Genomic DNA, 121,896 nt, shown 5'->3' on the forward strand with positions numbered 1-121,896 from the left:
TAGATAGGATGAGAGTATTAGGTTATATTAATTTAAAGATGTTTCCTACTCAATTTCTAAGATCTATTTCACTCTTAATAGTCTAGAGTGTTTCTAGGTGACATTTGAAAGTATCTTCCCTTTTTTTCTGATTACAGTATTAATATTCATTTTAAGATGTTCCAAGACTATATAAATACTAGAGGCCCATTGCATGACATTCGTGCAATAATAGGCCTTCCTTCCCCTGGCTTTACTCCTAGCTTCCTGGGAGCTTCCAAGTCCCCCCTCTTGGTCTGCCCAGGAGCCACCAAGTCCCTGCTCTAAGCTGGAGCACCACTCCTTAGCTCCCTCTGCTCCCTTCCCTCACCCTCATAGCAGACATCCCACCCCAGCTAGTTGCTCTGTGCCTACATATGCAAATTAACCTTCCATCTTTTTTGGTTAATTTACATATTCATCCTGATTGGTTGTGGTTGTAGCAGAGGTACAATTTACATGTTTATCTATTATTAGGTAAGTATTAAGTAAAAAGTTAAGAGTACTTCAAATTCCTTGGAGATAGTATTTACAGTTTATTATATAATCTTTCCAATTTCTCACTGATATACTTAGATGTATTATTCTTACCATTATTTTACAAAATCGAGGGCATGTCATACATACTTTTATGATATTTGTTTTTTCATTTAATAATATGTAATGAACATCTTTCAACTGAATACATATAGTTCTGTCTCATTCTTTTTCATGATTCTTTTCTACTGAATGGATCTATCCAATTTATTTATTTTTCTCCTATTGAACATATAAATTGTTTTTAAATTTCTAAAATGGGAATCCTGAATCACCTATGGGTACCTTTGGTCATCTATTTTTGTACAACTTTGGAAGTATATCTTGAAGACAAATTCCTAAAAATGGAATTTCTGGGTGAAATGGTATCATTTCATCTATAGAGCCACATTGCTCCCCAAAGAAATGTTAACAATTTGCATTTACACAAACAATGTACAATATGAGGACATTATGTGATACAAAGCATGCTAATTCAGGTGCACCCATGGCAAGAATTGGGGAGCCTTATTATCTAGTTTGGGCCTTATTTCAAAAAAAATCTAGACTAGTGGTGACCTAAAAAAGAAAGTACCCCAATGCAAGTCTGGTTGGTCTTTCATCAGGCATATCACAAGTACTCCCAGAAAACAGAATTTAAAATGTATAGAAATGACAGAAAAAGTCTCGTTCAATAAAAAATATGAAACTTTCTAGCATTAGCATTTTCCCACTAAAAAGTGCCTTGCTGGCCAGTGGTGCTTGGTGGTTAGAGCATCGGCCAACACACCAAAGGACAGGTTCAATTCTCAGCCCAGGGCACATATCTGGGTTGCAGGTTTCATTCCCAGCCCTGGTAGGGGCATGTGCGGGAGGCAACCAATCTAAGTGTCTCTCTCACACCAATGCTTCTGTCTCCCTTTCTCTCTCTCTGCTTCTCCCTCCCTACCTTATACTCTTTCTAAAAAAAAAAAAAAAAAAAAGGCATTTCTTTTTAACTACCAGTGACTAGCCAATCACTATATTATAAATGGTGATCAGTAAAAGGCTGGATAACCTTTTGTCAAAAGAGTAATTAGATCTGATGATCTCTAAAGTGTCTTTTGGATTTGAAGGCTCAAGGACACCCAGATTGGAAGGTTAAAAATTGAGGATTTAACTCTTACAGGCACTTGCCTCCCTAGACTCTGTTTCAGGTCAAAATAGCAATTTTTATGTCTTCTCTATCATACTTACTTGAATATTTCATGAGGTTAATTTTTATAAGTTTAAATAACTACTTCTTTAGAGCTCAAGCTTAATATTTCTACTTCTATTCAATTATCCAACAAATATTTATTGAACCCCAACTATGTGCCTAGCAGAGTACTAATTGAGGTGAACAAAACAGACAATTCCTGCTCTTTTGGAATTTATAGAGTGCATGTAAACAGGTTCTATTTGCAGGCAGCCATAAAATATTTATTTTAACTGACTATAAAATTAATCAGAGACTGTCCAATAAGTCTGAATATATTTATTAAGAAAATAAGAAACATGTGATTAATACTTTTAAACCATTTTTTTAGTAGATATGAAGCAAAACAGAAAGCAGAAACAATTACCTGAACATGTGAGTAAAGGTTAGAGCCAAAGTAATTATCTAATCTAAAACTAAAACAAAAACACATTTACTCTGATTGCCTAGGAAATTGCATCTGTGTTCCCTCTTCACCTACGGGTCTCCATGGGCTCAAATTTTAAGATTGGAAACCTCTGAATGCTCTAACAACATGACTTCTCTGGCCCTGAGCCCAAGGGCATATTTTCTCAGACAAAAAGGCTACAGAAACAAGAGAAGATAAAGATTTACAGGATGGCTTAGGTTGAACTGTGTGTGTTTATGAACAAAAATGCCAAATAGACCACATGTGTCATGAGAGAAAATACCATAAGGAGATTTTTCCCCAAGAAATCCTGGAGCCAAAACTCTTTCTTAGGTATAAATATTATCTCCGGGCACATTCCTCTCCTGTCATGCATGCATGCTTGGAATGCTTCCTGTTGAAAGCGCATTCTGAAAAACGAAACACAGCCCCTCCATGAGCCTCGCTTCCCAGGAAGGCAGGACAGAGTAAACAAAACAACACTCATTTTCAATTACATTTCTTTATTGTAGGTAGGATTTAGAATGTTCAGGGAATAGGATTTGAGAAATTTTGATGCTTTGAAATATAGCTATACCAGTTAAACTTGGCCAAACTTTGTTGTTTTTTTAATCTTACTTTTAAAAAACTCAGGAGCTTAAAAAAAAAATCAGTGAACTATTTCTTTACAAGGTTCCCAACCTGATATTCAGTGGCAACCATTACCTTTAACCCCACAATCCAAATGTTTCCCTGATTATATGTAACTAACTGGTAAAGCCACATGGGCAGACATGATCCTTTCCTATAACTTGTTTGAAGCTTAACCCATTCGATGTGTCTTTACCTTAGACATCAGTTCCTCTCTCCTTATCATTCTCAACGAGAGCTCTGTGTCATGACGTAGAATGTACACTTGGACACTTTTAGATCACAACAAATAAAATTGTCAATTTTGGACCATTTTGACCTATTAAAATAGCAATTTCACCCAGTTCAACCCAAGCAAGATCTCTCTTCATTTGTAACATGATGACGTCCAAGGTGAGCTCAAAGATCCTACGTATAATATTGTATGATTCCAAGAGTTATAGGATCAAGTTCATACAGATGCAAAGAGGCATGCTTAGGTGCCATCTGCTATTGTAATTTTGCTACAGAACAAAACATAATCCAGTTAACAAGTATTCATTGAACACCTACCTTGGACAAGGCCTTCTTAAGTAGGTATGTTTATGATACCAAATGCTAGTACTTATTGGGCTACTTATGAAGAAAAAAATGCTAAAATATTTTTGGACTTGAATTTCTTGAGCTTTAAACCAGATTTAACTTTGTATATGTCAAATGCTTGGTTATGCTTAGGAATTCAAAGAGTAGTGGTTAATAATTACAGTCATATGTCCTCTGGATCCCTGGGCTGAGTCTATGAATGAAAAGGAACAAGCTGCACCACAAACGTTTTACAACTTCTTTCAGGCACTCACTTAATTATAAAGGGTAATTTATTAAATTACAAATGTGCCAGATTCTCCCCAAGTAGCTGCTCATTCTTATGAATAAGCAATGAACCACCAGTGCATTAACTCTGTAGGCAATAAATCATTCATTCTGCAAACATTGCCTGGGTGTTTACTATGTCAAGCACTGACTGAGCTAGGATTTGAGATATGAAAATAAAAAGTCCCTCTCTTCCAGAAATTCACATCCTATTGAGCAAAACAGATAAGTAAACTAATATTCACACTGCCATGTAATAAGTATGTGCAAAGTACTATAATGACACAATATGGAAGGACAGAGGCATTGGACACGGATACACTTACTTCACAAGGAAGGTGACATTTGAATTGGAAAATGAAGATTTTTAAAGAATTCACCACATATCAGGGGTGAGGAATGGATACTACAGGCTTATTAAACAGGATGTGCAAAGCATGAACACCTAAAAGAATATTCTATACTCAGAGAAAGGTGGGAATACCTACATAAAGAATATGGAATATGAGGCAAAGATACTCAAGGAAATATGTCTAATAATGTAGACTGGGACTAGCTTTTGTAGTCATAAGGGCCAGCTAAAGCATATTAACTGGTTTGTATGTAACAGGAAGGCACTGAGGAGCCTTTCAGCTAAAGAGTAGCATGATCAAATTTAAAAAAATATCGGATGACATTGTGGATGACAGTTTGAAATGGAGTAAGTTAGCGTCATCAAGATCAGCTATCCCTAAACCGGTTTGGCTCAGTGGATAGAGCGTTGGTCTGTGGACTAAAGGGTCCCAGGTTCAATTCCAGTCAAGGGCATGTACATTGGTTGTGGGCACATCTCCAGTAGGGAGTGTGCAAGATGATCGATGATTCTCTCTCATCAATGTTTCTAACTCTCTATCCCTCTCTCTTCCTCTCTGTAAAAAATCAATAAAATACATTTAAAAAAAAAAATCAGCTAAAAGGCCATTCTAACATTATGGAAAATGGAAGAGGAAGGACTAGATGTAATAGAGTAGAGCACTCTAAACTGCCACTAACTAGCACCCAGAAACTTAAAATCATTCATGTGTTTCATTCAATCCTGAATTTCATCTATTCACAAATGGATCAATTTGAATCTGTGTCAAAACAACTGATTTAACTAATTTTTTTCAACATATTGGCCAGTTTTTGTGGCACAGCAAACAGATAATTATCTGTTCATTAATTGCCATAAAATCATTCAGGCTAGGAGACAAAAAGCAAATTTTTAGCTTATGAAGTGGTTTTTATGATAATGTGGAGACCTAGAGTGCATTTGTTCTAGATGAGAAAAAATCCAAAGATCATATTTAATTCTTCCTGCTTGAGCCTGGCCAGCATGGCTCAATGGTTGAGTGTTGACCTATGAACCAAGAGGTCACCATCACGGTTCAATTACTGGTCAGGGTGCCCAGGTTACGGGTTTAATCCCCAGTGTGGGGTGTGCAGGAGGCAGCCAACCAATGATGATTCTCTCTTTTCATTGATGTCTCTCTCTCTCTCTCTCTCTCTCTCTCTCTCTCTCTCTCTCTCTCTCTCTCTTTCTCTCTCTCTCTCTCTCCCCCTTCCTCTCTGAAACCAATAAAAACATATTTTTTAAAAAGTCTTCCTGCTTGGGTATTACATTCACTCATTAAATTACCTTTTAATATTTTATGTGCAGAGGAAATTGTTTGCAAGAATAATCTAGCAGTAGAGAAACAAAAATTCAGAATTTAATCTTTCAGGTAAATAATTCTTAGCAAAAACAGTGCCATTTCCCTATGTTTTTCCTTAGATTAATTTTTAAGATTTATTTTCCTTATTTGGGACATGCCTATAAGTGGCAGGCTGCAAGTAAGTGAGGGTACAGCAAACCTGAGAGTCAGCATTTGCTACAGATACTCCACAGAAGCATTATATACATGATGAAAATAAAATGTTATTCTTTTTTTCCATAGCTACAAGCTTGGTCAGTTCTTTATTTTCATTTTATTAATATATTTGTATTGATTTTTAGAGAGGAAAGAAGAGGGAGAGGGAGATAGAAACATCAATGATGAGAGAATCATCGATTGGCTGCCTCTGCATGCCCAACTGGGAATTGAGCCCACAACCCAGGCATGTGCCCTAAACAGGAATCAAACCATGATCTTCTGGTTTATGGGTTGACTCTCAACCACTGAGCCATGCTGGCATGCTAAAAATTTATTCTTGATTTCTAAATATTAGGTAACTGGTTGGTTGCAATCTCATTTAGTTATTAACTAACTATGTTGAATGGAATACTGAGGTAGTGAAATGAAACAAGTAAATTAGCTGCACTCTTAGGAACTGTGAATCAAAGGAACCTGCTTCTCATGGTCCACGGCCTGAGTGAAAGAGAGCCCTTGGGGTTCTACCTTTATACTGCTGAGGAGAAAATTAGAGATGGTTGCCCAAGAGATGAATAAAGACACAGCCTGAGGTCGCAGGATTAAATTCTAACACAGTGAATAAAAAGAAAGGAAAATGGGCACCTATATAGGTGAATCAGCACATTTTGAATACTATCAAGATCTTGTCTTTTCATTCTTTTAACAATGTCTTTTGCAAAGCAAAAGTTTTAAATTTTGATCAAGTCCAAGTTATCAGTTGTTTTTTTTATAGATTACACTTTCAGTGTTATATCTCAGAGCTCTATGCCTTACCTTGGGTCATGAATATTTTATCCTATATTTTCATCTAAAAGTTTTATGGTTTTACATTTTATATTTGGAGTTGATCCATTTTTTATTTAATTTTTGTGGAAGGTATGAGATTTAGGTGAAGGTTAATTATTTTTGCATGTCTATATCAATTGTCCTAACATTATTTGTTGAAAAGATGATCCTTTATTTATTGAATTGTCACAGCAGCTTTTCCATAATATACAATAGATCCCTTTACCCTTCCTATATGACATTGTATTTGTCTTGTGTATTACATCTACGTATATTAACCCTCAGTCCAATTTTCTGTCTACTTTTATTTCATTTCACGATGAGAATCTTATTTATTTAAATGAGTACTTTTCACACCTTTTAAATATCTCTTTAAAAATGCAAGCTCTTCTGCACTCCTCACTCTGGCAAGGGGTAAGGTAGAGGGGGATGGCAGTATATTAGTTAAGTGTCTTTGATTATATGTACAGAAACTGATTTTGATTAACTTAAGTAAAAGACATGACATTGGGAGGAGACAGGTGAGTTCACTGAATTGAACAGAAAAAAAGAGGTGAACAATTGTTCCTCAAAAAGAGCAAGAAGCTGAGAAGACTTAGGTTGTCAACAGTGGGAACTTATGGAATTTCTCCCTGGGTTCTACCATTGAGTAACTTGGTATAATTGATGATCTACCCTGAGGAATCTCTACTCCTTGAGGCCAAGCAGCAGGACAACAGAGAGAGAGAAAGAACAACAGGGACTCACCTCAGCCTTTGGGAGCACAGCTGCTTCAATCATAGAGAAATGTTCTCTTCCCTGGTCTAGGTGCTGGGGTCCCCAGCTGTTGCTGCTCTTCTTGCTGCCCCTGCCAGTACCACTGCATGATTGCCTGAGGATGGTGCACAAGAGAATGGAAAAGAGAGTCAAAAGAGGAAAAGAAGGAACAGGACTCCCCCTAAACCCCACCTTTATCTGAGCGTTAGCTGATCCCTCTTCTGTTCCTCAAACGAGAACTAGAGGTTTTTTCCTGGATCAGTCTACGTCATGTCTATGCCTGCTTCTTGATTTAGGGCTACCTTAAGTTCAAACTGGAAGTTGCCAGAGGACACACAAAAAAAAAATGGTAATCTCACCCTATTTGGTGGTGTTTTGAATTCTTTTCTTGTGCTATCTGTTTACTACTATTTACTTTTCAAAATCCTCAAGTATCTGTTCCATGTGTTCTCTCCAGGTTTTATAACTATTGTATATTCCGGCGGCACAGGGGGGGGAGGGGAGGGAGACAGGATGAAATGTTCTTGCTCTATTTTATTTGAAACCAGAAACTTAATAGGCATTTGTTAAAATTATGCCTGCACTTTCAAAGAATTAAAATTGTTGATTGCTTCCATTAAGCTGTTATTTGGTTTCTCCATTTGTCTAACTATATGGAACACAGTTCAACTAGATGTGAGGTTTGTTATTCATTGACCTACCAGAGGTAGTTTTGTTTTCAGAAATCAGAAGCATTCTCTTTTATAATTTCCAAAAACATTTGGTCAATGTTGTCTCTACTTTCTTCTGCTGTTTTCTATTTTACTAGATTGAAAGACTACAATACATTCAATTCTATAGAAATAAAATTTGTATTTAGGGTTAAAAAATAATAGAATATCACATTGCTTGACAACAATTTGAAATCTTACACAGGGGGACCATTTGTTTATGTCATTTAAAGCAATTAACAACACACAAAAAAAGTCCCAATACAACAAAAATTAGCCAATTGAATGGTCAGTGACACAAATAAAAAACTATTTTTTGCCAAAACCAGTTTGGCTCAGTGGTGGAGCATCGGTCTGCGGACTGAAGGGTCCAGGTTTGATTCCGGTCGGGGGCATGTGCGTTGGTTGCGGGCACATCCCTGGTAAGGGGTGTGCAGGAGGCAGCTGGTCAATGTTTCTCTCTCATCGACGTTTTTGGCTCTCTATCTCTTTCCCTTCCTCTCTGTAAAAAAACAATAAAATATATTTTTTTAAAAACAACTATTTTTTAAGTTTGTGCCACCATCTAATATTTTGAATTTAATATTCCACACAACAGATTATTTTCTAAAGAATTTTTCTCTTTGTGTGTCTAGCTTTTCAATGCTATTCACACTTATTAAATCTGAAGACCTCCATGGCTTTTTACAAAATAAAAATTTCATGGAAGAAGTACCTATAAACAGGCACTACTCCTCCCAAATATATATATATATATATATCTTGTGCACCAAATAGAGAGCAGAAATCACATCTCTGTTGATATATGCTCTCAGGCTAAGTAGGATATAATACCTGGCAAACGGAACTGCCAAAGACAGGAAGAAACATGGATTATAAACCTGGACATTATAGAAGACATGTAAAAACAGACCATGCAGAAAGAGCTGCTAGGAATAGATTTCCTATATCTCAAGGCACAATGCAGTTGGCTAGAAGTGAGGAGAGAAGGTTAAATAAAATTGACCTACTGCCATGAAGATTATGGTTGGAAAGAGGAGTGTTTACAAATTAATGTAACCAGTTTTTCACAAAATACAGAACAACATTTATGATTCTGTCTTAGCCTATTAACCTGATGGTAATAGTTTAGTAGAGTAAAGAGAGAAATACAGTACATTTTAATGATGTACAATATTCCTTACCTAACACAACTTTAATGGACAGCACAGATTTTTAAAAGAATGTGTATAAACTTTTCCCACGACTCCCTCTCACTCTGCATGTGAAAGGCAACTATAGTTTGAAATAGAGCCCCTGAATATACACAGTTTATTCCAATAGACACTTACAGAACTGAAATTTTAAAATGCTGAAAGGGGGAAGATGGGCTTTCACCAGCCACTCAAATTAAAGTAGGAAAGTGGTCACAGCAAAAATGTATATGGAAAACCCACAAATAACTATGAAAGTTGAGATCACAACTTACCGATGTGAGGTTTTAACATGAGCTATCTACCTGATACACTGGTAGAAAGACCCAGTAAAAGGACCATCTGTTTATAACCAGAGTGTTTCCCCCCACAAAAAAAAATACACAGATTTCTCCTTGTGAAGCTGTTGAAGTTGCTCTCACACCAACCTAGTTATTAGAGTCCAACCATCTTATCTTTAGGATTTTCGCAGTACCTAGAATTGTGTGCCTACTGCACCTTTGTAAATTCTCAATATGAAAGATTCAAGTTCATTACTCTGTAGTTACATTATATATTTTTGGTCTATTTAAAATATTCCAGTGGGTTTCTCCAAAATACACAAGGATTAGAAGATGAAGTTTATCGTTTACTATGGTCCTGATTACACGATTTTACTTGTTTGAATCACCAACACAGTACCTTTGAATACAGTGGGCATTCAATAAGTGTCTGAAGGATAAAAGGTATAAATAAGGTTAGCTGGACTACAACCCTTGATGAAGGAAAGGAATTGGCCCGCTCTTTCTTGTGGCTTCCCTGCACTGAACTTTCAGAGCCAGCACGCCCACAATGAAAGAACACCCTCTGAATGAAGCTTCACACTGCTCTCTCATTACCACGGGGCTTCGGGCATCCAACACACCTCAGAGCCCTAGTGTTAAGGAATGCTTTCTGAGCCTCTGCCGGCACAGGCATGTCACAATGAGACTTCTAAAACAAACTGGAGCTCAGGTTTGTTTCAAGTCTTCACTTGTCTGTGATGGAAAGTGCACTGGCAGCTGTTGTCATCATTAGCCTTGTGGCAATACTTTTTCCCTTAAGTGTCTTATATGAAAGCTTAAAGCTAGTTAAATAGGGAGGGACTTTGTAATCTGTGCCAATGTTAAACAGTAAAGTTTTTATTTTCCCTTGTGGTAACAGCTCTAAAGATCTGAATTCCCAAATCTTAGTCCCTAACACCACTCAGGATTTTAAGTTGGATAATGGGGTAAGAACAGGACACTAATTCCTTCTCTTCCTTTTATGATCTTTTCCAGACAACTAGTAAGTGAAAGATTTAGGGCCTGTTAGACCCTTTGGGTGTGGAATTCTCTAATAATCTTGATGTTTAGGAATGAGTGAGCTGTTCATCCATGGTTCTGTAACCTGGAGAGCTGAGACATCTAAATTTATATCAACCCTATACCGTCTTCAGTGACATTAACATTTCCCAACCGCTGACCCAAATGGCACATTTGAAAATTCACAATAACTAATGTTCACTAGACACTTTCTAAATGCCAGGCAATAGCTTCAGTACTTTACATCATTAAAATTTCACAAAGCACTTCCAGGTACATATTTATCTCCATCTTATAGATGAGAAACCCTTAAAGAAGTATGGAACTTGCTCAAAATTTTATTCACTAAAGAAAGACTCCTTTTTTTTTTTAATCCTCACCTGAGGATATATATATATTTTTTTTTTATTTTAGAGAGAGAAGAAGGGAGAGTGAGAAAGAGAAACATAGGTTGGTTGCCTCCAGTACACACCCTGACCAGGGATCGAAGCCACAATCTGGGTATAAGCCCTGACCGGGAATTGAACCTCCAACCTTTTGGTGTACTAGATGACACTCCAACCAACTGAGCCACACTAGCCAGAGCTAAAAAGGCTAAATAGCATTGCCTAATATGATGAAAACATCAACTCCACTGAACTATATAGTTCTTTAGGGCAATAACTATTATCCACTTCATCTTTGTATGCCCCACAATACCTAGAAAATGTCTATAAACTTCTTAATAAAAGTTTACTGAGCAAATGAAAGGTCCCATAGTTCTCGAATGGTTGTATGTCTCTCTCTCTGTTTCCATATTTTTCATTCTAGGGAATAAGTTTAAGTTCTGCAACCCTCAAAATCATTCATACTCGCATGCATGCATACTCATTTACTGAGTTCACCAGATCCCTCCTTCGAATCCCAAAAGCACAAGCTTCTGAGGCCAAAAGCAACAGCTGCTTCATCGGTGAACTTCAAAACCAAGTAACAGGTTGGGACAAGTAATTAAGGATATAAAATCCATTTGAAATTGCAGGGGAAATTTGGGGAAGTATAATGTATTTATCAGAATTGGAATTTGGCCAGGATTCTAAGGAAAACATCAATTACTCTTTGATAATATAAAGTAGCACATAAACACTGTTTAATAGAATTTCTGTGTAAGGTTAAGAATTTCATAGATCCACCGAAGAGGCACATCACCACTGGACAAATTCTTTGTACTTTCATAATAACCTCTTGTATCTAACAAAGAAAACCTCTTGTCAGGTTAGTAGCAGAAGTGAATCCTAGTTGAAAGAAGTAAGAGGTCATTTCAGCAGTTCAATCTATTGTGCACATTCAATTCTTTTAGATAGCTCCCTTCAGCAAAGTAACTCCACAGTCTCAGATATCTCTATGTGGAAGGCACTTCAAGAGAGCTGATTTCATCACAATCAGACAGCACTTCTCTGTCCAAGATGTGAAAGTGAAGGAATGGATTGGGTAACTTTTCAAGATCTCTAACCACCTTCAAGATAAGAATTCTACTAAAGGATCTAAACTAAAATATAACAAATATAAATAATTTAAGTGACATACCAGCTAAATACAAACATATGGACCTCATTTGAAATCTGACTCAAAGCAATTGTTTTTTAAAAATGAACTAATTGAAGAAATTGAACACCAATTGAATATTGTATGATATTAAGGAAATCCTATTAACTTTTCAGTGTAACAATGATAAGTGTATTTTGGAGATGCATACTGTAGCATTTGTAAATTAAATTATATAATGTCTAAGATTGGTTTTGACATGACAGAGAAGTTTGTGAGGGTATGGCTAAACAAGATTGTCACGTGTTGAAAATACCTGAAGTTCAATGATGGGTATACATGAGGATTTGTTATATTATTTATCTTCACTTTTGCATATCTGAAGTTCTTGATAATAAAATCTTTTTTTGAAATAAATTAATATCACAGTTCACTATAGGTTTGAACATAGATAGGATGAGCCATGACTCAAGTGCAATTTCTAGTAACACAACAATTTTTTTCTTTCAAAAAAAATAAAAGGCCGAGACCGGTTTGGCTCAATGGATAGAGCGTCGGCTTGGGGACTGAAGGGACCCGGGTTCAATTCCGGTCAAGGGCATGTACCTTGGTTGTGGGCATATCCCCAGTAGGGGGTGTGCAAGAGGCAGCTGATCAATGACTCTCTCTCATCGATGTTTCTAGCTTTCTTTATTGTTTAAAGCAGTGTTTTTCAACCTTTTTTGGGCAAAGGCACACTTGTTTCATGAAAAAAATCACGAGGCACACCACCATTAGAAAATGTTAAAAAATTTAACTCTGTGCCTATATTGACTATATATAAAGTAATTCTCTTGAATAGGAATCAAATAAACACAAAGAAAGTATTTTATAATTACTTTATTATGAAATATTAAGTAAACAAAATAGTGAAAAATTATAAAATTCTTGTCTTGTCTGCACCTACGGCACACCAGGCAACATTAGTGTGCCGCGGAACAGCGGTTGAAAAACGCTGGTTTAAAGTATCTCTCTCCCTTCCTCTCTGTACAAAATCAATAAAATATATTAAAAAATATAAATAAAATAAAAAAATGTACATAACCTGAAAATTGTATAGTTTTGTTAATCAGTGTCACCCTAATACATTAAAAAGAAGAGGGGAATAATGTAAATAAATGAGATTGACACTTTATAGCAGTAATTTTGAACTTTTGCTAATTCACAAAATAAGTAAATTTCCTAAAACTTAAAAATTTTTAAAATATAAATGCTTATACTATTCTGTTTGAATTTTTCCAGTAAAAGTTTTTTAATTTATCATAAATCAAGTAAATCACATTATTTTTCTATACTCCAATTGAGCTGAACCTAATCAATTCGTGTGTTTTTTTAACCAATAGATAAAGCCAAAGCACTTTGGTGGTTTTTTCCCCAGCACTTTTGTTTTTAAATGTGCAATAAAATAATTCATTGTTTTGTAAAAATTCAAATAAAATTTAATGAATTCCTACATGCTCTTTTTTTAATTTAAATTCTTTATTGTTTAAAGTATTACCTGAGTCTCCTTTTTACCCCATTGACCTCTCCCTGGCCGCTCTCACCCCCTCGCCCTCTCCCTGCCTCTCCCCCCTCCCTCATGCCCTCACTCCCTACTCTCTGTGTCCATTGGTTATGCTCATATGCATGTATACAAGTTCTTTGGTTGATCTCTTACCCTCTCACTCCCAGTCTTCCTTCATAGGTTGGACAGTTTGTTCGATGCTTCTGTGTCTCTGGTTCTATTTTTGTTTATCAGTTTATGTTGTTCATTATATTCCACAAATAAGTGAGATCATGTGACATTTATTTTTCTCTGACTGACTTATTTTGCTTAGCATAATGCTCTCCAGGTCCATCCATGCTGTTGCAAATGGTAAGAATTCCTTCTTTTTTATAGCAATGTAATATTCCATTGTGTAGATGTGCCATAGTTTTCTAATCCACTCATCTGCACTTAGGCTGTTTGCAAATGTTAGCTATTATAAATTGTGCTTCTATGAACATAGGGGTGCATATATCCTTTCAGATTGGTGTTCCCGTTTTCTTTGGATACAGTTCTATAAGTGGGATTACTTGGTCAAATGGAAGTTCCATTTTTAATTTTTTGAGGAAACTCTACATTGGTTTCCACAGTGGCTGCACCAGTCTGCATTCCCACCAGATATGCTCTTATTAATATACTAAAAGACTAAAAGATATTGTGAATACCAGAAAAGTAGAAAATGGTATCTGCCTTTGAGAACTAATAGCCAAATTCAAAAGATGAGATTTTATGTATGAAGTAGAGCATAATAAAAATCTGAATATTCAATAAATTAACTTACATTGCTAATCAAACGTATAGGTTAATCTCTAAACAAAACTGAACCCAACCAAGTAACTGTTCAGTCCAAATTACTACATCTCTCTATTTACTTTATTTACAATATAATTATTTTTATTTTATTACCGCTTCCATTTTTTTTTTTAAGAGTCTGTTGTTGCCTGAACTTCTTTAAGCCTATGTGCAGGCAGACTGTGAATTGACTCAACATGGTACTCTACCTAGTGCTCACATTTTGTTGTTGTTGTTGTTTTTTGGTTAATCCTCACCTAAGGATATTTTTCCATTGATTTTTAGAAAGAGTGGAAGTGAGAGGGAAAGACAGAGAGAGAAACATCGATGTGAGAGAGCACATTGAATGGTTGGCTCCTGCACATGACTAACAGGGGCCGGGGAAGGTATGTGCCCTTGACCAGGAATCAAACCCTTGACCTTTCAGTGTGCAGGCCAATGTGCAATAAAATAATTCATTGTTTTTGTAAAGATTCAAATAAAATTTACTGAATTCCTATATGCTCTTTTTTTATTTTATTGCACATTGAGTAACACTGATCAGGGCTCAGTTGCCTATTTATACACAAATGATGAACTCTCAGAATGGCAAACGAGAAAAACAATCCCATTTTTAAAAAAGAAGAAAGAAAGAAAGAAAAAAAAAAGAATGCAGCCCAGCCAACACCTTGATTACAGCTTGGTAAGACCCTAAGCAGAGAACTCACCCAGACTCTTGACCACAGAAACTGTGAGATAATATATGTGTGCTATTTTAAACCAATAATTTGGAGATAACTTTTACAAAACAACAGAAAACTATTACAGTAGAAAAATTTTTACATTGTAATATGTAAAAGTACAGTTGAATCCTGCTGTGTTGTTAAAAAATATATATATACAAAGCCAAAATATTTGTTTGACTAAAGTCAGAATGTCTTTAAAAATGACTTATATTCCACCCTGACAAATACAGTTTTTAGATTTACTCATATTTTTAGAAGGTCACAGCAATTCCAGGAGAAATAACTGGGAAAACTGGTGTGTGCTATATATGAGTTAGAAAGGAAAATAAAATCCACTAATCTTCACATTTTAAATCAACTTTGCACTCCTGGGATAATTAGTCATTACTTACTGTACTTTTAATTTGCTAAAATTTTAAGAATAAGTTTCCTATGTCCTTATTTGTTTCTACTTGTTTTCTCAAAATGGAGAGAGTGTTGAAATCTCTGGATAACACTGTGGACTTGACTATTTTACCTTTCAGTTCTATCAGTTTTTGCATCATGAGTTCTGAAGTTTGTTATTAGGCACATAAACATTTAGGATTGCTGTGTCCCCTTGATAATTGACCCTTTATCATTATGAAATGAGCCTCTTTGTTCCTGATAATAGTCTTTACTCTGAGATCTACTTTGTTTTATACTATTATAGCCACCATATCTTACTTTTGATTAGTGTTAGCATGTTATATCTTTTTCTATTTTCATTTTCAAGTTATTTGTGTCTTTATATCTAAAGTAGGCTTATTCCACTAGGTCAGACAGGTCTCAGCTTACAGGAGCCACTGGCAGGAGATGGTGGAAGAGGGGGCAGGGAGGGGGGCACTGGAAGGGAAGGACAGAGTATTTCTTTCTCTCCCTGTCTTCCGAGTTAAATGCCAATTAACATGGGTCTTGGAAAAAGCTTATTTAAGCTGGTTGCTGACTTTGGGACTCAGCATCTCAGTGATCAAGGGCATGTACTTTGGTTTCGGGCACATCCCCAGGAGGGGGTGTGCAGGAAGCAGCTGATCAATGTTTCAAACTCTCTATCCCTCTCCCTTCCTCTCTGTAAAAAAAATAAAAATAAAAATAAATCAATAAGATATTTTTTTAAATACCCTCTCCATGAAATTTATTATTTGTCATCAAACTACATGTATGTCTCACACAATACAATATCCCACATGGAATTAAATCACTATAGAAAAAGCCATGGTGCCCAGCCCGCGTGGTTCAGTGGTTGAGCTTTGACCTATGAACCAGAAAGTCGTGGTTCGATTTCCAGTCAGGACACATGCCCAGATTGCAGGCTTGATCCCCAGTGGAGCGTGCACAGGAGGCAGCTGATCAATGAGTCTTTCATCATTGATGTTTCTATCTCTCTCTTTCTCTTCCTTCCTCTCTGAAATCAATAAAAATGTATTAAAATAAAAAGGGGAAAAGCTATGGTTGTTTATTATGATAAGTAACTTAAGACAGTTACAGCCATACTTCTTTTGAAGAACTGAATGTAGAAATCATTGAGTTACATGTGTCACAATTGTTGAAATACACCCCAACAACATTGTTCTAGGATAGATATCTTTACCCTATAGAATTCAATATGTGTAACTTTTCAGGCCCTTTAAAAGAGGAAAGAATTGAGTGAAAATTGTGAAATGTATTTTATCTTTAAACTCTTCCATTTTGAAAATTTTTCATTAGTGGTTTTGCTCAGTTTTTAAATTCTATCAAGTAGATAGAAATTTCTGCTATGGTAGCTATCTACAGCAAGACTTTTTAAAGTCTAGTAAGTAACAGGAAATCCTCTGTTAGGGAGGGCCCTAATTTCATTTCCTCTCTATCTCTGTGCTCAAAAAGGGTCCACTTTAGTGATTTATGAAGAAGGAATGGTATATCATTCATTCACTTCTTATTTTCTCCAAAACATGTGTTTGGTGATTTTCCCAATGAGAGAATAGATACTTCGTTTGAATGTTATAAATGTCCTGTAGTGGAGTCCAGTCTAGGGAGACACAGAGGAAAGTTTGGTATAAGAAAGCACTGAATGGCAAATCTCTCAGCATTTAATTCTAGATGATGTAACTGAGCACCAATACAAGAGGCCTCACAACACTACCCACACACCTTAAGCCTCCAAAATATCTGTCTCTGCAAGCCCAGACATTCTTTTAGCCTACAGCCGCTTTGGGTAGTGAGATCGCTTGACTTGCCATGGCAAGGTCCGTGTATTATGAATAAAGTGGGGGGGAAATATTTGAATGGGCCCAATTGTACACTATGCCATGTCCCACTAATACTGGTCAGAGTAAAGAGAGTGATAGAGTCTGCAGTACAAACCATAGACTGTTTCTTCACTGTGTTGGGAAAAGATTATTAACTGGTACATGTAGCCTTTCCTAATATTTATACAATGGTGCCAAACATGGGAATAGTAACAATCTGAGTCACTCATATGTCAGGTGCTAGATATTTACTCCTTCGTGAAATAGATTTCTAACCAGAAATTAGTTCTAATTTCATAGTCTCAACCCTGTAGAAAGTTTCTCCTCAAACTTAAGATATTTCTATTTCCAGCAACAATGGTAGGTTAGTCAGGCAAGACAGTCTCTGACTTTTTGTTATTGTTTAGATGCTATTTACCTGTTGCTGAGCTACATAGGGCATTTCCTGTTTCTTGTCTTGTTCTCAAAGAAAAACTTCCCAAGGAAAAAAGATTCTTCATCTATGTCTGTAGTTTTGGGGAAATAGGCATTCTTAGACATTGCTGGTAGGAATGCAAAATAATACTGCATCTATGAAGAAGAATCTGGCAATATCTAGCAAAATTACATATACATGTTCCAGTGGTACCACTTTTAGAAATGTATTCCAAAATGTAGTTGCAAAAATACTACCGTGGATTATTGGGTGGGTTACCCAGATGCCTTCTTTATGACATAGGCTATGGAAAGATCCTATTCCTATGAGTTTGGTAGCAGATGGCTCTCAGCTGAGATCCTGTCTACAAATTGCCTTTTGCCTAGGAGAGCTACCTCCCAATCCACATCCAGCGACTGTTCTATTCACAGGGATACAGTTCAAAGAACAAATTTGAAATCCCATTTAGCCCCAGAGCTCTCCTTGGTATTAGCTGAGGCCATTGGTGCATCTCCCTAGCAGTTCAACTCTTTTCAACGCCCAATGTTCATCCTTCAAAGGTTTGATCCCAAAACCACTCACCAATAACTTCCTACACATAAATCTCTGCCCAGAATCTGTTTCCCAGGGAACCTTATTGGTGCCAGAGTAGTCTAAAATTGCAGACCCTAATGGTATTTTAAAATATATTTTATTGATTTTTACAGAGAGGAAGGAAGAGAGATAGAGAGCTAGAAATGTCGATGAGAGAGAAACATCGACCAGCTGCCTCTTGCACACCCCCTACCAGGGAATGTGCCCGCAACCAACATACATGCCCCTGACCGGAATCGAACCTGGGACCTTTCAGTCCGCAGTCCGATGCTCTACCACTGAGCCAAACCGGTTTTGGCCCTAATGGTATTTTAGAGCTGGCTCACTAGCTAGCCAACTGACAAGGAGGATCAGATCATGCTAGTAGGTGAAGCACTTGATAGTGCTCAGCATGCTGTCGCAGTGCAATTGTTCAAAGTTTTACAAGTGGTAAACCAAGATAGGACATCAGCGGACAGGAATGTATTGATAGTTGTGATACCTCACGTTTTTATGGAAGCATTAATTATAAGCACAAAAGAATTCAGTCACTGTTGCTGAATGCCACTGATGGGCTGGAAAAATAAGACAATCAAAGGCTAGGGATAATTATTACTTTAGAGAGAAATGCAAAGCTCAAAACTCAGCGATCCTCCTTGGTAGCAAATGAAGAGGCTATCTCCTATAGCCAGGTGACAGAAAAACCTGAGGCCCATTCTCAGGATTTAAGTACAAGTAGCAGAGTTCCAGAGAAAGGTGATTTGTCATTTCTGCAAAGTCTAAGTCAGGGCCCTGGGTGGGAAAGGATGTCATAGTCAGAGCCCTGTTTGAGTCTGGGGTTATCCGAATTGACTTACTCAAAAATTGTAAAACTTCTGATCATCCATCCCCCTGAACCCCTGGGCCTACAGAATGGTCTACCCCTCTCAGTTAAATGCTAGCCTTCTACGCACCACACTTGCTTGGAGATAAAGCATGCCCTCTCCACCCTGCCCGACCTCTCCCCAAGATTGAACCCCACTTCTCCCTCTGACTCACATCACCAATAACTAGGGTCAAGAACCCAGAAGAAGTGCTGGAGCAGGTAAAGGAGAAAAAGGACTATGTGCTGAAGGAATTGGAGGATCTAGCCAATATGTAGTGGCAGGAGCTGGAAACATGCATAGGATTGTATCCTGAGCATAAAGGATCAATAGAAATGGAACATCAGGTTGGACAAGGGACAGTTTTTCAGAATGGGAACATTCTCCCAGGATACAGGATTTAGCAGCTTGGCCAGAACCCCAGAACCATGTTGAAAGGTAGAAAATTCAATGGCCTATACTATGTGAAGTGGAATACCAAAACTGCCTTGGAAAATGTTGTAAGAAGTGATCAAAAAACTCAGAGAAATAGTCAGGGCAGAGTGGATATACTGTATAACACCAGACACTCAGACCTATTAAATATGCTCCCTGTGAGAACCTAAAGATAACTTGTTTCCCCAGAGTGATAAAGAATGAACTGGTGAGAAGAACACCAGAATCATTAGGAAGCTCAGTGTTGACTATTCTCTATAGGCCAAAGCTGAGAGTAGGAGAAATCGAATTATAGAACTAGTCTTAGTGATGGCAATGGGGATAATGTTTATCCTCAAGAACCTTAAGTAAATGCTATCTGTAAAGTCCCTGTTGCCATGTAATTCACTCACAGGTTCTAGGGATTAGAATGTGGGCCTTTCATGGGGTTGGGGGAATATGGAAATTATTATGTCTGCCACAGATTGTGATTCAAAATAAATAACTACAAAAAGATATTTTCACAGAATTGGGAAATTTTGAGCATAGATTGGTTATCGGATATAGGGACTGTTATGAATTTTCTAAGGTAAGATCGTGGCATTGTAATTTTGTTTTTAGTGTAGGCTATCTGTTGGAAATGCTTACTGAATTATTTTTAGGTAAAACTATATGATACCTGGAATTTGCATTAAAATGTGTTGAAAAGAATAAGGGAATAAATGAAACAAGATAGGAAAAATACTAAAAATTGTTAAGTTACAATATGGTCACGAGGGATCAGAATACTTCTCCTCTACTACTGTGTATAATTAAAATTTTCTAGACCTGACCAGGTAGCAGGTAGCTCAGTTGGATAAAGCATCATCCCAATATGCCAAGGTTGTGGATTGTTTCCTGGTAAGTGGAACAACAAATTTTCTCTCTCTCTCTCTCTCTCATCAATATAAATTTTTTTTTAAAAGAAAGGGTCTACAACAAAAAGGTTTTTTTTTAAATCAAAGATAATTTAATATGGTTAATAAGAAAAGAAACGGAAAGGAAAAGGGATGTGTCTAGAGATTCAATAAACAATTCTTATCCATATATCTTTGCATACCACTGTGAATATACATTGGGATAAATTCTTAGACACAGAATTGCATTTAAAATGTTGATAGTAATTGCTTTATATGTACACTAAGGTTGAACAATTAAGTGAACAGATGGCAGATAAGCCAGATTTCTCACTATAGGAGATGAAAGTTGCAGGATAGTCGAAACCAATTTGGCTCAATGGATAGAGCCTCGGCCTGAGGACTGAAAGGTCCCAGGTTCGATTCCGGTCAAGGGCATGTACCTTGGTTGCAGGCACATCCCCAGTAGGGAGTGTGCAAGAGGCAGCTGGTCGACATTTCTCTCTCATCGATGTTTCTAACTCTCTATCTCTCTCCCTTCCTCTCTGTAAAAAAAAAAATCAATAAAATATATATTTTTTTTTTAAAGTTGCAGGATAAAATGGACTACATGGTCCTGGATTAAAGTCAGCTTTTTAAACAACTGGAGAAATGTGTACTTGTTCTTTAAATGAAACTGCAACACTGTGCAGAAACTCTACAGACATCCAGAACAGAATAACCTATAATATTTCAAAATTCAGGTTAGTTACACTTGGTAAATTGGACAAAGTCTTTTTAATTTAATTTTCAATTCACAAAGCATTTAGCACACTGTGCTAAGAATATTCACAATTAGAAAAAGTAACAAAGCTTCTTTATTTACTGATTATTCACTATTTTCATATAAACTTTCTAACATTTAAAACAGAAAATGAAATTTTTAAAAAACTCTTAGCCGTGAAAGCAATAGGAATAATGAAATCCTTAAATATGCACTATATTTTGCTAAAGTACACTTCTGAAACAGTAAATGACAGGAAATGGGGATTATGCAAAAAAATCTAGATATATGAATGGAAATAATAAATTGCTTGAAATAACATAGCTAGAAAACAGAACCTTTGGTAAGTAATCTCAAGTATTTTGCGCTGAAGAGATGAAGTCTTGAAGCAATCCTGTCCCCCTTTTTCCCTTCTCAGCTACAGCTTGCCAGTGACCTGAGATTCATACCGTCCTCATTCTCTAGGGAATAACATGAAAGTGACTGTTTGAAAATAAAATGAGGGATGGAAACACTATACTTCAGAAGACAGAATCAGTTACCTGACATTCAATACCAGTCCTCACTGTGTGAAGAATGTCAGTGTTTCACATGCCCCGGAAAAGAGTTATTTCAATACACGCTTCTGTGGCTTCATTCAGTTTGCTTACACCTCAGGGAGTTTAATTTCATGCAAAGCTTTCAGATAATGCTTTCCAGTGACAGGAGCACGTCCACGCACCATAAGACAGCACTTAGAAGTTCAGGGGAAATGAAAGCAGCCTGGGGTTGGCTAAAGCTTCATCAGAACTTTGGCCTTGCCCCGAAGTTAGCCTTCGAGAACTGAGGAAGAAGTGTTGGGAGATCCTGATGTACACATAATGGAATGAAAGATGATCTGGTTGGATTGGGGCTTATAGTGTAGCCATAAAGGGAAATGCAATGGGAAGTGGATGTCAGAGATTTAACTAAACTGAACTGATTTCATGAAAGGCTTAAGAATCAGCCTGGCTGGGAAAAGAGAGGAAAAACACCTGCACTACTAGTCCACACATGAACAATGCATTTATTTTCAAACAAAGAGCAGATAATGCCCAAGCTTTGGAAAGGGAGATCTGTTTTTCAGAGAAAGTATGGACACCTGAAAGAAACACATGGGCCATTGTGTTTAGGAATGAAACATGTGATCTAGGGAAATGCCAGTTTATCCAAGTTTTGGCTGCATTACTGCTTTGTTAAGAGAAGGGACATATTTTCGAAACAACTGTGATTAACTGAGGTTTAATATACTTTCTTGTAATTGCCTATAATTTTAAAAGATTACATTGTAGCTTGTAAGCCTGGTTTTAAAAAAAAAATCAGGTGATGTTTTTAAAAAATATAACATCATATGTGTTTTATTGTCTCGAATTTATCCCCAAGTACAGAGATAATGTATGTTTTGCTATTTGCTAAAAGTCATTTTGTTAATTCAATGTGGCTTCTCTCTCTACCTTTGGTTTCTTAACATGGTTATACCACCACCAATTATTTAATATTTCTCAAAGTTTATGTAATCATGCTCATTGACTAAAAATTCATTCTGCACAAATAGGGTTTCAAGTACTATAAACTCACAATTTACCTTTACTTCTCCATATTCTCCTTGAAGGATAATATCTGAATGCGTTTTTCTTATATCGTTCTGGAACTCATAGACACAAGAACTCTCTCACAAGTTAGCTCAAAGAATGAATATAGATTGTTAGAATTTCTTTTTTATTCTCATACCAATTCTGAACAAGAGGAGCCTTCCTCTTTAACCCATTCTTCTTGAGCCGTGTGACCACACAAGTTTGATAACCTAGCTTCTGCACCCTTCTTTCCTCTATCTGCACTTCAGTTTCTTTCTGACTGAAGTACATCACTTAGTGCTCTTTCTGGAAAGATCTAGGGAGATTAGCTTTTCTCTTGAGTAATATTTTGGGTAGTTATTGACTTTTAAGTAACAATTCATTTACCTCAGCTCTTAGAAGATAATATTTCAGCCCAGCCGATGTGACTCATTGTTAATGTTATTAAAGTTAGACTGGTATAAAGTTAGACTGGTATATAAAAGAATACAATATTGAATGTCAACTGTAATTGAAAAAAATTTAAACAAGGAAATTCTACCATTTGCAACAGCATGAATGAACCTTGAAGGCATTTTGCTAAGTGAAATAAATCAGAGAAAGACCTATATGTGGAATCTAACAACAACAAAAAAAGTCATATAAAAAGAAATCAGACTGTGGTTACCAGAGACAAAGGGTGGGGAGAGAAAGAATTAGAGGAAGGCAATCAAAAGGGACAACTTTCCAGTAATAAGATCAGTAAGTACATATGTAGTCTACAGTTAACACTGATGCAGGATACATAGGAAAATTGTTAAGAGAGTAAATCCTAAGACTTCTCATCACAAGAAAAAATGTTTGTCCTTTTTTTTCTTACCTTCTTTCTTTTCTTTTTATTGTTCCTATATGAGACACTGGATGTTAGCTAAACCTAGTGTGGTAATTATTTTACAATATGTGTACATTAAGCCATCATGCTGGATACTTTAAACTTCTACCATAATGCACATCAATTATTTCTCAATAAAACTGGAAAATTTTTCAAAAGCTTAAAATCTTACACAATGGAATTAAATTAAAAATTAATTAAAACAAGGTATTTTTAATATTCACAAATATTTAGAAATTATGTCACATAAGTCAATGAAAAGTTCACAAGAGAAATTATAAGTATTTCTGCTGTGCCTGCAATGCCCCTCCGCTTCCTTCTGCAGTGTCAGAGAAGCAGTGCAGACAAAGGCTGATGATGATCTCATCTAAGGTCTCTTTCATTCTTTTAACTTTTTATTTTGGCCCCAATCGCCCCTGAGGGCTTCTTCACCTCCCCCTGATCCCGAGAGGCGATTGGGGCAGCAATCATGGTTCACATTCGCTGTTGGCACCAGCCCCAATTGCTCCACACCATCAGCAGGTGGGAGCTGGGCCAGCAGCAGAAGCAGGGCTGCCTGCAGACAGGGTACAGGTGGCCATGATGGGAGGTGCTGGGTGGGGGTGCAGAGGATGGGTTGAGTCCCACCCCTGTACCCACTGCAGCCTCGCAGCCCACAATTCCTTTCAAGGTGCACAAATTTGTGTACTGGGCCCCTAGTAATATAATAATTTGCTCTGATGATAAGATTCTTAATACAAAGTTCAGAATAAACTTTATTTATATGTATTTTTAAATAATTATAATTTCTTACTCAATGGAAATGCCAAGAACCTCTATAATATACCAAGTGCCTTCCCAAGGGAAAGATACATTTACAGTGATACTTCTTCAGTCCCATACTCTGTTGGTCTATGAATTTCTTCAAGGCAGGGATCACACCTATTTGTGTTTGTTTCCTCAGGTCTAGCATTGAAAATAATGATTAGCATTATTTTTAATACACATTGCTACTTACTATATGCCAGATTCTTGCTAAGCATGTTTCAAATATTATGCCATTTAATCCTTATAATAACCTTATTACCCCCCTTTATGGATGAAGAAACTAAGCCCAGAAACGCAGTAACTTCCCAAAGAATTCATTCCTACTTCATGGTTGAACTGTGATTTCAACCTAAGACTCATAATTTTGAAACCCTAACTCTTAATAACTATGTTATAATGCCAGGGAGGAAAGATTGGGAGGGGTAGGAAGAGACCTATAAAAGCTTGCCACTGCCTTGGCCTGGCCGGTGTAGCCCTGTTGGCTGCAGCATCCTCCCATGAACTGGAAAGTTGGGGGTTTGATTTCCCAATCAGGACACAAACCCACGATTCAATCCCTGTAATGGAGGAAACCAATTAATATTTCTCTCTCATCTTGATGTTTCTCTGTGTGTTTCTCTCTCTCCCTTCCTCTCTCTCTAAAATTAATTTAAAAAAAAAACAAAAACAAAAACATAGCCTCAGGTGAGGATTACAAAAAAAGCTTGCCACTGCCTTCCACGCCAGAAGTAAGGGCATGTTGCTACTTAGAAAATGTGACTTCCAGCCATGTTTCCAGCTAATTACAACTTCTTTGATACTAAAGACATTGGTCATGACATCCTCAGACATGGGAAATCTCTTTCTAACATATGTCACAGAAAAAAATACATTGTAGTGACACGGGTAAAAAGTGAAAAGAAGAAAGAAATAGGAAACTTGAACTTTTGTGACTTCCTTTGGGAATCTAGTTATTATTGCTGGCACATAAAATGATGCCCTTTGCAAATTCATATCTCTTAATTTGGCACAAGGTAATAATTTAAAGGAAAAAATTATGGATGGAAAGAAAAAATCACGGCTTACAACAGCACTCAGAACCAGAGTGACGCAATTTTCATTGCATGTCTACTCAAGTTGAAGAATTCATTAGCACCTATATAGTACTTAGGTAATTTGAGACAACGCAAGTTGCAATATTTAACCATAAGTTTGTTTTGCTTTGTAGTTCTATAACTTCATTTTAGTAGTTTAAGTATACCAATTATTTCAACATTAAATATAGATTATAAAATACTCATTTCAAGTTCTTTTTCTTTTAAGTCTTTATCAACCATAAAATTTTCTAAGTGAGAAATTTGCAAAGGTTTATTCTACTATTACAGTTAAGTTTCAGCCATAAAATTGGAAAATATGCCACATTGCGGTTTTCTATTAAATTCTAAATAAATTTTAATTTACATTGGTCTTTTTAATGGTAGATAATGCTTAAGGTAACTTTCCAGCTCCAGTTCTCACTCCACTGGCAACAACGATGGCCCCATCAGCCTGATATGTAACCAGGGATGGCTATATAATCTAATCGCCATCAATCTGATTCTCCTTCTTGGGGATTTGAAATTAAAACCCAATCCTAATCAGCTAAATCTGCTTACTTAAGTTGAGTTGCTGCTGGAAGGAAGACTTTTTTTCTCCCCCATACACACCAAGAAGCAAAAGTAACAAAGGTAAAAATTTATTATCTTACTGACACATACTGAAATGGTCTTTCATTTCGGCATCTATCTGCAAGTCCATTTCATTTCTCTTTCTTTGCATAGCCAAATACCATATTTCCCAAAAAATAAGGCATCCTCCGAAAATAAGACCTACTTACAGGTTTCCTTCTGAGTGAAATATAAAGCATCCCCCCGAAAATAAAGCCCCTCGAGGCTAAACATGAGAGATTTGGTCCACTGATTCTGAAAGAAATGGAGTCCCAAGAAATTCAGGAATTGGATTGTTATGATGATGTTCCAGAAGATGATGACATGATTGTCATTGGATAAATGAGTAAATTCTTGATACTGTAGGATTCACAGTTTGTCAGGTTTGTGTTGACAACTACCATACAACCGTACCGTATATAGGTAATAATAAATTTCCTTTATTTTCATTTAACAATAAATGTGTACCGTATTCTTCCTCATGGAAAAATAAGACATCCCCTGAAAATAAGACCTAGTGCATGTTTGGGAGCAAAAATATAAGACACTGTCTTATTTTCGGGGAAACAGGGTATCACCTAAAATACTCCAGGGCTTGAAATTTAGATAATGTTGTATATACCATATTTAATATTCATTGTGACCTTAAAGGCTTCTGTTAGACATCTACCGATTTCTAAGTGAGGGGCCATGAGATAAGAGGATAAGGAACTGATGTTCTTTCAGTCACCTCTGGCTCTAATTTAGTCACCTCTACTCCATAAGCAGTAGATTTTGTTGAAGGTTTGAGGGTTTATACACAGCAATATAATCAGCACTGACCGTGGGGGATACCTTCAGTGACTCCTGAGAAATTTCCATTGATCCTTCACCCACAAAAGTCCTTCCACTTTCCTGCTGAATTCTTTCTCTTTCTCTCCCTAAGAGGGAAACGGTTTTTTCTGGTGTCATACAGAACAGTTTTATCATCTTAGATTCTGTCGCTTCTAATACTTATGCCCTCAGGGTTTTATATTCTATCCTAAGCAACTCAAAGGAGGACATCTTTTTATGGTTGTATTTGTTTGCGAGGGCTGCTGGGACAAAGCACATAGATTAGGCAGCTTAAAAAACTGCCTAAAGATATTTATCTTCTCATGGTTTGCAGGCTAGAACTCTGAAATCAAGAGGTCAGCAGGATTGGTTTTTTCTGAGAGCCATGAGGGAAGAATCTCTTCCAGGCCTCTCTCCCTGGCTTGTAGATGGCTATCTTCACCCTGTGTTTTCCCTCTGTGTGTATCTGTGCCCAAATTTCTTGGTCTTATAAAGATACCAGTCATATTGAATTAGGGCCCATCATAATGACTTCATTCTAACGGTATCTCTTAATACAATTACATTCTGAGGCACTGGGAGTTAGTATTTCAGCATAAGAATTTCTGAGTTAGGGGACATAATTCAGCTCATAGCTCTGCATTATGGTATCAGGTCTAGTAATAATTAATGTCGTTTTTAAACATTCGTTTAAAATCTTGCTTGGCGTTGACTTGTATTGACATGACCTTCAAACACGTGGTATCTACAGAACGTGTGAAGTGCAATTAACAAGTTTTGCTTGAAAAAGTTTGTGTTTGGTTTGGTTTTTGTTGCAAAACTAAGGCTAAGAAGATGGCGGATGAAGAGCATATTCGGCACTGCATGCTTTACGAGTTCCAATTAGGAAGAAAAGCAAGTGAGGCTGCAAAAAACATCTGTAGTGCTCTTGGTCAAGATGCAGTTAGCGCCAGAAAATGCCAGCGTTGGTTTGAGAAATTTTGTGAGGGAAATTTTTCGTTAGATGACAAGAGTGGTCGAGGCCCTGTGTCCAATTTTGATCAAGAAGCTCTTCAAGCTCTTTTGGTGCAAAATCCTCAAATTACCCAACAAGAGCTTGCGACAACTTTACATTGTTCACAAAAAACAATTTCCAATCAATTGCGTGCACTTGGCAAAGTCCAAAAGTTTGGAAAATGGGTTCCTCATGAGTTGACCGACAACAACCATAATCAAAGAGTCACAATTTGCAGTTCGCTCCTCTCTTGTCAAAACTGTTTGCCGTTTTTAGAGCAAATTGTTACCGCAGATGAACCATGGGTGCTGTATGTTAATTTGAAAAGGCGGCCTCAATGGTTGGACAAAAATGAGGCTCCGCAGCCCATGCCAAAACCTGACTTGCATGTGAAAAAAGTGATGTTGTGTGGTTGGTGGAATTTTAAAGGAATTCTTCATTATGAACTTTTACCATCTACCCAAACCATTACAAGTGCTGTGTATAGTGCCCAACTGGAAAGGTTAGCCCAAGCTTTAAGAGAAAAAGAACCCGCGCTGATTATCGGAAGGGCGTAATTCTTCACCACGATAACGCACAACCGCATACTGCAAGAATCACTGCTGAAAAACTGCGCCAGTTGGAATGGGAAGTTCTCCCTCAACCTGCATATTCTCCTGATATTGCCCCTTCCAATTACCATTTGTTTCGTTCTTTGCAAAACTTTCTTCTTGGAAAAAATTTAATAATGAAGAATGCCTCAAAAATGCATTGACCTAATTTTTTGCATCAAAATCACAAGAATTTTACAACAGAGGGATTAAAATGCTTCCTGAGCGTTGGGCACAAGTAGTAGAAAACAACGGCAACATATTGTTGATTAAATTTTGTTGTATTGTTTAAATAAATTCGATTTAAAAAAGTATTAGAAAACGACATTAATTATTACTAGACCTAATATTTGTCAGTAAGATAATAAATTTTTACCTTTGTTACTTTTGCTTCTTATAGTAGAGAGAAAAAAAGTCTTCCCTGAAGCAGCAACTAGCTTAAATAAGCAGACTTAGCCGATTAAAATTGGGTTTTCATTTCAAATCCAAGAGGGAGGGAGGGGGGATAATGAGGCTTTCTATTTCCTGGTCTTAATTCTTCATTTGGCCAGACTGAATCCCAATTTCTTAAATACCTACATCCCTATATTCCTCTTAGGATAGCATTATAGCCCCCAAACATATGTCTGCCTTTCTTGGCTTATAGTAGCTCAAGTTAGTTTCTTTTTTTATATATAATATACTTTATTGATTTTTTACAGAGAGGAAGGGAGAGAGACAGAGAGCTAGAAACGTCGATGAGAGAAACATCGACCAGCTGCCTCCTGCACACCCTCTACCGGGAATGTGCCCGCAACCAAGGTATATGCCCTTGACCGAAATCGAACCCGGGACCTTTCAGTCCGCAGACCGACGCTCTACCACTGAGCCAAACCGGTTTCGGCTCAAGTTAGTTTCATTTTGACCAAAACTATTTTTTTAATGTTTCAAATATACTTGAAGAAAATGTGCATTCAGTTGTTTTTAGGCCAAATGATCTACTACTGTCAATTACATCAAGTAGGTTGCTTGTGTTAACTCTTCTACACTCTTGTTGATCTCCTGTGTACTTATTCTAATAACAATTATTAAGAAAGGAGTGTCAAAGTCTCCAGATACACCCACTCCCACCTTCCCTCTGAGATTTGACAGTCTGTTCCATGCTTTTATGTCTCTGGATCTATTTTGCTCATCAGTTTATTTTATTCATTAGATGCCACATATAAGTGAGATCATGTGATACTTGTCTTTCTCTGACTGGCTTATTTTGCTTAGCATAATCTCCAGATCCTCCAAGGTGTCTCAAGGGGTAAGAGATCCTTCTTCCTCCTATATTATCTCATAGGGATTTTATGGTTTTTCATTTTCCATTTAGGTCTATAATGTTTCAAGTTAATTTTTGTGAAGGGGTAAGGTCTGTGACTAGAGTCATATTTTTTTACATGTCCAGTTGTTCCAGCTCCATTTGTTGAATATCTTTGTTCCACTATATTGCCTTTTCTCCTTTGTTAAATATCACTTGACTATATTTATGGGAATCTATTTCTGGGTTCTCTATTCCATTCCATTAATATATTTGTTTATTCTTTTGCTAATACCTCACTATTCTGAGGTAGCTTTATAGTAAGTCTTAAGGTCAGGTAGTGTCAGTCCTCCAACTTTATTATTCTTCAGTATTGTGTTGGGACTTCTTTACAACAGGATATAGTTACAGAGATATTGACAACCTAGCTCTAAGAACTCATGTGTTTAATCATTATATTATTCTGACTTAGAGATGAACTAGATTTTGATTCTCAAATAGGTATTATTATAGATTCTATTATTTAGCTATTTCTATTTCTATCTATTATTGCTAAGAAGGTATTTTTAATGTTCTTTTTTTAATTAGGAATATGTATTTATTTGTTTGTTTATTTATTTAGTTCTCAGCTGAGAATATTTTTCTATTGATTTTTAGGGAGAGGAACAGAGAGGGAAAGACAGGGAGAAACACTAATGTGTAAGAGAAACACACCAATTGGTTGCCTCCTGGGAGGAGCCTGCACCAAGGTACGCGCTCTTGACCAGAATCAAACCCAGGATTCTTTGGTCCACAGGCCTACGCTCTATCTACTGACCCAAATCGACAAGGGCAAGGAGATATTTTTTAAGTTTCTTTCAATAGCCTACCTTATCTTTTCTATATTCACCCCTTCTTTAAAAAAAAAGTTTCTACTGCTCACAAGCAATTTATTTTGTGTTAGTATTTCCCAAACATATTTGATCTCAGAACACTTTTTTATAGCATATTTCTCAACCCCCTATGTAATACTGTGTGGAGTTGTTTGTTTGTTTGTTTGTTTGTTTTGGCAGACACAAGTTTGGAAAAATTAAAAAGGCCATTAAAAACTCCACTGTTGTAGTATCAAATGTCCTCCTTGGAATAGCAGCAGGTGTGATTGAAACTTCCAATAATTATCAACCTGGTTTTGCTATTTGTTTTTCATGCTGTTTTATATGTATGTTATACAAATCTTAGTTCAAATAGTTTTGGTGGCCCTACCTGGTTTGATTCAGTGGATAGAGCATGGGCCTGTGGACTGAAGGATCTTGGGTTCGATTTCGGTCAAGGGCACAGGCCCCTGTTGCAGACTCCATCCCCTATAGGGAGCTTGCAGGAAGCAGCCAACCAATAATTTTTCTCTCATCATTGTTTCTATCGCTCTCTCCCTCTCCCTTCCTCTCTGAAATCAATAAAAACATATTTTTTAAAATGGTATTGGTGCCCAGTCAGTGAGCATTGACTTAGGAACCAGGAGGTCAGGGTTTGATTCCTGGTCAGGGTGCATGCCCAGGTTTCAGCTCTATCCTGAATTGGAGGACGTTCAGGAGGTGGCCAGTCAAAGATTCTCTCTCATCATTGATGTTCATATTTCTCTCTCCCTCTCCCTTCCTCTCTGAAATCAATTTTAAAAGTATATTTTTAAAAATAAAAATAAATAAAAACAGATTGATGGCAGTTAGATAATATAGCCGTCCTGATTACATATCAGGCCGATGGGGCCCATTCTTATTGACAAGTGATCTACTATAGTGAATTACACCAAGTAGGTTGCTTATGTTAACTCTTCTACACTTTTATTGATCTCCTGTGTACTTATTCAAACAATTTTTGAAAAAGGAATGTCAAAATCTCCAGATACACTTATAAAATATAATTATGAATTTGTTCTGTTCTCCTTTGAGTTCTGTCAGCTTTTGCTTCACATTTTTATTTACCTAATTAGATGCCTAAATATGTAGAATTATGAGGTTTCCTTGGTAAATTAACCTTTTTATCATTTTGAAATTACCTTTTTTGTCCTTAGTAATATTTTCTTATCTAATATGTATTTTGTCTGATATTAATGTAGCCACTCCAGATGTATTTTGATTAGTGTTAGCATGGCATATCTTTTTGGCCCTTTTACTTTTAACCTATGTGGGTCTTTCTTTTTGAAGTATGCTTATTGGAAGCAGCATAGAGTTGGGTTTGGCATTTTTATCCAACCTGACAACCTCCATGAGGCCACTAAACTCTACCTAGGTTACCCCTCTCTTCACCATGGCCTGGAAACTCTCTAGGCAGTCTGCTGAGGTAACTGCAGGGTTCACCTTGTTTGTTTACTCCTAAAGTTCATTGTTCACTGATGTACAACATCTTAAAAAACACTGTTTTATACATTTTGACTTTGTTTTGTTTTTCAGGAGGTAAGATAAATCTGATTCCTACAGTTCTGTCTTGGCTGGGAGCAAAAGTCTTAATGCTTCACTCTTTATATTATAGTGCCTGCAACCTTCTTCAAAGGAATATTCTTGGGTTACTAGAGCCAGTTCTCTTGAAGAGCCAAGACTATCTGGAAGTTATAATCCCTGGAGTGGTCAGTTGCCAGTGACTGATTCAGGACTATGAAAACCTAGTTCCTTTGCCTCCAAGTGAGACAAACTCTTTGTAATTGGTGCTCTGGAGCTCCTTGAGATCAGGCTGATGTTGAACTCATACCCTTGCTTTTCATGATCTCCTTTATGGGCCTGCCTTCCTGACTCAATGACTGGTTTCACATTGGAGCAAATTTCTAATAAATCACTTGCACCTGAATCCATATCTCAGTGTCAGCTTTTGGAGAACATACCTCAAAATCAGCTTGCATTTAAAAATTGCTCTTCTGTAGAATGTCTCCTTGATTGGTCTATTTTGCTTTTGCTTTCATGTTTTTTTAATTGTTCACTTGCCCAAAAGAATAGAACTATTGAGCTAAATAGATATTTAGAATATATCCAATTGAACTCCTTCATTTAGTAAATGAAGCAACTGAGGCTTGGGATGTTAAATAAATAAATACTCAATGTTTACATACCCTAAGAGTAACTGAAGAAGCTCAAAATGAGGTTTCCTGATTTGGACTTATTCAAGTAAAACATGCTCTTAATTTCATGGTGATCAGGTTTTGCAGTCCCTGGTGGTCTAGTGGTTAGGATTCCGCGCTCTCTCTCATGGTGATCAGGTTTTACCAGCTGTTGGATGGTATGTTGCAAACCCTTACTTATGAATATTGGCAGATATAAATGTGCACACTTTCTGCAGGTGCAAGTTTGTACTTGTAACAGTTTGATCACCTTCCTCATTTATGATCATTGAACATTAACCCTTGATGAGTGAAGTTAACATTTGCATGTTAAAAAAATCTTTAAACTTAAATTTAATACCAAAAATCAATCATTTTTATTTTTCTTTCCTTTTTCTTTCCTCCCCTCCTCTTTCTCCTCCTCTTCTTCCCCCTCCTTCCTCTGCTCCTCATCCTCCTCTCTCTCTAAAAAATATAATTTTCCCAGACACTGCCAAATGGCGCCTGTGGGCAGAATCATTCTTGGTTAATAACCACTGCATTAGAGTGATGAGAGTTTTGATATTTTCTTAAAGAGAAATTCTCCAGTTTCCTGCTTTCTAAGCGAGGAGACTAAACCTGGTTACTAGCATTTAAAAGTCAAGCAGAGGAATGGATCCAGGCATCTCACCATTCAATATAGAGACTTTGACTTAATCTCTGTGGTAGACAGAATAACGGTCTTTCAAAGATGTCCACTCTCTAATTTCAGGAACCTGTGAATATGTTATGTTACATGGCAGAGAAGATGTAAGGTTGCAGAAGGAATTAAGGGTTGATGATCAGTTGACTTTAATATGAGATTAGCTTATTATACAGTTGGATTTACATATGGGAGAGGAAAGCAGCACAGTCAATGTCAGAATGATACAGTGTAAGAAAGACTTGACTGGCCATTGCTGGCTTTGAAGATGGAAGGGGCCACAAATCAAGAAGTGCAGGCAGCCTGTAGAAGCTGGAAAAGACAATAAAACAATCTCCCCCAGAGCCTCCAGAATGCAACTCAACCCTGCTGCTACCCCGACTATAGCCAATAAGACCCAGTTTTAACTTTCATCTTCCAGAACTGTAAGATGATAAATTTGTATTCTTTTAAACCACTGAGTCTGTAATAATTTGTTAGAGCAACCATTGGAAACTAACACTATCTCATTGTTTTCAGTGCGGTGCTTTACCATTCACCATCAGCTCTGCCTGATATTTTCAAGTCCAAAACCAACCTGTGACAATCTTTCCCAGAATGAGTCAAGTCCTACCTATCTTCTGTCACCAGTCCTCTCATTTAAAGCCTCGCTAATGCCCTGGCTGGTTTGCTCAGTGGTTAGAGCGTAGCTCTGCAGACTGAAGAGTCCTGGTTCCATTCACAGTTAAGGGCATTATCTCAGTTGCAGGCCTGATCCTGGCCCCCAGGGCATGTGCAGGAGACAACTGATTGATGTGTCTCTCTCATATCCATGTTTCTCTCTCTCTCTCTCTCTCTCTCTCTCTCTCTCTCTCTCTCTCTCTCTCCCCTCTCCCTTCCTTCCACTCTCTCTAAAACTCAATGGAAAATATATATATATATATATCTCCACAGGTGAGTATTAACCAAAAAAATTTTTTTAATAATTTTTTAAAGGTATCTTGTGCCTCCAATTCCTCAAGTTTTCTAAGGTTCTGTAGCAAAGACAGACTTGCTTTTATTATTGCAAGTAGATTTCCTCTTTCTCTATTCTGCTTTATTAGTCATCACTCTCCTCATTCCTTCTTCCAAAATGTATGAACATTTCTTGTCTGCTATCTCTCTCAATGTTTTTGATCCTTGTAGGGGTGTCGAACTCAATCAGAGAAGGGGCCAAAATCTAAAATCCAGCCTAAATCGCGGGCCGAATGGTTTACTGAACAGTCATAAACTGTCATTGTGATGGAAACGCAGCGGAGTGCAGTGATGACAGCGCGGTGCGGGCCACATTGCTAGGCCTGGCGGGACGGATTTGGCCCGCGGGCCTTGTGTTTGACACATGTGCTTTAGAGTTTATGCTGTCATGTTAGTTAGGCTTTAAGAACTAATGGAAATAAACACCCATGTTCAACTAGTTTTATTTTTAGCTGGCATTTTATTGGGCCCTTATTGTGTACTAGATTTTTTCATTAAAGCCTCATGTGAATTAAATTATTTGAATCTTATAATAACTCCAGGGATTAGCAACTATTACTTTCTTCCACATTTTAAAATAAAACTAATGCCTGACTCAGGTGGCAAAACTAATATGGAACGGAACTGGGATAGAGCCCAAATTTTCTTGACTCCTAAGACCATTTTTCCTAACTAATTATGCAGTCTTGTTAATTTAACGTTTCATTTTAGAGCCGGTGTCAGCAAACTATGGTCCATTGGTCATATACAGCCTGTCACCTCTTTCTGTTAAGTTTTATTGGAGTACAGCCACACTCATTCACTGACTATTATTAATATTTATGTCTGTTTCAGTGCTACCATGTTAGAGTTCAGTAATTGAAAGACAATTTGGCCCACATACCTTAAAATATTTACTCCCTGATACTTGTGGAAAAATTTGCTGGGCCCTGATCTAAATAACCTTTATTACTAAGTTTTCAGGTCATAGTGTCTGCGTACTTAAAACTTTTTTATTTCTGAATCATATCAAAGACATTCTTTTTATTGTTTTCACAACCTTTTGTTACCCTGCAGATAGCAATCTTTGGTCATGCTAAGGAAGGCAAGTCTCTAAAACTCATCTCTTTTGTGAAGTCATACTCAGTCATACTTGCTCCCTTTTCTGTGCTCCTACCTCAATTATTATAATTATAGTACTTAATGTAGTTTGATTCACATAATAGTTACTAGCTGTGAATCCCCTTGGATCTAGCAAGTCCTGGCACTGAGTAGATAATTAATAAGCACTTGTTAAATGCTTTCTAAGTGTCAGTGTTCTGGACACTGGAGATACAAAAGTAAATATATTAATACATTTTTATTAATATGTATCCTATTTAATTAAGTACAAAGAAAATAGAAAAGAAACTGAGCATGGAGTCTGGGCCTATGGTCTCTGTCACAGTTGCAGCATAATCACCATAAGTGCTTGGGTAACATCCAGACTCAAAATCCCTGGAGGTGAGGCCAGTAATTTGTGTTCTTAATCAGCACTTGATAGGTAAGCAGAAAAGTTTGAGAATAACTACAATAGTAGATAGAAAAGAATGTTTCTAAATGTTCAAGTGTTATGAGAGAGTAAGGACAAATCTCACATGATCTCCCTTACTATAAACCAATTCTGTCAAAATGTGATCCTGTGTTATTCACTTCTTCCTTCCAAAAGATTACTAGACATGCTTTACTGGGCACCTGAACATTCCTCCCACCTCTTACTAAACTAGTCTTTTTCACCCCTGTAACCTTATACTTAACACAGTTTCTGGCACCTCGAATCAGTACTTTATATTCAACTGTTGAATATTCAAAGTAAAACCTCTCCAAGTTGCCCTCGTATGTAGAAATAGTTTTTCAAACTGAAATGGTATGAGGATTGTTTAAGCACAAGGAAGATAACACACCCAGACAAATGTTTAGTCAACCTCCACCTCGTTCCCCTCCCTCTAAAAAACGTTCCTTTTACCTCTTGTGGGAATATCAACCTCCCGTCAAGGCTCAACTAGACTGAACAGAGCCAAGTAGACCAGTGGAAAAGGTCAGGCATCATGGCTTCTTCATTCTTGTAGATAATCTCTTTCTAGAGGCTTTCGTCTGCAGAGAGCCTGCAGTAGGTTTTTAAAAGGGATTACCTACCTCTGAGGCTGATAGATACTCAAGTATCTACAATGAGAGGTTTATAACAATGGACTCTTGCTATACCTGACACAGATCTACTCCTCCCACTAGAACTCGGAATTATTTTGCTGGAGGCTACAACATTCTGAGCAGTTTGTTGGAAGTTGACGGCAGGTGGGGATAACTCACCCGGTACAAGCTTAGCAGAGCTGAGCCGCTGCAGCTTGTTGGGCGAGCCTTTGATGCAGACTGGTTGGACGGGTTCTGGATCTACAGAAGAACCGGTTTGACGGGCCTGTTATGCCAACATATTCTGGTTTGATTCCATGTTCCACAGGCTGTAGAAACCTGCCCAGCCAGTTAAATGAAAGACATATTAGGTTATCCATTGCACATTGTATATAGCTTAGATGCAGCAGACCTCTTCCACACAGCAGGACTGTCTAGCAAACTCTAGCATGGTCCAGAGAGGTAGTTTCCACCGGTTTACTGTGTAAGTTCATAGCTTCAGGGAAAATCAACAGTGAAGCATCTGCTTTTGACCAAGAGCAAAGGTTTTTCCAAATAAACTGAAGGGTAAGTTAATAAATTGCTTTTCTATTTCTCAATTTTTTCTGCAATTTTGGAAGCTTAAATTAAATGATGTTTCAGAAAACATCTATTTTTTAACATAATACCTGCCTTATACCTTTTATGAAGTTAGATATGGTTTTATAACACTTGCATATATGTTCACTGACTTATTTGGGTAAAGGTTATTGGATATATTAATATAATGCACTTTTGCTATACTTTTTTTGTAAGTTGGGCATGGTTATAGCCATTTTAAAAACTGAGTTGAATAACTTTGCTAAATATATTTCATCTATTAGTAATTAATCTTAAGCCAACTACTTCTTTGAAAATTATGTTTTATGGGCTATTGCTATACACTAACAATTTTAAGTGGTAAATCTAATTATGGATGAAATAATAATTGCTTTTTTAAGGTGGAAGAAATGGTAGTGTCCTCTTGGTGATTGTAAGTACATTGAGAGGAACAATTCACAACAAGAATTGGGAATTGTAAAAAAACAAAGATGTGGAATCTGGTAACTGATTAACCATTGGAGCTCAAAGCACTCACTGAGGTGACTAGAAAGGAATGAAGACAAGTTTTTGTCATGCCTATTATATCTGAAAATATTCTGGGATTAAAAAAAATTGAATCTTTCTTTTCTCTATATTTTAAATTAATTTTTTTACATCTTTCATGGATCCAATTAATTTATTTTAGTAGTATGTCTCATTTAAAACACATAAAGCTTACCAACCCCTTTAGATTTATTTCTGCATACCAAACAACCTCATTAATATTAGATCAAATTCAATGTATAAATCTTCTGGCATTCAATTTAACATAACAGTTAACATATGAGTTTATCTGGAAATTAAAGTATCTTTTTAACAGATTTACAATGAATAGTCTCCTGTCAAGAGCTTTTGTAGACCATCTTAATATGACTTTGCCTTGAATTCAGCAAGACATGTATTCTTTTCATTGTCCCTAGAATCCTCACTTAGTTTCTATGTTCAAACTCATAGGCTATTAGAGTTTCTTTAGGATGTTAATACATAATTTTTGAGGATAAATATTCAGATGAGATTTCATTTGCAAGGAAATCCTTTGGATGCTTTTTAATCCTATTCTCCAAGTCAATTCTGCATAAAACTTCTGATAATTCAGTTAGACTCCTAAAAAGCCATGTAATGTTGAATCTCCAAAGGGAATGTGCTGATTCAGCAAACTAAAACAAACCAAAAAAAAGTCTTTCTAGCATAAACTGTATTCTGACAATTTGGGAAGAATAGAATAAAAAATTTTCGTTGGTTGAATTTTTCTCTTTTCAATTAGTTTTCAGGCAAGATATGGGTATATATCAATAGAATATACTTTTAGTATTTCTAGTGAATCTATTACATATAGTATATACATTTTTTGAAACCATATAGTGTTTAAATACAGGGCTTACTGTTTGAAAATAAACTTAATTTAGGATTACAATTTATTATTTTTTATGTTTATGGTTTTGAGGAAAGCTACTTAGGAACTAGATATATCTTTTCATATCAAATCTAGGGGTAATATTTAAAGCCCAACTCTACATTTTGGAGAGGGATTCTATAGTTTTCATTTAATAGTATTTTCAGTTTTAAATATATGAAAGTCCTATTAAATAACTTTTATATATTTTCCATAAATTGATTCCTTTAAAACATTGATACATTGTGATGTTTTGATTAAAATTAAGACTACATATAGTTATCAATCAAATTAAGAGTCTATGTTTTTGTACGTGTGTATTTGTGTTTTATACAGCCCTTCATTATGTCAGGTCCCAAGTCAAATAGTGTTCTACTCATTTAAAAATCTTTTCACTCTTAAGTCTACTTGGGAATGCATTCCTTTGTCTTTATCCTGGCCACACAGTTTCATACAATGACTCTTTTTGTCAACAATGCTAAGTTTCTTAACCTCTTTGCTTCCTCAGTACCTTCCTGTGTTTCCTATCAAAAACACTTAGAATCATAGCATTTTTGAGCTAGAAGGACTAGATAACTAATGAATCCAACACCTCATTATTTGAGTTGAATGAAAGCCTCAAAATATGCTAAATTACTACATACAAGCTAAAGGTAGATCTGGAACCAGAGCATCTGTTTCCTCAACACCAGCCCAGACTAATAATTTTTTCACTACTCTACATTGATTCTTCTGAATGCTACATGCAATCAATGTTTTCTAAAGAATTTATAAGAAAATTAAATTGTGTTATAGAGTTACATTAATGAGTCTTTGCTGAACTAAAAAAATTATTTGCTTTTCTATTTTAATCTATATTATTACACCAAACTTTTTTGGTATTGTGGCTGAATTTATTGGAGTTGCCATTGATAATGAAGGTGACTACCATTTCAAACCCTAATATCTTAATGCCATCATAAATTTTTATATCAAATTGATAAGAGTGCTTCATATTCCCTCATATTTGTGGGTCCTATTGTCCTTTTCTGACTTAATATTGCTTTAACTATCTCAACTTTTATTTTCTTAGAATAGATGTATGTATGTATTTTTGTATTGTTTTAGTCCCTCTTACATGGATATAGTTTTGGATTTAAAAAGGAAAAAAAAAGCCATCTAAAGTTTGGTTAGAAGTTCAATAAGATTATGAAGACCAGAATATCTGGAGTCAAAACCCCTGTTAGAAATTATAGAACTTGCTATTTAAGGAGTATGCTCTTACTATAGTGCTTTACACACAAGTGCTCAAAAATGCTTTAAATGTTTTTAACTTGAGGAATTCCAAGGAAATTGGATTACAGAAGGCTTGAGAACCAGAGGTTCAAAAATGTCAACTGACTCCTAGAACTAAATGTTAATTCTCCTAACTTCCTTATCTTTTCACAGGGAAAATCCTACCTGAGGAATGCTTCTAAATTTGTTAAATTTAGTTCAGTCCAAGTGATTCTAGAAAATAATCACTTCCATTTGTTTCTTACCCTTACAGGAAAGAAAAAGGATAGTATGTTGAAAAACTTACAGGGTTTTTAGCCAAACTGAAATGGGTTTGAATACTGACTCTGCTACAATCTAGTTTACCCAAAGCAATTATTGAACCCTTTTGAGTTCTCTTTTCTCCATCTATAAGTTATAGAAATGACTACCATTCTCTAAGAGTTGCTGGAAGAATTACATGATTTTCTATATAAAACACTCAGTGCAGTTCCTAGAGCATAGTAAGTGCAGCAAATGTCAATATCCTTTCCATCCTATTAATAGAATTTATAATAAATTTCAACAAATAGCTTGAGTAAGAGTAGTCAATGCTTAACTTAGAATATACATCTTATTTTTATTATATAAAAATTAAATCAGCAATCTTGGAAAGCATTAAGATTTAATATTAAAAAATATTTAACTTTATTAAATTAAAAAATTAGAAACCCATGTAAGTAAATCCAATTAAAGATTCAAGAAGTCATTGTTAAATATATTTTGAGAGCAATATATAAAGGTAATGAAAATGTTTAAATAATTTTTTAAATTCAAATCTCTGTTAAATTCAATCCTCTCTATACCAAAGAAAGGGACTTTCACATAGACTAAATTTCACCTTACATGTGCTTAGTATCTGAGTTTTTCAAAGGTATTTAATATCTATTATCTTATAAGACATCAAATTAGATGTCCCAGGATTTCTATTGGTCTAAGGATTGTGCTCTTTCTACTATCAATTGAATTATTTCTTCAGGGCTCTAGAATACGCTTTTTTCTTCCAAAGATTATCTTCCAAGTTTACTTTATTGTAGGTCAGTATTAAACCATATTGCAGTTTCTTGACAGTAAATGATAGGGAGAATGGGTTCAAAATGTTTTGGGTGTAATAAGTAAGACAGAGTACGATTTAACATTTTCTAAAAATAATATTAAATTAGCCTCAGTCTCATTGTTTAGGAAATGGAGTTAATGAGCAAAGTTCATATGCAAGATATTTATGAAATGAATGTCATTAATCAGAAAGAAGTTCAGGAGAGTGAGGCAAAACGTTCTAAAACGTAAGAGCAGGAACTGACTTGATATTAGAACTAACAAATAGATTCACTTATAACACAAACTGCTCTTACTGAGCTCTCGCAGTCAACTTTAATTTCCTAAAAGATGCTTAATTGCTATACAAATAAGCTTTGTACTAATAACATAATTTGAATTTATATCCATGGTAAATGAATTGTTTTTCCTCTTAAATTGAAAAGCTTGTATGTAGGTGGTATACCTAAAAACAAATTACTACTTACCAATTAAGCCTACTAATTATACATTCTTTTTTTTTTTTAAGAAAAGCAAGCAAGAATTTATTAACTATAGCAAAAACACACTTAGACAGGGAAACTATAAAGAGATAGAAGGAGCAACAGGAGAGCCTAGGCTGGGCTGTTTGGGCTCATTGGGAAGTCAGAGAAAAGGAGGCCTTGGTGACAGGTTCAGGGGGTTAGCCCCCTAAGACCAACTACTGCTGCCTATTGCTCCCCTGGTTGCAATGTCTTGGAGTTTAGTAAATACATGCCTGTAGGGGAAGACAAGGGAGAAGGGAATGGCACAGGCATGCTACTAATTATACATTCTTATTAAAACTATTGTATTATATAATAAGCAATTTAATCTTATGTGACTATTCATTAAATTAGTATTTAGCCTGCATTTATTTTCACAGATTTAGAATATTACTATAAACAACTGAAAAGAGGGCAAGGAATAACAAATTTCAAAGATAGTTTTTAAATGTTTCTATATAAATGTTTCTATATATAAAAGTAACTATGAAACTATTATCTTAGAAGTTATTGACAAAGTAAAGCTAAAACTTGCATGGCAAATTTTTAGTTTCAAAGTTCCATTTTAAGTCTATTTCCTTGAAAGTTCTTGGCCTATAATTTCTACAATGATTTGCATTAGGAGTGAGAAAACCTTCCAACAGAAAAACATTTTAAATCTAATGAATCTCTGAAAGAATCTTGAAACATTGAGAAATATAAGATCAATAACTTTACTCATTCACTTTTCTGAAAATACTAATATTGTAATCAAATTTCAATGATATAATAAGAACTGAATAGTAAATACCATCTATATACCCTGTTTCCCCAAAAATAGGACAGTGTCTTATATTAATTTTTCTACCAAAGTTGCGCTAGGTCTTATTTTCAGAGGATGTCTTATCTTTCCATGCGCTAGATCTTATTTTCGGAGGATGTCTTATTTTCATGGTAGCATTTTAGTGATCTGTTAAATTATGCAAATCTACTGAAGAGTGGAATGACCAATGGAACAACCAGTAGTTATGATGTGCACTGACCACCAGGGGAAAGATGGTCAATGCAGGAGCTGCCCCCCACCCACAGGCCCAAGGCCAACTAAGGTGAATGCCACCACCACCAGTCTCCCCACAGATCAGCCCTGATTGCCAGCCAGGCCTAAGGACCCTATCTGTGCATGAATTTCTTGCACTGGGCCTCTAGTATCAAATAAAATTTCTACAAAGAACACAATGACTCAAATTAAAATTGGGTTATCATTTTAATATGATTTTTCAGCTCGATTTATTAGAACATATGATTAACAGTACTAATTCAATCTCTGTGAAGTCAATTTTAATTTACTTCATAGTCATAGATTACACCCAGCAGTATTACTTCTATAATAGTGTAACAGTGTTTCTCAAAGTGTAGTTTCTGGACCATCTGACTCACCTGGGAGATGCCTATTAAAAAGACAGATTGCTAAATGCCATCTAAACATATCACATTAGAATCTCTGGTGGGTAGATCCTATGAGTCTGCATATTTACATTACATTCTAGATTATGCTGATATCCACTAAAGTTTGAGAAGTAACAAGAAAAGATTCTCTTGCCTATAAGAAACTGAGCAATAGTGTATAAGTTCTTTGAAATCCAACCATTATCACTTTCAGAAAAATAGCCTAAAAGGCACATGTTCAACCAATTTGGGGGTCAGCATTAACATTTTAACAAAGTAGTACATAGAATTAATCTAACTCCCATCCATGCATACAAACTTTCAAAAGTTAAATTTTCCCCCTAGCCAGTTTTCTCGGTGGTGATAACATTAGCCCACTGAAGGGTCAAGGGTTCAATTCTGGTCAAGGGCCATCACTCCTGTTGCAGGCTCCACCTCCAGCCCAGGTCAGGGTACATGTGGGAGGCAAACAAACGATGTGTCTCTCTCATATCAATGTTTCTCTCTTCCTATCTCTCCCCTTCCCTTCCATTGTCTCTATGGAAAGAAATCAATAGAAAAAATATCCTTGGGTGAGTATTAATAAAAAAGAAAACAATTAAAATTTCCATTAACAACTTAAAAATACAAAAATGGAAATCTCATATTTAACCATGATCTCTTAGTTTGGGTTCTCTCTAGAAAGTAGAGCCTAAATCCTCTAGATTATGTGCAAGTTCTTTATTGGGAAGTCATCCCAGGGAACAGTTAGTTGTGTGCTTTAATTAAGGAACAGAAGTGGGGGATTAACAGAAAGAAATGGGGAGGGAGGAAGGCCAATACAAGAGTGCATTGTGGAGTTCATCCCCTTCTATGGGCAAATTGGTACCTTCTTAGGAGCCATGAAGCTAAAGACATGCAAGAGGAGCATTTATCCACCAGTTTTACTTCTATCAGTTAAATGATGCCTCATGTGTTATTAATTTCCTCACACTTTCAAGTTCTGCTTCTATTTCCAAAGGTGTCATAGAAGCCCCCAGAACAGAAAGTCCAGGTGAGGGGCTGTCAGGTTTCATGTGCTTGAATCTGGTTATAACTGCAATGATTGGAGTGAGCAGGTCCAAAAGTGTCTAATACATCATTATTACAGCAAAGACATGGTCAAAACACTCTTTCCTTAGTTTACTAATATAATTTTAATATACTATATAACTAAAATGGACTTTCTGAGAAATGAATACTTCAATTTCTAATGGAAAGTGAGGAACTCTAGCCTATTTTTGTCTGATGTATTTGATCCATTCCCACAAAACCTGAGATGCACTGAAACGTGATCTTCTGTGAGAAAGGTATTTTCTAATAAATTACACTTCATTTCCTGAATTTGGTTGCCAATTTTAAAAGGGCCAAACAGCAGCAAATGAACAATTAGTAAGTATTCTGAAAATACTTTGTGTCCAGTATTGATCTAAAGACTTTATTGTTTAAGTTTACATTGGTAAAATTTTAGTAAAAATAGATTGACTACATTGGACCCTTAAGTAACACTTCCTATTACAGTAAAACACAGAATTTTGAATAGAACAAGTTTGTCTTGGACTGTGTCCAAGAGGGTCTGGTTACAAGAAATAATTCATTATAACTATAATGTGATCCTGGAACATGGCTCTGAAGAATACATTAGGCGAAGGCTCTGATCAAATAGATTAAAAATAGGAAATTAAACAGTTAGTTGTGTGCTTTAATTAAATAAATATCATATTAGTTTGCATGATGATAGAAATAGTTTAGCTAAGTAAGAAATAGGTATAAATAAAAAAGAAGTCTATCTCTTCATTTAACTTGAACTGTTAAAATAATTCATATTTGAGTTTTTTAAAATAACCCTCCTTTTTAAAACATAATATATTTTTATTGATTTTAGAAAGAAAGGGAGAAGGAGAGATAGAAATAACAATGATAAGAGATAATCATTGATTAGCTGCTTCCTATACACCCCACACTGGGGATTGAGCCAGCAACCTGGGTATGTTCCCCGACCAGTTGCACTGTGACCTTCTGGTTCATAGGTTGAAGTTCAACCACCAAGCCACATGACCTAACCCTCTTTCTTAGAAGATACGTGATCTTCTGTGAGAAAGCTAATGAATTGATAAGGATGAAATAGAGAAATTGGACTGAAGACAGCCTATAAATAAGAAAAAATGGGGATACACACTGCTTAACAAAGTTCAATAATAACAAATACTATTGTCAAAAGAAAGAATCAAATATAATCAGGTACTTACTAAATTAGCTCAGATGGTAATCAACTTGATTCCAACACTTCCTTTCTTAGACTGGAAGCTGAGTTTATTATAAATCTCTGTTACATAAATTATTTCTTACAAACACCAATTTCTGAAATAAATTGATTTTTCCTCCCTATGCAATTTTGCAGTTGGGCTAGATAATTTTTAAAGTCCCTTAGAATAAAATAAAATTGAAATAACAATAAAATAATACTACCTGATTTATTTAAACTTAATTATGTGAATCTAATAAGATATGCAAAAGCATTTAACAAATTGTAATTTAACCCCTATATTATAAATGTCTCACAATTTACATAGCAATTCAATATTCACTAACTATAATTTTGTAACTAGCAATTGGCAAGATCTCTATGATTGGCTGTAGCTCTTAAAACTATGTATGATAAACAAGAGTTTCTTATACTGTTTGGATATATACATATAATTATTTAGTCCTATCAACCAATAATCCAGTGAAATACCCAATATATATATATATATATATATATATATATATATATATATATATATATTAGTCTCTTCATATCACTTATAAACAACTGAGGCACAGATAAGTTAAATTACTTGCTCAATAAGATTACAATCAAACTTAGAATTCATCAAACCAATTAAGTGGAGCTTCTGCTGATTTTCCAATAGCAACCTATACAAATGCATTACTATTTATTTACAATTTTCAGAATTCACAGTGATGCTCCAGAGCAGAACCTTTGAGCATGACTTCTGCTCCCAATAGGTAAGGTTCTTCTTCCACCACTCTGCTTGCTCGATAGGCATGCTGCTTCAAACTTCTGTGAAGTCTTACAACTACTCTTTGGACACAGAAACCATGAATATTCTCATTTTTCAATTGGGAAAATAAGACTTGTCTAGGAAAATGCAGTAATCAGAGATAGGGACAGAGCTTAAACCCTGGTCCTATCTCCCAGCTCAGGATTTACCAAGTACCATACACTGGAAATGTGGTTATATGCCATCATTGATTGTAGAATACACAATTGTCACAATTTTTTGGAGCACTTCCTGCTCTGGTCCCTTCTGATATTACAACATAATTCAAGGCCCTTTAATCTACTTAGTTTTAAACTTACTTTATAGAAGAATCCACAGCTTGGGATTCTCTAGATTTGAGAAAGGCTAATATGAACATGTTTGCCAATTCCAGTAGAAGTCAATTTATATTCATCTCTCAAATGTCTACACCTATTATAAGGCAAATAAAAAGTGACTTGTGCCATAATTACTATGAAATACATTATTAATGCAAAAAACCTAAAAAGTGAACTGAAATTAATCCGTACAATAGGTGCTTCACTCCAACCCTGCCTGAGTCCTTTTAGTAACCTCATAAATTCAAAGCTTTCTGAAGTAAATAGAAAAAAGTACCAGAACTGCCTGTAGGTAATAGGAACTTTTAATCAAAATTCAGAAATTTTATTTGGTTATTTTCTCAAAAATATTTTCTAAATTAAAAAATTTTAAAGCACAGGATAAGTTTTAAATAAATTTAATACTCAAAACTAGTAGGGTATGCTGCAGAGAGCATAGATATAGGATTTATAGCCAGAAGATTGGGTCTGAAGTCTTGAATGATCTTATCTACTAGTTTGTACATATAATCAAACCACCTAATTTCTCAGCTTCTCTAGAAAGATGAAAACTGGTCCTGCTCTAATTTTATGACAGTTATATTTAGCTTCAAAAGAGGAGATATATAGGAAAAGCACTTTGTTTTTTACCATCACTAATTGTTCCTGCATCCATTTCCTGTCAGTACTAAACAAACCACTTCTAAACTCAGGAATTCCAGAGTACTATCAACAAATCAAATAATATTATTGCTTATATTATCTGTACCATAATGTTATTTTTTAAAAGTTTAGATAGGTCTGTACATAGTTGAGAAGGAAATTCTCCTGACTACAAAAGGTCATTTTAAAAATGACCTTCTTCTATTAGTTTATACTTCAAATTCCTTAAAGCTTCTGATCATATGATTTATAACCCAAATCAGAACATTTTTTAGAGTAAACAGGAGCCTTATTAATAATTAGCCAGAACAACAGATATTAACCAGAACTGTTGATGGTAAGCCAAAGCATATGGTCACTTTACATAAGAAGCAGGCTAGATTTGAAAAGATGAAATCTGTTTATTTCTGTTTTAACATCCACAAAAACATAGTTTGTAGAAACAACAGTTTAAAAAGTAACCTACAAATACAAATTGTCACCAAGGGTGTGAAGTAAATTAAAGCATAATTTAATTTCACTATATATTTCTAATACTTCTGATTATAACTTAAGTAAAATTGAAAAGTATTGACTGAAATATAAATATTTGAAATATTTGCAAATAAATTTCCTGACAGAAGCAAGGGGAAAAAAAGTATTGGCTGAAACCGAAGGTCTCCTCTAATAATTTTGGATGTAAAACATTTTTGGAAATATAATTATCAATGCTGCCTTAACCTTAGACTAATATTGGATTAAGAAAAGCACAAATCCAATATTTAAACAAAGTCTATTTTTCTCAAGTGTAGTTAGAATAGGGAAAAACTGGAGTGGGGGGCAGGAAGGGGAGGCATAAGTACATTAAAAATCACAACTATTTTTCAGCAGTGAAGAAATTTATCAATTCACAGAGGGAAAATTGCCATTTAAGATGTGAATCATTATTTTCTTATAAATGGACAATGTAATGAATTTTAAGCATGTTTGCTCTTATGAATCTAGCAGGGAATGCTTTAATTAATAGACTCCTAACCTGTTCCTAGAGTTAATAACACACACACACACACACACACACACACACACACACACTAGAGGCACAGTGCACAAAATTCGTGCACTCAGGGCTGGGGGGGCGGGTGACCTTCAGCCTGCCCTGTGCCCCCTCGCAGTCCGGGAGCCCTTGGGGGATATCAAACTGCCATGGAGGTGGGAGAGGCTCCCACCCCGTGACTGCACTCAACAGCCGTGAGCTGGGCTTCTAGCTGAGTGGCGCTCCCCCTGTGGGAGTGCAATGACCTCTAGGGGCAGCTCCTATGTTGAGTGTGCATCATAACAACTGGTCGTTCTGCCTTTCAGTCAATTTGCATATTAGCTTTATATTATATAGGGTATTTTTTACATTATTGTAAATAAATACTATTCCCACAGCTTCCATCATGGTAGCACTATACATATGTACATAAGACAATGCAGTATAATACTGTACTATCTAGTAAGATAAAAGGTAAAGATTAGTTTTTTATGATTCCCAAAATATAATCCATTTTTTTACTCTATAGTCTAATGATAACTCTTACATTCTTTTATCACATCTATAGCAGTTAAGCTCTGAGGTTCTTATAAATGCTGGTGTCCAACAGCAATGTTAAGTATTAATGCCAATCCCATAAATGCCAGTGTTAACTACCTAACAAAAGTCCTGGGCTTCATAAACCTACATGCATAGGTATAAAATACAGCCCAACCAGCCAATGTACTACAAAAGATGTCCCTTTCCATAGATAATAAATTACTTTGTGATGACATCATTAACATTATCCGTCAGCTCACCATCATTTAGAGCTAGGCAAGTAGGCAATTTTATAGTATACTGTACTATCTTCACCAAATGTAAAAAGACTAGAGGCCCGATGCACAAAATTTGTGCAAGGGGCTCAGCCCTCACGGCTGTGGAAGCTTGCCTTGGCCCTCACAGTCCCAGCTTTGTCCAGAAGGACATTGTTCGGCTGTGCTATCTAATTAGCATATTACACTTTTATTATTATAAATAGTTCCTAAATAGGCAAAGTATATATCTAGTAAAATTTTACCCATTACTGTCTAATTAGCATGTTATGCTTTTATTATTATAGATAGTTTCTAAGTGGGCAAAGTATATATCTAGTAAAATTTTGCCCATTACTGATGAGAAATGAAATAGCTAATCCTATATAATAAAGATGGGGTATGCTAATTGATCCTTATACTGTCACAAAGATGGCAGCGCCCACAGCCAATAAGGAGGAAATATGTAATTGACTGCCCTGCCCTCAAAGATGGCAGCACCCACAGCCACAAGATGGCAGTGCCCTGTCCCCTCAGCCCCAACGGGGTGGCAGACATGCAGCCACTCCACATGCCTGCCTCCAGAGTCCCCCAGTCTCCTTATCCCCCAACCCCCCAGGGCCGACCCAAGGTGCAGGCAAGCCTTGGATAGTGGCTACCCAGCCGCCCAGGGCCGCCCGAGGCTCAGGTAACCAAGGCCGGCCAAGGCTTACATTGCCAGCAGTGGCAGCAGCAGAGGTGTGATCGCCTTCCCCTGATCACCAGGTTGCCTCCAACCCAGAGGGCTATGGGACTGTGAGAGGGGGTAGGTTGGGCTGAGGGACCACCCCCCTCCAGTGCATGAATTTTCATGCACTGGGCCTCTAGTTGAATTATATTTAGAAACACAAACATAAACTACTTTAATAGTTTATAAAAAGGAAATGAAGTATGAATATGTAGTGAAAATCAAAATAAATAAAGGTTCTTTATCTAAGTTGGAAGTATCCTCACAGATTCCATGAGGATAATTTTTCTGATTGAAAAGCCACGTATAATCTTTAATGTGTTCTATGGCACTTTAATGACTGCCTAAGACTGTCAAAATAAAAAGTGTGATACTGATACCCTCCATGAATGTTAAATATATCTTTTAAAACAATTATAAAACTGCTAAACATAACTGGATCTTGGCACATCAACTCAAATCTCAAAGTATTTTGGCACTTGGGGCAAGATCACTAATTGGTGTATATGCCTACCCCCAAACAACACTTAGTAATTACTGTAAACAACTTTTAAAAATTAAACCAAGTGTTCTAGTTGAAAAAAATGTTGACAGTTAACATAATTTTCTTTTATCTTAAAGTCTTATTTTTCAAACAGCCTTTTGTCTTATTCTTAAAATAGTTCTTTTGTCTTAAAACAGCTCATCCGTGATTCATTTTAAAGGTGCTGAACACTTTATGTAAATATTCATAATGGGTTTAGTCACTTTAAATTTTTTGGCCCTCAGTGCTGGGAGAGGAGGAGAATGGGATGATGTAAGGAGTGGGAAAGAGATGGGAAATACCCAGCACAAATAAGCAGCTCTATTCTGGTTTTTTAGATATCTAAAGAACCTCACTTGTTCATTATATATATACTTGATTTGTGTGGTCCAATAGAGTAGTCACTAGCCACATGTGACTTTGAGCCTTTGAAATGCAGCCAACCAAACTGAGATGTGCTATAAAGATTATATACACATCATATTTTTAAGAATCAGTTTGAATAAAAATAATGTAGAAAGTCTCAATAAATGTTTGTATTTATTACATATTGAAAAAAATATTTTAGATTTTTTAATTTATTGATTGATTTGAGAAAGAAACATCAATTTGTCATTCCACTTATTTATGCATTCATTGGTTGATTCTTGTATGTGCCCTGACCAAAGATCAAACTGGCAACCTTGGAATATGGAAACAATGCTCTAATCAACTGAGTTACCTGGCCAGGGCTATTTTAGATAAACTTAATTACATAAAATATATATATATATATATATATATATATAGTTAATTTCATTTATTTCTTTTTACTTTTTTATTTTATTTTTTATATATACTTATTTTTATTTCAGAGAGGAAGAAAGAGGGAGAGATGGAAACATCAATGATGAGAGAGAATCATTGATCAGCTGCTTCCTGCACGCCCCCCCATCAGGAATTGACCCCAAAACCTGGGCATGTCCCCTGACTGAAATAGAACTGGGAACTTTTGGTCCTATAGGTCAATGCTCAATCACTGAGCCAGATCAGCTGGGCTCTTTTTGCTTTTTTAAATGTGGTTACTAGAAACTTTTTTATATAGGGTGCCCCCAAAAATGTATGTGCACACTTTGAATAATTATAAAGACAGTGTTTATTAAAATACATTTCACCAGGCAATTTTTAAACGAGCATCTTAAATCTCCAATGGATTTTAGGTATGCTGGGACAGTAAAATCCCAGCCCTCAAGATGGCAGCATTGGGCCTAGAATGGCTGGAGTCCCAACTTCTGTTGCCCCTGAATGGAAGCAGTCTTTTTATCACGATATAATACAAGTATTCATTTTCTAAGTACTGAAAAAGTTTGGGAAGCATTGTTCTAATCCATTAAAAAAAAAAAAAAAAAAAGAAAGAAAAGAAACCCAATATTACACAAGGTTCAAAAATAACTGTTTCTCTGTTAAATAAGTTTTAAGTTTTCTCACTTCTTCAGAACTTCATAATTTTTCTACCAGGTAGGGAGAATAAAGCTCCTTGTTGGTAACAAATATCTAGGTGTATGATCATCATTTCCACTGTTAAATTAATCTTAATATAATTTCATAAGGAGAAGCTAAGAATTGTGAATGGGTTCAAAGACTTTCATCAAAACATGAGAAACAGGAAGCCCTCAAGTAATGTCCAATTCATTTACCCACAGAGTACCTCCTTTATGGCAGGCAATTAGGTAGTTTCTGAAAATAAAAAGGTTGTGACATCAATCTAGCAAGTTTGGCTCAATGATACGGCGTTGGCCCATGGACTGAAGGGGCATGTAGCTCAGTTGCAGGCTCGATTCCCACGCTGGGTTGTGGCAGGGGGCCAATTGATGTATTTCTCTCACATTGATGTTTCCCTATCCCTCCCTCGTCCTTCCACTCTCTCAGAAAATCAATGGAGAAAATATCCTCAGGTGAGGATTAACAAAAATAAAAAGGTTTTGGCCTCAAGAAATTTACAATCTGCTTGGTGCCCTGAGGCAGGTGTGGCTCAATGGTTGAGCATCAACCCATGAACCAAGAAGTCACCAGTTCAATTCCAGATCATGGCATATGCCCTGGTTGCAGGCTCGATCTCCAGTAGGGGGAGAGCAAGAGGCATCCTATCGATGATTTTTCTCTCTCATCAATGTTTTTCTCTGTCCCTCTCCCTTCCTCTAGCTCTAAAAATCAACGGATTAATTAAATAATTTTAAGTATAATAAATATAAGATGGGAAGGTACATAGTGCTATAAGAGTATCTAATATAAGAGACTGTTAAAGCAAGGTAAAAAACTTAGTAATCATTAAGTATAGGGTGGAGGTAGGTTTGTTTCAGAATTCCAGACAGAGGCAACAGCATGCAAAGCCCTAGGATTAACAGGCCAATGAGGCCAGAGGGCAGAAAATGTTTGGAAATGAACCTGGGGAAACAATCGAGGCAGTTTATTAATAAAAGGGCTTTCTTCAGAATAACAGTAAGCCACTGAAGGGGTTTAGGCAGCATAGTGCAATTAGCAAACTTATTTTTCAAGATTATAGTATCTATAGGGTAGAGGGATGTTCTCAAAGTAGGCAAAACTTAAGTGGGAGAAGATACTAGATTTTAATTTTTTTCTCATCCTTTAAAAATGTCTTTAAAACATGTGTTATAATAGCCATCATGTATTAACTCAGATGAATTAATAAGGCTAGTTTTTACTGAATACATACTACCTATCTGAGCACTCTACCAAGCAGTTTATATAGTTAACTCATTTACTCTTCATAGCTCTGTGAGGTTGGTACTATTATCCTCATTTCACAGATAAGAAAAATGAGACAGTTTAAGAAACCAGTCCAAGGTCACATAGGAAGTATTAGAGCAGGACTCAAAGCCATGATGCCTGAATCATTAGACTATATGCCATTTTTCAGCAATACGTGTATACAATTTTAAAATATGCATAAATTGATAATAGATGCTTAAAACTTTTCTTGCACACCAGTGAAGAAAAAAATGTTTAGATGGGGTTGTTGTTTGGGTGGATTATGAACAGCAGACTAGGTAAGAGATAATAGTATCCTGAAATATGGGGGTAGTAATTAAGAGAAGGGGATGGATGCGGGAGATAATTGGTGAGTAAAATTGACAGGACTTGGTGATAGATTGGGGATGGGGGTTAAGGGAGAAGGAGCCGAGGATGATTCTTTTTATATATTTTATTATTATTATTATTATTATTATTATTGATTTTTTACAGAGAAGAAAAGAGAGAGTGATAGAGAGTTAGAAACATCGATGAGAGACATCGATTAGCTGCCTCTTGCACACCCCCTATTGGGGATGTGCCCGCAACCAAGGTACATGCCCTTGACCGGAATCGAACCTGGGTCCCTTGAGTCTGGAGGCCGACGCTCTATCCACTGAGCCAAACCGGTTTCGACTAGGATGATTCTTTTGATTCCGACTTACATAAATGGATTGGACAGTGAAGCTGCCGACAGAGGCCAGGGCAGCAGGTTGGGTCATTCAGTTCTGATAGTTTTTCTTTGGACCACAAATACACTGTCCTTTCAGTGTGCCATTAAAAGACAAACTGATTACAGGTTCTTTCCATTTGTAACAAACTCTCCATTATAACATTTATATAAGCAATTATGCCGCCGACGTTGCATTAAAAATGGCATGGTCAAATTTTCACCCATTTTCTCTAAAGGTGCTATGAATTAAGCCATAAAATTTGGAAGTGAATGATGTTTGCTATAATAGGGCAATGAAAGTTCAACAGTCCTCTTCTTTGAAGATACCAGTGTTCCTATAGCATTGCTAGAATAGTTCAGGAGCATCCTATATTATGTTCAATCACAAGAAGCAAGCTGTGATGTTCAATCCTGAAGATCGATAATGATTGGAAAAATTACTTTTACATTTTCTATTTATGATTTTCTAAATACTACTTCATCTTTTAAAGTTTGTAATATTGTCCTCTGTCTTCCTCCCAGGTCTTAGAAGAATTATAGAAAAGAATTGAACTGGTTTAACAGATACTGTGATTCTAGTCTATTCTGTTTATTTCCATTTGTAGCATTTCTAATGCTAAAACGCTCCTTTTAGAAATCAAGATTAAGTAAGAAAACATATGAACAGTTCGAATGTTATTAGCCACAGGAAATGTTGATTTTAAGAAAAGCATTAAATTGGGCAAGTCAGCTGGTTAGAGCGTCAACGGATACACCAAGGTTGCAGTTGGATCAGCCAATGAATGCACGGAGGGTTGGAACAACACAATAGATGTTTCTCTTGCTCTCTCTCTTCCTCTCTCGCCAATACAAAACAAAACCTAACATACTGTTCCAACAAATAATGCCGGTCACTTCGATTCCTTATTTCAGGTTCTCCAGAAACTTTCCATTTAAACCTCAGCAACGTAGACATCGTTTTTGCTGTCTGTCCGGTCACAACTGCAGGTACAGTCCCAAGCAGAGAACTGCGTCGACAAATCCCGTCCATCCCCTCTTCCGTCCATTTCAAGTTTCCATTTGGTACAGGCCACTCACATAGGCTTTCCCCGAAATGTGCTGAAGTCAGACACATCTATACATGGCGCGCCACACCGAGGAGTTATGGATTCTTCCCAAAGGAAAACCCCGTGAGCTTCCTCCAGGGCGTCCCCAAAGCGCCGCGGCGGTCGCCAGCTCTCGGAGCCGCAGCTCGCGGCAACACAACGCGGGGCCTCCGTCCCTGTCAGCGGCCGCAGCCTCCGCGGGGGCCGCCGGGGAGACCCCACTCCTCGCGGGAGTCCCGAGGCCGCCCCTGCCTGTTTGGCGGGAGGAAGGGGCGTGAACTCCCAGGAACACCCGCGTGACGTCGCTCGGGCTCTAGGAGGAGCAGGTCTGGCCGCCTCCGCCTCCGACCCGGCCGGCGGCCCGCGGGCCCTGCCCCGCCCTCAGAAGGCGCGGGCTGCCCTGAGGGGCCAGCTTTCCCGCGGCGCGTTTGGCAAGTTCGTGAGGGGGGGAAAAGGAGAAAAGCCAGTGGGCTTCTCTTCACAGCCCGGAAGCGCGCCCGCACCCCTGCCGGCTTCCGAGAACCTAGAGGCCACCCTGGAAGCAGTGAGTAAGAGGGACCTCTTAGGAGGAACCCCTTTCTCTCCCTCCCTCCCCGCCCCCACCCGGAGCGCTGGGTCGGAGAGGCCACTTCCGGCCTGGAGCTGCGCGCTGAGCGTGGGCATTCGGCCCTCGGCGTGGGGACGGCCGTGTGGGTCTGGGTTTAAGTAGGAGTAAGTCCTGGGGCCGGGCTCCGGCCGGCTGGAGGCGAGGAAGGTAAGGCTCGCGCTCCGGGCTGCAGCTGGGTCTCCCGCGTTAGCTTTGGACTTGCGTCCCCGCGCCGAGCCCGCCCCGCCTCGCGCCTGCGCAGACGGCTGCCCCGCGCGGGCGGTGCCCCTCACGCTGTCGGTGCCAGTCACCCTGGGAGCCTATGGAGCGTGCGCGCGAGGAGAGGCTGGCGGCGGAGGCTCCCGGGGAGGGAGCTTCGGGACCTCTGCTTTGCTAGTAAGAGCGCCGCTCCAGTCCCGGTCCAGGTTGGGGCTCCGGAGGGGCTCCAGGCGCGGCTCTTCCCTTACTTGTGTGAGAGAACGTGTGGTGTGACAGGAGATGCTTCATCCAGTGGCTTCGGCGTGGTAGCTTACACCGCTCCGGGAGGCACAGAGATGTCTCTGTCAGCACAGCCCTGGGAGCCAGGATGCGACCTGAGAGGCAAAAGGCACGTGTCTGAGACTTCAGAGCGCACCAGCGTGCACTGAATAACGGTTCACTGACCGAAGAGATGCCAACGAAAAGTGCCGGGCGTGCAGGATAGGTTGGAGATGGTTTTGTGAGCCAGAATTGGCAACTTTACTATTGATGAATTTTTGTTGTTTTTTGTGGGGGTGGAGGGGAATAACTTTTTTTTACCGCCTCTGAAAATGTATTTCTTAAAGGACACTTTTTTTTTTTTACACTATTGGATTTAAATGAATACTACTCAATTTTAAATTCATTTCAGTTACTTTGTTTTAAACTGTTTATCTAATAGAAACAATGAATTTACCTGGTTTGGGTTCCTGAGCAGTATTTTGTAGTTATTGGCATCACAACTTGCGTTCCAACCGTGACAAAGCCTTGTCCCACCAATATCACCTGGGAGTCAATCTCAGTCCTGTTTCTCCAGCTCTAAAATGAAATTAATAATAGTAGCTGTTTTATGGAGTTCTGAGTGTTAGGATAAAAAAATGAATATAGAACATCATGATTCTTGGTAATAGTGAACATTTAATAAGTGACAGCTTTTATTGACAGTATTATTGGCCCATTGAATTATCTTTTAGGGTTAAGAAATAGAATACAAGTGTCTTTGGAAATAAAATTGTACTAATGCAATGCCCCCAGTCCCACTTTTTAAAAAAAAAAAAATTGTGGAAATAATAAACGTACACAAGAGAGACACTCATTGTCCACCCATTGTCCAGCTTTGATTATTACCCAAGTGCAGCCCTTCTTGTTTCATCTTCCCGCACAACATCCTTTTCGTTCATTTTATCTGGAGTATTTTAAAGCAAATCTCAGAGAACATCTCAAATGTCTTTTTATCAGATAAAGGACTTTATAACATAACCACGTCATTATCATACCAAAAAAAATTAAAAATAATTCCCTAATATTACGTAAAAATTCAGCCTATATTCCTTTTTCACTGATTGTTTCAAAAAAGTATAGCCACAGTTTTTTAAAACTTAATAAAAATAGCCGAAACCAGTTTGGCTCAGTGGATAGAGTGTCGGCCTATGGACTGAAAGGTCCCAGGTTCGATTCCGGTCAAGGGCATGTACCTTGGTTGAGGGCACATCCCCAGTAGGGGGTGTGCAAGAGGCAGCTGATCGATGACTCTCTCTCATTGAGGTTTCTAACTCTCTATCTCTCTCCCTTCCTCTCTGTACAAAATCAATAAAATATATTTTAAAAAAAAAAAAGACATGTTAATTTGGGTACTTGTTAGTAGGCCATTGACTAAGAAGCCAGATGTGAAGTTTAATAGATTTGTTAATCATTTTACTTTCTTAATGGCAGCTAGTTAATGGTTTCAATTTAAGAACCCATTAAAATATTTATTAATTTACTTTAACTTCTTAATAGCCTGTTGCTTTTTTTCAAGGGCTATACAAATAATCAACTTTTTCACCGTTGCTCTGAGAGAGGTACAAGATACCTTTACCCTAGTTGCCTTTTTATTAAATGTTTCTGTACTCATAGATCTTTGCTGTATATGTTTCTTGCTCACTGTCTCATGAGAAAGCTATTCATATACTCATATGTGTTAATATGTCAATGATCTTTTTTGTTCTTTATAATGTATGTGGCTTTGTATGTATATAGATATGTGTGTATATGGTTAATTCAAGAATATTTTAGAATATTTTTTTATTTTTTGGTTCAATATATTGTTGCATTCTATATCAACTCAAAAGTTTAAAAAGCAAATTCTTTTAGAATGGTGTATAAATATTAATCTCTATATTAGTATCCTTTCAGTTTAACATAATCTAGGTAATAATTCTAGGAGGAATAAGAGAAAATTTGCCTGAAAATTTAGCTTAACTAAAATCCAGATTACTAAAAGCAGGGCTTTTTTTCACCATGATCATTTTTCTTCATACCTCTTTTCCCCCAAATTCTCAACATTATTGAGTGTAAGTCAATTAGGAAAATTGGCTGGGCTCAAATTACATAAAGGTAAATGCAAGATTTATTTATGTTGTGATCTGCCATTTCAGGTATTTCAGCTGTCCAAAGACAACTTCATACCTATATAATGTAACAGAAAAAGTCAAAAGACATTTAGGCAAATAGAAGTGTGGAGCATATTCAAGCAAAGATGAACAACTCTGGAAGCAGTTGTGGAAGCCCTAGTTCTGCAGAGATATCGAATGACTTTAAGGATCTTTGGACAAAACTAAAGGAGTGTCATGATAAAGAAGTACAAGGTAAAATATTTTCTCCCAATATTTACCACAACAGCATTGTACTGAGACTGTAGTACTGATAATAACAACTAATTTTGTCTAACAGTTCAAAGATCTCGTTTTTAAGGTATCTTTACTATTATAATTTTTTGTGATACATTTTTTATGGTTAAGTTGTAGCTTATCACCTACAGACAACTACTACAGTAGGTAGCTTTTGCACAATTTATAGTTACTTGTAGTAATATGTATGTTATGATGGAAAGAGCATAGAATTTTTTAACTGAATACCTGGATTGGAATTCTGATTTAATTAATCTACATGCTCTCAGCCAGGTTACATAATCTCTAAACTTAATTAATTCATTTGAGAAATCTTTGGGAATCTATTTGCTACCAATACTTAGATACTAAGGCAAATGACAGTTTGCCTTCAAAGAACCTGCAGTCTAATAGAGTCATATGAACAGATCATTACAGTGTAATGAAATAAGAGCTTAAAAGATTTATATGAAATGCAATTAGTGAGCAGATGATTGAGCAGTTGTAGTCAGAATGAGTATATAAATATCGGTGATTGTGTTAAAGTGTCTTCCATATAAAGGAATGTTCTATTGAAGCTAAACTCAAGGTTTGATATTAAGCTTTAATATACCTATTTAATTCTGTAACTTTAATACATTTTTGTCATGTGTGGGAAATGCTTCATATTGTATTTGTTTCTTACAATCATAGGTTTAATTCTATACTACTTTTGTAGTTTTAACATTACACTGGAGTGCCATTAAAACATAATCCATCTGAATCTAAAGTATAGTATGTGGGTCTGTGTTGGAGCTTTCCTAGGATACATTTAGTTTGGTAAAAACTCATTAATTAATGGGTTTTGAAAAATTAACCCAGAAATATTCTTATAAGTCCCAGTGTACTTGGAGATAATTGTTCAAGAAATGTTTTGGAGGGCACTTATTATGTGCCAATCCTTATGAATAAGAATGAATCATATATGTCCTAGTTTTAAGGGATTTTGTAGCATACCATTTTATCTGGGAATATAAAAGAAGAACCAGGCATAAATGTTGGGGGGAGAGTGGGTGATTTACTGATAGACCAAGCTTTATAATTGAATTAAGTCTAATTAACTAGTATGTACTATGCTGAAGGCAAGTTGTCATCATGCCTTGTCATCATACTTTGTCTTTAGGATTAAATCTAAAACTTTCATCTTTCATTGATTACAAGTGGATGGGAATAGTGCTGAGCTGAGAATGAGGCCATGTGATAGAGTGGTTAAATCCATGAATTTTCCATTTAAACACGTGGTCAGCAAACTGCAGCTCTTTGGCCCCTTGAGTGTGACTCGTCCACAAAATACCACGACCTGGGCGAGTCTATTTTGAAGAAGTTTAAAAAATTTGGCTCTTAAAAGAAATTTCAAGCTGAAACCGGTTTTGGCTCAGTATAGAGCGTTGGCCTGCAGACTCAAGGGTCCCAGGTTCGATTCCTGTCAAGGACATGTACCTTGGTTGCAGGCACATCCCCAGTAGGGGGTATGTAGGAGGCAGCTGATCGATGTTCCTCTCACATCGATGTTTCTGGCTCTCTATCCCTCTCCCTTCCTCTCTGTAAAAAATCAATAAAATATATTAAAAAAGAAAAAAATTTCAATTATTGTATTGTTGATATTTGGCTCTAATGACTTAATGAGTTTGCCGACCACTGATCTAGACTACCAATATTCGAAAGTCGTATCCACCACTTGAATAGACCTTGTGCAAGTACTTAACTTTATAGTGCCTCATGTTCCTTATCTATAAAATAAAGATACTAATAATAGCTACCTTATTATATTAAACTAGAGGCCAGGTGCATGAAAATTCATGCACCGGACGGGGGTTCCCTCAAGCCTGGCCTGCCCCCTCTCACAGTCTGGGAGCCCTCAGGGGCAGGAGCCTACCCAGTAATCAGGGGAAGGCAACACCCCATCACACCTCTGCTGCTGCTACTGCCAGCAGCGCAGGCCTTGGCCGACCCTGATTACCTGAACCTCAGGCAACCCTGGGCAGTTGCTGCCATACAAGGTTTGCCTACACCTCGGGCCAGCCCTGGATAACTGGGCAGCTGCCATCTGAGGCTTGCCTGGGCCTCAGGCCAGCCCTGGGCAGGTGGGAGACTGGGGGACTCCATAGGCAGGTGCCCCAGCAGGACTGAGAGGACAGGCACTGCCATCTTGTGGTTGTGGGCACCGCCATCTTTTGAAGGCATGGCAGTCAATTAGCATATTCCTTCCTTATTGGCTGTGGGAACTACCATCTTTGAGGGTGGGGAAGTCAATTAGCATATTCCCTCCTTATTGGCTGTGGGTGCTGCCCTCTTTGTGATGGCATGAGGGTCAATTAGCATATTCCCTCTTTATTAGATAGTACTAGAATCCCAGTGCACAAAAACTTGTGCACTTGACAGTAGGTGTTCTGGCCTGCACCCTCTCGCAATCTAAGAGCCCTCAGGAGAGGTCAGACTGATGGCTTAGGCCCGCTCCCTGGGAGGAGCAAGCCTAAGCCATCAGTCTGACATCCTTAGCACTGCCAAGAAGGCAGGAGCCCAGCTTGTGGTTGAGCAGAGCTTCCCCTGTGGGAGTGCACTGACCACCAGGGGACAGCTTCTGTGTTGAGTGTCTGCCCCCTGGTGGTCATAGGGTCAGTTTGCATATTACCCTTTTATTATACCAGGTGCACCAGTTAATTTAGATTTTGTAATCAGAGAAAACATGATAATTTCAAGAGAAACATCAAAAGTGCTTTATTCAAAGTAATGTCCATCACTAACTATACATTTCCCCCATCTTTCAGGTAATTTGTGTATACTGTCCCAATAGGACTTTTCTTATTTTGAGGCAAACCATTCAGATACCCAATTTTCCATTTATTCATATGTTTTGAAGTGCTGCTCAGAAAGTGTGTGTGCCATTGATCTGAAGGAGCAAGGTCTGGTGAATACAGTGGGTGGATTAATACTTCCCAGGCAAAATCTTTTAACATGTCTTTAACTGGTTTTGAAGTGTGTGATGGTGCATCATCATGAAGCAAAATTACTTTGCCATGTCTTCTGGCCCTTCTGGTCATTTTACAATCAAGGCATGGTTCAAATTGATTATTTGTTGTCGGTAGCAATCAGTATTAATGATTCATCTGGTTTTAGAAGCTCATAATATACCACACCCACCAAATGCAGAGCATTGTCTTCTTTCTGCAGCGATTAGGCCTTGCAGTCGATACTGATGGTAACCCATGATTTTGTGCATTTGGGATTTTCTAAATAAATCCACTTTTCATTGCCAGTCACAATTGGATGCAAAAAAGACTTTCATGTCGCTAAAGCAACATTTTACTGAATGTTTTTCGGTTTTCCATTTGTCTTTCATTCAATTGATGTGTCATCCATTTTCCTTGCTTTAAAATCTTTCCCATTGCTTGTAAACAATCAGAAATTGTTTGCTGAGCAACGTTTAATCTTTCTGCAAGTTGTTTTTGAGTTTGACACCCATCTTCATCCAATAATGCTTGTAATTGTTGGTCTTCAAACTTTTTTGGTTGACCTGGACGTTCTTTATCTTTCACATTGAAATCATCACATTAAAGCATTTAAACCAGTGTTCACAAGTATCTTGAAATGGAACATGTTCACCATAAGCTTCCCAAACTATATGATAACCTTCAGCAGCACTTCAAAATAATGAATTAAAACTGCCCACAAATGCTCTTTTTTTTGGTACAAAATTTGACATTTTTAAGTGTAAAAATATTTAGGATGTTAACACCTTCAGAAAATTTGACATAGGAAGTTTTGAAGCTTGCTATCAATGCAACAAAATAGCATACATATTAAATTGCATATATATATATCAACACGTGTAACTCTATCTATTGAAAAAATCCTCATTAGTATCCGGTACATCTGGTATAGGATAGCTTAATAAATGTAAAGCATTTTAAGAATGTCTGGCACATAGTAGGCAGTGTTTCTGTTAGCTGTTGCTATCTTTCTGAAGCAGTAAGGATTTGTACTATCAATTCCCAGCTATTTAGTCATTCATTCAGTAGCAGTTACTGAGAATACAATAGTGAAGAAGACATGGTAGGTTTTGTAGGCATTGTATTCATTTTCTTTAGGAAAATATTTGTACACTATAATTATATGATGAAATGATAGCAAAAATAAGCCAGTTACAAGACTATCCTGGTAACACTGATAACAATATAATCAGCTACATGTGTGTTTTATAAAACTGGGAAGGAATAAACAATGTCTCCCAACTTATGTCAAAGAGCAGCAGTATCTTCCTTTTAGTGTATAATACTGTGACCTCAGCATGTAGGCTTACCAATATGAACAGCTTCAAGTTCAAGCAGCTATTATAAGAGCTACAGATTATATATAAAGCTTATTCTTTGTGACCTGGAAGTAAAGCAAATGCAGTATTTTGAAATAATTTAAATAGGACCAGGTGTACTTGAGTTTTTATTAAACATTTGATAGAGAAGAATTAGTATTCTGCCATCTTCAAGCATAGGTTGAATTCTTTATCTTTCATATAATTATATTCTGTTGTTTTATAACTGGTTATAAAACGATCATTAAATTTTTATTATTCGGAGTCCCTTATCTTACTCATCTTTACATCCCTTAGGTAAAAGCGCTTGGCACATATTAAAAATCAGTAAATGGTATGTTAATGAATTGCATACTTTATAACTGGATTAATGAAACATTTTCTTAAATATCAGTTTTTTAAAGTTCCCAAATGTATGAAAATATCAAAATTATATATCTGTCTAAAACTCAGAAATACTCAACTACTATTTACTTTAAATTTTTTATTTTTAGAAAACATTGTAGAAAGTTGAGAAAGAAAAAATAAGTCTCTGTTCTATATAATGACATTTGTTTATTCTTTCCTAGTTTTAAAAGATATGCATGTAGCTTATTATATTGTGATTAGTGTACATAATGTTTTATACTTGCTTATTTTTGCTATTATTTTTATTTTCCTAAACCATGCTTATTTTTCATGTTGCACATCATTGTCATTTTAGACTTTTTATACATGCCACTTAAAACTGAGCCAGTTTTATTTTTAAGCTCTTAACAGGGAAAACATGTTCATCAGATTTCATCATGTTTCTTGGTGTTTCGGGGCCTTCAGGAGACTTCTATTTATTTTTTTAAATATATTTTATTGATTTTTCACAGAGAGGAAGGGAGAGGGAGAGATAGCTAGAAACATCGATGAGAGAGAATCATCAACCAGCTGCCTTCTTCACACCCCCTACTGGAGATGTGCCCGCAACCAATGTACATGCCCTTGACTGGAATGGAACCTGGGACCTTTTAGTCCGCAGGCCGACGCTCTATCCACTGAGCCAAACCGGTTTCGGCAGGAGACTTCTATTTTATGAGGAAACATCAAGAAAATAATACGCTGTTTGATAAGAAAAATATGCCATATTCATTAGACTATAGAGCATGTAAAATGCACGAAGGTTACCTCGTATAAAATTTTTAAAAATTGTACTCCTTGTAACTATTAATAGTTTTCACACTCAGGTGAGTTTATATCACTGATAAACTTTAGGGAAAAATACAGCAGTTGTTGGTATTTGATTAATATCTATGTGCTTTTTGAATGGTAGGTGTTGGGCATATATTTGAGCTAATGACAGAAGATAATCTCTGGTACATTAAATGTATTGGTCAGGGTATTTTTTTCCATTTTAAATCACATATTTTTAAAGATATTGAAAGAGCACTTTTTTTTAAGTATGTTATTTAGAAGCATTTTGGTTGGGGCTAGGCAAATTTGCTGAGAGCAGGATTTTTTAAGAGTCCTCTGTCAGTGTGTTTCACATAGTTCCATATAAAATTAGATCCTCCAACTGTATGATAACATCAAAGACATGCCTGAAGGGTACTTTTTTTTTTTTTAGGTAGGTGATCCACTTGGAGAAACCAGTATAAGAGGCTATTTGAAAGACATCAAACATGAACTTGTCCGGACTTTGCAGGTTTTGAAGTATATATAGGAATCAAAATTGACTCATTACTTTTAAACCTAATGTCAGTTTAAAAAAAGAAAGAAAATGTTATAGGTGGCAGTAATTGAGATATATAATTTTTACTTAGGCGTCCAAGAAAGTCTACCCATAGGAACTTAGATCCATCTGAAACCTGCCATGTGTATCTTGAGCTTTCTTTTTTCTCATTTGACCAAAACATAATAAACTGGTAGCAAAAACATATATACAAGACAGCACATACACCGATCACAAGAATATAATAAGCTATGTGCATTTCTTTTAAAACTGGGAAATAATAAAGTGTTCACCTTCTATTGAAGAATTGCAATATGCTAAACAGACTATTTTTGTTGGAAATTCTAGAGATATTTGTGACTGAGGTTTTTTTTTAATCTTTTATCTTTAGGATAATGGTGTCCTTTCATAATTGTTCCTTCTAATGTCCTATGTTCCTTTTGTGACAAATGCTGGTGGTGGGTGTCAGGGTTACACACAAATTCTTGTTGATAATACATAGTCTTTATGCTTTGAATTCTGAATTGTTTCAATAAAATTTAAATTTCAGAATTCTTTAAATTTTAAAAGTTTTAATAAAATGTTCATTTGGATACTTTGTTTTTGTTTTTGGCCTTTTTAACCCTTCCCATATCAAGTTTATCATTTAAAAGCAAAATAATAGAAATTATTAAAATTTAAAAGCAAAATAAAAACAATAAGTAAGTGGGGGAGTTGGGGATGGAGCCCCTTTGAAGAAATGGGAAGGTATGGAGGTTCTAATATGACAGGGTAAATATTTCTTGATTCAGTTTTGGATTCCTCCTTTTATTTTCATAGATGTTTCCTCAAAATTTTCAAAAAGATTTTTGGATAATTTTCATATTAAGACTACACAAATTAACAATGAAAGGAATTGCATGTAATTTTGGTTCATAACATCAGTGTCCTTCTCATTATTTAGAATACTATCAGAAAAAAAAGAGAATACCAGTATCATTAACTCTCAAATATGTTATTTTTTAAATTTGCATCAACATTCATAAATTCAGTAAAATCCACAAAAATTTATTTAACTTTTTTGAGATAATTAAATCTTTAAAAAAAACTAAGCATACCTTAAATATGACTGCATCTCATAAAGAATTTTCACTTTTGAGTTGAAATAATTAGGCATTACAGAAATATCAGTAGTAGAATTTTTAGTAGAAGTTAAATTACTTGGGCCATATGTATCAAGCCACTATTTGTCAAGAAAGATGTTATTAAGTTTATAATTCAAAACCGTAACTTGTTTAAAATGACAGTACATACATTAAATATGGTTTTCTCTGGATTGAGAACTAATGTAAGTAAAATTAACAAAAATTATTTTATTTGGAATTCTTCCCTCATTTCTAAATTCTTTCTTAAATTTGTTTTGTATGTTATAACTGTACAAATGGGCTCTTAATTTTCATTTCCTCCAAAATTCACATAGGAGTTGGGTGTAGGATTAATTGTAACACAGTGCTTAGTCTTTTGAGCACTCTTTCCTCAATGGATATCTCAAGTTGCCAGTCTTAAAATCCCAAATACTTTGTTGAACAGACTACTTGTTCATACAGGAGCTGCATTGTTGTATAGCCTCATTCCTTCCCATGGGTGTGGAGCAGGATTAAAGCACACTTTATAGGGGTTCTAATTGTAGATGCCTAATTGACTTGATGAATAGCAAATGCTAAAATTTAAACACACACATACATATACACACATAAACCTGTTTCAGGGCTGATCTGCATGACAGAACAAATGCCTCACAGGTGTTGAGTGCTTACAAGATAAAAGAGTAGTCATTCCATATTTCCTAAGAATTTTCTTTTGAAGTTTATATGGATTTTCTATCTTATTGTTTCTTTTTTTAATGGTTCTTGGCAAGAATTCATTTTATCTTTGGATGCACTTTTCACTTCTAAAGGCAGACCTGAGTTTTAGCAGTCAGCCGAAATTAAAAAAGGGAAAGAAAATCTGTCAAAAAGCAAATTTTCACGTACTTTGGGAAGGGAAGAAGAGAATTAAAAACTGAGAACTGTAGTCTTTGGCCTAGTAGGGTCACAAGTCCTTTTCTTAATTCTTCAAGAATGATGTGATGTTTTGCTAAGTACTTTCAAGGTCTCAAGAGTTTTTCATCATTACCTGATAAAGAAAGAAGCTTCTCAAGCTGGGAACTTGACAGCCAGATAGAAATTTTTAAAAAATAAAAATAATAATCATAATAAATGATCACACCAGTTTTCTTTAACATTCTTAAAAATTTTTCCCTTTACTATGTATATTTTAACAATGTTCCAACTCACTTAGGACAATTATTTTTCAAAATTTTTTAGCTCTTTATAGATTTACATGTAATTGTAAGAAACAATACAGCCTGGCCCATATAACTCAGTGGTTGAGCATCAACCTATGTACCAGAAGATCACATTCCTGGTCAGGGCACATGTCTGGGTTGTGAGTTTGATCCCCACAGGGGAGTGGAGGGCATTTAGGAGGCAGCTGATCAATCATTTATATTTCTATCTCTCTCCCTCTCATCATTTATATTTCTATCTCTCTCCCTCTCCCTTCCTCTCTGAAATCAATACAGATATTATTTTAACATTTAAAAAAATTGATTTCTGAAAGGAAGGGAGAAGGAAAGAGAGATGGAAACATTAATAATGAGAGAATCATTGATTGGCTGCCTCCTGTACACTCCCCTCACCTCCTCATCCCCCACAGTGGGGATGGAGCCCACAACCCAGGCACATGCCCTTGACTGGAATCGAACCCAGGACCCTTCAGTTGGCAGGCCAATGCTCTGTCCACTGAGCCAAACCAGCTAGGGCCAATAAAAATATGTTTTTAAGAAATATACCCTTTACCCAGTTTCCCCCAATGTTAGCATCTTGTATAACTGTAATGCAATATCACAACCAAGAAATTGACATTGATACAATCTGCCAATCTTTTTCAGATTCCATCAATTTTACTGCACCTACATGTGTGTGTTTGTGTGTGTTTAGTTCTATGCAATTTAATCACATGTATAGATTCTTGTGACTATCCTCATGCCACCCTTTTAAGTTCCTAGCACTTTCTGTTTCCCCGAAAATAAGACAGTGTCTTATATTAATTAATTTTTTCTCCCAAAGTTGCGCTAGGTCTTATTTTCAGGGGATGTCTTATCTTTCCATGCTCTAGGTCTTATTTTCGGAGGATGTCTCATTTTCAGGGAAACACGGTACTACACTTCCAACTTCTGGCCACCATAATCTGTTCTCCATTTCTATCATTTTGTCATTATAAGAATATTATATAAGTGGAATAATATAGGATGTATCTTTTGAGATGGACTTTTATTTTTTACTCGCCATAATTTTCTTGTGATCCATCCAAGTTGTTGCATATTTAAACACTTCATTCCTTTTTATTGCTAAGTTGTACAAGATTGCACCACGGTTTTGGATTTTGTTTGTTTTTTTGTTTGTTTTAAACAACTCATGCATTCAAGGACATTTGGGATGTTTCTTGTGTTTGGCTATTATGACTGAAATTGCTATGAACATTTGATTATAAGTTTATTCATAACATTTTATTTATTCAAATTATATGCCATAGAAATGAGGATAAAATGTATCAATAGCAGGTGGATATTTCCTAGAGGTGAAATTAATAGGACAAATGTATAATGCAAAAAAAGTTCTCCAGAGTATCTGTTTTTCGCCCCCCATAATATCTAGTTTTCCTGGCATGATAACATTTCACTTGGTTTGATAAGAAGAGGTGATGTCCATATCAGTATCTTTGGACTTTTAACTCCATCCCTAGTCAGCACCATGGAAGGAGAAATGGTAGGGAAATATTTAGGTGTATTTTTAAAACTTTTATTTGTATTAAATTATGTGGTTCAGACAATAATAAAATTAAACAGGTAATGAAAAATCTTGTTCTTAGACATGACAAATTTATAAATGTTTCTATACACATTATATGGAAAACTTTTCTAAATGTTTAACACTAGAATCCATAAACTACCAAAGACAAATAGTAAACTTTACTTTTTTCTAAGTCAGTCAACTAAATAACTATTTATTGGAAACTAACTGCCCCAGGTAAAATAAATTCTTGAGTAGAGATAGACTTTTTAAACTTTGTAAGCATTGTTTTTAAAAGCAAAAAAAATATCCACAATTGGCAAAATTATAGAAGAGTAAATAGATTGATTTAGGTATCAGAGAAAGTACACACAGAAGCTTTTCCCTTTTTCTGATAATCACATTGCAGCAAATAGCACAGAAAAGCCAAACAGTTTAGTGTTGCTAAATATAATTAATATTTTTATTTAATTTTAATAGCTGTATATTATTTCATTAAGTGGTATACCATATTTTACCTAAACATATTCCTATTTGAAGCATTTTTTATTGCTATAAATTGTTGTTATTGTTTTTGTTAATCCTCACCTGAGTATATTTTTTTATTGATTTTTAGGGAGAGTGGGAGGGAGAGGAGAGACAGAAAAACATCTTTTCGAGAGAGACACATCTATTGGTTGCCACCCATACACACCCTGACCAGGTCTTGGATGGAGCCCACAAAGGAGGTACATGCCCTTGACCAGAATCAAACCTGGGGCCCTTCAGTTTGTGGGCCAGCCCTTTATCCACTGAGCCAAACCAGTTAGGGCTACTCTTCTTTATGACTATGAGTTTCTCTATAATTTGTATTATATTCTTAGGTTAGAATCCAATATGTAAGATACTGATTTTTTTTTAAGTCCTGCTACATATTGCTAAACTGCTTTCCAAAAGAATTGTGTCAATTTATAATATCTCCAGCAAAGTATGGTAGTATGATTTTATACTGCTTTTATCAACCTTGAGTATTATAATTTTGCTAAGTAATTTGTTTTGGTTTGGATTAAACTTAGTTGCTAGTGATGTTGAGTATTTTTTATGTTCATTTAAAGGATGTTTTTCTCCTTTTAATTATTATTTCTAAAATTTTGAAATGTCACTCTATTTTGTCTATATAGTCCTTACAGTTTCAATGCCAACAGCCTGCTTCCTTCACAGTAACTATCCAATTTCTATATGCAGTGGTTTTCTCTTGTTTCATGTCAGACTCAATTAAAATTAAAAATAGATATAACATATCTTGAGTTAAAACACTAGTGCCCTTGGTTAAGTACTTCTCATAAACAACTTTGCTTCTAGTCCAGGACTTCCTGCCACAATCTATTTTAATCCCAGAAGACCTGAGCCTATATAAGCACTATTTCTGTTAGCAAATATATAGGCTGTGTCAGAACATAGGCCTTCATTTATATTGAACATCTAATTACATGCTTAAAAAGCAAATTACTCACATTAGGTGAAGAAAATTTCCTTCCAGTTGACTATCATATAGTAGACTAAAAGCAATAATGTTACATGTATACTTTTGTGACCTCGGGGTATAATGTAAGTAAGGGAAATAACTCTTCAAACTAATGGGACCTGGCTCATTATTCAGAGGCCAGTCTCAAGTGACTTACTTAGTGTAGCATTTGACTCGTAAAATTTTTTAGATTAACTGCTTTAGAAATGGTAAACTATATAAATAAAACAATATGTTTTTCCCCATTTTATTTTTCAGGTTTACAAGTAAAAGTAACCAAACTGAAAAAGGAACGAATTTTGTAAGTATCAACATATAACACTAAAGTCTTATTTATAAAGTAATTGATAATGATGTCCTGTTTGACCTCAGTGCCTTTATTTATAAGGAAATTAGATTTGCTTAGTGTGACTAGTTGACAGCAAGTTTTTTAAACTTCCAAAGTAAAAAGTATAACTTGATTTTTAGTGTAGTTTTAGTTAATATTTTCATATATTTATATTTTAATACAATTTGTTATATAACCTTTTTTCCATTAAGTATTTATTAAGATGGGAAACTATCTGTAAACTCATTTTGATCTGTCACCAGCATTTTTTTGTCAACTGTGATTAACACCTGGAATTTGAAATACTACAGGAAGGGAAACAGAATAGTTCTGGGATTTCTAAGCTCATATAAGAAATGGGAACTAGCCCTAGCTGGTTTTGCTCAATGGATAGAGCATCAATCAGCCTGCGGACTGAAGGGTCCTAGGTTCGATTCCAGTCAAGGGCATATGTCGGGGTTTCGGACTCAATCCCAGTGTGGAGCATGCAGGAGGCAACCAGTCAATGACTCTCATTATTGATGTTTCTCTCTCTCCCTCTCCCTCTCTCTTCCTTTTAGAAATCAATTAAAATATATTTAAAGAAATGGGAACTAAATATTTTACATTCCTTTTGATTGGTTCAAAATTACCAGTGGTTCTGAATTGTTTTGGTTGTTAAGCCCAGAATCAGATCTGATTATCTAAGTCAAGAGCAGATTTTTACTCACGGTTCTATTGAGCTTCCACATTCAGGAACCTGAAACAGGCATATAGTAGCATATTATCCCTTAATAACAAAATGAATGTCATTGTGAATGATATTGCATTTGCTTTATGGTATATACCAGTGGGTCTCAGTTACTTCATATTCCTAAAGCTTCCAAGGCTTTTGCCAAAAGCTAGAGTTTGCCACGCACCCATCAAACACACCTAGTTGTTTTTGCCATTATAATCTGAAAATGAAAATTGCAGTTTTCTTCATAGCATAGCAGCTGGTTTCAAGCATGAACTTCATGTTTAGGTGTGGGAACCCCTTTCACATCCTGCGTGGTTTCCGGCTCAGGTTCTAGTTCTGGAGAAGGCCACACACAAATGAAAGAGACTAGAAAAGTATTAATTTGGGAATATTGGGGGCCAGGCGGGAGCCCACCTCTAGTGGGAGGACTCTGCAGTTTTCTTTATACCCAGAAAGTCATGTTAGAAGATGATTTAGATTCAAAAACATAAAATCATAAATTTTTTAAACAGTTCTTTTGAAGAATAATTTTATGATTCTCCTTAGTGACACTTTAAAATGTTTTGCATTGTTGAAAGTGTATAAATGTTCTTATCTTAAATATTTTTTTTAAATTTTTGAGTTTTTTAAATTTATTTGCGGGGGGCGGGGGGAGGAAGACATCAATGTGATAGTGAAAGGTCATTGGGTTGCCTCCTATCTCCTATATGCCCCTGCCCCTCCCTGCATGGACCTGGAGAGCATTATGTTAAGTGAAATAAGCCAGGCAATGAAAGAAAAATACCACATGATCTCACTCATTTATGGAAAATAAAGAACATTATAACCTGATGAACAAAAAGATTGATACAGAGGCAGTAAAGCATCAAACAGACTGTCAAGTTACAGTGGGAAGGCTGGCGAGTGTTGGGGAGGGGGAGAAAGAGATCAACCAAAGGACTTGTATGCATGCATATAAGCACACCAATGGACCAAGACCCTGGGGGGTAGGATGAGGGCATGTGATGGGGTAGGGGAGGCTGAGGGAAGACAATGGTGGGGGGAGATATGCACTACTATGTGTAATACTTTAAACAAAAACAAAAAAATACTTAGGGAAAAAAAGAAAATGCTGCAGAGGCCTGTCCTGACAAAGAAACAGCTGCCACCTGAGGAGATGCCCTCTCTGACAGACCCTAACCCAATACCCATCTAAGACCACAGATCTTTTACTTAACCCACAGTAAATTTCCACCTATCACTCCACTCAGCTTTAAGTCTATTCTAAATATAGCAACATCCTGCCCAAGGAACAGAGTATGCTGTACACCCACTGATGCCAGCTCCGCCCCCAAAGACCTCATCTTAACCTTTAAGCTCAGTCCCTCTCAGCGATAGAGCTGTTAGCTCTCGACCCCTTTCCTCCATTGGAAAGTGAATAGGCTTTTTCTGCTCACCTTTCTCTGTGAAATCTTTCACAACCCGTGGCTTACATCAAGACAGCCATCAGAGTCCATCTAACACCCTCCTTTACTCTTGGCTACTCAGCTGAAGACCTGCTTGGTCTGATAAAAGAAGAAAAAGAAATTGTAGGAATTAGCTGCATGTAACAGTGGGAGCCAGGGGAGTAACCCTGGGATTGGACTTCAAGAGTGCTTGATGAAAGATTCCAGAATATAAGACTGGGTTGGGTAAGCAAGAATTTATTGACTTGAGGAACTTTTTTCATGGGACACAGGATTCAAAACCTGGCAAGGACCCCAGAATACAGGGGAGATTTTCAGCTAGGATGGCTCTGAGAAGTCTGATAACAGCATTGACCAACATTCAGCAAAATGGAAATGATAGATACAGATGCAGTAAAGCACCACACAGACTGTCAAATTACAGTGGGAAGGCTGGGGAGCTTTCGGGGGGGGAAGGGGGGGGGGAAGAAATCAACCAAAGGACTTGTATGCATGCATATAAGCACACCAATGGACACAAGACACTGGCAGGGTGGGAGGGCCAGAGGGATGAGGTCATGTAACAAGGGGTAGGGGAAGCTGGGGGAAGGTCAATGGGGATATATGTACTACTATATGTAATACTTTAAACCATTAAAAAAATAAAATAAAATCATAATGATAAACAACTTAAATAGAATTTACTATGTACCAGCACTGTTCTGCATGCAGAGAATGTAGGTTACTTGCACCAGGTCACATAGCTAGTAAATGACAGAGCTAAGATTCAAATTTAGGAATCAGGTTCCACTCAACAGTAAGCCTTGGCTTAAAAATAATACCAGGTGGAAATTTAAGCAACACAGAAATTAATAAAATAGAAGGTATAAATCCCCCATAACAGAAATAGAGAAATGATTACATTAACAAATGTAGACAAAATAATAAAAATAGGTAAGTGTACATTTTTTTGTGTATTTTGACAATATGGAATCTGGTGGCATTACAATCCACTCCATCTATGTTCCATCATTGTATAATGAATGCCTGGTACTTAGGCATAATACTTCTGTAGTATAAAAAATACTGCAGAGCAAATTTTATTATAATTTGAACTCTGATTAACAAGATATTCAAACCTTACCTTTAAAGTTACAGTCAAACCTCAGTTCTCGAATGTCTCCCATCTTGAACAATTTCATTCTTTTTTTTTTAAAGCCTCACCTAAGGATATTTTTCCATTAATTTTTTTTTTTTTTTTTTTTTTTTTTTGAGAGAGTGGAAGAGAGAGAAAGACAGAAAAACATTGATGTGAAGAAAATACATCAATTGGTTGCCTTCTACATGACCAGGGCCGGGGAGGAGCCTGCAACCGAGGTACGTACCCTTGACCAGAACTAAACCTGAGACCCTTCAGTCCGCAGGCTGACTCTATCCACTGAGCCAAACTAGCTAGGGCCAATTCCATTTTTGACCAAGTTGTTCATGTAAAAAATGTCTGTATTGTTGATCAAGCTTCAGTTCTCAACTAGATAACCTTTCCATGCTGATACATCAATGTGACAAAAAGCACTTCTCAGGCCACAAAGGAGAAAATGATGTTTACATCTTTTTGCTTTTGTTGCTGGTGAAATTTGAAAACATAAAGAGGCTACTAAGCACTAATGTTGCTTAGGGTGTGAAAGAAATAGTGATCCCAAGTAAATGAAGAAATAGAAAAACTATTGTTGGTTTGGATAAAAGCAAAGCAGTTAGCCCGTGATAGCATTTCCAAGGCACTGATGTGTGGAAAAGCAAAGATGTCTAAGATATTCGCATGCTGGTTTTCTGAGACTCCCCTGGAAGGAGTGCTGAAAGTGATTCCTTTAAGGTCAGTAGGGAGTGGTTTGATAAATTTAAGAAAATAAATATTTATTTATAGATTAAACAGTACTTTAGACATGTACTGTATATAAGAAAGGTTAAAACGGAATCATTTAGGGGTCTGGAACGAATTTAATTCAATTTACATCATTTCTAATGGGAAAAAATAATTCTGTTTTCAAATCGCTTTTCGAACAGCCTTCTGGAATGAACTAAGTTTGAGAACAGAGATTCCACTGTATTTGTTTTGGTACAGCAAATTCCTGATATATGAAAGTGGTGAGACCATACTTCGGAGTTCTTATGACAGAATAATTCTGTTAGGATATTTTTCCTTAAAAAAAAAAAAAAAAAGACAGACAACTTATTTCTTGACTTTTAGAGATGCACAAAGACTTGAAGAATTCTTCACCAAAAATCAGCAGCTGAGAGAGCAACAGAAAGTTCTTCATGAAACCATTAAAGTTTTAGAGGATCGGTGAGTCTGGTTCTTGGGTCTTCTTGAGTAAGAGGTGATTCCCCCCGCCCCCCCACACCTAATAGAAAGTACAATGGTTTTAATTTGTATTCAGCCCTAGGTCCAAAAGTGATTTTTTCCCCCCAACCTTATGTCAACTTTGGATGAATAGTTTGAAATTAAGGATATACTCTTGCAGTGCTTGTTGTGTTCACTAATTACAGCAATTCTTTCTAGTATCTTCTGATCTTTTCTTCACTTTATGATTTCGAGTTTGGGCTTCCAGTTCTGTTATTCTTTGAATTTCCAGTTCTGTTATTCTTTGAATTCTTTGAATTTCAGAATTCTTTGGATTCTGAAATTCTTTGAATTTCTTCTTAACTAAATTTTTCTTTTCCAGGTCCATTCTGAAAAATGTCAGTAGATGAATGTCCCTACCTTTCCCACTGAAGTATTTTATAAATTACTTTCTTATTCAGTTAATATATTTAATTGTGAACATTATCTTTTTTGAGGAGTTTCTGGATTGGTGAACATGTGGAAATGTGGGGAGAGTATTGTACCCAGGGAGAGGGGGGAAAAAAAAAAAAAAAAAATATATATATATATATATATATATATATATATATATATATATGTATATATAATTATGCATTTTTAAAAATTTTTATTTAGTGATTGGGAAAGAGAGAAAAACATTGATGTGTTGTTCCACTTACAGTACTTATGTATTCATTGGTTGATTTTTGTATGCGCCCTGACAGGGGATTGAACAAGAAATCTTGACTTATCAGGATGATGTTCTAACCAACTGAGCTGCCTGGCCAGAGCTATTCTGCAGGGTTTTTTTTAACTAGATTCTTTTCTATTTTTTATCTACGGTCACTAATTTCCTGTGGATATCCTCCTTCTCTGCTGTTTCTTATCCTAAATGTTCTCTTGCCTTTCATTCACTTCACCTTTAGGTTCTTAAGTTAGGTGGACCTATAATTCATTATGTGGTATTAATTTGGTGGTGGGAGTAGGGGGTGGGACAAAGAGCATAGTTCATATATATATATATATATATATATATATATATATATGCCTTTTCTCTCCTTCAAATACAAATCTGAAATTTTCTTTTGGGCTTTCTTTAAGGTTTATTCCTTGTATCATGAAGCCTCATATAATTAAAACAAGAATGACCTAGATCTGCCCATTATTGTTTTAGGAAGGAATTGATTTGTATTGAAGGCCCACTTTGGGCCCAGCACTTAATCTTCACATTAACACTATAAGATGGATGGTAGATCCATTTTACATGTGAGGAAACTGAGCTGGAAAAGAGTTTCTATGGTTTCATGATGTCTTGTTGGTATGCTGTCTTAATTTTATAAATGAGTAAATGAATTACACTTTAACTGGTTATCTCACAGTATTTGTGCTTGACCTAAAGTTACCAAGACACATACTCTGAAATAGTTTTCCCCATTGTCTACTATCTAGTCTTTTTTCTAGCAAGTTTTTTTTTATTATTTTATTTTTATATTGCTACTAATTGAATACTACCTTTAAATGTCTACGTAGGTAACATTTGGTAAAATTCTGCCTTATAAAATTTCATTTTAGTTTTATATCATGTAAGAATAATGTCTAGAGCAAGCTTTTTAAGTCTATAAAACAATGTTTTTCTGAGACCTTAAAAAAGCAACACATGCCTTGACTGGTTTGGCTCAGTGGATAGAGAGTCAGCCTGCAGACTCAAGGGTCCCAGATTCAATTCCAATCAAGGGCATGTATCTTAGTTGTGGGCACATCCCCAATAGGGGGTGTGCAGGAGGCAGCTGATTGATGTTTCTCTCTCATCGATGTTTCTAACTCTCTCTCCCTCTCCCTTTCTTTCTATAAAAAAATCAATAAAAAATATATATATTTTTAAAAGGAACATGTATTTTGTTAAAACTTCTAAATAATTCTGAAACTTGCTATCTACTCTTCATAAGATGAAGGGATTCTTATGCTAATGTTGTAAAAACATAGGGAGATGTTTAGATGAAAGGAAATTACCCAATAAAGTTAAATTAGATAATAAAAATGTCTAATTTTTGTGTGGCTCGTTTATGTTTTACCACTACTATTATTACATTTACAAACTTTTCTTTACGGAACCAAAGTATTTCACTAAATCTAAGTAACAGTCACTGTGCTAGAAAATTAAATAGAAGGCATTTTCTTTAAAAAAAAATCTGAACAAAGCCGTTAAACCATAGTTGTCCAGTAGATTTTAATGTTTTTAAAAGCATTTTTGGCAGTCATGAGAAGCTCTTATTTCACCTGTCATAAAAAGGGAAAATTGGTACTCATAATCAGAGGATTTGTGTTTCTGAAACTATTTTTCAAATACTGAACCAAATATTCTCTTTTGTCTTGCTAACTGTCTTTCTCATAGATTTGAATTTAAACATCATATTCTTTGGGAGACCTCTGACTTCCTAGACTAGGTTAAATTCTGCTATGTGCTTTATATTTAACTAGAGGCTCAGTGCACGAATTTGTGCACCAGTGGGGTCCCTCAGCCTAGCCTGTGGGATTGGGCCAAAACTGATTCTCCAATATCCCCCAAAGGATCCCAGATTGCTAGAGAGTGCAGACCAGGCCAAGAGACCCCACCGATGCATGACTGGGGTTGGGGAAGGACCGCAGGAGGACTCCAGGGTGTTTTCAGCCTGTTTCACTCAGTCCCGATAGGCCAGACCAACCCCAGCAGCAAGCTAACCTACTGGTCGGAGCATCTGCCCCCTGGTGGTCAGTGCACGTCATAGTGAGCAGTTGAACCTTAGCATATCATTAGCATATTATGCTTTGGTGGGTAGAACAGAAAATCCAGTCAACCAGACACTTACAATATTAGGCTTTTATTATGTAGAATAGTACCTGTATTTTTTCTGTCATGATATAAATCATACTTTGTTGTAATTACTTTTTTATTGTCTGTTTTTCTCTAGCAGACTGTTACAAAGTCAATAAGTAACATTATGTTGGCCACCCTTGTATTTATAGTACCTACAGTACTAATTGTAGATATTCAGTGAAACCCTTTTGAATGAAAATAAATAAATTTAAGGAAATTTTGGGAGATATAGAAAGCAATTGTGCATACTTGTCAATCTGGTGAGTTTTAATTCCAAAATAAGTTATTATTTCTTCATTTCTGTGAACAAGCTGGGATAAAACTCAGAACATATGTTGCTGTCTGTTCTCACAAGTGAAATTACTCTTCTTTCCCTTTTTCCTATTTACAGCATTCTTCTGTGAAAGTGAGGCTATTTTTTTCTTTCTCTGACAGCTACAGTGGAGGATAGGCAAGAGGAAAGCAGGGGAGCCCTGCTGATGGAAATGGGAGCATATTTTCTCACATCCATTTAAACTCAAACTAGGACCAGTGAGCAATTAGGGGTTGACTCACAGATATTATTAAGAGTGGCAGTTGATTGAAGAAATCTGGAAGTAATAAGCCAGGGAATATTGCTTTATTTTATAACTGTGTCAGTGGCATTTTTAAACTTGGAAACTAGGGGTCCCAAGGGATTGTTTTTCATTATACTTTATAACATTTTAATATATCAGATATGATTTCTTAGAAACAAGGTGTTTAGTTTTTAATGGCAAACTGGCTAGTAGAATGACATTTAAATAATTCATTAAAATTGGTTAATACAGTATAACTCCTTCAGTGTTTTTCAGAGACCTTAAATGTCATGTGATTTTTGGCTTCTAGAAATTGTCATTCCATTAATGCAACCTTTGATCTCTAACCTTTATTTTTTTATATCCTTATCAAACCGCTGTTTATGAGTTTTACTTTCATATAAAAAAATCTCTAGGTTCTTTTTATTTGTTTTAGTTGTATAGTTTTCATATTTTATTTCCTTTTTTAAAAAAATTAAATGGTCTATACTACGAGGCTCTGGCTTCCTTAGACACTTAAATGCTTATTACTTTATTCATTTAGATTATTGAGATGAAAATATTTTCTAAGAATATATTTCCTAAGTTCCTAATGTGGGTCATGTGTCTTTTTTTAACTGTATATTTTCTGATTATATAAATGAAATGAGGAAAATTTTGAAACATATAGAAAAACACTAAGAAGAAAATCTCCTATAATACTGATACCTGCAAGATAATTATTATTAATATTTTGGAGTACACCTTTCTCTCCACGTTCCCCTCTCCCCATGTACTATATGTATTTTTCTCTGTTCTTTAGCACTCACACATAATTAATAAAAGCTATTTGTAATCATTTTTTGTTTACATAATAGTGCATTGTGAATTTTTTCTAACACTGGGTGTTTTTTTAATACTGAAAGGAACAAAATATGAGGTGACTTAAAAAACTTTTAGTTCCTTAATCTTTAGTATTGATTCAACTAAAAATGTTTTTGAGTACTCATTAGTGTTATGATATGTGCTAAGCAAAGCAAATGCAAGCTTGCTTAAAATATAATGCTGCCCCTGAGTATTATACTGGCATATTTTGGCTATAATATATTAAAACAAGGTTAGGTTCTTCAATAAATAAGTTCTCTTGAAAAGAGTTTTGAATATAGCAGATTTTTTACAGAATTTCGCTCAGAATTGGAATCTATAGAAAGTTTTATAGCATGATTTCAGTCTATTTGAGAACTTTTTAAAGATATGATTATATCATTAAATTAGTTAATTTTCTCTGTATTTGCCAAGTCAATTCTTTAATTCTTTATAAAGCATAAAAATCTTGGAATTCAAATATTTAAAAATTATTTTAGTACTTGAAAAAATATTTTTTTTAATTTCAGCTTTATTGATGTATAATTGGCAAATAAAATTGTAAAATAAAGTGTACATCTTAGTGAGTTGACAGACATATACATTGTGAAAGAATTCCCACTCTTTGGGGATAACACATCCATCACTCACTTATTTACTTATTTTTTTATGAGAACATTTAAGTTCTATTCTAAAAATGTTTTGGTTTTGTTTCATAGATTAAGAGCAGGATTATGTGATCGCTGTGCAGTAACTGAAGAACATATGCGAAAAAAACAGCAAGAATTTGAAAATATCCGGCAGCAGAATCTTAAACTTATTACAGAGCTTAGTGAGTTTTCTTTTTCTTTATTAAGTATTTAAAGCATAATGTACTATTGTTAAAACCTATTAGTAAGTTGGTTGCAACCAAATAAATGGATTCTTTACGTACATATATTTTTCGTTATTTAGGCAAAAGTTCAAATGTCCTTCCTCCACTTTATATAGATTTAATCTCATGATTATTTTAGTAAGAAATACTTACCAGGCCAAAACCGGTTTGACTCAGTGGATAGAGCATTGGCCTGCAGACTGAAAGGTCCCAGGTTCGATTCCAGTCAAGGGCATGTACCTTGGTTGCGGGCACATACCCAGTGGGGGGAAGGGGGGGCAAGAGGCAGCTGGTCAATATTTCTCTCTTATCGATGTTTCTAACTCTCTATCCCTCTCTCTTCCTCTCTGTAAAAAAAATCAATAAAATATTAAAAAAGAAATACTTACCAGAAGTATGTGCACATACTGACCACATTGGCCTTAAAGTCTCACCAGATGTAAGACGAAGAAGTATATGTCCATGTTTGCTTCTTTGGTTTTATTTTTATTTTGTGTAATTTGACTATTAGTAAACTTAAATACAAAACAATATAGTGTTCTACAAAGGTGTATACTTTTTTTGTTTTCATGACATATTATTACAAGTATACCATTTTCAGTTAGACTCCTTACCCATTTAATATAGGGTTTTCTTTCATTCCTAGCTTTTTTCTCTTAACCATTTTCTATTCTAATACCTCTCTTAACCTTTTCTTTTACCTATTTTTATTTTTTTAATATATTTTTATTGATTTCAGAGAGGAAGGGAGAGTGAGAGGGAGATAGAAACATCAATGATGAGAGAGAATCATTGATTGGCTGCCTCCTGCACACACCCTACTGAGGATCAAGCCTGCAACCCCGGGCATGTGCCCTTAACCGGAATTGAACCTGGAACCCTTTGATCCATAGGCCAGTGCTCTATCCACTGAGCCAAACCAGCCAGGGCCCAAAGTTATTATAAAAATAAAAACACTAAGGGCTTCATGTTTATGAATTTTTGGTGTTTCTATCTTATTGCTACCTTTTTCTTCCTGTCCTCTCTTTCTTTTTTTGTTATTACTCTTCCCAGTTATTGAATTTGAAGGATATTTGATTTTCTTTTATTTCATTTTAATTTGATTCGATTTTGGTTTGTACCTTCTATTCATTGAAGATAAATGTCAGGGTGGTGCCGCTTGCTTTTGGATATACTCTTGAGTGTCACAGCTTTAATTTGATTCTATACTGGGATTTTCTGTATTGTTTTTAAACATGTTTTTTTTATTGATTTTAGAGAGAAAGGAAGGGAGAAACAGAAACATTCATCTGCTGTCTCCTGCATGCCCCCTACTGGGTATCGAGCCCACTCCAACACATGTGGCCTGACTGGAAATTGAACTAGTGACCCTGACAATACTGGCCAGGGCTTTACCATTGTTTTTGTTTTTGTTGTGTGTTTTTTATATTATAAAATATTACGTAGGCCCTCCTTTTCCCCCTATTAACCTCTTCCAGCCCATTCCTGCTCTTCCCCCCATCATTTTTTTAATTCTTATTTTTATTCTTTTTTTATCAACTCATTTAACAATAGCCTAACTTGTCAGTGTTTTCTTCTCACTTTGATATATATATAACCTATTAAAACACCAATCCTCCCATCATTCATCTGTGAAAATAACTTAAATTTTTAAGATTAATTTTAGACTTCTTAGCCTGCTTTTGAAGGCTTTTTATCATTTATTATACCCAGTCATTCTTTCTAACTTTGTTCCATTAATTTTCTGCATAGAATAATCACCTATCCAATTCATTTGTCCTCTGTGGTGAATTTTTTCTGATCTCAAGGGCCCAAAACAACCTTTTTCTCCTTGAAATTTTCTTTAGTACTTTATCTGTACCTCTCTAATGCCCTTGTCACTTTCAGGTATATAAAATGTGTTTAATAATTAGCTTGTCTCTCATTAGACTATTCTTTAGGCCATTGTCAATATTATAAGGTTTTTCTAGATCCTTTATAGCAGTTAGTATAGCAACCTCACATATTGTAGATAATCAAAAAATTTTATTTGGATCAGTATAAGAAAATATTTTAGGCCTGGTTAGCGTGGCTCAGTGGTTGAACATCAACCTATGAACCAGGAAATCATACGCCTAGGTTATGGGCTTGATCACTCAGCAGGGGCCATGCAGAAAGCACCCAATCAATGATTCTCTCATCATCATTGATGTTTCTATCTCTCTCTTCCTCTTCCTTTCTCTAAAATCAATACAAATATATTTTTAAAAAATAAAAGAAAATATGTTTAGATTAGTAAAGCACTAAATTATTAACAAATTTTTAGAATATGATTAACTTTCTTTGATATAGGCTAATTGTATTTATTGTTATTGAGCTCTTGTGTATGCATATATCTATATAGATATATAGATATATATAGATAGATATAGATATATTGCTCCTAGTAAAGCACATGCTTAATTAACCAGTAACATCATAGTAAGGATTGCTAAGAGATTTGTCCTGCTACAGTGGAAATTATAGCCCAAAATTGAGTTTTTGCTTTATAAATTAAATATAGGTGGATAGAAAAATTTAGTTGAGGTGGATGCAAACAGACTTCAGTTGATATGTTTAGACTACTGATATAATTACTCATAAAACATAGAGTATGACTAAAGGAGAAAATATGACTTAAGTGTGTTTATGTTATAAAAATTATGCTGATATCCAGTGTTATATTACTTTTATGATCAGATTTATTTCAAGATAAATGACTTTTACTAAAATGGTATTTGAAATCAGTAGAACTGAGTAACCAGATGGAATGCTTCTTGTCCTCAGTATCAATAATTAGACTCTACTCCCCAGTGCATGAGGTATTCTTTCTTTTTTGCCCATAAGCATTGCATAAAATTATTAATCTTTTACATGGAACTGGCATATGAGATGTAATCACTACCTAGTAACAAATTAGCTTTGCATGGTAACATTAATCCTAACATTTTGACTTTTTATAATTGTTTAAATTATTGAAAAAGCTTGACATACATGTTAAAAGAGTTATAATATGTGCCGCCTTTTTCACATTATATTTAAGTGAATGAAAAGAATACTCTACAGGAAGAAAATAAAAAGCTTTCTGAACAACTGCAGCAGAAAATTGAGTAAGTATATTTTCTAAATTGCACTAGAAAATTGAATAATTGAATATTTCTCCCAATTTTTCTTTAGCTATACAAACTGTAAAAATATATTAAGAGTTATAAATTTTGTTTTAAAAAAATTATAGTGTTTTGTAAAACAAATGTAAAGAAAATCACTATAATTTTGTTCATGTTTTGAGAATACATATGGAAAGTGTATACATCTCTTAGTGCAAGAAAGTATCAGAATATTTTTATTTAAAATGTTTTAATTTTAATTATTATAAATATTATTAAAATACTTATATTTCAAATAAATATTTTAGTTTTGTTACTTTTCTTCCAGTCTTGTCCTGGAAGCTTCATAAGAGCAAACTGAATAAGTATTACACACTTCTCAGTTCACAAAAACTCTCTCTCTCTGATCTCTCCCTCTCCCACCATTTCTCTTAAAGAATAAAAGTAACTTTTATCCTGTGCACCAATTACTCTTTTTTTGTGTTTTTTGTTTACTGTTTCTATTGTTCATTATGATTCTTCAAGGTAGTTTTATTATCTCTACTTTTTGGATGAAGAAATCAAAGCTCACAAAAGTCAAGTAACTTGTCCTGGTCTCACAGTTAGTAGGTTTTAACACCATCACTCAGACTCATATCTTTTATTTTTTTAATATATTTTATTGATTTTTTTACAGAGAGGAAGGGAAAAGGATAGAGAGTTAGAAACATGGGTGAGAGAGAGACATCAATCAGCTGCCTCCTGCACACCCCTACCAGGGATGTGCCCGCAACCAATGTACATGCCCCTGACCAGCATCAAACCTGGGACCTTTCAGTTCGCAGGCTGACGCTCTATCCACTGAGCCAAACCAGTTTCAGCTACCTGATTAATCTTTACTGTAATTTAAACTTCAGCTTTTTCATCTTTTCTAAAATATCAATGAGCCTCAACAGGAAAAATATTTGAATTTGAGAACACTAAAAATAAACTAATTCTAAATTTCTATCAAGCGAATGACATTATTTGGTTTCAATATACTTTATATATCTCGGTTGTGAGGTAATCACCTAATTTCTATTAACCTCTATATAACATATAAATATTATCTTATTTATCTTCAGTTTTCAAAAGTATCAGGTTGATGTGCTCAAACATCATAACTTACCTTGCTAAATAACTTCCCAAAACATAAATTAATATAGGTCAACAATCACTTATCTGAAATCTTTGGAAGCAGATGTGATTCAGAGTTCACATCTTATTTTTAATTACATGAAAGGTAATGCAGATCATATAGAGATGATTATATAACACAGGGGAGCCTGAGGTATCATCCTGTAGCCAAGCACATTGATAATTTTACAGCAAACCATCGAATGCTCACATGAAATGGTGGGATAAATAAGAACTATAAATAGCATCCTGTCAGTTAAGGCAAGGTTAGGTTGTGGATAAAAACAAACAGCTTTTGGGGTTTTAATCTTATGTAAAAGATATGGATCTGAGTCCCAGGTTCGATTCTGGTCAAAGGGCATGTACCTTAGTTGCGGGCACATTCCCAGTGGGGGGGTGTGCAGGAGGCAGCTGATAGCTGTTTCTCTCTCATCGATGTTTCTAACTATCTCTCTCCCTTCCTCTCTGTAAAAAAATCAGTAAAATATATATATTTTTTAAAGATTAATCAGGTAGGTGAGCTCAGAGCAAGTATGCTTATGTAGGATATGCCTTAGAATAATGTAGGAAGTAATCTATTATCTTTTAATTCTCATCTGAAATTTAAGATAGTTGTTATTTTCACAAGGCAACTTCTTTGTAGCTTGCTCTGTTTGACAAATTTTCTTTGTGGTTAAAAGAAATAACAAGTATTATCTCATAAAGGCAACATGGTTTCCTCTGACTACCTAACGTAACATTATGCTATTAACGCCTGAAGTTCCCCTGAACTTTAGAAAAATTACTTGACCTATACTTTTGCTTGTGAAATGTAGTAATTCTAACTCACCTAAACTGATTTTGATATTACAGATACCTTATATGATAGGACAGTTATTTAATGGCATTATAGTGAGAAATTACTCAGTAACAGTTTGTCATTAGAAAGTTTAAATATATATATTTCAACTCTACCAGTCACAGAAGGCAGATAATTAACTAAGGTAGGTATTGGGATCACCAGTGGTTGCCAACCTTTCAGACCTCACAGGCCACCAGTGGTCTGCGGACCACCAGTTGGCAACCGCTGAGGGTCATGACTCTTTGTTTCCGGAAATGGGTGTACTGGTTCAGTGAAAGTCAAAGGAGTCAATATTTAAGTGTATACACTAAAGACTGTAGGATTCACGTCATTCACTGTTCTCTTCTAGGTGGACAGAGTTAAAAAAATAAAGTTTTTGTTTTATTTTGTTTTTTGAGATGAGCTATACTGCCCTCTTCTAAATTGAATTCCTTGTATGACTTCTTTAACATAATTGTTTGAATACCTTTAGTACAAGTTCAGCCTCCTAAGCCTATTTAATTTCAGTGAGATGAAATTATTAGAAAGTTCTTTCTGAATTTGTGTAGAAATCACTCTACTTACATATAAGTTATATTTGTCAATACTGATTTTTGCCTTCTGGGACCATCTGGAACAAGTTATCCCCTCTTCTACATGGTGATCCTTTGTGTACATGAAGACAGCTATCATGGCCCTCCTGAGTCCCTTTCTTTTTTAATTTATCTTTATTGTTTTGTGTAGGGTTTTTTTTTTTTAAAATATATCTTTATTGGCCAAACCAGTTTGGCTCAGTAGATAGAGTGTCGGGTCCCAGGTTTGATTCTGGTCAGGGGCATGTACCTAGGTTGCGGGCATGTACCTAGGTTGGAGGTGTGCAGGAGGCAGCTGAATCGATGTTTCTCTCTCATCAATGTTTCTAACTCTCTATCCCTCTCCCTTCCTCTCTATAAAAAAAAAATCCATAAAATATATTTATATATCTTTATAAAGATATATATATATAGATAGATAGATATAGATATAGATATAGATATAGATATATATCTTCATTGAATTCAATATATATATCTTTATTGAATTCGGAGAGGAAGGGAGAGGTGAAGAGAGATAGAAACATCAATTATGAGAATCATTGATCCACTGCCTTCTGCATGCCCCCTACTGGAGGTCTGTGGAGAGTGGCTACAGAGTTTGGACAGGTTCAAACTTTGGACTAACGAGAGGGCACATGGAAGTTGTTTTGGTTTCTCCCGCCCCACCCCCCCTTTTTTCTTTTTATGACAAAGAAGAACGAAGGCAGCACTTGCTTATTTAGTTTGGACATCTCTAGTTAGAGCTAGTTTTCAATTGTGGTTTGTTTTTTTCTTCTTTTGTGATCCCAACTAATTCTAGATTGGCTCTGCCAGGAAGTCAATTTCTCCTCATGACTCATTCATGTTTCAGGTTGAATTTTTATGACTAATAGGCAGGTAGGTTGTGATGTGATTAGTTAAAAGTGAGGTCAGATAAATTTCACACTCCATTAATTTATAAGCCTTTCTCATGACCAGCTTACTCTGTTTTTCCAGAATAAGACAGTTAAATTTGTAGGGAGAGATTAAAAATAAGATAGTAGCTCTAAATAGTTCTAAAATCTTCAATAAAAAATATAGGATTATAGACCACAGTAATATTGATATGATCCAGGAAATTAAGATATAAATAAATGTTAGAAAACATTAATCTTTATCTTCTAATTTTTTTTAAATCTCTTTTGATCATAGTTTATAAAATTTTCATATTGTATGTTTAGAGGTAATCATATTGTATGTTTAGAGGTATTACAAATTGATATGACTGTAGTAGCATATCACATAAAGACTCAATGCCTGCTATACTGGTAGGAATTAAGCTGTAGAAAAAGTCAGTAATGATTTGACATAGGAAAGTCATTTGAGTTAAAGTTAATTAACTTTACTCAATAATTATAATTTAATTCAAACCCAGTCTTTAGGTGCTATATGCCTAGATCAGCACAAATTTATTTTTCTAGTGGGATCTGGAAATCTCTCATACTCATCATTTACTCACTAAATATTTATTGAGTACCTACTATGTGCCTGTTCTTGTGGACACATGATATATTGGTGAATCAAAGGTCCTTATCTCTTGTTTACATTCTAACAGGTAAACAATAGATAAGTCCATTATATACTATGTTAAAAAGCAGTAAATACTTCTGAATAACAAAAAATTAGTACTAAGGCATAGGAAGAAGAATTGCAATTTCAAATAGTGTGTTCAAGATAGGCCTTAATGAGAAAGTAAAACTCCAGCAAAGACTTGAAGGAGATGAGGTAATTAGCCATGTAATGTATGTGCATTCCAAGCAAATGGACCAGTTAGAGTAAAGAACCTAAGGTAGGAGTTTGGCTGGTGTGTTATAATGAAAGCAGGTCAGGGGATATAGGCAAGGGGAACAGTCAGATCATATTGAACCTTATAAATCATTAAGAGGACTTTAGTATTTTGTGTGAAAGGGAAGATGTGGCAACTTTAATCAGGGGAGTGACATAACGAGTTTTAATAGGTATGTTCTGACTAATGTTTTGAGACTAGACTATAAGGACACCTGAATAAAAGCAGTGCCAGAAACTCAAAGGTAGAATCCTACAGTCAGTCATTTGTCTTTTGGTCACTAAAGATAACACATTGAATGGTTATCAATATTATCTTGGGAGTCTGACTGCTGGGATTTAGATCCTGGTTCTGTTATTTACTATTTTAGTAAGTGAATTAACTTCAGTAACTTCCATTTTCTCATTTGTAAAATGAGACTGTTAGTAATAACTTCATACTCTGAACAGTGTCTGGCAGTGTAGACCTACAAAAATGTTGGTAATTAATATTATTTATCACCATATTTTTGTCAGTTGCCAAGTCATGTTGATTCTACTACCACAATTTTAGCACTGGTCCCTTCCTTTCCATAGCTGTTTTCAACATCCTAGTTCAAACCTACAGAAGGTCTTGGCTGGACTATTATAGCCCTGACCTATTTGATTTCCTTGCCTCTTTTCTTTCTGTCCTATTCTTGCACTCTGCTACTGGATCGTCACATTACTTCCATGCTCTAAAACCTTAATTCCTTTCCTCTTGCTTTCTAAATTATATGCACACTTAATTAAGACCATCCTTCACATAGTTCCAATGTGTCCTTCTCCAACACCAGTATACAATACTGCAGGCCTTTATTCAAACTCTGTGCATCCTCTGCTGATTTTCTCTGCCATTTGAAATTCTTTTAATTTCACTTCAAGTGGCAGCAACTACACTTTGTACATTTCTTCTCACAATAATATTCCCCACTCTAAAAATTTGAATCCTTATATTTAGATTTTGAACTTTAGATGCAAGGAATTGTATGTCTTAAGTTTCACACCTGTGTCTTTCTCTAGCTCCATACCATATGGTAGTTGTTTTAATAAATATTCATTGAATTAATGTTCTTTCAATTGTCATTATTTTCCTCTAGGAATGATCAACAGCATCAAGCAGCTGAGCTTGAATCTGAGGAAAATGTTATTCCAGATTCACCGATAACAGCCTTTTCATTTTCTGGCATTAATCGGCTTCGAAGAAGAGAGAACCTCCATGTCCGATACATAGAACAAACACATACTAACCCAGAGCTCTCTGTGCGTACAAATGGTAAGGATTTAGAGTTACACTTCAGTTACTTGGTTTGGTAAAAATAGTATCCATCTATTGTTTTTGTGTTATTCAATTTTATGGAAGGTAAATAGTCATTGTTCAGGTAAACTTGTTATACCTATAAATTTAACTTCCACTAATGAAGTGACTGGAAAGGCATTTTCTACCTGTATTATATATAGACATGTATTGTTCTTCTGAATATGTAAATACCCAGCATTTCATAAACATTGTTAATAGTTTCTTGTTTTCTTTTTATTTAAAAAACATTTTTATGTGTATATCTAAGTGGGATAACAGGAAAGAGGAAAGGAACGTAACACTAATTTTTACCTTCTGTGCGCTGAGTGATTTGAATACAGTATTACTATATTTGAATTCTCATGTAGCTATTAGAACCTACATTTTATAGACGATGAAAAAATATTCTTTAGAAGGGTTAAATAACTCACTCAGGGTCACCTCTCAAGTAGATGAGTCAGAATTCAAATACAGATCTTCCTAACTTAAACTTATGTATTTTCCTGATCTTGTCCTCAGCTATTCCATATTGAGAATCCTATCTATAACTGGCTATTCTCACTTGGTATAATCTGAAGCAATTGGTGGTAATAAAGAAATAGCATTATAATATATCACTTTGTGGCTTACCATGTCTGTTAAATGCTTTCGGAATACCCTTTCATGTAATCCTGAAATGTATTATGTGACATGATACAAAGATTATTTCTTTAAGTATTGATCTAAAGTATATGGTAAACTTTAATTTTTAACCTAAATTATTTGTAACATATTTTATAATTCAAATAAATGTTAAGAGTAGCTATGCCTTTGAAAAAATAAGTAAATCTTATTCTTTGATATTGGAAAATTGGCATAATTTTCATCATTTTACATGACCTTACATCACCATCTAGTGGAAAACAAAAGAACTGTTAAAAATCTTACACATAATTAAGAGCTAAAATAAAATATATAAGATCACAGATGTAGAATGAACATGCATTGGCCTTTTAGTCTGTTATCACTCAAGAGTCAGTACAGATAAACATCTGCATAATAATGTCATGTTTAAATCCATGTATAAGAATATTCAGAAAAACAAATTCACAGCAATTTTCTTTATTAGGAAAGTCCTCTTTTGTATCACAAAAGCTCCTGGCTTGTTTCTTTATTATATAAGAATAACATAAACTGTTTAAAAACTTGATCTGTCTATTTTAATTTCATACTAACCATTTTTACTTGTAATCTGAAATTTGGGGTTAAAAATGCAAGATAACTTTTGAGCCATGCAAATTATATTAAAATTGACTTAATGACTACTTAGTCCTTTCCTCTTTCTAACCATTTTTGCTTATTTATTTTAAAGTTTATACTGCTTTGTAAAATTATTTGAGAGAGCAAGAGAGAGAATTACCCATTTGTTGATGCATTAATTGGTTGATTCTTGTATGTGCCCTGATCAGGAACGAACCTGCAACCTTGGCATACTGGGATGACACAAACCAACTGAGATAGCCAGCCAGGGCAGTTTATATGCTTTTTAATATTATTTTCAGGTTATAATTAGTAAAAGTCTATTTCCCTTTACTTTTTGATTGTTTGTTTTTCCTTTGAATTATTCTGACAAAGTGTGTTTCAGGATTTTCTTTCAGAAAATAAAAACTAAAACAAAGATTGTGGAGATCTGGGATGCAGTATTTATTTTAAACTGACCTACTGACTTACAACAAATACATAAGGAAATGATACATTAAAATATTACCATTTTAGGAGACTTGGATGAAAAGAAGCATATCTGCTCTACTTCGCTCTCCCACTGTCCTCTAACTACTGCTGATCTCTAACTTCCAGCTTTGTTTCTAGGGAAATTGTAGAATGAACTCTTTATTAGAATATGAAAGTTGTATTCATAAAATAGCACTTCTAAAATAGGCAAAGATAGGTTTGTATTGGCTTATCAGAATAGCATTTTGATAATATTTTCCATTGTGATGATTTATACATAATCTTAACTTCTTTTCCTTTAGAATTGAGAAAAGTTCCAAAATCTACAACTCATCTACAACATAAGCCTAATGAAAATGAAAATGAAATTCTAGTGGCTGACACTTGTGATCAAAGTCAATCTCCAGTGGCTAGTAAGCAAAATATTGCAATTACTTTATTAGTTTAAAATTTGTGTTTGCTGGTGGGCAAGAATGGCCAACAGTCTGCATTAGACAATATTTTAACATTTTTTTAAATTAATTTTGTTTGTATTACTAGGTCTTTAGCAGTTGTTTTTTATATTAGAAAGTAATGTTATTCTATTATTAAATCATATTAGTAGCTCTACTCATTTTAATACGAAGTACTATTATATTTTAAGTAAACAAAGCTTTACTCTAGCTTACTCATTTAGTGTTTACTATATGCCAGGCACTGAACAAAACAAAGCCCTTATCCTCACTGAGCTTACAATCTAATTGGGGAGAGGAATAAAATAAACAAATATAGGGTGTCTCAAAAAATGTACACATACACTTTGAATAATTATAAAGGCAGTGTTTATTAAAATACATTTTATTTTCAAAATTGAGCTGTCAGCTGTTAAAGTGTGTATACGTTTTTAGGGGACACTGTGTATATGTTAGGCTTTCTAATACCTCTTTTCAGCAGGGTAAGAAGAGATATGGGAAAGCTTCACTTTAAAAGTGAATATGAACAGAGACCAAGGAAAGCAAGTAATCATGTAGGGGTTTGGGGGAAGGGTATTCCAGGTAGAGAAGTCGGGGAGCACAAAGACTGTGAAGTGAGGGTGCTGTTTGGTTGGTTTGAAGAACCTTAAGAAGACCTGTGTGCCTGGGGCAAACTGAGTGAATGGGAGATTGGTTTGGGCAACTCTGTTAACTGAGAGGGAAGCAACAGCAGGTTTGCAGAAGGGGGCGGGGGGGGGGGGGCTTAGAAATCAGGAGCTTGGTTTTGAGAGTATTATGTTTGAGATACATCGTAGACATTCAAATAAAGATTTTAGATGAATTTAGAGAAGACTAGGATAGAGGATTGGAAGTTGTTAGCATGTAGGTGACATTGAAGCCAAGAGAGTGGGCGAGATTACCAACCAAGTGAATGTAGATAGAGGAGTCCAAGTACTTAGCCCTGAGGCACTACATAGTGTAAAATAGTGAATCTCAAGTTTGTGTTTTCTTTTTTTAACATGTTTTTATTGATTTCAGAGAAGAAAGGAGAAGGAGGGAGGGAAGGAAGGACAGAGGGGGAGGGAGGGAGGAAGGGAGGGAGGGAGGGAGGGAGGGAGGGAGAGAGAGAGAGAGAGAGAGAGAGAGAGAGAGAGAGAGAGAATTCCTGATCAGCTGCCTTCTGCACACCCCACACTGGGGATGGAGCCCACAACCCGGGCATGCGCCTTTTACCGGAATCAAACCTGGAACCTTTAGTCCACAGACTGGCGCTCTATCCACTGAGCCAAACTGGCTAGGGCTCGGGTTTTTTTCATTATCACCACTACACCAGCCTTTTTAGATATTTTTTCCCTCTAATCACTTCCCCTATGAAAATTTAATAGTTCGGCTGTAATATATGAATGTATATATATATCTGTGTGTTACACATAAAAAAAATTTTTTAATCTCCCCCCCCCCTCCAAGCCATTTTAATCCCCTTGGAGGGGATATTGCAACTGTAGAGGTGGTGATTTAGAGGTTGTTGAAATGAGGAGGAACCAACAAAGTAGCCATTGAAGTAGCTAATAGTGATATAGAGCTAAGAAAGTGTGTCCCATAAGCCAGGTGGAGAGAGGGGGAGAAGTAACTGTGGTAAACAGTGCTAATAAGTGAAGGAAGATGAAGACTGAGAATTGTGCATTGGATTTGGCCACATGGAGATCACTTAGTGATAAATTCATAGCATGAACTAATATTAAAGTGTAAGTAAGGGTTATCAACTATACTGTTTCAAGTTCAAGAGAAACCAGGATCAGAAAAAAGTGGAAAGAGCACTTCTAAACAAGTCCTTCAAAAGATGGGGATTAAAACATATTCAGTATATTTTTATGTTGATGGAATGATCAAGTAAAGAGAGAAATGAATAATTCTGGAGAAAGAGGGAACAACTGCTAGATCCTTGAAAAGCTGAGTGGAGACGGGATCCAGAGACCATTTGGAAGGGTTAGCCAACGTTAATCATAATTTATTAGTATAAAACTTACACTCTGAAAGCCACAGGTACTTTATATTAGCATGTGTGTATGTTTGTGTGCAAGCATGTGTGCACATGTATAGACAGGACTGCCTAGCAAAGGGTGCTGGGATAAAGCATCAAGTGTGCGGGTCCTTTCTCCTCTGCACTCTGGACCCATCCTCTTCTGCTGAGGAGGACTTGACTCCATCAGTTGTTCTCTTTTCCTGTATCTCCTCCAGCTTCTCTGCAGGTTCTTTTCAACATATGCATACGTGTTATCTTTTTTCTTTTAGAAATAACCCCTCTTGTCTCCATCCTTAGGCACAGTTTCTCTCAAAGCTGAAAAAGTGATCTTTCAATATCTCTTCTCTCTCAGTTCACTTCAGTTGAACCCGCTATCCATTCTCCACTTATACCCCGAGAGTGGGGGAGCAATGAGGGAAAGTATTATAGTATGGGAAAGGGGTGAAGGAGGGAAAGAAGAGGGAGAGAGGAGGGGCAGAGAAGGAGGATATAGTCTCACACTCTCTTCTCACACATTACATTGGAACTGCTCTGGCAAAAGTCATCTGTGACCTCTTGGTTAAATCTAATTACTAGAAATACTTTCCAGTCCTTGTCTTACTTGACCTTTCTATGACAGTGAGCATTCTCTGTTTCTTGAAGTATTGCCACTTCCTGGTTCTCTTCTTATTGTTCTTTTTTTGCCTGCCTTTATTGGCTGTTCTTTCTTTCTTTTAAATGTTACTCTCCCCAATTGATATGGTTCTTGATCTATTTTTGTCTCACTTTCTAGAAGAATCTCACCTAGAGTTAATATTCTGCTACAACCTATATGCTAATAAATCCCAAATCAATATCACTATTCAAGACTTTCCTCCTTATTTCCAAACCAGTGTATTTACCTATTATAGAGCAACTCTACCTAGAATATCCTTCAACTTCAGCAAGTCCAAAATTGAAAATTTTCTGTCAAACCTACTCCTCATCCTTTTATTTACAATCTCAGCAAATGACATTCTACATACCTCTCTGAGTTAACTAAATTAAAAAAAATGAGTTATCCTAGACACCTGCTTTTTTAATACTCTCGGAATCTTACTGATTCCACTGCCTACATATCTCCCATAAACATTCTTCTGTATCCCCATTGTACTAGGTTAGGCCAATCAGCATCCCTTATACGATTGTTTTAGTAACTGAAATAGTCCTCTTACCTATTAAGACTGCTTCTTGCTCTATCATCCTATCATGGCTAGAATTACTTTTTAAACCCAAATACTGCATCTGTCCTCCATTAAGAACCTTTAGCTATCTCTTCATTGTCTACAGGATAAATTTAAACTCTTGAGCATAATCTGAACCTGTTTGGGTTCATGTCCTACTACTACATCTTTTGCACTTTAATTTTCAGCAATTGAACCACATGTCATTCCCTGAATGTGTGATTTTGTCTCACATATATAGAGCCTTACACATGCATAAAACTTTTTTTCTCTGCTCCTAATCCAGTTGACCTGTCAAATTCCTCTTTCTCTCAAGGGTCAGCTTAGGCATCACTTAATGTAGCTTTTTTTGATTTTCCAAGGCAGATTTAAGAGTCTTTATGTTTATAACTCTCCTTTTTAATGTGTTTTATTACCGTTTATCACATTTATTGTAGTTCTCTTTTTACCTTTCTATGGCCCATAAGTTCCTCGAGGACAAAAGTCTTTTAATCTAGCACCTAGCACAACACCTGGAACATAGTATGTGCTCCATAAATACTTACTAAATTATTGGAACTCCGTGTGTATAAAATATTTGTATATGTGTGTTTTACATGCTATCTTTTTTTGTAATTTTTTTTTATTGATTTCAGAGAGGAAGGGAGAGGGAGGGAGAGAGATAAGAAAAATCAATGATGAGAGAGAATCATCCATCGGCCACCTCTGCATGAGCCACACTAGGGATTGAGCCCAAAACTCGGGCATGTACCCTGATCAGGAAATCAAACAGTGACTTCCTGCTTCATAGGTTGATGCTCAAGTTGAGCCACGCCTGCTGGGCTGTATGTAATATTTGAACATAGATGATTTCTGCAGGAATATGTATTAGTTTAAAACTTGAAAATTGTGCAGTACTGAAAATCTCTGCCATAAAGTATGTTTTTATGAAAGGAATTATAAATATGGTTTGATATTCATAGTATATCTTAGGTCACAGTGCACCCATTATAAATACATATTGTTTTTATGATATTACTCAGTTGCAATAAGAAAAATAATCTATTTGTTGCATCCAATTCACTTAAGATAAATAGCAAATTTAGCTGAAAATGTTTGGCAGATGCAAAGTTAGATATTTGCAACTTATTGCCATTTATAGTAGATATATTTGGGCCTTTTTGCACAGAATATTAAAAATTGTTCAGTGCCATTTTGTAAAATGGTTCTGTGAGCCTTTTATTCCTCTTTTAGAATTTTTTTTTAATCCTCTAGGATATGTTTATTAATTTGAGAGACAGAGAGAAACATTAATGCGAGAGAGAAACTTCAATTGGTAACCTGCACATGCCCCAACCAGGAAGCAAACCTGCAACCTTTTTGGTATATGAGACAATGCCCCAACCAATTAAGTCACCTGGCCAGGGCTTTTTTGTGTTTTTTTATACATCTAGTTTCTACAATTATATAATTGGGTTTGCTTTTTTTTTTACTTAGAAACACGTGGAACAAGCAGTTATACCACTGATAAGTCATCTTTTAATTTAGCTACAATAGTTACCGAGACACTTGGACTTAGTGTTCCAGAAGAATCCGTAAGTAGATGTTTAGTTTGGTAATAACATGAATTAATTGGTGTCTTTTTAGATCAGTTTTTAGAGAATTGAGTAAGAAAAAAAAAAACAACACTTTTTTTCCCCAAAGACTATTGGATAAAGGCATAGAACAAAATTGATGTGGCTAGAAAGGCTCATTTATATTATCTGTCCCAAGCTGCTCCAGAAGTCCAGAGTCTTTAGAATTTTGGGGATATAGATTGTGAATTGAGTCAAAATTTAGGGAAATGATAATGGCTTAAAGGGTTTGGCCAATCCTCTTCCTTGCACCCAGTCTTCCCCTTATTCCTACCCTGTTTCATCTAAGAGAAGGCCTGAGCCTTTAAATTTATTTCAGAATTTATTGGATCTTCTAAACCTCCTTTAAACTGGGGTTTGACTTGAAAAACAGAATGAATTTTTGGGACTACCATATATATTTTAGTTCTCTGTACTTATAAGTGCCAATTCCAATTAATTAGAATTTAGTATGTTCACAATATTATGCAACTATCACTTCTCTCTGGTTCCAAAGTAGTATTATCATCATCCTAAAAGAAAGCCAGTTAAAGATTTAGTCCTTGTTCCCCAATACTCATTACCTCTGGCATCCACCAATCTGCTTTCTGTCCTTACAAATTCACCTAATCTGGGTAATTCATGTAAATAGAATTTTACATGATGTGACTTTTGAGCCAGGCTTCTTTCATTTACCCTATTTTTGAGGTTCAGCCATATTGTAGCCTATATTTATATTTCATCCTTTTTAAGGAAAAATATTTCATTTTATTTATGTACTTTATATATTACTATTGAAGGAATCTCACAGTCCCATGAGCCCTCTTGGTGATGAGCTCTACCACTCTCTGGAAGGAGATCACAAGAAACAACCTTTAGAGGAAGCTACAAGAAATAATAAAGATAGCTTAAGGTAATTGGGGCACTTTGGTGAAAATTTATAAACTATTGGTGAAATTCTAATATAATGAGTTCCATATAATTAAACTATTTCTCTCCCTCAGCATATAGTATGTTATTCTGATTGAATTAATTTTTATTTTAAAAATATTTTCTCTAGTTTATGACCATTTGAGGGCTTTTTTGCTTTACTCTAGTGAAACAGATATTTTTAGATTCTTTCTGTACTTCAATTAAGTAGTACATAAGAGTTCCCAGCCTTATTACTCTGCCCTTTAAAAACCCAGTCATCCCTTCTGGGTTTGCATTCCCAAAAACTGGATATTATATAAAGCTTGGATGAAACTGTATAAAGATAGTGTTGTATCTTGCTTTTATTAATTTCAGAACAACCATCCTTCCTAACTAATAAAAAAGTGATGTGCAAATTGACCATACCTCCACTACACCCACAAGCCACGCCCACCAGCCAATCAGGAGCACATATGCAAATAAACCCAACCAAGATGGCTGCAGCCACAGAGAGCAGGAGGGAGGCTTGGGTTTCCCCGGCGATAGAGGAAGCCAAGCTTTCCGTCTGCCCTTGCCAACCTAAGCCTCCACTCAAGGCTACAAAGTTTCAATTATAGAAGATAAATAAATCCCAACAGAAATGGCTGCCACCACTGAGTAAGCAGAAGGCTTGGCTCCACTTCAGGCTACAAAGTTTCAGTTGTACAAGATAAATCCCAGATATGAGGGCCTCTGCTTGGGTCACCAGGGGCCATGGTCGGCCTGCAAACCACCACAGGCCCCTCTCTGAGGTCACCCCACACCCATGTGGTCAAAAATGGGTGCCCCCATCTGGACACAAGATGGCCAGCAAGGGAGGGCAGTTGGGAGGGACCAAACCTGCAAGGGAGGTCAGTTGTGGGCTATCAGGCCAGCAGGGCAGGGCAGTTGGGAGGGACCAGGCCTACAAGAGAGGGCACTTGGGGGCAATCAAGCCTGCAGGGGAGGGCAGTTAGGGGTGGCCAAGCTGGCAGAGGAGGGAAGTTGGGGGAAACTGGGCCTGCAGGGAAGGGCAGTTGGGAGGGACCAAGGCCTTCAGGGGAGAGCAGTTGGGAGGACCAGGCCAGCAGGGAAGGGCAGTTAGGGGCAAACAGGCTGGCAGGGGAGTAGTTAGGCATCAATCAGGCTGGCAGGCAGAAATGGTTAGGAGCAATCAGGAAGGCAGGCAGGTGAGCAGTTGGAGCCAACAGTCCTGGATTTGATCAGGCCTAAATGTGCAGTCGGACATCCCTCGAGGGGTCCCAGATTGAAGAGGGTGCAGGCTGGGCTTAGGGATAACCCACCCTCGGTGCACGAATTTAGTGCACCAGACATCTAGTTAATTTATAATACCTATATCTATGTAGCATTTTGCTTTTTAAAAGCTTTCAGTTTTAGGTAGATATATCACATTTAACTTGTCATCATAATAACTCATTAAAGTAGTATTTTGTCGATTGTAAAATATTACCACCGTATTTTATAATTGACAAAAATGTAGCTCCAGAGAGGTTAAATGTCTTGTTTAAGGCTACATAGCTATTCAGTACTAGAGGCAGAGCTTTACCCAACCAATGTCTATTACCAAAGCTGTCTGCTCTGCTAGAGGCAAACTGGGTCTTTTTTGTTATTAATCCTCACTCGAGGATATTTTTCCATTGATTTTTCCCCTCCGTTGATTTTTCGAGAGAGTGGAAGGAAGAGGGAGAGACACATTGATTGGTTGCCTCCCTTATGTACTCAAGCCTGCAACTGAAATATGTGCCCTGGAACCGAACCCAGAACCCTTCAGTCTGTGGGCAGATGCTTTATCCACTGAGCCAAACCAGCTGGATCTTAATTCATGTTCAGTTCTGTTTATAAGAATTATGTTTCTTAGAGTTACTCATGACAAGATTTCATAACAACAGAAGTTGGTTCCCAGTGGAATTTGTTAAAATATGATGTTTTTTAAATATAGTGAAGTTATTTAAATTATTTAGGAAAAATATTTGTAGGTAGGAATATCATGGAATTGATATAGGATTATATCATTTTCCTCTGCTTTTTGTCAGCTAAAGTGAAAGAAGTTGGTGAAGAATCTACCTCTAATATGTAGATAAAACCTTATTAATAATTAGTATATGTTTTTTCATCATGTTATCTTTTAATTTTTACCTGATTTCTTTATCTTCTTAGATTTTCAGATCCTAATTCAAAGACTCCTCCTCAAGAAAAACTGACTACTCGGGCATCATCTCCTGTGTTTGGAGCTACCTCTTATGTGAAAAGTAGTTTTGTTTTGAATACAAGTTTGTCCCCTTCTCTTTTGGAGACTGGGAAAAAATGCCATCTGAAAACAGCACTTTTTAGCAGTACTTCCAATTCTAGATCAGAGAAAACTACATCAAAATCTGAAGACAGTTCCCTTTTCACACATCCTAATTTTGGATCCGAAGGGAACAAGATTATTAGCCAATCTTCTAATAAACAGATGCTTATAAATAAAAATGTAAGTGAATCCATAAGTGAACAGAATATTGATCATATTAAAAATGCTATTACTGATAAACATGTGGTGCCCCTGAAATCATTGGGAAGCAAAACATCCAAAAGGAAGAAAATTGAGGAAGAAAGTGAAGATGAAGTAAGCTGCCCCCAAACTTCTTTTGATAAAGAAAATGCTTTTCCTTTTCCACTGGATAGTCATTCTTCTGTGAATGGAGACTATGTGATGGATAAACCTCTGGATCTCTCCGATCGGTTTTCAGCTATTCAGTGTCAAGAGAAGAGCCAAGGAAATGAGACCTCTAAAATCAGATTTAGACAAGTGACTCTCTATGAGGCTTTGAAGCCCATTTCAAAGGGTTCTTCCTCCAGCCGAAAGGTTTTGAGTGGGAGCTTTGTGCCGGCCAAAGATCCTCCAGAGGAGCCCCGCTTACAGGACTGTGTCCTACAGCCCCTGATCAGATCCTCTCCAGATAACAAAACACCATTACAAGTAAAAGAAGAAAATCCTATCTTTAAAATCCCTCTACATCCACGTGAAAGTTTGGAAACAGAGAATCTCTTTGATGATGTGAAGGTTTGTATTAAATATTTATGGATTTTGATTTTAAATGGTTGTTTGTGATTTCACCTAGATGCAAATGATTCTTTCTGTTTTAGGGTGCTGGTTCTCATGAACCAGTAAGAACAAAAACCAGGTCAGTTCCTGGAGCATGTGAACTTGCATCAGTTCTTCAGTTGAATCCATGTAGAATCGCTAAAACAAAGCCTCTACAAAACAATCAAGGTATATACACTATAGGTAGTACTTCTACTCTTTATATATATTATCTTGGTATATTACTTAAGATACTAAATATATTCTTTTGATAGATTGAATTGTTCTGGGAGAAAATATTTCTACATGTTTCTATATTTAGAGAATAATTCTCTTTGGTTTCATTTTACATGTGATTTATCCTTCTCGTGCTTTTAGAAAAATGAATTGAGATCTTTAATACCTACTTTTATAGGTGATTTTGTGGAGTTATCTATTCTATGTAGTTCTTTTTTTTAAGTTTTTATTTTTTGAATTTGAGAGAAAGAGAGAGAAACAGAGATTTGTTATTCTACTTATTTGTATATTCATTGGTTGCTTCTTGTATGTGTCCTGATCAGAGATGGAACACACAACCTTAGTGTATCATGATGATGCCCTAACCAACTGAGCTACCTGGCCAGGGCAGTAGTTATTTCTTATTTTCTTTACAAAAGCTTTCAAAAAAAAAAAAAAAGGACACAGAATTTTAAAATATATAAAGTAGAATTTTCATCATCCAAAACTTATTTCTCACCTCATAGGTAACCTGTTCTTTTTCTTTGTGTTTACATGTATATCTATAAACATATATTTACATGGGATTTTCGGATTCTTATTTTAAAACATTGTCTGCTGTAATATCTATATCATTCTTTTCATAAGTCTGCTCTGTTTAAAATGAGTCTTTGGTTTTTTTAGCAACCAAGTATTTCTGAACTTCATATGCAGTATTTTGTCTTTTATTCTTCATTAGAAAGTTATTCCTTAATTCTAGGTTTATTTTCCCGTTTTTCTTTTTTCTTTTTTTTTTATCTTTTTTTTTTTTAATATATTTTATTGATTTTGTACAGAGAGGAAGGGAGAGCGAGATAGTTAGAAACATCGATGAGACAGAGTCATCGATCAGCTGCCTCTTGCACACCCCCTACTGGGGATATGCCCGCAACCAAGGTACATGCCCTTGACCGGAATCAAACCCGGGACCCTTCAGTCCCCAAGCCGACGCTCTATCCATTGAGCCAAACCGGTCTTGGCTATTTTCCTTTTTTTCCTGAAGCATATTCTATTTTTCTTTTTCTTTTTTTTATTTCAGAGACAGGAGAGGGAGAGAGAAACATCAATGATGAGAGAAACATCGGTCAGCTGCCTCCTGAAAGTCCTCTACCAGGGATTGAGCCCCCAACCCAGGCATGTATCTTGATCAGGAATCAAACCAGCAACCTTTTGGTGCACATTCATAAAATTTATAAAATTCGTAAAATTTACTGGTTTTTATATACACACAGATTTATTTAACATTATTACAATCTATGTATAGAACGTTTTTCATGATCCCAAAGTGAACAGAAAGAACAGTAGCCATTAGCAATCATTCTTTATTCCCTACTCCTCTTGCTCAGTCCTACGCAATCAATAATATACTTTCTGTCTCTGTAGCTTTGCCTTTTCTGGAGTTTTTATGTAATGAAATTATATAATATTTTGTGATATTTTTCATTATTTTATTTTTTATTATGAATAATGCTGCTATGAACATTGATGTAGTTTACTGTAGATATATGTTGTTGTTTTATATATGTTGTTGTTTTATATTATATATATATATATATATATATATACACATATATATATATATACATATATATATACACACACACACACACACACACACACACACTAGAATTGTTGGGTCATAGGCTAACTCTTTTTAACCTTCTGAGAAACTAGGTAACTTTTCCAAAGCAACTATATCATTTCACATTCCCACAAGCAGAATGTGAGGGTTTCAGTTTTTCCACATCCTTACCAACACTTAATATGTCTTTCTGGTTGGAGCCATATAGTGGGATGTAAAATGGTGTCTCTTTGTGGTTTTGATTTGCATTTCCCAGATGGCTAATGATGTTGAACATCTTTTCATGTGCTTATTGGCCATTTGTATATCTTCTTTCAAAGACTGCCTATTAAAATCCTTTGCTCATTTTCAATTGGGGTATTTGTCTTATTATTGAGTTGTGAGAGTTCTTTATATATCATAGACACAAGTCCTTTACCAAAACTTCTCTTCATTCTTTGCATCCTATAATGTTTTAAAGTAATGACATTTTTTTTTTAATCTGTTCTTAATTGTATTTTTTTTCTCCTTATCTAAGATGTATTCTTTGAAAATATCCAATGGAGTATAGATCCAGGAGCAGACCTTTCTCAATATAAAATGGATATTACTGTAATAGATACAAAGGTAAGTTAGAAAGTAAAACCTAGGCTTGAGAGAAGATGCTTGTGTTGTATATCAAAGCTAAAATATTTTATAGACAATAAAATATGAATCTATATTTCTAAAAGGTAAAAGTAAATATAACTTAATGCTACTAAATGTACACTTAAAATTGTTAAATTAATGTTTTATATATATTTTACCAGAATGTTTTTTTAAGTAAATATAAGAACATAAATGGACAATTGTTAAAATTTTGAATTTTCAAATATTCAGGATGGCAGTCAATCAAGATTAGCAGGAGAGACAGTGGACACAGACTGTACGTTGGTCAGTGAAACTATGCTTTCAAAGATGAAGAAGCAAGAGCAGAGGGGAGAAAAAAGTCCAAGTAAGATATGACTTATTTTCTTATTTTAATAAAAATATGGAGGGAAATACCATTGCATTGATGAGCACAAGTGATCTCTTCACCAGGAACGAAATGGTTTTTTTCCCTGTTCTGATGTTAGTTTTCTCTTAGTAAAGCTCAGAAAACCTATTTGAAAAAATAATGATAGCAACTTCCCCTACCAGGTGAAGGAAATAGACATATAAGTTCAGGAAGCACAGAGAATCCCAAACAAGAGGAACACAAAGAGGCCCACAATAAGTCACATCATAATGAAAATGACAAAGAGAGAATCTTAAAAGCAGCAAGAGAAAAGCAGTTGGTTACCTGCAAAGGAGGAAGCACTCATATGACTCTCAGCTGGTTTTGCAACAGAAACTTTGCAGGCCAGAAGTTAGTGGCAAGAAATATTCAAAGTTATGAAAAGCATGGACCTACAACCAAGATTATTTTCCCTAGCAAAACTATCATTTAGAATTGAAGGTCAGATAAAGAGCTCCCCAGACAAGAAAAAGCTAAAGCAGTTCACTTATCGCCACCAAACCAGTACTGCATGAAATGTTAAAGGGTCTTCTTTAAGAAGAAAAAAAAGATCAAGAATAGGAACAATAAACTTGCAATAAATACATATCAACAATTGAATCCAAAAATCAAAATAAATGAACAAGCAGAATAGGAACAAACTCATAGATACAGAGAACATTTTGATGCTTGCCAGATAGGAAGAAGTTTTGGGGAGATGGGTGAAAAAGGTGAAGGAATTTAAAAGTACAAATTAGTCATGGCAATGGATACAGAAAATAGGTAAAGGCCTGGGATGGGAGATGAGTAGAGGGAAATAAATGGGGAACATCTGTAATACTCTCAACAATAAAATAAATTTAAAAATAAATAAATAAATAATAAGTAAAAGGTATAAAGGGGAACCTTGAAAGTCCTGTTTTAGAAATACAATTTTCCAGAGCAGTTTCATAAGGCAAAAACGGGGGATCCTACTGAAAAGTATTAGTATAGATTTGCAAATTAGCAGTAAATCTTCATCCAAAAGAGGTGGGAACAGAAGGATTTTGCTTGGCACCACCTTAGCAACATTTCTAACTAAATCAGCATATGACATGAGATCAACTAGACTAGGACTAGTTTCATTTGTCACCCATTTGAATGGAAGGTGTAGGACCTGCTACTTGGGGATTTGGTGCCAGAAAAGGCACTTACCAGCCCTCATCTGTTGGAAACTGAGGACGTTCAGACTGTATTTGCATTCTCAATCTGCTGAATATTCTGTGGTCTACCAGCTCAGCCAAATAATAAAACAGCTATTCTTATTCTCAGTTCTTCAGAGACACCTTTTTTCTTGCTGCCCTACATGCAGTAAATGAGAGAAAAATTTAATACTTTGCCTTAAATCTTTGTCCCTTAAAAATGAATAATGATTTATATTGATCAAATAGCCAGCTGCCTAAGTTGTGAGAGGATGGTACATATTAAAAACCTTGGCAGTGGTTACTGTTGTTGTTTTTTTATAGTGAATGACACAAATAATTTTCTTCTTAAAAAGATACTTTACTTTTAAGATTATTTTGTTCACAAAATCTATTTTACAGTAAAGCAACAAGCAGACTGTCAAATTACAGCGGGGAGGTTGGGGAGATCTGGGGGAGATAAAAGATCAACCAAAGGACTTGTATACATGCATATAAGTACAACCAATGGACACAAAACTCTGAGGAGGGAGGGTATGTACGGGAGGGGGGGGGGGCATTGGTATATATACAAAAATAATAATTTAAAAAATGAGAGAAAAAAAAGAAAAATCTATTTTATCCAGAAATTTGGCTCTCAAAATGAAAAGTAAACAAGTGTCTAATCATCTTATATAATAAAAGCCTAATATGCTAAGTATCCGGTTGTCCATTCAACCAATCAAAGCATAATATGCTAACGATATGCTAAGACTACTCAATTGTTTGCTATGATGTGCACTGACCACCAGGAGGCAGACAGTCGACCAGTTGTTATGATGTACACTGACCACTAGGGGCAACACTCTGGTAGGTTAGCTTGCTGCTGGGGTCCAACAAATCAGGACTGAGCGAGACTGGCCGAACACGCCCTGGAGCCCTCCAGCAGTCCCTTCCCAGTGGCCAACCTCCCGCATCCCTCCCCAACAAGGGGTCCCAGACTGTGAAAGGGTGCAGGCTGGGCTGAGGTGTCACACCCCACCCCTTAATCCCCGTGCATGAATGTCATGCATGGGCCCTCTAGTTAGTATATAATGAGCTGCAATCTATATAATAGGGAACAAACAAGCAAGTAAATATATGGTATGATAGATGATTAATTTGTTCACAATACCAGCCCTGATAATGTTATTTTTATAGGAAAAGAAAAACTAAAGTGTGACTACTTTGGCTTCAAATTTATCTAGTTGATTCAAAGAATGTAATGGTTCCCCAATATTGTATAGAAGTGAGATTAGAACTTCAGCTAATGACATTAATTTTGGCTAAATAGGTCTTGCATATACTAATGATGCATAATAAATTAATCTAATAACTTAAAAGATTAAAATAACAGATGCTGTCTTATCTTTCACAGTTTCTATGGCAAAGAAATTCAGGAAGGGCTTGGCTGAATGGTTCTATCTCACAGTCTGTCATGTAGTAGTAGGCAGATGGTGGCTAGAGATAGAAGAGCCAAATTGTAGATAAATGGGGGTGACTTGTCATCTCTCCTCATTCAGGTTTTAGAGTTTCTTCATATGATCTTTCCACAAGGGCTAGTCTGAGCTTTCTCATCACATGGAGATTAGGTTCCGAGAGTGAGAATCCCATAAGAGCAAGGTAGAAATAAAAGGTAATTTTTATGATCTGGCTTCAGAAATTGCATAATGTCACAAAGACCTGCCTAGGTCCAAAGCAAGAGAAACGTGGCCCTCACTGCTCAGTGGAAGGAGTGTCGAGATCACTTTGTAAGAACAGCACATGGAATAGGAGATATTGCTGAGGCCCTATTGGAGGGGGGAGAAAAAAAAATTTCTGCCCATTTTACCCATAAGATAAACCTTTTAAAACTTGGAAATGGTTAAAATTTAACACTCCAATAAAAACTCTAAATTGCTGCTAATGTTTCAACCCACAGAATGTTAATTTGCACCCCTTACTCTGTGTTAGGACTTACAGGTACAATGATAGAAAGATCAATAGGATATAGTCTCTGTACTCAAGTATTTCACAGCAACTTACTGTGATTTACTAACTGCATATACAGAATGCTTTGGGAATGTCTAGCACACTGTCTACACATAAAAGTCTATATTATCCAGAAATTTGACTCTCAAAATGAAAAATAAATATCTAATCATTTAGTATATAATGAGCTGCAATTTTACACCCAGAAAGTGTTCCAGGAACTGGAGACAATTAGTAAACAAAACAGAACAAAAGTACTAATTGGGCCGAAACCGGTTTGGCTCAATGGATGGAGCATCGGCTTGGGGACTGAAGGGACCTGGGTTCGATTCCGGTCAAGGACATGTACCTTGGTTGCGGGCATATCCCCAGTGGGGGGTGTGCAAGAGGCAGCTGATCGATGACTCTCTCTCATCGATGTTTCTAGCTCTCTATCTCTCTCCCTTCCTCTCTGTACAAAATCAATAAAATATATATTTTTTAAAAAGTATTAATTGGGAATAAAAATAAGTATATGGTATGATAGATGACCGTTAGTGCTGGAGAAAGATAAAATATGGTATGGGTGCAGCTAGAGCATCATGGGTTGAGAAAGATGGTAGTTATTTTATAGAGTAATCTCAGTAGGCTTCTGTTCTGTCATATTTGTTAGCCAACTGGATCTATTTCTTTTTTTTAGTAAATTTTGGTGAATTTAAAAATGTGGTTCTATGGTGGGAAATGCAGTTAGTACTCTGAAGATGAATTTAGCATTTTGCATGTCAAATATGAAATTGAATTAATTATATCAACACTACCAAGTGTTAATGGTAATGCAAGAAAATACATATTTTTTGCTGCCACGTTAGAAAAACAAGCAGGTAAACAAAATTCTATATTTTATTGTATATTTTTATTGATTCAGAGAGAAAGGGAGAGGGAGAGATAGAAACATCATGAGAGAGAATCATTGATTGGCTGCCTACTGAACACCCCCTACTGGAGATTGAGCCCACAACTCAGGCATGTACCCTGACCAGGAATTGAACTATGACCTCCTGGTTCATAGGTCAATGCTCAACCACTGAGCCACGTTGGGCTCTATAGAGATTTTAATGTCAGCTATTTATACCCATTTTATTTAAGCAGTATTTTTTTTTATTATTCATTATATTTTTTATTCCTCAGTTTCTTTAGTAGATCTCCTTTTGGTTTAGTATAAATTATACATGACCTGATAGGAAGAAAATGATTTTTAATGTTTGTAATGAAAATAACAAAAACTAGTATTCTCTTTACATGAGTAAAGGATATTTGGAGCCATAACATAGAGGTTTTATAAATGTACAGTAATTATCTAGACTTGGGAGTTTATTCTTGCCTCATGCACATTAAAATTATTTTGTGGCAATTAGTCTATATAAAAAAGCAATGGTCTATATAGAAAGCAGAAAGCTTGCTTGTTGCCTTCAGTCAGTGCTCTTTTACATAGGTAGAGAAAGAAAAATGAATGATAGCTTGGAAGATATGTTTGATCGGACAACACATGAAGAATATGAGTCCTGCTTGACAGATAGCTACCCCCAAGTAGCAGAAGAAGAGGAGGAATTGTCAGCTACAACAAAGAAAACAAACAGTAAGGCTATTTTCTTTCTTATTATGGCTTCTCAGTTACACTGAGTTCAGTCTAATTAGTAGAGTATGGATGAAGTATATTTATTAATGTTTCATGTTGCTTGTATAAATTTTTTTCATAGGTTTTGTGTTTTCTTTCCAGACTAATAGAAGAGTTACAAGAATAGTTCAAAGGGTTCCCCTGTTCCTTTCACTCAGCTTCTCCTTGTTACGAGCTTATGTAATCATAAAACTCCTCCGGATTTAGAAATTAATCTTGATTTGATACTACACATTTCTCTATAACATGTGCATGAAGTTTATAAAAGTTTTGAGAAAATTTTTAAGTAATTAATGATTGTAATAGAGTGGAAAGAGAAGGTTTTCTAGAAAATTCAGGCTTTTATCATGCTTGAATGCTTTACCTTTTCAGACAAAATACTTAATGTAATTTTATATATAAAATATAGTTTAAGAAGACATATGTATATGTCTTCTTAAACTATATTTTACTAGAAGCAGTAGTTTATAATGTAGGATAGCAACCAAAGGAAGAATACTGTAAGTGAATCTCTAAAGTATTGTAGTTGGTCTAATTGAAAATTAGTTATAATTCTAGCTAAATAGAATTTTCTTACTGTGAGCAAAACAGAATTTTTCATCTTAGGCAAAGTTTTTTATGCTATGATACAGTCTATCCTTGATTATTTTTTCTTTTGTGCTTCCATCAGGTTTTTAAAATGACAACTCTAAGCTCAGAGTGAATGAGACCCTAAGTGAAGATACAGAACAGCATGCCTTGCTTACTCAGTCTGTGGCAAAATCTTCATCAAGCAAATTTTGTGATAAAAATCTACAACTGTTAAATTTACATTTTTTTCCTCAAAAAGAGCCTTTTGCAAATTGGTTCCACTTTAATATATATATATATATATATATATATATATATATATATATATTCTTTTTTACAAAATATAATTGATTTGTCTCTCTTTTAAGTTACATTTCACCTTAAGCATCCCAAAATTTCTTCTCACTTAACTTTTGTGACAGTGATACAACATTCTTTTGAACTCTGACAACCTTTTTTTTTTCTAGATTATCCGCAATACACTGGTTTTTTTCTCCTCTCATTCATTTTCTCTCATGCTTTTATTAACCACATCTGAAATTATGATTCCCAAATCTGCATGTCTAGTCTGACTTCTCTGATGAATCCCATCCTGCATTTTTATTGCTACTTTTGTATCTCCTCAACAGTTTAAATTTAACATATCTAAGCCAAGTTCCATTTCTTACCAAGTGACCTTTCAGACGTTTTTATTTTTCCCAGTCACTCAGGCATATAAAGGACTTGTTGCTCATTTATTTTTTTGACTCTCATATCAAAAAATTCTAAGTCGTCACTCACAGGAAAGATCAAGTTTGGGGTAGGGAACCAAAAGTTCAGTTCTGAACATGTTAAACTAGACACCTGCTGTGTCTATAATGGAAGAACTGCTGTGTTGGATACACACTTATGGGACAGGACTTGTTTCAGTGGGGCTTTGGTACTCACTGAGTCTGCCTCTTGAATGTGTCATTATGGATGCAAGTAGCTGAAATCTGGTGTCATCTCACACTGACCACTAGATAAACTAGCTTCTGGGTCTCTGATGGGGTGCTGGTCAGCTATTGTGGCCACCCAGCAAGGAGCTACAGTGAGAACTGCAGCATTCTGTTTGCTTGGGGTATGGAGGTTTTGGAGCTGTCTGACCAGAGCTGCAGTTTGTTAGGTTAAGCTACGATAGGGCTGGCCATTTATATGCAAAAGCCACTGCATGGAGCTTGAGTGGGTTTGTAGATTGTGCAGGGTGGAATCTCAGGGAGTCACTAGGCTAGGGCGTGGCAAACAGCGATGACTGCCAATCAGCCATCTCTGCATCTCCGCATTTCCAAGCCTGCGTCCTGCACCCCAGCATAAACAATGATTGCTGTGCGCACCTCTGCAAGAAAGTCGCCCTCACTTTCCTACCTGATGGCAGACAGTCCAGCTTCTCCACATAGGAGTTTGGGTCCCCAGAGCCTCCCCAGAAACTGGAGTTCAGAGTAATTGAGAGCTTGTCCCCCTTCAGGTTGAAAAAAGCAGTGCATCCAGTCACCCACCACCAGCCGGATCCACGCACCTCTTTACCTCAGCTTTTCAACGCTTGTGCATGACTCAATGATCTTTTCTCTTCCCTTCTTGTTGTAGAACTCCCACTCAGCCATGGTTCTGGGTGACAGGCATTTTGTCGTTTAGTTTAGTTCTGAAATTGTTATGCTAGGCAACAGTTTGGGTGTTTCCCTATGCCACCATCTTGGTTTCCCCACCCTGTAGTGTCTTTTTTCTTTTCTTCTTTTTTTTTAGTGTCTCTTTGTAGAGACTTTTATTAATACTTTCATAGATACTTTATCTGTTTAGTAGTAAATTTTAAAATATTTTTTATTGATTTTTGAGAAGGGAGAGGAAACATCAGTGATGATAGAGAATCTTCAACCAACTGATCCCACAACCCAGGCATGTGCCCTGACAGGGAATCAAACCATGACCACCTGATTCATAGGTCTTTGCCCAACCACTGAGCCACTGCAACTGGGCTAGTAGTACTTATAAGGTGACATAATTTGCACTCTGCTTATCATGCAGATGAAAAAGGGAAAAATTCGTTAAGAAAATGAAAGTCTTAATACGTGTTTTTTTTTCCTCCCCCAAAAAAAGCTAATTGTTTTAGTAATTCTGTATTCAGTTTGTGGTATGCTTCTTTTGTTTATAGCTCGTGGTGACAAACAAGATAAAGTCACACAGAAAGCATTTGTGGAGCCATATTTTAAAGATGATGAAAGGTAAGCTGGTCTTAATAAATGCTACCAATGTGATTGAAAGTGTTAACAGGGCTTTCTTTGTCAGAACCTCTCTGAAACTGTAAAGTTGCTACTTTGTTTAAAAAACAATGTGTTTCATTTAATTTATGGCCCTAACAAAACTGCAAATCAAGCTTTAAAAAAAAAGGACAAATTTTACAAATAAGGAACAATTTACCACCTAGTAGTGATAGTTATTTTCTCTATTTTATTATAATATATTTTATTAAGTTTATTTGAACTTTGGAATTTTTTAATTGTATAGCTGTAACTTTTACACAGTGTAAGACTTTAGGTGGTAAACCTTAGGTTGTGCTTCAGAATTATTTTATAAGGTTTTTTCTTCCCAAGGTACTCCCATACCTTTTTAATCCATACCTCAGTGCTTTGACCTAACTTCCTAGGTCTCCAGTGGTTCACAATAGGATTTGATCCATTTAATAACAAACATAAATGACTAGAGGCCCAGTGCACGAAATTTGTGCGCAGGGGTGGGGGGTGAGGTTGTCCCAGCCTGCACCCTCTCCAATCTGGGACCCCTTGAGGGATGTCCGTGGGATCGGGACTAAACGGGCAGTCGGACATCCCTCTCACAATCCAGGACTGCTGGCTCCCAACTGCTCACCTGCCTGCCTTTCCGATTGCCCCTAACCGCTTCTGCCTGCCAGCCTAATCACCCCTACCCACTCCCATGCCAGCCTGATGGATGTCTAACTGCTCCCTTGCCAGCCCATTTGCCCCCAACTTCCCTCCTCTGCCGGCCTGGTCACCCCTCCCCTGCTGGCCATCTTGTGATGGCCATCTTGTGTTCACAAAGGGGCAGGATCTTTGACCACATGGGGGCAGCCATATTGTGTGTTGGAGTGATGGTCAATCTGCATATTACTCATTTATTAGATAGGATAGTGGCCTGGTGCATAGGTGGGGGCCAGCTGGTTTGCCCTGAAGGGTATTCCGGATCAAGGTGGGGGTGCCCTTGGGGGGTGGGGTGGCCTGAGCAAAGGGCCTATGGTGGTTTGCAGGCCGGCCATGCCCCCCAGCAACCCAAGTATCTGGGATATATTTATTTTCTACAATTGAAATTTTGTAGTCTGGAGCAGAGCCAAGCCTCCTGCTTGCACTGTGGCAGCAGCCATTTGTTTGGATTTGTTTACCTTCTATAATTAAAACTTTGTAGCCTTGAGTGGAGGCTTAGGCTAGCAAGGGTAGCCGGAAAGCTTGGCTTCCTCCGTTGCCAGGAAACGCCCCTCCCTCCCTGTCTGTAGATGAATCTGTTCTTTAGCAGGGAGTAGGCTAGCCCTGAAATATAGGTTCTTAGTACTAAAAAACCAAGTTAACAGAGGCAGTATTCTCTCTCTTGGTTATGGTATTCCTTAGTTTAATAATACAGTATTCCTGTTTATTTAATTCTCACCTGAGGATGCTTTTTATTGATGAGAGAAAGAGAGAGAAGAGGGGAGGGGAGGGGAGAAGAGAGGAGAGGGGAGGGGAGGGGAGGGGAGGGGAGAGAAGCATTGAGGAGAGGAGAAGAGGGAGAGGGAGGGGGGGAGGGGGAGGAGGGAGGAGAGAGGAACATTGATTGGTTACCTCCCATATGCACCCTAACCAGGAATGGGAACCCAAAACTTAGGTAAATATTCTGGCCAGAAATTGAACCCATCACCTTTTGGTGTACAGGACGACACTCCAACCAACTGACCTACCCCCGACCAGGGAAGTCTTTCTTTTTACTTAGGCTATTTTATATTTCATCTCCTAATCTATTATTTTCAACCAGTCAGGGGCAAAAAATGGGAATAGTTATCTTTTTCAGAGAAAAATAGCCACAAAAATACCTCACAAATAGTAGGCACTTTTTACTGAATAATGAGTGAAGAAGTATTTGGGTTTTTGACATACTGAATAAACATTTCAAATAAAATGAATAAATATTTATTTTGGGATTATTTCTTCCCCTGGGCTCTCACCTCTGTTCATTTGAAACCTAAAACAAAGATCTTTGTAATAACAAATGGATGTTTAAACTTATTTTTCCCCCCAGAGAGACTACCTTACAAAATTTTCCTCATATTGAAGTGGTTCGGAAAAAAGAAGAGAGAAGAAAATTGCATGGACACACATGTAAGGAATGTGAAATTGTAAGTACTACTATAAACTGTTCAATTGTTGTTTTTTTAACAGTATGGCTTTAAAAATCATGAATGAATGATTTTTAAATCATAGATACAAATAACATTTGTATCTACAATAGAAACCTAGTTTAAGCCAAGAATAACAGAGTACATAGGATATTGGTTGGAACCTAAGAGAAATAGATTTTAAAATGTATTTTTATTTGTTCTAGGGAGTGAGAAAAATATCAATGAGAATTATTGATCAGCTGCCTCCTGTACATCCCACACTGAGGGGGGGGGGGGGGGGGATCAAGCCCTCAACCCAGGCATGTGCCCTGGTGGGGAATTGAACCATGACCTCCTGGTTCATAGGTCGATGCTCAACCACTGAGCCATGCCAACTAGGCTGGGTGTTTTTAATAAATTATTTTTAGAACAGTTGTAGGTCCATAGCAAAACTGAGTCATACATACAGAGTTCCCATTTACTCCTGTCCCCACTACCCTTTTCTTTCTTCTCTCTTCAGGGTGTACTTTCAACACAGCAATGAATAGACTTTTTTCCCTAATGTTTTTGGAATAAAAGTTAAATCATGTCACTTCTCTACTGAAAACCCTTAAATGTCTTATCTCATAATAAACAGAATCTAAAGCTCTACAGCACACTTTAGCACCCCACTTTTCTCTGATTTCATCTTCTACCACTCTCCCACTTACTGAGTTACAGACACATTAGCCTGTGTTGTTTGTGAATGTTGTAATTTGGTGCTAGTGTTTCTCTAACATTGATTGATAACTGTGATTCTTTAAGGGCCTCCCATCCCCATTCCCAGACTAAGGTAACAAGAGCTTAATTCATGCCGAGACCGGTTTGGCTCAATGGATAGAGCGTCGGCTTGGGGACTGAAGGGTCCCGGGTTTGATTCCGGTCAAGGGCATGTACTTTGGTTGCCGGCATATCCCCAGTAGGAGGTGTGCAAGAGGCAGCCGATCGATGACTCTTTCCCATCGATGTTTCTAACTCTCTCTCTCCCTTCCTCTCTGTACAAAATCAATAAAATATATATTAAATTAAATTTTTTAAAAAAGAGCTTAATTCATTGGCAATGAGAATGATGAAAAAGATACTAAAAAAAAAAAAAAACTTGTTTCAGAGATACTCTAAAAAATTTAAACTACAGAAAAAAAAATGTTTGAAAAACCTTTACTTCAAACTTAAATTTTAGTTTCTCAGCTATAAAATGGAATTAGCTGGATTATATATGATCCTATATCTCTGTTCTGTTAAACTTTACACTACTTTGTTTTCTTTAGATCTAGAGCTTAAAGACATACTGTGTACATATAAATTTTATTCTTGTTTGTGTGAAATTCATGTTATGATTGCAATTGCAAAAAAAATCATATGCCTTTGGTCCTAATTAAAAAGTACAGTTTGAGCCGAAACCGGTTTGGCTCAGTGGTAGAGCGTCGGTCTGCAGACTGAAAGGTCCCAGGTTCGATTCCGATCAAGGGCATGTACATTGGTTGCGGGCACATCTCTGGTGGGGGGGGTGCAGGAGGCAGCTGGTCGATGTTTCTCTCTCATCGACGTTTCTGGCTCTCTATCCCTCTCTCCTCCTCTCTGTAAAAGATCAATAAAACATATTAAAAAAAAAAAAAAAAGGACAGTTGAGGGGGGAATCATAAAGCCTTCAGCATTCAAAGTTAAACCTTTATTTTTAAAACTGTAGAGATAGGAAAATTACTTCAAAACCCAAACAACAATTGAGGAAGTGCTATTCAAAAATGCAGGCCTCTCATTTCTGTTACCGGTCTGGCAAAGGGAAAAGAGTTTGCATCAATAAGTAAATCTGTGTCAAACAACACATTGTAAAGTTCAACTGGTATTTCTTCCCATTGTAGACTTTACTGATGAAGGAGGCAATATGTTGATGTACACTGTGATACAAGCTTTTTTTCTCATTTGTGAAGCAAATTTTCACATACCAGCAGTAATTACTGTTAGTAATTAATACTACAATCATCCGGTAGTATAGTTTTCTTAGCATGCCTAATACTTTAGTAAAAAAATTTCTTAGCTTCAAGTTTATAATCAGTAATCAAATCACCCCATTTACTATTCCTAAGTGGAAAACTTACCAGTTTTTATTTTTAGTATTATGCAGACATTCCAGCAGAAGAAAGAGAAAAGAAATTGGCTTCCTGTTCAAGACATCGATTTCGCTACATTCCACCCAACACACCAGAGAATTTCTGGGAAGTTGGTTTTCCTTCCACTCAGACTTGTATGGAAAGAGGTGAGAGTATAGGTTATAACATTTTCAAATTAATTTTTTAATACATATATAGCCAAGTATAACCTTTTCTCAATGGTTCTCTTTACCTTCGGTAACAGTTTTGTGACTTAAAAACAAATTCCTAAAGATAAAAGGCTTACCTTCGACTCTTAAGTAATTTCATTGGAATCAGAAATTGTTTATACTTTAGTGCAGCAGTCGCCAACCAGTGGTCCGACCACTGGTGGTCCGTGAGGTCCGAAAAGTTGGCAACCACTGCTTAGTGTGATAGTTTATGCATTATCCTGGTCTGTAATTCAGACTTCAGAAAGCAATTCCTGCTATCATCAAAACAACTTTTACTAAAATAAATAATCTTATAAAAGTTGCGCTGTTTATCATTTTAAAGCCATTACTCTGAATTTTAGACTTTAAAATCTCACTTATCCAGAATAATGTTATTTTTAAACTACGTATGAGTAAAGATGACCTTTGTTTGCTTGGGAAATTGTTGACATGCAACTAGCTTACTCAAAAATGGCATTTAATTAATACAATTTGAGGATATATGCAATTTTAATGCTCTAGACCACATGTGTCAAACACAAGGCCCGCGGGCCAAATCCGTCCCTCCAGGCCTTGCAATGTGGCCCGCACCGCGCTGTCATCACTGCACTCCGCTGCGTTTCCATCACAATGACAGTTTATGACTGTTCAGTAAACCATTCGGCCTGCGATTTAGGCTGGATTTTAGATTTTGGCCCCTTCTCTGATTGAGTTCGACACCCCTACTCTAAACATTTAATGGTAACATAGTTCTTACAAAAGATGCAGTCTTTGACAGTCATTACCATTATTTCCACTTTCCCCCTTAACAAGCCACATTAAGCCCTCTGTGACATGACCTCTCTGCTGGTCATCATTTAGAATCTCAACATTCTGGATGAGAGCCTCTTTGTGTGAAAGAAACATGCTGCTAATATAATCTTCTAAATTTGTAATTTGTTTTTAAGGTTATATTAAGGAAGATCTTGATCCTTTTCCTCGTCCAAAAAGACGGCAGCCCTATAATGCAATCTTTTCTTCGAAAGGCAAAGAGCAGAAGACATAGATATTGAAGCAAAAACATGATAGAGAACAATTTTTTCTTTCTAGTTATTTATAGCTAATGTTGGTATTAAAGTGATTTTTTTTAAATCTTCTGTAAACTGATTTATAAATCATTTTTCTATTAAAAATGTTTTTAAATGGCATTTACCCACCACACAACTACTTAAAATGTGGGGAAGTTTATATTGTTGTTGTTTTTTGCTTTTGCACCTCTAAACAATAAGGTGCTTTAATTTTGCACTCTAAGTTAAGAGTTGTTTATTTACTTTGTTTGGCATTACCCAATTACAGTTTTGAAAATATAATTGTCTGTGATTTGTTTTTCAGATCTTTTTATTCCATCTTTCCGTGGTATTTACATTCAGCAGTGACTTCATGTTTATCATTACAAATCTTCATCCTCTTAATCATTGCTCTTCTCTTGCTTATCCCAATATCTAAATTTGAGTTTAAACATCTAAATTTTAATAGTCCTTTTAGTTTTCCAGCTTTTTTTGTTGAATTGAAATGAGGTGCTACTGTTGAACATATTCCTCTTAAGGTGTCCAAAAGATACCAACTTGTTTTTCTTTTTGCATTAACTATAAGTTAACATCGCCCTCTGATCTGATGCTAATATTCCAGTTTCTCACATGTAATTTGTGTTGTTGTTGTTTTTCATTATACTTTTTTTTTGGTGCATTTTTCAAGATGAATTTGTTGAGTTTCTCTACCCATATGTTCAAGTTTAGTTGTGTTGTTTCTCTAGATTGACTGTTATAAACTCCCAACTTAGCAAAAAAATAGATTTCTCTATTTAGCAACTTTCTACCCCTCTTGGACCTAGTATAACAGCATATCTGTGTCACCTTTTCTAGTGGCATTTTGTTTATCAGTGAGTTTTAGTGTGTGTGTATTCCTTTAATCCATATCTTGATAATATTATATTGAATATAAGCAGGATTACATAGACACTGAATAGAATGTCTCACTAAAACCTAAGTATAATCTTTACTTCTCAGGTCATTGCTTAGTCTTGCCTTCCTCACTGATCAAGGTTCTCATGTGAGTAAATTACATCAGTTTGGGTGATTCTGAATTTTTTACAATCCTATCATAACTTCTACTCAGCACTTTTCTTCCCATTCCAAATTGTTTCTCTATCCTGTTTGATTTTTGTTCTCTGCTGACAGTTACCTAATCTCCCCCAAAATGATAGAAATCATTCATGACTATGCCAAGAACTGTTTATGCTACTCATATAGATTTTTCTTTTAATTCTCAAATAACCTTATGAATTTATGTATGAGCTTAACATTACGCTGCCAAAAATGGATCTAAGAAGCAGATTAAACAACAAATAACTGGTTTTCTTTTTTGCATCCACGGTTGTTAAATGCAGCTCCAGAATGCCCTTGTGGACAGGGTAGAGTTTATTTGTAATTCAGTTACAAAAAAAGGAATAGTGTTACATAAACCAAACACTAATACGTTTATTTAAAAACCATTTATCAAGCACTTTACCAGGCACAATACTAAAGACAGAATCAGGCAAAAATGGACAAATTTTCTTTCAAAGGAACAAGCTTTTAAAGAAGACACACTTAATTTTATTGTTATCCCTGACATCTAAGCATAACAAACATGAATTTTATATTAAAAAATGCCACTTTGGAAATAAGCATTTCAGATATATCTCAAAGTTCAGCATCCAGCTATGTTCAAGAATTCTAGCAGTTTAGGAGACATCTCAAATTCTTTATTGAGCTGCTGCTGTTAGAATGGCTCCTTAGAAATCTGAAGTGTCCTTCCACTTGAGTCCTGTAACATAGACACTTAGGCAAGCAGTTGTGTGCTATCACCAGTGGAAACTAGGGACTGAATGAGACTACCAACAGAAAATTTCTAGGATAAATAGATAAGAGTTGGGAACCTTTGGTACAGTCATGAAAGCTTATTGGGCAAAAAGCAAGCTTTCAACAAAACTCTGCAGGAATAAAATAAGTGGCAGAGGTCCTGAGGGAAAAACAACAAACTGCATATAGACCATATGCTAGGCATTTAGGAGCTGCAGAGATGTGAGATCCTGTTATTGCCCGGTGGGAGACCAGATATAAATTGATTGGTTGATGCCTAAGAAGTCAAAGAATTTTAGATTGAGTACCAAAAAAATATTAAGGATAATTAGAACCTGAACTAAATGTTTAGGACGATTTAACCAAAGAAGAGACAGTGCAGTCTAAATTGGGAAACTAAGCTGAATATTGAAATGTTAAAATACCAAGTCAAAAAGAGCCTCAGAGATTATTGGTTGACTTGCAAGGTCCCTATAAACTGGAACCTCAGTAGGGTGCTTTTTTCCCTCCTAAGTCCTAGGAAGCACGTACAGGTTTGTTAGTATGAGGCAGTAAACTTTGTCTTAAAGGTAAGACTAACAAATTTAGACTTGAGTCTTTAGGCCTTAAAACTATTAGTAGCAGATTTCTTTACTCAAACCCTACACAGAACCCAATAAACAGTTTTTTCAAGGCATACGTTTATTTCAATGATTAAGGTTTATCACCTTATTAATCCAATCGGTAGGACTGGATAAATACAAAATTGTGAAACGACTATGGATGGCAGGTTACATCAGCCTCAGCATCCATGATATCCCAGACAAAAGTTTGCTGCACCCCAGACTAATTAAATCATTTGTGGGCAAGTTCCGGGCATCAATACTTTTTTAAAAGCTTCTTAAGTGATTCAAATGTACACTGGAATTTGAGAACCACTGCCCTAAATCATTGTTTCAGGATGGTTCAATGGTATTCAAACGAATGTTCATCAAAACCACGTGGGAGGTTTGTTAAACCACACACTGCTAGGCTTTACAGTACATTTAAAAGGCAGAAAGCATTACTAGAAATAAAAACCAGCAATCCTATCAATAAGTTCTATAATATTTACCAGGGACTTCAGAGTTCACATAGCCTGGCCAGTGTGGCTTAGTGGTTGAGCACTGACCCATGCACCGAGAGATTGCCAGTTCAATTTCTGGATTGTGGGCTCAATCTCCAGGGGCGTACAGGAGGCAGCCAATCAATGTTTCTCCTCTCCCTCTCTAAAATCAATAAAAATGTAAAACATGTACATGTACCTAACATAAATTCAAATTATATAAAACAAAGCTAAAAGGACAAATAGACAAATTTATATTCATGAGGGTTTTAACACATTACCCTCATTCAGGTATAGAGGACATCTCTTTCATAACCAATAGATCTCCACCAAAAAACCACTGATGATATAAAAAGCTTAAATAACATGAACAGCAAACAGCATTCAGCATGCACGGATAAAGCAACTTGTCCATCTGGCCTGCCCTAAAGTGTTATTCCCAAGATGTACAGGAGATGGCAATAGAGAAACACAATTGGCACATTTTTTTAAAGTGACCACATTGTACTGGGAAGTAAGTTTCAACAAACTTCAAAGTATATTGCTATTATGAACAATTATGTGCCAACGAGCTAGAATGAACAAATTTATAAAAAGAAAAATATATATATACAATCTTCCAAAACTGAATCAGGAAGAATCAGAAAATCTGAATAGGCCAATAAGAACTGATGAAATAGCCGAAACCGGTTTGGCTCAGTGGATAGAGCGTCGACCTGCAGACTGAAAGGTCCCAGGTTTGATTCCGGTACCTTGGTTGCAGGCACATCCCCAGTAAAGGGTGTGCAAGAGGCAGCTGATCAATGATTCTCATTGTTTCTCTCTATCCCTCTCTTTTCCTCTCTGTAAAAAATCAATATATATTTAAAAAAAAAAAAAACTGATGAAATAGAAGCAGTAATCAAAAACTCCCAGCAAGCAAAAGCCCTGATCCTCAGGACTTCACAGGGGAGTTTTAACAAACCTTCAAAGAACAATACCTATCCTCAAACTATTCCCAAAAAATCCAAGAGGAAGGAACACTTCCAAGCTCTTTTTATAATGTCATTATTCTAATTCCAAAACCAGATAAAAATACTATTATACAAAGAGAGAATTACAAGCTAATATCCCTGATGAACACAGATGCTAAAATCCTTAACAAAATATTAGCAAATCAGAACCAGCAATATATTTAAAAGATCACTCATCATGACCAAGTAGGATTTATTTTAGGGATACAAGGCTGGTACAATATTCACACATCAATAAATGTGATACATCATAAGTTGAGACAAAAATCACATGACCATAAATGCAGGAAAAGCTTTCAACAAAACCAACACCCAATTATGATAAAAACTCAGCAAAGTGGGAACAGAACGATTATATCTCAACATAGTAAAGGTCATATATGACAAATCTACAACCAACATTATATTCCATGGGCAAAGCCATTGCCCCTAAGAAAAGGAACAAGACAGGGATGTCCTCTTTCATCACTTTTTTTTCACCACTCTTATTCAACACAGTACTAGAAGTACCAAGTGAGCACTTGTATAATTCCCCCTTTTTATACCTTAGAACAGTGTTTCCCAACCTTCTCTCATGATGAGAATCACCTGGTGGTGTTGTTAAAACACAGATTCCTGAATCCCAACTAAGAAGTGCTAAACTAGAATTTTTGGGAACATATAGGTAAAATTGTATACTTAACTAGTGCTCTAAGACAGATTTTATATACAGAGCACTAAGTTAGGTATGCAATTTTACCTATATGTTCTCAAAAATTCTAGTTTAGCACTTCTTAGTTGGGATTCAGGAATCTGTGTTTTAACAACTCCACCAGGTGATTCTCATCATGAGAGAAGGTTGGGAAACACTGCCTTAGAACACTCACTGCTGAAAGGCCTAGGCTCAGCCTTGGCTCTGCCTCCAGGGAGACTGCAAGGTTGGACCTCAGAATGTTCAGGTAAACTGACTCTGGAAGAGGTGTACTCCGGAATTCTGGTATTCTACCTGAAGGATGTGCTCATGGAAAATGACCCCACGGATATGCTCATCTAATGTGCACCCACCTCTCAATTCAGGAAAAAATCCTGCTAGTAAGTCCATTAAATATGACCAGATGCTTGCCTCTTGTCCCAACACCATAAACTTTTAAGGCAAGCATGTTTTGCAAATTTGGGTCAATTACTAAATCTTTAATTCTATTCCATTAAATCACCCATGTGCCCCTGGCGCAATCCACTCAAAGTCCCTGCCAGGGCTGTTGGCCTGGGAGGCACCCACGTCCCTCCCCCCCAGCAATCAGCTCCCAGCCACAGCCAGGGGTGTAGGCCTGGGAGACAGCTGTATCCCCCAGAGCGATCCCCGCCCAGCGGCAGCCTGGGGTGTAAGCCTCCAAAGGGCCTGTGACCCCATGGAGTGATCCCCACAAACACACCTATAGCCTTGGAACTTCCCTTGCCTCCCAAGGAGTGATTGGACATGGGGGGTGAGGGGGTAATCTGGGCGATGCTGCCCAGCAAACTTTCCCATTGGATAGAAACTTCTGACCAGGTTAGGGAGGTAAATGGATTTTGTTTAAAATCTTTAGAAGCCCACTCTGTACCCAGGCCCATGTCATCCAGCTGCACTCACCACATCTCCACGTGGGGACTCAGGTGCTATGCCTCAGGCAGAGGGGGGGTGGAGGTTCAAGGGCCCAGGTGCTGCCCAGGGCCCAGAAGTTAGCTGGGACCTGCCCTTTCACACCAAACATTCACACTTCTATCACCGGCCAGGCCTAGGGACTATACCCATGCAGAAATTTCATGCACCTAGCCTCTAGTTGTACCTAATAATAGACAAGCATGTGAATTGACTGTACCTCCACTATGGCTACAGCCAATCAGAGTGAGTATGCAAATTAGAAGGCCAAAGATGGCAGCCTCCCAGCTGCTCCAAGCGTTGAATGGCCAGGCAGGTCAGGATGCCTGCTATGAGAGGGAGGGCAGGGGGCAAAGGGATATATAGGAGTGGAGTGTCACAGCGAAGACAAGACTGGAGTCTGCAGCAAAGATGGCAGACTCTGGCATGAGTCTGCAGCGAAGACGAAGATGGCAGACTCCAGCCAGAGTGAAGGCCTGGGTCCCGGGTGCTGGAGGAAAGCCGGTGTTGGAAGTCAAGGGAAGGAAGGCCTATTGCATGAATCTATTCATGCAATGGGCCTCTAGTCGAAAAATAAAAATCATAGTGACAGAAATGAGCTGAGACAGGGCTGGCCTCACTTGGCCCTTAGCCACTTATCCCGGCCACTACTCCATACCTCATATCCTGCCTGCCTTTCACGTTAGGTCCTCCCCACTGCTCACCTCACTCCTCAGGACCCAGCCACGCTATTCCCAGATCACTACTTGCCTCATGTCTGCCAGCTGCCTGCCTCATACCTAAAACATCCTTCGTGGCTCAAGTGGGCCAACTTTCCCTCCTTATGCCCACTCTGCTCCCTTCAAGTTAAACCCGCCTCTCACATCAATTCCCACTCTGCCACACACATCATTGCAGGCTTTCTGCTTCAGGTGCACAGCAAGGCCAATCCACTAACTTCCAGCCCTAACTCTAGCCTCAAGTCCAACCCTGCCACTCTACTCCAACAAGTCCAACCCTGCCACTCTACTCCAACAAGTCCAACCCTGACACTCTACTCCAACAAGTCCAACCCTGCCACTCTACTCCAACAAGTCCAACCCTGCCACTCTACTCCAACAAGTCCAACCCTGACACTCTACTCCAACAAGTCCAACCCT

The 121,896-nt window shown here is 36.3% G+C and overlaps 1 protein-coding gene and 1 long non-coding RNA gene across 6 annotated transcripts; one reads left to right on the forward strand and one right to left on the reverse strand.

The window, feature by feature from the left end:
• Positions 1 to 35,838: 35,838 nt before the first annotated feature.
• On the reverse strand, positions 35,839 to 47,987 carry LOC123651479. The gene is made up of 3 exons (XR_006740230.1): positions 45,883 to 47,987; positions 36,807 to 36,965; positions 35,839 to 36,027 (listed from the first exon to the last, which is right to left on the reverse strand). It is a non-coding gene; the product is annotated as an uncharacterized LOC123651479 (long non-coding RNA).
• Positions 37,047 to 115,512, forward strand: RBBP8 (RB binding protein 8, endonuclease). 5 transcript variants are annotated; one of them, XM_045574139.1, is made up of 19 exons: positions 37,047 to 37,193; positions 57,807 to 58,016; positions 69,719 to 69,761; positions 74,176 to 74,271; positions 79,263 to 79,375; positions 82,479 to 82,545; positions 88,035 to 88,210; positions 90,247 to 90,357; positions 95,098 to 95,195; positions 96,014 to 96,126; positions 98,322 to 99,207; positions 99,291 to 99,417; positions 101,583 to 101,671; positions 101,924 to 102,038; positions 106,701 to 106,844; positions 109,618 to 109,687; positions 111,747 to 111,843; positions 113,977 to 114,118; positions 115,111 to 115,512. In XM_045574139.1, exons 2-19 carry the CDS (start codon positions 57,908 to 57,910, stop codon positions 115,206 to 115,208), a joined length of 2,694 nt encoding a protein of 897 aa, XP_045430095.1. In that variant the 5' UTR covers positions 37,047 to 37,193; positions 57,807 to 57,907; the 3' UTR covers positions 115,209 to 115,512. The 5 variants fall into 5 exon arrangements, with proteins under 5 accessions (XP_045430095.1, XP_036274037.1, XP_036274036.1 ...); XM_045574138.1 differs by lacking the exon at positions 37,047 to 37,193 and adding an exon at positions 54,785 to 55,135; XM_036418142.2 differs by lacking the exon at positions 37,047 to 37,193 and adding an exon at positions 54,785 to 55,110.
• Positions 115,513 to 121,896: the final 6,384 nt, after the last annotated feature.

Source organism: Pipistrellus kuhlii, unplaced genomic scaffold (assembly GCF_014108245.1).
Source record: "Pipistrellus kuhlii isolate mPipKuh1 unplaced genomic scaffold, mPipKuh1.p scaffold_m20_p_6, whole genome shotgun sequence".
NCBI classification, from domain to species: domain Eukaryota; kingdom Metazoa; phylum Chordata; class Mammalia; order Chiroptera; family Vespertilionidae; genus Pipistrellus; species Pipistrellus kuhlii.

Bases quoted from the DNA above. Each gene is read 5' to 3' on its own strand.
- RBBP8 (XM_045574139.1), top strand. From the start codon at position 57,908: ATGAACAACTCTGGAAGCAGTTGTGGAAGCCCTAGTTCTGCAGAGATA. The intron at 82,546-88,034 runs GTAAGTATATTT...ATTTTCCTCTAG, and splicing joins CAACTGCAGCAGAAAATTGA to GAATGATCAACAGCATCAAG. The intron at 109,688-111,746 runs GTAAGCTGGTCT...TTTTCCCCCCAG, and splicing joins TATTTTAAAGATGATGAAAG to AGAGACTACCTTACAAAATT.